Source organism: Falco peregrinus, chromosome 14 (assembly GCF_023634155.1).
Source record: "Falco peregrinus isolate bFalPer1 chromosome 14, bFalPer1.pri, whole genome shotgun sequence".
NCBI lineage: Eukaryota > Metazoa > Chordata > Aves > Falconiformes > Falconidae > Falco > Falco peregrinus.
The window spans coordinates 18,662,035-18,806,213 of record NC_073734.1 but is presented as its reverse complement, the minus strand read 5'-3'; the positions used below and the strand labels follow the sequence as shown (position 1 = coordinate 18,806,213).

At 40.7% G+C, this 144,179-nt stretch overlaps 1 protein-coding gene across 3 annotated transcripts; it reads right to left on the bottom strand.

The window, feature by feature from the left end:
- Positions 1-27,271: 27,271 nt before the first annotated feature.
- NKD1 (NKD inhibitor of WNT signaling pathway 1) lies at positions 27,272-140,100 on the bottom strand. Of its 3 annotated transcripts, XM_055818833.1 has the most exons (11): positions 139,755-140,096; positions 139,582-139,614; positions 139,209-139,366; positions 137,972-138,049; positions 69,960-70,017; positions 50,976-51,082; positions 48,247-48,342; positions 39,600-39,747; positions 38,492-38,576; positions 33,451-33,581; positions 27,272-32,690 (listed from the first exon to the last, which is right to left on the bottom strand). In XM_055818833.1, exons 1-11 carry the CDS (start codon positions 139,777-139,779, stop codon positions 32,116-32,118), a joined length of 1,494 nt encoding a protein of 497 aa, XP_055674808.1. In that variant the 5' UTR covers positions 139,780-140,096; the 3' UTR covers positions 27,272-32,115. The 3 variants fall into 3 exon arrangements, with proteins under 3 accessions (XP_055674808.1, XP_055674810.1, XP_055674809.1); XM_055818835.1 differs by lacking the exon at positions 48,247-48,342 and having other exon boundaries at positions 139,755-140,100; XM_055818834.1 differs by lacking the exon at positions 137,972-138,049 and having other exon boundaries at positions 139,755-140,091.
- Between the last annotated feature and the right edge of the window lie 4,079 nt (positions 140,101-144,179).

Sequence of the window (144,179 nt, the reverse complement as noted above, 5' to 3'; positions counted from 1 at the left end):
TGTACAAAGAAATAATTTTAAATTTCTACACTTTCAGTATGCAAAACCAAGAATTAAAAACATGCAGGTCAAGTCTAAAAACTCAGGAGTGTTCTAAAAATATAACACATTTCAATTTCTTCTGAGACTGATATTTCCTGATCCTATAAAAGTATATATAACCAAGTTTTTTCTTTATATCCATCTTCATAAAATGAGGTGCTTACTTTTTTATGAAAACTAAGATTTTCACCTAATCACTGAGTCAAAGCACTGAAACTTTAAAAAAATGTTGAGAGGTTTGCATTTAACTCGCAAGAGTTGGCAATGCTGCGTTTCAGGAACTGTTGGAATGGTGCTTTCTGAGGCCATGTACATCAGCTGTTCAGTGGGACACAGCAATCCTCTATTAAACTTTTGGGCAGCTAGAGAAGCAATGGCTAGGTCAGCAAAGAAAATTTAACAATGGCATTACCCCTGTTGAAATTTATGCAAGAATTCCCTACTTTTAGAAAAACACTAACAGATTTTTAATAAGAAGTCAATGGGAATTTGTTATTTCATATTCAAAAGCATAGTGCACTGTCACCAGCTGAGTTCCTCCTTGGGTCATGCCAGGATGCTGGCTGTGAGCAAGCACTAGTTCAGAACTAGGTTCTTTCTAAAAGACTGTTTGAGCACTGACTAAATAATGACAGCAGCTGCAGTCATGGCAAAAAATATTCTGGCTAAAATGGGGGTCATCCCTCTGGAAGATTTCACTTTTGAAACCTCTTCCATGTCCTAAGAGAAGTGAACAGACAGGACAACACTGAGGATCACAGCATCCTGGTAGAGAACAGCAGCACTACTGGATTTCTAGTAAATGTGGAATTTCTGGCCAGAGTTCATACAGCATTTTCATTTCTCTGATCCCAATGTTATTTGCCATCAGACCAGATACTTGAACTAATCTATCCTAATCTAGTTCTTGCATTCTTCTGTTCTTAAAGAAAAAAGAAAACAGCACATTGATTTTTTTGTCTTCAGACTGACAATGACACTGTGCAGACTAATAGTGATACAGTTATGAACTCCAGCTGTCTTTGGTAAGGAAAAGCCATTAACGTTGGCTTTCCCTTTATCCTTTTCTTCTATATCTATTTGCTTGTTAGCTGAACTTTCTTTGTACCTCTTGAAACCCACTGTAATAATTCATACTGATTGCAAAAGACATGCTAGAAGAAAAGGCTGCAAAGCCACTTATTTGTAGTTATCTCAGTTGTTGATCTTAGCCAATAAACTGCTGACTGATCACTGCAAATGTTTCTGCTTATAGCAGATATGCAATGGGCCAATACTTCATTCATTTTAGCTTCTGTTGCTGCCAGTCTTTTAGCATGACAGCTAAAATGCTGTACAATGCCCCAGCTCAGGCCACAGCACAAGTGATGCACAACGTCTCAGAAGCAAAGTCGTGCCTGTGCTGTTCTGAAAGACGCCATACTTGACCGTCTAACACACGCCATTCACCTCCAAAGCACATGGTGATCTACTCATCCAGCTGTTTCAGTTACAGATGGTAGGGGGAAATACATACCTGCATTTCTAGGCTTGCCCATCATAGCTACCATATTTTAAAGGAGATGGGGAAAAGGACAGAAAGTCGCAAGTGTGTGTATGCACACAGCGTGGTTTCTGCTGACAGCTCTGTTCTGTCTATGGTAGCACCCTGGGCTTTCCCCTGTTCCAGTTTTACCTTCAGAGCGCTCACTGTGATGTCCCTTCTCTATCAGAACAAGGTGCACTGAGTCTTGTGCTCCAAAGGTTCAACTGTGAGCCACAGAACAGAGCTTTTCCTGGTGTTTCACAACCAACCTGTGGTGCATCACTGCTTCAGGATGGGCTGTGTATTTATCTGTAGGATTCCAACACACAACAATTAAGAAAGCTGAGTAGGTAGAATCTGGATGTTAAAACCACTTCATCTGCGCTTCTCCATCATCTCTAGACAGGCACTGCTAGTTACCCACAGGCACTTTTATCTTTTAAACCCAAGTGGGAGTTGTATTCTTCATATGCCCTCAGTTTCAAGCCAGCTATCCCAGTCCAAAACGAAACAAGTCTGCATAAAGATACGCCCTCTCCATAGACCTCACTCACTGCGAAGACAGCTAAACACAACGTGCAGCAGACTGCACAGTCATACAGATCAATGCTGTCACTGCTTCTCTTTATTCCCTGCCTGTCCATATCCATCTACTTTTTCTTTTCTTAGAAATGACAGCTTTTGGCAAATGAACTGACTTTTTGTTCTGTCTTTGAACTAGATCCGGGGTTAGAGCCCACAGTTAGAGCTCCTACATACTACAGTGCTCCAGGTGACAAGCAGCAACCGAGAGAAGCACCGACAGATACACACACCGAATGCCTGCCTCTTACTAGCACACAGCACGTGGCATCTGCCGCTGTGCAGCGGGCCCGTGCAAGGCCTGTGTAGCTCTGCAGCTTCATTGTACAAGATAAGGGTGCAAATGATGCAGGTCCAGAGCAAAGGGATAGATTTCAGACACGTGGAGAATGTCTAATATAAATAAAATAAACTGTATGAATCAAATATTTAGCTTTTGAAATGCTAGCTGTTCCAGATGTAAAAATCTAAACAATTATCCCTGAGATAAGCACCACAAAGTATATTTATATTTCCCCCTAGGTTTTATTTTGTGTTCATTAATATATACAACATTTTCCTTTATAAAAATACTTTATGAGCCACATGCTCTCTCTGTGTACTTTTATGGAATTGCTATTGGAGTTGGATGAAACTGCATTTGCATTCAAGGCAGAACTCAATTCACTATAATCATGCCTAATTTGCTGGAGCACTGAGTATTTAAATCAGACTATTACAATGTTTACAGCTCCCACAACCCCCAAATTGCATGATAATTGTCATGTCATGCAATTTATAGCTATGCAGACTCTACATTAAGACTGACAGGACCATTGTGTATATTATTAGTGAAACATTTGTGAATCTTAAGAAATTACGAGGAATCCAAAAGAAATCTGAGGAGCAGATTCTTACTACCATGTGCACAATGCAGTTTAAGGTAAGCCCACTCTAGTTCACTACTGAAAATATGCAGTCTTTCTGCCATTTGAATTCCTAGAGGAAGGCTTCAGCTGCCATGTTCAGGTGGTAAGCAGCCTTAGAGTAAATAAGGACTGGTGAGAGCTGGGACACTCTGCAAACACATATTCTTCTGCTATTAGGCACATTTACTGACTCGGGTTTATTCCTGATATCAGACAAAAATATAAGGACTGGATTGTGAAGTATTCAGAATGAAAGGAACTACCAAGTACCTGGACGACAACTTGCATACTGCTTGAGTTTCAGCTCTACTTCCTCTGTAGAAGCAGCTCTGTATGGAATTCAGCTGCTGAACTGCAGACTTGTAAGCAAATATATGACACTGAAACACACCTTCCTCATTTTAAAGCACCTAGCACAGTGTGGTAATGCTTTGTGAGTAAGTTTGTAGGTGTCACTATAAAATTATTAAGGATAGTAGAGACGTTTTCTGTCCCCAAACTGTAATTCTCAGCAGTAGAAAATCCACGCAGCTGCTAGAAACCCAGTAGTGATACCACTGCTAAAATTCTTTTATGGAAACTGGGAGAAATGTGGCCCCCATTCTCCATTTCTCAGGCGCAGATCCCACTCCACAGTGCAAGAGCTGCTGCTCACTTCCTGAGATGCACAGCCAGTGGTAACTTCGTGTTCTCCTCTTTTAACTGAGTAATGGCAAATTAGTGGGGAAGAAAAATGAAGGCACAGTAATGATCAAAGATGAATTTTTGCAAAAAGGCATGTGTGGTTGGTTGCTAACTGAAACACAATGTCAGTGGTTCTTTTTAAACAGGAAGCAGATTCTCCTGTTACTCATGGAAAGGATGACGGAAACTTGCACGGCCTTTGAGAACGGTTGTTTTGGAACATCCCCTTTGAGGGACCTCAGGCACACTGCTGGCAGTGAGATGGAGCAGTGGCAGAAGGGACTTCCTTGTGGCTTGTAAGGAAGTCGATTATGAGTAAACCCCTGGATGGAGGCAGGCTCTGTACTATCTGTGTGACGTTGTGGCAACCATGTGGGCCCATGAGCTGAAAAACAGGTGGTCGGCAACAACTGCCAGATCGCCATCTTGACCTCATCAATAGCCAATAAAGAAATGGAACAGAAACAAGTTACAGATGGCAAATAACTAAATAAAGACATTACGCTGCCAAGAGGAGCTCTTCTGGGGAGTAAATTGGCCCTAATACCACCAATTCTGACTAAGAAAAAGAGATGAAATTGTGTACATAATTTACCCTATGTATTCAGTGCATGAGTATGATTCATATGCCCTAACATTTAAAAGAGAAATAGTTTGAAGTATTGAGATGGTCAATGGTTATCAATAAGGCAAATGTTATTTATTAAGATGTAAAGATACTTTCATGCAAGAACACATAGTCAGGGAGACAGAAAAATAAATAGATCTTACAGATCAGCTTCTACTACAAGCTGAGCCTAAAATGGAATGGAGTATGGGAAAATTGTAAATTAAAAAACACAGTCTTAGATTACTTTAAATATCAAGAATGCAAGTAAGGAAAACAACTGTACCTTTTTTTAAAAAATCAAATTCAAACACACCTGCCAAAGATTCAAAATTTAAATTAACCTGTGGGGCAGAAGCAGTAGACAAGCATGGCCATTGGGAGAAGGTACAGGTAAAATGTGCAAGATAAATGAAGCACGACAGCTGAAGCATCCAAGTCTCTTGTGAACCATGTTAGACAATCGGCAAAACTGTGGCAGGTGGTGATATCCAGTGAGCCCAGAAGCTCCAAAAGACAAGGACAAACAGTTTAATAACAGGCATTTACAAAAGGACAGAGACTAATTGTCCACTTGGCATATAGGAGGTTGTTGGATGAACACATGACTGTAGCAAGAAAAGATGGGAGCTAGTGGAAGAGAAGGTGGCAGCAATACAGCTATGATAGTATTGCTTCACTAAAATTTATTTGTAATTTCACTAAATTTTTTTGTAAGACAGAATTAAGCATTGCATGCTACACTTTTTTAATAACAGCAATCCAGACAGAAAAAGGAGTGCAGGGTTGTAGGATTTCATGCATCCAGAATGCCTTAAGGTAGCTACATCAAACAACAGACGGAAGCAGTGTCCAACACGATTCCCAGGTGCCAAGACAGAAAAACCGGATCTGGGAAAGTATCCATATATGTAAACTCTATTATCACTACAACATGCAAGATAACAAGTCTTCAGAACTGCTTCATACATAGAAAAGGTGGTGCTGAAGACCTGCCTGGCCTGTCAGCCTTACCAGGATATTCCTCCCTTTGAAAATCTCTGAAATAGTAAGGTTTATTAAACATTTCTGTTAACATCAGTTTTCTTGCTGTTCTGTGGTTTTGTGTTTGGTTTACCATTCAGCACAAACAAAACAAGTTTGGTAGCTTAAGTTGGGGGGCATTGTTAAATCTCAATGCTCTTGCAAGCAAATCTCAAGAGAACAAAACCCCCAACAACCAGATGTAGGAAACGGGGTACAGCATTCTGCACCCTGTGGTTTGCCCCAGGGCTCCACTTCTGCCTTACAGCCCAGCTGGGAAAGGCAGAGTCCCTGTGGGAAATGCCAGACTCAAGCAGCCCCCTGCCCTCCCCATCTCTATACATTTCTGTGGTGGAGAACAGCATGATCTCCACTGAATCACACAGCCCAGGCTGCCTGCGCTCCTTCCAGCCTGGTGCTGTAGGAGCAGGGTGCTTCCAACAAGCCACCGCACCCTGGGTGTTAATGTGAGCAGCTGCACGGCCACCACTGCACTGCCGGCAGCTCTCCCTTTGCATTGTAGTAGTGATGATGTGACAGATCTACAACACACCTAAACTGAGCTGAGCCATTGGAGGAGGCCATTTCTGTATGAAGCCATGCCACAGCTCTCAGGTCAGCTGGTGAGCATCACTGCTGGCCTGGACTGAGGCTAGAGCAGGGGCCTCACAGACAGACTTCATGATTTATAGACATTCAAAAGCACACAGACACTTCCCTCCAGCCATGTAATCTCTGGTTCCGTGATGCCTCTATGTATCAAATGTTACCATACACAGAAGTTCTCTGGTTTTCTTTTAAAAAACGGTAACTATGTATTAAAGGTAATTATTAAACTTTACATTTCAGCAAATGTTTAAAATACAGTATGTTGTAGAAGCTCACATAAACTGCACCTGTAAGTGACATCTTTGCAATACTCTTGTACATAGGAGGCTCAAAGCTATTTCTTGCCAGCAGCAGTGATCCACAGACTTTAGATGTTGTTAAAAAGCTTACAATATCAGCAGGGCAACTGCTGCTTCCATTAGAAACATGATACTAAGATGCTGATTAATACCAGGAGGGGGCTTTAATCAGCCAAAGCCATATGCTATTTAACTTAAGATGAAAGTGCAAATGATAATCATTATTTCAGAAAGGATGTATTTAAAAGAAGAGCAGAACAGCAAGTGGCATCTTTTTATCATTAGAGCTTCTTCATGCAGCCACTTTTTTTCTAAAGCTTTATAAGCTTTTATGAACATCTGGATCATTTCTTCATTATATAGGCTTCCAATATCATTATGTTTGATGTAGTGTTTTTAGTGGAGCTATCCTAAACTTCTAAATATACAATTAATTCCTATTAATTATAGTTTTCAAACTGATGAAATTATCCATCATTAACTTAATCACTTGTATTTTATCTTAAAATTGTGTTCACTCTTTTATAATCCCTACATCTAAAACCATTTCTTCCCTAGGCTTTGTGTGATGTTTTGCATGCTGTTTGTATAAAGGTTTGCCAGCCATTTTCAACTGCTTGTAGAACTGAAGCTGTCAGCGGCAGACCATTTTAAAATAGAACCTAATTCAGCTTAGTTGTTTTACCAAGAAGTGCTTCAGAGAGAAAGGGGAAAAAAAAAAGGTGAATTTGGATCTGTAAAGGGCAAGACTTCATTAGACCTGATGAAACTTTAGTGCTGTATTCCTTACACCAAGGCAGGGGGTGAAGGGGGCTTAACAAGAGGAGAATAAGGGAAGAGAGTTATTCACTGGCTTCCACTCCATGTGGCAGTAATTCAGCATGAATAGAGCCAAATGATTTGGAAGTGTGCATCCACTGTACTTGAAGAATTAGGAGCATCTTTAATATCAAGTTACAACACATCTAAAGAAACAAACATCTCCAAAGCTCTTTCTGAACACTCTGGCCTCGTTTTAGGCTTATTCCATGGCTTAAACTGGAACTTAAATTAGGACACCTTCATTGAATGTCTCCCCCAGTTCCCAAGCCTGCAGCTGTATGGATGTTTCCCTTTCTTTGATATGGCATTTATGGAATGAAAAGAGAAAGAATCAGAGGGTTAAAAGCACCAGAATAGACCGGCTTAGCTCTTGTCAGCCTGCTTTCAAGACACTGGAAGCCAGAAAGTGCAGAGAGCCAGGAAGTGCTGTTAGCACTGATGAGACACAAGTATCAACTTTGTGGGGTGTGGTATGTCCAGTATGCAATAACCCAGTTATTATCATTGTCAGATATTTAGTTCTCAGCACTCCTGCTTCTTATAGAAATACCTGGACTGGGTGGTCAGGCTGCAAACAGATTACTGCTTTCACTCCAGTCAAGAGGTCCTTAAGCCCAGATTGCTCTAGGGCTCTCTCCATCCAGAGCCACTGACCCTCCACAGAACAACAGAGCATGGTAAACTGGAGTTGTGCAAACTCCAGTACAGCACAGTCTGTGCAGCACTGCTGTCCATCCTGCTATCGCAGACTTCATGGACAGCACCCTTTTGACCTTATTGCTGAAGCCCATAGAAAGCTGTCTACCTGCTGGACTCTTACCCCCCATTATAGCCCAGAACATACCACAGGTACCTCGTTTGTATACACCTCAAGGAATGAAGCCATTGGAAAAGACAATTCTCTTAAAGGTTCATCATCCTGAGCAGGTATTTTCTAATTCCATCAATCTTCTCCACTATTGCAGCTTTTTCTCCGCTGGACCTGAAGGAGCTTAAATGACATTCACACACATCTTTTACAAGGAATTAGTATTATCCTGTTTATGTACTAGGGGCTCACAGAATGCCTCCACTACTTGAATTTCTCTAAGAACTGTTAAATACATCGAGAGCACGAAGACCTCTAATTCTCACAAATAAAGCTGTCTTTTCCTTGTCTTGGTTTTCACTGGCATTCTGTGATGGTAAATGCTTTCTGTAACTTCAATTATTTAATTCAATTCTTTCCTATAATTTCAGAGACCTCTAGTCACAGCTCAGGATGTCCCATTCTTCTATTCAGGTTATTTAGGGTTTTCTTCCCTTTATTCATGATACAATGTGATATCAAATGACCATTTTGTGCTCAAGGTTCCTTAAAGTAATACTTACAGTTCCAGCTTCCTCAGTATCACAGAACCATGTGCTACTGTTTGTCTCCCAAGCTCCCATTTCGGGAAACTAACATACTTAAAAATACAGATCCCAGTGCCTCAGATTACAAGGAAGCTGATTCTACATTAATCCTCCTCTCTTCCATCAAGTTGGAAAAATCTTGCTTCTGTCAAAAAAACCCCAGCTCAACTGGCACTGAAAAATCTTGTTCCAAGAGAGAGATTAAGCGGGAGCTAAAGTTTGTTTTATTCCTTCTGTAGTGAGACAAGGTTGTTGGTTTTGAAAACTTGTGGCAGCATGTGAGACCCAGCAGCAAAGCTACACTGGCTGGGGATAGACTCCTTCGGTCTGTTTTAATCACTATATTTCCTTTCGGCTCCTGCCCCTCCTTTGGCTCTGCTCTCATTTTTACTCCCCTCCTCTAAATGGAAATTTTCAAAAATAGGACTCAGGCATCCGACCCATGGCTCACCTCCAGGTGTGCCACAATATGCCTGCTCATCATAGGGGCTGCTTTTGCTCCAGAGGGCAAAGCTTTTACCTTTGATCACTCCAGATGTATTTTCTCCTCATAATAAACTGAAAATTACAATCATCCCTTTTGGGTCTCCAACAGCTCATTTGCCCATTATTTCTTCAGTAAGGCATATAATAAATACAGTGGTAAAAAGCTACACATTCTAATGCAGTTTTAAACAAAAATTTAGAAACAGTAAAAATGAACTCTCTCCCCACAAGTAAATTAGCTGCTCCGAGATCAAGACAGCAATATTCAGATCCAACAGGGCTGGAACTTAACGCTTTACTTCAGAAGTTTCTAAATTAAGCTAACAAGGATGGCCCAAAGTTGACTCTTTCTAGTTCTGCATAATGTACATACCTCTCCTTTGCAAATCACTCCTGACTAAACACAGAGAACAGAATACTCCCAGTTGCTTCTAGGTAATGCAGAAGACATTCACATGGCCACTTTACAAACTTATCCTGGGAAAGAGAGTGTGGCTGATTCGAGAACATTAGAAATACTGGATTAGGCCACTAATGCATCTAGACTAGCATTCTCCCTCCAGCAAGGGAGAAGTGACCTTTAAGACCAACCCTTTATTTCATGTCTTTTAACCAGTTTTCAGTGAAGCAACCTACCCACCAACCTCTTGGCAATTTAGTTTATTCAAAAACCTTTTGTGTGGAACCTTGATAATTTTTTTTGAAAATCAAAGTACTGATGTGCACATGCTTATTGACACCTCATTGAACTGCAGCAGGTTAGGGGCAGGATTTCCCTTTCCAGAAGCTCTTGCCCAATGCACCACACTTCTCTGTGTGTTCACTGAAGTTTCTCTGTATGACAGACTCTGCTCTCGCTGTCCCATTTTTCCCAGGATCCCCTCTAGAGCTCACTTACACACCAAGTGAGTAAGCTCAGACAGAGGCACTCAGATGGAGTATGAAATTTCTCATGTACTTTAGAGGCTTAGTATACTCACTGAATGCCACAGCTAGTGTTTGAATGGTCTCTGAGCATTAGTACAATTCACAGCATCCAGTGGCCTCAGACCATTCAGCGGTGCACAGGGTGTCAGAAAGCTTGCAGCTCCACCTGGCTGTATGATATAAAACCAAAGTCTTGTACCTTCACTGCTGGCCCAGATCAGTCCCTTTTGAAGACCATTTATTTTTCATGACAAGGTTCTTCAGAACTAATATACAGAGCCTTTAAAAGATTAATGTGCTTGGCTCCTAATGGTCCCTTTGCTTACAGAAGGGGATGTGGTTTGAAGGCTTGGGGTTCCAGGCCAAATAAACAAACCAGCCAATTTAGTCAACAGCAAGGACTAATATCTAAGAGGCTTAGTCTGTACTAAGATGCCCTGAGTGGGGGTCCCAGCTTTGCCTCTGACAGGCTGCAGGGCCCTTCAAAGACTTTCTATATCCACTGCAGTCTATAATTATCTTGTCTGTTTAGACTGTGATCTCTTCGTGTCAGTGACTGACATGATACATTTGTACAGTGCCAGTAAAATGGGAGTCATAGCACAGGGCAGGTTAGGACCCTGAGGTGAGGTGCTGCTTTAGTAACAACACGCACTCTCCTCGTCTGGCATTGCAGTAAGCCATAACTACATCATCATATCCACCTGCTTTGGGCCATCTGGTATACATAAATGTCCCTGTGTCTTTTTACATGTAAATATAACTCTTTGAAGACTCTTCTTATTGTTACCAGTCATTGCTTGTTAAGTGCTGTCAGAGTTTTCTGCACCATACGAGAGAGAGGTAGATCCAAGGAGCCAAAGTCCAAGCAGAGCAGCAAACCATTTGGAGACAACATGCAGTGGATGACCCAGGAGCACTATGGTTCCTGTTCAAAGTGTTCCCCAGGCACTGGCTGCATTGCAGTTGCAGCAGGTTTTCAGGGAACTGGCAAGGAGGACAGTGTTTGTACACTCAGGTAATAGGCATGCTTTTGAGCAAGGAGGGAGGTTGTGGGTTCAGGAAGCACAACACAGAAGACCGTGCTGAACAAGGAAGGAGATATAAAGACAGAAAGGTGTGAAGCGGGCAAAAGGAACAAGAGGAGGGACAGAACAAAACCATAGCTGTTCTCTCCGGAGGGAAAAAACCCCAACACCAGACCAAAGGTCTTGAGGCTAAAATAAAATTTACATTAAAGGGATTGAATGGATTGAAAGTTCAAAAATTGGGGGGTGGTGGGGGGTGGGGGTGGTAGCTTTGGTTGTCACATACCTTCTAATGTTCAGCATCTCATTATGTCAGAAAACATAAGAAAGAACCATTTGAGACCCGACCTTTCTCTCTATTGCACAGAGACATCTGCCTTCCTGTGACAACAGCCCTGAATTTCAGAGCTAGAGTACAAGAGAAAAGTGATTCTGTAACAGATCTCTTGTACTAAGCAGGGATTATCTTTGCATAAGGTTTGTATGAAATGCCTCACACAAGTGAAGCTGAATAGGGCTTTTAGGCCCAACTACAGCACACACGATGAAAAAAAAATCATCACCACCACTGTTGTAAGCTGAAGCAGTGTAGCACCACATCGAAGAATGCTACAGTCCAACAGCCTGAGAGAGAGAATATACTTTGAACAAATTAATCCACTGGTTCTTCTGTCTTTTCAAGATTCAAATGCCAAGAGTCGTGTTTCAGTTCCCTGTGACTGGAGAAACTGAACTGAGGATCATAACAAAATGAGGTGATTAAGCCTCCTAGAACAAATACAGTTCCTCCTGCACAAGTGCTGAGGGGTAAAACTTTCTTGCTTCCAAAGTCTTTTGAGGTCCAGAAATTCTTTTCTTCTTGTTGCATTTTGAAGTTGCTCCCCATGAATATTCTTGTCAGACAATACTAACTCTCCACCTACTGACTGTCAGTAGTTTTCACAGAGATGACATTTAAAAGACTCAGAGCTTGAAAGCTAATCTCTACTCTCAAAAGTTATATTTCCCAGCAAATATTTGGATATCTACCAGACAAATAAAGTGAATGTGGATGTCTCCTTGTAACAGTTCAACCACAAAGGTAAAAACTATAAGATTGGGACTTTATTTGACTAAAAAGACACTTGAGACAAAATAATGTCCATTTTACCCCAGTTATAGGTAACTGCAACTATTTAAAGAAAAAAACCCAAAAACACCTGAATTAAAAATTCACTTCTGTAAATGCAATATTAAGGCTGATGCTGTTGTGTGCTGAGACCAGAGTTTCTATGAATAGTGGATCAAATCCGTTAGCAGTTTAGCATGGCTCGCAGTGAAGAAAATATCTACAACGCCATGAGAGGTGTGACAGCTGTGTTCAGACTACCAAATTGTCCTTAACCCAGCCTGGCTGTGGCTGGCTGTTTTCATGACAGTGTAGACCTGAGTATGCCCAGCAGCCCAGATGGATTTAACAGGCTGGGTTAAATTCCACTTTGTGATGGCTTCCCTGCTACCTGCACCAGAAGTAGCTGAAGAAAACTTGAGGGTATGTGGGATCCCGTCACCGCACTAGAAATATTTCTGAAGTCCTTGAAAATGTCTTGGGAGTATTTTTGTCATCTCTTTTCTAATATGTTGTTATTAATTTTTAGAACTGTACAATCCAATTTCACTTCAAATTAAGCCAAAATTTCAAATGGCAACAAGAGACCTCAGCCATTTCTTTTAGATCTTAAGGAGAAAGACCTCAGATGTTGCACACCAGCTTAACTGAAAACACATTATTTCAGCTGCCCCTGTTGCTGTCTCTTTTGCCTAATGAGTCAGATTATTACAAAAGCATTTCTTCCGCTTTGCAGCTGCAAGTAAACCTGAAAGCATGAGATTCGATTATCAAACTTCGGGAGAGTTAGATGCAACAATAAAGAAGCCAGCCTGCATCTCTCTGTTCCTATACAACTGCCAGTTTTAGTTCTGCTCCTGTACCCACTGTTGCACAATGATCTTCTTTCTTTTTCCCATGATCTGTTCAAACGCCAAAAGAATGTCCTGGAACTTTTGAAGGGGAGAGCTCAGTGAAGCTCTACCTGTGCACAATGGTGTTTAGTAGGAATTTTTCCAAGAGTTCACCAAAGGGTAGTGCAGTTGTACATCATCCCCAGGGAAGCTTCCCCATTCTTGAACATTTCTTTAATGGGCATGAAAACCACAGATTGATGATAAAACTAAAAAAAATCCAAGTCTAGAGAAGTTATTGAACAGCTGAGTCTTAGCATGATGCCAGGTCTCACTTTCATATCTGTGGATCTGTAAACTAGCATGTATTATAGCCAGCTGACCGTACTCACACTCAGATAATCTCTCTTCACTTTTGTCCTACCTTGACTGAGAAAAGGTATTTATGGCTGTTGACTCTGGACTTTCCCTGAGCTTCTTCCACACCTAAACCTCCTCAGCCAAAAAACTCTGAATCTGGCAAGGAGATCTGGATGAAAGAAAAGGTCCTCTTTTATCCAGATCGTATTTTTTGTCTCTGCACATTATTTTGTTGAAGTAGAATAGAGAGGGAGAAAAAGTCAAGAAATGCAAGAGATGATTCTTAGGAGTCATAGATTGCTTTCCAGACAAAATGTAGGCATCCTCACTACTAATATTGTTACCTTCTCACAAGATGTCCCACACATAAGAATGAAAACAGGCAAGGTGCCAATGTTCCTGTGCATTACAGTACATAATGGTTTTTTTATGAGTTAGCACCCCAAGGCTGCAAAGTTTCCAGGGAGTTTTGGTCAGCTCTGAATGATACGTTTTCTTAAACAGAAAAAGTCACTCCATGTTTATGCTTGTTTCTTTCCCGTCTTCAAAGTGCCAAGAAATACTATTTTCTTATAATTATTCCCAACTAACAGAAGAAAAGACTGATTAGCATTTAAGTGCCTTGACCAAAGCTATGGAGTTTTAGCTCCTGCTTCCCTGGATTCCTGTGAATATCCATTCCTCAACTATCACACATCAAACATCCAGTTATCTCTATTTTCTGACAAATATTTCTGATCCTAATGGGCAAGGCTCATTTTAGTGTCATACAGGTTAATACACACAAAGGGAGCCTGGCTACATCTGCAAACTCACCGTTACGTGTTATTACTGAGGTACATCCCACCGCAACAGGCACCCATTGCAGGTTTTTCATGCCCTGTTAATTAACCAAAATTATTTTGCAGTCTCAGTCCAGTTTCTAGCAGACAGATGGTAACATTAAGACACCGATATATTTCAGACTCACCCTGCTGGGCTGTCTCAGCAAAGAAAAAGGCTGTCTGGCACAGAGCCCGAGCTCCCATCGCAGCCCCCGTGGGTGCTCCCTTTTCCAGTGCAGCATGCCTGGTGCACTTGCTCTGTGAGTAAATCAGGCAAAGCACACATGGTTCATCAAACCAACCTTTTCACCAGCTTCAGAGGTAATGAACGGGAAACAAATCGAGTGCAAGCAGCAGGACAATGCAGTAGTGACACCTTCTTATACAGCTAAATTTCTAGTGACATTATTAGATATTCTGTCACTGAAAAATGTGGGGTTTGGGTCCAGAAACTACCTTCCCCTTCATCCCAAAATTGCTTAGCCTCCCCACGTGACTATCACTCCATCACAGTCTCTAGATCATAGGTAGAAACTGAGTTAAATAATTGACCCTTTTCTTTGTTTAATTCAGCATAGAATTTTGCCAGTCTTGAGACATCAGATGACACAAAGCAATGGCTATAAATTTCCAGCATATACTGTGCTGGTTTATACTTTCCTCTCTGATACTTTTCCCAGTATTAACTGTATCTTCTCAAAATGACACATTGTCAAATTAAGCACAGTGGGTGGCGCATTTATGATTGTTAAGTAAAACAAATGAAAGAACACTCATTTCTTATAAAACAACAAAGATTTTTATAGAATTCCCGTCTTGGTTCCACACTTTTAAAAAAATCCACTTTTTGTTAATCTCTTAAACTTGGGCTAAGCAGAGTTTTAAGGTTTGCAGAGCTGTTCTCCAGCTGAGTGTTTCCTTTTAGATATGCACACCTCCTTGTTGGACATTCATTATCAAACCTTGTGTTTGCCTTTTATCTACAAGTCCTCTTCAGTGTTCAGCATAAACTACATGGACACCTTGCAGATTGACATTTCTTCATTCATGCTTTACCTTAAACAGCATGCGAAGACATCAAAGAAGAGGAGCCGACTTTGATGTTACAAAATGAAAAACGCCTCATGATTTGCCAAGACCAGGGGAACTTGTAGTTTGCTCTTTTTTCCCTTAAAGAAATACTGCTGCTTTCCCCCATGAATATGTGAAAATCTTTGCCATTTTCACCAAACTTGTATAAACATTTTGTTCCCGGTAAAAAAAACAAGCCACATCTTGCAGTCTGTTAAATATGGGCCCCAGTGCCTAAACTACAGTGGCTTGAAGGAACACACACACTATTTGAAGAGCTTATTTGTTTTGCACCTGTGACTTTTACACACTCCAGGTGTCATGAACCCCAGTGTCACCTCACTAATACTGATAATGACAATGCACGTGCTGTGTTTTTCATTCATAGGTCACCAAGAGGGATTTAGAAAAGCATGGTCATTCCTATGCTGTAGGTGAAGAAATCTGCAATAAGAAATGTTACTTGGTTTGGCCATGATAGCAAATAGCCACCCATAAAACAGAGCAGTCCTGATTGCTATGCGGGTGCTCAACTGGGCAGCCCTCTCTGGTCATGAAATCAAAGGTGATGGTGCTCAGCACCGTTAACAGACACAAAGAGTGCCAATAACCCTGCCAGGAGGCCAGTCGTACCTTATCAGAAGGTGCTGCACACTACAATAGGAAAGACTTGATTTGGTTCATAATTTATGTTCCTATTGTTTGGAATACTATTGAGGAGGGTTTTCTTTGCGTGTTTTCTTTCATTGTTTGAAGTTAAGAGCTACTCTGTCCTTATAAGGACAGTAGGAAAGTGCATAATTAGTCCAAGGCTAGAGAATAGAGACAGTCAAAATGAACATTTGTTATTGATTTCCCAGACTGCAGTGGAACTGAGAAGAATATCATGAGAGGAAAAGATATGTAATTAAATGTGATTTGTTAGAATGCTGCCTAGCTAGGTCATTGCATATGTATTATTCGACTGCATTGCTTCAATGTAAAGCACACAGTTCCTCTCCCTGGTACAAAATCCTTTGATTAACCAGCCTCTCTTCACTGGTGGAAGGGGCCAGCCCTTTTGTTGTTTTGCTGCCGGCAGTGTTGCTTGTGCTATTTCTTTAAGACTCTTCATCAGATGTGGTTTGTCAGGAACATGCCTAGACTGTAAGTCAGAATAGAGCTCATTTTCTTTGATGTGCATTTGTAATGTGCCTGCTCCAAAAGGAAGGGAATGAAAACTTTGGTCACACCATTAATCTGCAGGAACTATGTTTTAAGCAACTGTATGTGAATAGACTCTACACATACTCTAGTGTTGGCTACTCTTTTGAAATAGAATTTTATCAATAATTGGTGCCAACACAAGAACATATGTCAAACATTTACCACAACTGATTCAGCAGGAATGTGTTTAACCCAGACTTTCTGCTATAGAGGGGCCTTTTATTTTCATTTTAGGGCCTGAAATTTTCCAAAACAACATGTATAGCTACTTCACCTCATTTCTTGCTGTATTGTGCTTAAAGACCAGCACAGATATGATCAGTTTGACTATTTGGCTCCAGTGGTATAGGTTTTGTACTCAAGGCTTTTACCCTTGAGCAAGTGTTTTGCATAAGAGAAAGTCTGAAAGTGAAAGGGTTATACTTCCTTGAAGGTCCACTTGAATGACTGTGAGAAGAGAGCCAAAACAGTAATCAGATCCCTATGAGATCATATTGAAAGCAGCCATGCCTATTTCACAGAGTCTTCTGATGTTGCAGGGGTCTGTAAAACATTTAATCACCAGAGTTTCAATAAGTTGAGATTTGTTGTGAGTGCTGTAGAGAGCACTCGTCTTAGATAAAATGCTGCCTGGTAATGCTCTTACTGCTACATGAGCCAGAATGCAATCGAATATCCATGGTGATTTAGCCTTGCACTGCCATCCCAGTGAAGGGGATGCAGGATTTTCACAGCTACATAGCAGTGGATTAATATAACTATTCATTACAATTCATGGGAGGCCTGATCCAGCTTCTGTCAGAGTCAAATGAAAGATGCCATTTGATTTTACTGGAAGTTTGGACAGGGTTTTGCATGTCTAATCCTGTCACCACACTCCACTACCACAGAAGCTTCCCCAGGGCCCTCTACCACTCTGCTGCCAAGGTGGCACCTATATGGCTGTTGGCCTGCTTTCATTACCCAGTGGAGCCCAGGTGATCCTAATTCTGTCAGACAACTAAGCATTGGTACAGAGAACTTTAATAGCTAAACCTTGTCTACCTTGCGTTTACTTTATTCAAACCTGTGAAGTTCTGACTGACCTAGAAAATTAAGTTTGGCATAAACTGTGTCGATGCTCATCTCTGAAAGAAGTGAATGAGTGGGGTTTTGAAGATGGCTCTGCAAAAACTCACAGATGTGATAGCATGTGGATGAAACCCAAGTAGCTTAGCTCACAATGCACCATCTCAGCTGGCTCAAAGTTTGCAGGGAGCTAAGAGAAAATCCTTGTTAGCCTATCTTCATTAAAAAGCAAACAACCATTATCCAGTTAAGCTTGCACCAAATAAACCTTTTATTAAGCCTAGGTTTTGAGAAAGCCCTTCTCCATTATTGGATATGGTTTGCAGCCTACTTTGAAAGATGCAGAAACCAGGCTAAAAATGGACCAAGATTAAAAAGCAAATTACTCACAGTGGTCAATCCAAATAACCCCTTCTGGTTTCTTGAAAAAATCCAAACCTGTAGCCTGTCAATGGACCTTATAATGCCGAAGAAATCTGAAAAGTAGTTTATGTCGCTCAAAGGGTTAAAACAAAACAAATGCCTGAGCCTGTTTTGTGCTACAGTTTCTGTCTTTGTTACCACTACTGAGCAGCAGAACAAGCAAGTTTGTAGGTACCAAGGCTAAAAGATGGTTCAGCATATGGTTATATTGTGTTTTTTCTGCCTGCACAAACTATCAGTTTGTGGGGAGGGATGGAGGGACAGGGATAATGTGCTTAAAAATGCTTCTTTTTGTAGTGTAGTCTAGATCTCATAGCAACCAAACAGGAAAAATTATCTGGACAATTACCTGGGCTGCTAGAGCCTGCCAAATCCAATGGATGCCTCTGATCAAAAAGCACAGAGTTTTCAGAGGTGACTCTTGAAATACGCCAGGTTTGAAAATGGAAGTCTCAGAGCATCAGTCCTTTCCCCTTGGCTGACAGGCACTTGCTGGAGAACGAAAGAGGTTTTCCAGCAGATATTTAGAGTGTCAGCGGAAAAAAAAAAAAAAAGCAATTCGTGAATTAATGCAGATTTTGAGGAGAATGATAATACCTTAAAATACCATTGTTAGTACAGGGTTTTTTTTGACAGATTTGGCAGATTTCTGCAGCACCTTTTGACTGTATGAAGTTGTGTGTGTGACTTAACCTTTTTATTTCTGCCTTTTGGAGTTCGGTCTCTGTCACTGTTGCTCTCTGCATTCAATACCTCTACAGACCCAGTGCTCCTGACACTCATTGTTATTCTGCTCTCTGCTTTCAACATTATGGCAGTGAGATCCCCTCCTTGTCAAAGCACTGAGTCAGTCTACCCAAGAGGACTGTCTGTTGATCTCTAAGACACATGTGAATCTTTCTGGTTTCGCAATTGTTATTAGCCGATCAAGAGTTCCAGGTTTATAAGGTTTAACAGAAAAACTGTTCATAACGATTTTTCTATCACTTACAGTATGAGAAATATCACAACAATTTAGGGCTGTGCTGTGCCTGAAGGTTGTACATTATTGAGAACTCTTTAGCAGCTTCACATTCACTTCCTCCCCCCCCCCCCCCTTGCTGTTAGCACCCAAGTACTGTACTATGGCACCTTTTTCAGGCTACTTATCAGATGATGTTGAAAAAAATGGTTTGGAGGCGTAAGGATTAGCCAGGTGAAATCCTGCATGCTCCCTTTGTTCCCCAGGTCAAACACTGAAAAGCACGCCACCTAAAAGTCATATTTATCCTATTTTTTTCTTGAGCCCAAAATAAAGCTTGGTCAAATCACCATAAAAATTCTCACTCAGCATTAGCCTATTCTTAAAGAAACAGTTGTCAATACCAACTCAGCTGCAAGAAGCCCTTTTTAGTTTTGTAAAAGCTGTGTAGCAGCAGACTAGGGATAGAAAGGTAAAGGAAGCAGATTAAATTCTCAAGCAGCCATTATGCCAGTTTAAGATGCCTACATGCCCACACAAACTACCCCTTTGTCTGTAGAAGCAACCGTACACTTTTCTACCAGTATCAATGCATTCAGGCTAGGGAACTTTCCCAGTCTGAATAGGCTTTATTTCCAGGGATGGTTCCAGCCAGCCCCAGGAGTTTCTGAACTGCAGCCACCAAGGTCTGCAACCCCCTGAGGCTATGCTGCAGTTTCTGCTGCTCCTGCAGTCCTCGCAGCCCTGCCAGGACCCTCTGACACCCCAACATCTTGCTTGAGACCACTCAGTAGCTTCCCAAGAGAAAGAGCAATCCTCCCTCTCCCTCCCTGAAATCACACCCCTTACTAGAAGACTAAAATACAACTATGAACAAAAGTAGAAGACTATATACTGTGCAGTCAATAAGGGCAAAAAGAATAATCAGAATTATAATAGCAAGACCCAGCACAAGGGACTGGGAGTTTTCGAAAGAACAGGATCACTTGTTTGCTGCAGGCCTCAAGACAAGCTCTGGCTGCTGAGACGCCTTGAGGAGTAACTTCTCAATGCTCATTTTTTTAATCCCATCCTGTAAACACAAGTAGCACTGGCTGCTGTCAAAACTGTAATGCTAAGCTAAAGTACCTGCTAGCATTGCCTATTTTGGTAATATTTATTTAGTGTAGATTTGGGACCTTTATGAGGCATTGCAATTTCTGGAAATTTCATAAAGAAACCAGTTCATTACTACCCTAATTAGCTGATTTCATGTAGCTGTAAACCCTGGTTAAGGAAACTGGTCCATTTCCTCCACTGTAGCAGATAGCAAGCATTATGCAGCAGTGACCTGAACTTCTGTCAGATCTTTCCAACATATCTGAAACCTTCCAGAAAACAAGCGGTATGTTGTATTTTTGCTTGGCGCTACAGCTGAAGTTCATCGTGCCACTGTAATGTCAGACTCTCATGTATCTTTCCCCAATTGCACTTATTGTTGCAATTAAGGGAGAAAACCTGTTCATGTATCTTTAAAGACCTAAGAAGTGCTATCACAATTTGAACTATTACACCCCTCAACATCAAACATTATCCACACACTAGCCTCCTTACCTGAGGAGCTCAGAAGTAGGAACTAGATGTGCAAACTCATTCAGCAGTAAGTGAAAAAGGAAAAGAAAAGAAAAAATAAATCAATCTACTGCAAGTGGCCAATACAGCAAATTAAAGCTGACATTCCTATTGCTAATTGAAGTACCACTATATCAAACAAAATAATTAAGGACTTAACTGTGTCCAGCTCTCTATCAGTAGAGATATGAAACTCAATCATGATAAAATACATGAGCAATTTAGGCTCTTACTGTAAAGAATAGCTGTCATTTTATTTGATTCATGAACAACACAGCAGCCTTAACAATATGTTCTGTATGTTACAGTGAGGCCTGACAGCTCACAGGACGTCAGGTCTCCTGTGCATGAAGATGTAGCTTTGTTAATTCATAATTCCCTCAAGGAGTCCGTTATTGTGGATTGCAGTTAAACAAGTGTGGGCTTAGCACTTAGATCTCAAAGAATGAAAAATGGAAATGGGACTGTTAAAAAGATTAAACTGGGGGGGGGGGGGGGGGGGCTGGGGGGAGACTTTTGCTGGTGATCAGGAATGAAATAGCCATCAATAATACTACCTTCTGAAAACTCAAGGTTTCAGCTGAGAGATTAAGTCTGGAATTTAAAAAGAGTTAAATTTAAATTCTGGAGTTCACTGCAAGCTGTACTGGAATAAAAGAAAATTTTAAGTCAGCCCTATGCTTCTAATTGAAGCAGCTTAGCAATGCAAACTTAGAGCTGACTATTACGCTTAGAAGAAAGAAAGAAAGAGTATCACTTCACACTGAGCATTTTCATCTTTCAGTCTATCTGAGCATCATTACAAGCAAAGAATTCAAACCTGTCACAGCCCTTCAGCTTTACAACTTATAACCTGCTGCAGAACTACAGTTGAGCCAGGCCTTTTGCTCTCAAACTTGCTAGAGCAGTTCATGGGATTACTGCCCCAGAGGCTCCCTTCTGCCTCCCATTGGAGCATGAGAGACTTTGAAACATCAAAAATTCATTTTCCATGTGAGAGATGATTTTCAAATCGCTTTTTTTCTTCATCTTTATCCTTAAGGTAATTTTCTACTCAGAACTCTGGGAAAAAAAAAAGAGGGTTCTAGCTCATATGCAGTTTATATCAACGGGTAAGTTACCAGAGCTACAAACCAGTTGGAAGCAAGCTGACTGACTTAACCAAGAATCAGCTGGGGCCCCTGAAGGAAAAAAGAAATGACTGAAAGACATCAGAGGAGGAAAAGTAAAAAACTAATGTCCATACTGTTGCGCTAAGCCGGTCAGAGCATGCCCACTTTCACCCTAGTTAGGGGTGAAAGTGCCTGATAACTATAGCTGGCTGGAAATAAATGCAGGAAAGTAAATTCAGAAGTTCTGAACAATTTTTGCACTTTTTTTTTGACACTCAGTGCTGCTGACTGGCCCCACTTGCAAACACCAGGAGCTGCAGTGACTCCCTAGTCACAAAACGGCTCTGTGTCCGGGCTGCATTGCTCGCCATGAGGGCAGCGTCGATGGAGCGAGACCGTCTGAGAGCACAGGGTGTGAGGGATCAATCCCCTGGCAGCCACACTGAGCAACAAATCAAGCGGTTGTTTTCATCAAAGTGATAGAAAGAGAGTTGATCAAAACAAGTGGAAGGCACTGTTCTGTTTGGTCTGTACACTTTGTACGCTGCCACTTGGGAACTTAATTAGTCCGCGTGCTTCATGTTTCTATCTTTAGACTGATGGCATACAGCTGTTCTTTTCAACATCGCTGCCTCCTGCCCTTTCCCTGCTGTTGGGGTATGATTTTAAAGAGAGAAGGTGAAATGGCCTCAAGTTTAACCCTCTGCCGGCGCGGCCTTGGCTTACCAACGCGCTGCATGCCTGGAGGGACGGGGCAGCCCTGGGGCCATCACTGCCACAGGACAGCCTCTTGCCTGATTAATTCACCCAAATACTACCCGGTAACCGTGTCTAAAGGCAGGGCCCTTGCTGATTGCCTAAACCAGTCAGTTTTGGCCCAAATCATGAGGTAAATTTTTTCATTACCTCAAGGGAGTTGAGTTTAGTTGCGGGTAGGGGAACAGCGCGGCAGGGGGAGGGATTGTGCAGCACCACAATGCTCATCCCGTCACAGGACCGCCCCTTCCAAAGTCAAAATGCCAAACCCCCCCACAAACTTCACCCTTTTGAGGGCAATCATACCTGTCGGGGTGAGAGGGAGGCGCTTTGAGTCACCGCCAGCGTGAGGTGAGGGGGAAGAGGTGGCAACAACTTCCGCTTCCTGCCTCAGCGGAGGGGGCCTCTGGAACCTTCCAGAAGGCCTTCTGGAAGGTACCACAGAGGCCCCCTCCACTGAGGCAGGCTTGTGGCAGAAGAACAAGCCCTGGACATGAAAATGTATCCCAAAACCACAAAAAGAGATAACTTACTTCAGGGCATGGAGGCCTGGTGCTTTCCCCAGAAGATCCCTGCCATGACACATGGGTGACCAAGATTGTGCAAGGATTTAGGAATAAATAAAAAAAAACACAAAACCTGGGACTGGGGTCGTGACCGCCTGTTGAGTGAAGTGTAGGAAAGAAACAGCCACCTGTGAGGCTGCCAAGAGAGGAAGGGAATGCACTTCTGCAGGGCGTGCAATAAATGAGACTCTTCCACATCCCCTCGCCCATGTCATTTCTCACACAGGGTGTCATCGCCTTGCACTTTCAGCTGGGACATTCGTATCTCCCAGCTGGAATGTATCCAGCATCCTAAAGCCTGGCCATAACCTCCCAGTTCAGAGAGCAACTAATTTTTCTGAGCAGTTAAGAAGTTAAACATTCATTTACTCCCAAGATTTACCATATCAGTATCCTCCACCTCATGCCTTACCCTCATTAGTTTTTGTCACTTGTAATCATTTTTTCTCATATCCTAGACATTCCTTTGCTACCTTGACAGTGATGCTAACGTCAGGTGCTGCATATCATGCCACACTCATGAGTTTTACATTCCTAGGACATGGCAGACTTTGATACAATTACAGCTTGGCTACATATCTTAATTTATGTTACAATACTGCTGTAGTAATATTGGAGACAAATGTTTAATTCACAGAACCTCAAACTACAGCCTCTGAATGCAAACAGCAGACTTCAACATTTTTTTCATCAATTTCTTAGTTCATAAAAATCAATTTTTGTAGAGTTTTTACACTGTACATAAAAGACTGTGGCATCAATTAGCCTTAATTCTTTTTTTTTTTCTTTTTTGGAAACCTCTTTGTAGGAAAATCTCATATTTCAGCAATTTGCATTATCCACACAATCTGCTTTGAAGTTCTAAGTTATGGTAAGAAAAGGATCCACTTATCTGCACATAAAAAATGTTCAAAGCTTATAAATTCCCTGAAACAGATGTACATTATCATTGGATTTGCCTTTCTCTCTTTGCTGTTGCATGGCTAATAGAGTTTCATGTGCCCCCTCACATCCTCCCCATTTAGCATCTTTTCTCTACAGAAGCATGCACCCTACTGTGCCAATCCACACTTCAAAGATTTCTGTCTATCTATTAGAAACAAAGCACAAAGTGAGAACATATGGCCCCTTTTAAATTTCCCACATTTAAGTCAATATCGTTTCTTTTCTCCTTTGGCAAAGAAACATAATAAGGTTTATCTTCTCCCTTCCTAAATCTGCTGGCTCTCTCAAACTGCTTGTGCCAATTCAGCAGTTACTTTGCAGTATCAGACTTGGCAGCACATATAAAAACAAAATCTCTAATTTTTTAAATTGCTTTTATTTCTTCAGATCAAGAAGATGCATTTAAATGATGAAAAAGGACAAAATGTAGCTGTACACTTTCAGATAAGTGGATTTTAAACCCATGAAAGGGCACAGCAGAGAGTCAACAGCAAAAAATTGTCTTGTTCAAGTTCTTTTCACGGTGACATCTTTCCAAACTTTTCCTATCACTGACTAAAGGGATGGAAGAGCATTTTGGAATCTAAGGCCTCACTGAGTACAAGCATCTGCTTGTCCTGTGTCCCAGAGCATCTGCAGAAACCCAGCACGCTGGCACTGAGGGGAGCAATTAGGCAGTATGGGATGCTGATGATCCTCTTGAGGAAAAGCTAAGACATTCAGTTACTTGCCTCAGAATCACCTTGGCTCCTAAATTTTCTCTGTCAGGATTAGTGACATATTGAACATACCTCTCGTGTGCCTGGAAGCAGAAATTTTGGACCATTTCTTTGGAGTCACTCCGTCCTGCACATCCTTGAGGAGGTGGGTAGCAGGGCATGCAGGATGCTCACGGTGAGGCCTGCTGTTCACAGAATTTCCTTTACATTTGTGGGCAACAAAAGCAGTATCTATATGAACAAAGGCTCCAAGTAAAAAAACCAACTTCATTAACTATTGTTAGAAAGGTCAGCAGACACATAGTATCCTGTGAACACCGAATTTATGATTCAGTTATAAGGAAAGGGGGTGCAGTGATTAAGTTTTTAGAAGAGTAAGGTATGAAAGTCTTGCCCTGCTCCCAAAACCACTATGACTTACACTTATAAGTCATGGTCACTAGCTAAAATGACTGCTTATTTTAGACTCCTAAGTTGTCAAGATTGTAATCTTTAAATTAATTGATTTTAGCATCCATTTATTAGACCAGGAAAATTGTTACAAAAACCTGTCCGTGAGCAGTCCAAGCTATGAGTGTCCCAGGGCCCTGATTCCAAGCGAGTGTAAATTGAATTACCTCTGTTTACATCTGCCGATCCAGTACAGCTACACAAAGTCTCCATTGAAACCCATTGAAGTCACGTGTGCAGAGCCGTTGAGGGCTATGGCCTTAACAGATGGCATACTCAAATGGCAAGAAGTTGCGATTATAGACATCAAAAGTAAAAAATACTCCCTGAGAAGGCTATAAAGAGACAGGAGGAATGTGAGGCCCACAGTGCTGCTTTTTGCTTCCCTTCATACTTTCGCACTTACTGGAAACTCCAAGTCTCCTTAATTGAGCTTTTCCTCCCCTCCACCCCTTGCAGGGCGAGAGGGTTAATTGCTTCAGACTGAAACACTATAATTTTCATGCTCCTGCTTCCTAATGGCACGTTGAGTATGTAAGGATGCCCTGGGCACGCACTGCACGGGAGTCTATACAGCGCTCGGAGCAAGGACGCAATAAATAGCTCCAGACCTCACGGCCATGGGTATCTATATGGCACCACATCTACGACTTTAAAAATCAGCACTGGCCAAGTGAGACCTTAATACTAATTGCCATAGCCTTTCACTGTTTATCTTAGTTGAGCTAGCGTTACCAGTCCTGGTTGTTAACAACCTCAAGTGGCACTTTATTCATCTATCAACAGCCTTATCCTGTGAACAAGCAAGCGAAGAACTATAAACACCCACTCCAGAGTCACTTTGTAGGTTTAAGCTAAAGCCCACAGAAAAAGACCATTCACAGGACTCCAGTGAGAACATACAAAATACAATCTCCAAACCAGTGTTTTAATCTACAAAGTTTTATTTGTCTTTTTAAACTTGTAAACCATAAAAAGAGCTTATCAAATTACTGAAATTAATACAAGAAAAAATGATGACTCATATAGCAAACTGAAGGTCCAAATTCCAAGACATGCATGGGGCTCTTCTGGCTTCCATTTGTGAAGCTGAAGACAAATTTGGCCCAGGTTGTTAGGTGCTTTATTAGAAAATTCACAAAGCCTCAACGTGCTATACTTTGTGAACAGAACAGTATGGGGAGGATTAACTGCAAGAATAAGCACTCAGCACTAGAAGGATCTGAACCCCATATCTTCACCCACAAAGTACAGGCTCACCAAGAGAGTACATCTCTTACCTGGCAGCAATTACAGGCTGCTTTGTCTATATGGACTAGGCACTCAAAGGAAGACACAAACCCCACTTCATAGGCTTGTCATAAAAAACAGAAAGCGCAGTGCACAAAATTACCAGTATGCCTGATACTGTTCATCTTTGCTCATTGCCAACTTTATGAAGCCCCTTAATATCATGTCTCCAACATTCTTACAAAACTTCTGGAACTTCCTTCTCTCAGACCTCGAAACACTAGGCTGGCAAGGCAATCGATAGGTCCAGTCTGCCATTTCTTGTGATATAAAGATCGTATTTTGTGTCAGTAGATTTCACAAGCATAGTTAGTGCTTAATGTTTAGAAAAATCAGGACAGATATCAAAGCCTTGGGCAACATTTGACCAACTTATGTGCGTTCGTAATCAAACAGAAAAAGAACGGATGCTGCTATTCAAAACATATTCTAAAGAATATTGAAAACATCTGTAGAAACACCTCCGCTTCTGAAAAAAAAATTTCCCTCAGCTTGGACAGGGACTCAGGAAACTGGGGCATAATTCCTTGTTCTGCCACAGCCCTAGCGCTGATTATCTAGAACTCCCCTTCCTTGCGCCTCCTGCTGCACACTGGAGAATGACCTCTTCTAGACAGTTTTTCAAGCTCTCCCAGTGAAAAGCGTTGTGTAAACTACTGTTGCTGTTTTATGAGCAACAAATGTACTATAAAATATTCAAAAAAATATGAATATAGCTTCTCCTTACAGTATTTCCTGCCTCTTGCCTGTCTTCCCCCACCCCTCTGCTGGACAGTTCTGTGCTATCCCTACACTTCTCAAATCTTTCCATCCTTTCCTTGCCAGTCTTTCTTTACAGCTCCAACCCTCAGAGCAATCCATCTGAATAGTCCTTTAGTCCTGCTGTTTTAAAACAAAGACATTAGAAGATCTCATCCATGTGATTTCTATCATTTTAGCTCAGTAGGATCCAATTACCTAGAATCATGAGAAGCCAAAAAAATCCCAAAACAGCCCCTTCCAAGTCAAATCAACTGAACATCTGTCAAATATGCAAATAAAATAATTTATTATGTGATAAATCGAGGCTGGTTTTGCTGCTAAGTGCACTAGAAAAGAAGAGAAATCTTCTTCCAGAAGCTATTTAGAAAGCACATTAAGTTCAATTTTTCTTTCATGGGTTTTCAAACATGTTTCTGCTTGGTACATTTTTTAAAAAAAGAAGGCTGACAACTAACAGGATGCTGAATATAACTTGGTTCTCAGCAAAACCATGAATAAGTCATGTTTGAAAACATACTTTCAGATCTTGATGAATTGCATCAAGGTAATTAAAGGTGAGACTTGATTAGCTGACACGTTTCCAAACATGAACGTTCTTGCCTGTACTCCAGGCAAAAATTATGGTGAACATTTTTTGCAAATTTTCTAGCATGATGAGTTTTTCTCAAGCAAAATCTAGGCCCCAAGGGGCCCAACCTTCCTGTTAATTGAAATACAAATGAAATCTGTCATTCAATAATTGAGGTACACAATGACATATGGAGAACAGTAAGCATTCATCGTATCTGTATACTTATGTGGCAACTTGCAGACTGTTGAGCATACACAGTACTTAATCCCTTTACAAAAGATCACCTCTGTCAGAATCCATCTTGTGCCACTCACTAACTTCTGCCAGAGGACACACACTCACACACACACACATATGTATGTATATATACACACATACATATATACACACACACACCTTTAAGGTACTTCTCCAGCTATATTTTGCTGTTCTGTGCTCATGATCGCTAAAGTAGGAAGGCAGTTATAAAGATGAGATTTTGGGCCTTTTAATTTGGTATGGCCTTAAGGGGCTGATCTGCCGATGTGCTAGCAGAACCTGTACTTCCTCATCCAAGGGCAGAACTGGGTCTTAATTTCTAATACTGACTAAATGACGTGTGGATGTTTCAAAGACGTTTGGAGGTGCCTTGAGGACCTCCAATGACATGACTGTAAAGCACAGTATTTGCTGCTGATCTTAATTAATTTACTAGCTTGATCTCTTACAGTATACACTTCCATTTCATATTAGCTACTACAAAACCATCAGCAGTAAGATGCGTAAAAATAAATACTGAAATCACTGTCTGCATATTATGTAGACTTCAAACCCACATTCCTGGAATGAAATTATAGGCACCCTGAAGCCAGTGGGAATCTGGCAGTCTTGCCAGAGATTTTACTTCACAATCCTTAGCTTAATTTACTTTGTATTAGGTGGCCATGAAGTTGTGAGAAGAGCTAAGCAATCCTTCTTTTCAAAAACCTGGCTTCCCAAAAATTGCAGCTGGTAGAGGTGAGCAAAATTTTTCTGTTAAAATTTTTTCAGCAAGTAGTGCAAATTTTGGAATTGGCTTAGTTTTGCTGTATTGCTTTCTGTAAAAACAGAAGTAGTAAGTGAAAAGGCTGGAGTTTTCATTTGAAATGACTTCATGGCACTCCATTTTACTTTTAAACAGTAATAATATACTCAAGTCTGAATATTTTTTTCCTTGGAACTGAAATGTTTTGTTTAACCAGAAACTAATCTATTTTAAATTGTGATTCAGCCAGTTTTGAGCAACTTAAAATTACATATATATATATACATATATATACACGCACACAAAGGTTGCCAATTAATAACAAGCTGAAAAATCAGTTACTCAACACAGACCTAACGGTAGGGAACAAGAAATATAACTTTGAATTTTGATAGTTTAAATATATGGAACCAAAGCATATCCATTCCATACCTTATGGCCTGATCCTGTTAATGCAAGTTCTTTGATCAGTGGGATCTGCAAGCACTGACAGCAATTGCAATAAGCCCCTGAAATCCACAACAAGAAGAAGGAAATATACTTTCTGAACTAGTAAAACTTTAATTAACAGGGGGTTCTCTTGGCACAGTTTTTGCTGTTAAATAAATAAAGCATTTAGTCAAAACCATCTCTATTTACTATACAAAATACTGAAAAGCGAACATTTTTAAAAGATACGGAAATTTAAGGTTCTGTGAAAAGAAACTGTGCTACATGTTATTCACACTTAATGCACGTAACAACTGCAACACAGTACTTAGATACTGTATGTTCATACATGGCTGGTGTAAAGTTTTTCTATGGGGATGCCACGTTATTAAAATGTATTTGTATTTCACAGAATCTGAGCAAGGTAGAATTTGCCTTTCGAATCTCCAAATACAACAAACCAAAATAAATCAATGCAAGGTTGTAACCAATAGTCAGTTGTGTTACATTTCAGCGTTCACTTGGCACAGCTACTACTGCATACTTTTTAATCGTTTCTTATTGGTGCTGTTATCTTTTCCAGGAAAATATCTTTGGGTAAAAGAGCATTTATGCCCCTTTGCTGCCCTCTCTGAGAAAAACCCACGGTTCTGAAAGCATTCTAGCTTTCCAGAACATCTTCTGGTTTTCAGCAGCAATCTGCATTAAAAAGATTGACTAAGAAACAATTCCCACCTCCCAGTCTTTCTGGCATATGCTCTACTGAAAAGAGAACAGCTTTAACTACATCTTCAAAACAAATAGCATGGCATCCCTTCTTAGATGGAATGTACACTTGTGTGTTTGCATGCGGTATAACATAAGTCACTTGAATACATCAGACTTTGTTAACACTATAATATAAATAAGCTTATTCCTTCTACTAGACATATAAATGCCTTTTTTTTTTTTTTTTGCAGTCCATAATTATATATACATTGAAAAAGAATGATACACAAGCAGCAAAAAAGGCTTAGACTAGAACAACTCAGTGGTAACTAACCAAATTTGCGGCCTTTCCATATTTTCATTACAGAAAATTCTGCATATAAATATTTTTGGACTTTAGGAATTTTAAAAATAAACAGAACAGTATAGTTGTCACACAGATCAAACACATTTTAAAAAACATTTTGTTAGATTTAACAGAACACATGGTTGACAGCTAAAAAAAAAACAAACCAGATTTTTTAAAGAGGACAATAAGTCTAAACAACTGCTGATCCAGGGAGACAAGAGGTGGACCTAATTACCATGAAACAGTGATTCTATTCCAATTCCACAAGAAGGCAAGGGTTTCTATTTTTCTTTAAAAGTTGATTCCCTGTTCTTAGAAAGGACAACATCCCTCTACAACTGGTCAGCAGTATGGTAATACTCCATTTTGGACTGATCAAAACTCTAGTCGGAAAGAAACCCACCCCAATCATAAAGGGCTTATAACAATGTGGGATAATTACACTTTACAATATATACTATAGACAAAATACCACAACATTTAAAATAATTAAAACCAAAAGTAAGTATGTTTATAGAACAATTATGTTTTCCTGTGAGAATTCCTTGGCTTTAATGTTCCAAAAGCAATGTAGGTGTTTGTCTACCTGCAAAATGGTGATCTGTACAAAATCCAACTGAATGTATTATAAATCTGGGCCCCACAGAAAGTAAAACTTCAACGTTCTGACCCTTTTTTTCACTTTTCCAATTAGCTTTTGACTTTCAAATTTCTCAGCAGCCAGTAAGTTCTTGTGAGTATGGTCTCATTCTCCTTCACGGAATGGAAGCCCTTTGATACAGAAAAAGCAGAAGAGGCCCGAATGATTGTGAATGATATTTTTCTACATGTTGAATTGTCTCTAAAATGGGAAACGCACAAATTGGTAGGTGCTGGGGAAATTTAAAATGGAGGCACCTAAGAAAATGCCATGGCATATGTTTCTAAAAAGTCACTGTTGAGGAAAAAAAAAAAAAGTTAATATACAAACCACAGATTTCTAAAACACAACAAAATGTACCTGAGAGTGTGCATATTTTTATATATATATTTATATTTATATTTTATATATATTTGCCAACATTTAAAGTGAGAAAGTATATTTTCCTCAATTCCTCAAAACAAAGAACTGTGGATTTAAACAAAACAAAAACCAAAACGAAACAAAACAAAAAACGCAAACAACCCCTCTCCTTCTCAAACCCCCATGAATGATACTTATGGCCCAAGCACTAAAGTCTAGTGATGCATTTGAAAACCCCATTTCACATCCTCCTCTTTTCAAATGGTTACCCCAAACAGAATGGAGAGTAAGCAAGATTAAAACCAAAAATAAAAGAACTATATTTAAATATTACCCAGTATATAACAGACTGTACTTGTGTCAGCGAAGAATCTCCAAAAAAATAAAGCGTGAGTTGAACAAATGTAGCTCTGTTGACAAGTATAGCTAATATTTCCTTGTAATTATTAAGATAATTTGAAAGGATGTGAACACAAACAGGCTACATGAATGCAGTATATTAAAATCCCCCCTGTAGCACATTACAATCAATAAAAAGAAAATAAAATCTGAATAATACTAGAGGTAGCAGCTGTTTGTATTTTCCATTATTCTGAGTATCTCTGGAGTCCAACCCTTCGAACATTGCTCCCCTGATAAAAGGCTTGTGTGCGATCAGCCGACATACAGCAGAGTGGTAAGCTAGATGTCTGCAATAATGTTTGAAGTATCTTTCCTACTACAATGGAAGTAGTACTTGTAAAGAAGTGCGTTGACGACCTGTATTAAATCACAGCTCAAAAAGCTATGGCTGTTTGCTGTTTTACAAGCCACTTTAAAAAATAATAAAATTTAAAAAAAAATCCACAAGGTGTTTAAGTAAGCTATGCCGTTCCACAACATATAAATAGGGTAAGTTTCAAGAGTTCCATATAACCTCTAAAATATATGCTAGCTGAATATTAATGGAGTAACAATAATATTAATCATAGTAATGCCTTAGTTCTGGTATCACAAGAACATGTTTCCTTCATATGGGATGATTCTTGGAGGATGTTGGTGGGATTTCTTCTATGTCTGGTAGAAGTGATGGTAGTGGTGGTGGTGCTCATGGTGGTGGTGGTGCTCATGTCTTTGTATCATTTGTCCAACTTGGCCTTCATATAAAATGACTGTGGGCAGGTCTCTCACATGTTCCTTTTCCACAACTGTCCCTGGAGACTGGAAGGTTTTGCACATTTGGTGATTATCCTTTGCCCTCTGCTTATGTTTCTTGTGAACCTGTTGAGATTGCAAGGGGAGGTAAGGAACATTCTGGCCCACCCGTGCACTTGGGGAAGCCATTGGCATGGGTGCCCCTTGAAAAGGCTTATTTCTAACTGCCCTTCCAGGATGCACAGGGGCAATGTTTTTGCCCTGGGCCTTGGGAGACCTCACAAATTGCTTGTTTGAGTCCTGGTTCCGAAGCCTCTGTTGGATTTCTGCAATCTTGGCATATGAACTTTCAGCCAGATTGATGTGGCTTGGATCAACCACTTGAGATTTCCTATGGTGAGCATGGAAGGTTTCAGGTTCATGAGAACGGGATCTAGTCTGATTCACAACTCTGCTTGGTGGGTCATGTTTTTGAGCTGCTGGAGGAGATCCTAGGAAATAACAAGCTGAGTTAGTCATCTAGTATTTCAAAGTTTTAATTAATAGCATGCAGTTGGCAGGGGTAGCATTATCGGCAGAGTGATTTTTTCCTAAGGAAGAGAATGCAATTATAGCTGTCTAGTTTAATTACCTTTAATAATTCTGACTAGTAACTAACGCACACACAGATATATGTACATATCTATGTAAGAGTGAATGTGTGTGTGTACAGAAGGCTCTCCATTACCTTCTCTTGGTCATCATCTCTCTGAAATTCACCAAAATAATTGTGAGTGGAATACCAAAATCTTGGCAGAGGACAGGGAAAGGGAGGAAATCCAGATCCCTTTAATTTGGGAACAGAAGCCAAAATTCCAGGTATGAACCCACATTCTCCTATTTTTGGGTCAGCAGTGAGTACAAAATACGTGCTGGTAGCATCTTGGGAACGAGCCCAGCATTCAAAAATCACAGTCTTCACCTCACCCATAGACTAAACTTAATAATTCAGATGTAAAGATTGTTCTTCTAGGCTCACCTCCAAGTTTAGCTACACAAACAAGTACTTCAAAGCAGGCTTGCAGCACATTAGCCACTCCATTGTGATACCACCTTCACCAATAATTATCCTGCAGTATTCACACAGTCCTATTCCTTCCAGTAAGTCACTACAGACAAATCACACAGGTTCACAATTCACTGCCCCTGATGTGGAACATGCAACTGAAGAAAGAAAGGACAAAAAGATTGCAACATAAATTACCAAATTACCTGGCCCAAACTTTGATGTGTAGTTTTCTATTCCTGCAAGATCCAAATAGTGGTTTCTCCTTTCAATGTTCTCATCAACACAATGACGATAGCACCCACTTTGCTCTGGATTGTTCTCACTCTGGTGGTATCTGTCAGCAGGAAGCAAAATTACAATTCAGCAGAACTTCTTTAAAGTTGTGATCACCATCTGCAAACCAACAACTAATGGCCCCTTTGAAGTGACAGGAGTTGTTCACAAAGAAACAACAAACGCTTGAAATTCTGGATGACTGGATTTGCTAAGTCGATAGGCCTGAACTGACTGTTCTTTCCCCCCAGTGTTGAAAGGCAAAGGAGGCTTTCAAATTGCATCATGCATGCAAAAACAAATAAAAATGCTCCTAGGGTTTATTACATTCTGTCTTAGGGCCAAACCATTCAACTGGTTCTCCAATTTGGACACACCAAAGAAAAACTGCTCTTTGATTCACAACTGTTGCTACCGCTGTCAGGAAGCGCTGGGGTACGCCTTGTGTCAGATAAACGCTCACGTGTGTATCTGCTTCAGAAAGACAGGCAGCAGGACAGGTGTAGGAACTAGAGAGAGCCTGAGAAAGGAAGGTGTTGGTAGGACACCCAGAGATAACCGCCGCTTTCCAAAATACAATTAATAAGGTCAGATCAGCCGCTGGCTTCAGAATCTCAACTCCTTTTCCTGCTCAGCTTTGCAATTTTATTTATAGCAGAACTATTTCCTGAGAATGAATATCTGAAATACCATTCATTTATGAGGCAGAAAAGAAGTCAGACAGAGGTTTACAGTATTGTAGCCCATAATGCCGAACAATTTAATTCAGCAATTTAAATGGATGTCTGCCGATATGAACAATATTTTCAATATAACCCACAGGACAAGCAGAAAACTCTTGATTAAGTCTCTGCTTGTCATTCAGATAGTTCAGCCTCCAAGAACAAAAGATAGGCTTTGCTCTTTCTCTTTGCAATTGCACTGATGTCAACCTAAGACCAGAATTTGGCCTTGCATCCTACATCAGTTGCTAAATATGGGTGGTGCCCATTACTCTACTTTTAGTTTATTAACACATTTCCAGGTTTCCAGAAGCTGCTGATCCCACTGAGCTTTGGCACAAACTGCTTTCCTGGTCTAGCGTAGTACTGTTCAGGGACATTACAGAACTGAGTCCCCCATGCCTCTGTCAGATACAGGTCTACAGTTTCTTTGATAAAAGTCGTAAGACTTGACCTACCTGGAAGATCATTTTTGCTCTGCTTTGATAGAGGTAGAGTCTCCTGAATGGAGGAGAGTCTGCCTGGAAAGCAGGTAAGCTTTAAAGACTCTGAGTCTGCTTTGAACTCCAGAAGTGACATGGGGGTACTGTCAAAAAAAGAAGGAATGTCCAGATATTCTTTATTTTTTTGGATACATAGCCAACTCCATAACACCTTTACAGGCTGTTACACTTTAGCAGGTCAACATAAAAGACCTCTGGGGCTAGAACCTGGCTAAGTGAAGTTGTTAGGCATGAACTGCCTACAGAAACCCTGGGACTTGCACACATGTGCGGAAGACAATGCACAGCTAACCCAGAAAAAACATCATTGCATTTCATCCAACACAATTAAGCAACACTGTATACAGCACTGTCTGTTGAAAACAAAGTTAACAGAGAACCTTGGGGTTTTTGTTACTGTAATAAATTCCATCTCTCATCAAGACAGTGGAGAAAACTACGCCAGTACTGCCACAGCCCTGCATTCTAATAGCTTTCTTACATACAAGATGACGTTCAACAATATTCATGCACATATACATGGTGAAGCAATTATATACTGATGAGAGATGGGCTCCACTGTCAAAGAGAACTTTCAATACTTCTGAGAACTGAAGCGTCTGGCATCCAGCCGCACAATTCTCTCCTGCATACACATGGGAAGACACAGGCATGTATCAGCCATGTATCAAGCACAGTGTGTAAAAACGTAGTACTGTTACTGGTTTTTGCTTTGCTTTGGTTTGGTTTTTAATAAAAAAAGGCATCTGCTTAAGTGTTTGTGGCGTGTATGAAAGCGCCTCTTAAAATTCCCACACTGGAGTGTCATGCTGATGGTAATAAGCACACAGCAGTGTAGTAGGTGAGGGGAACAGAGCAGTGACAGAGCACTGGGTAGAAAAAAGCAAGGACGCTTCCTGACAGCTACGCACACTGGTAACAGAGTTTAAGTCAGTCAGGGAGAAATCACTTAAGCAGAAAAAAAATATGAGAGTGAGAACGTATCTGTGCAGGTAAAAGGAGGATGTTTTAGAGGCCAGTGTGCATCATATTTTCCCTGTTGCACTACACAAAATATAAACTAGAATGGCATGAAGATACTCAGTCCACAAGGCTGCCTGCCAGTGCTCTCCCACCATCCATTTCGTACCACATGTGCCAGACACGCTAGCTATGAATCTAGCTACTTGATCTTGATGCTTGCATTAGCCCTACAGGTGAAAGCTCCTGCCTGCAGCTTCCAGCAGATGAAAAATCTAACCCAACTATCTCCCGCCTTCAGGATAAAAACATTTTAATCCATTTTATCTTGAATATTAATCACATCTTGCCTAGAATTCCTAAGTGACTGAATTTGTGAAATCTGTGCACTTCTCACAAGTCCTCATTGCTGCTTTCAAAGGGGAAGCTTCTGCATTAATATCGTGAGATTCTGATATGAGCCTCAGGGAGCTTTCCTGAGGGTTAGCAATTCGGCTAGAGTGCACAAACATCCTTGCAACATACACAGTGTGAACAGGACATTCTTTATCCTGTGCACATTTAATGAGATGCAAGAAAAACTGTCAGATGCTGACAGTTGTCTGATGCGGACATACTCTGCTCAAGATACAGATTTATACTGTCTAGGGGGTGAGAAGGACAAATGCAGCAGAGGCAAGATTCTACCCCAACATTTGATGCCTCTATGACTGGATTTAAGTGGAAATGGCTGCTGTTCATAAGACCACTACATTTGCAAAACCAGGAATTTAAGGTGGATGGGAGGGGAACTTCAAACAGAAAGGGGATTTTTGCTTTTGTTAGGTTAGTTTGATAGGTTATCAAACAAAAGCAGTCCATTCAATTCACACAGGGCAAACCTTTGCTAATGGGCAGAGGGATCTGAACAACACATCTAGGCCAGCAAGCAAAGCCATGGAGCATTCTTTAGTTCACAGAGGATTTTGTACAGAGTTGCTAACAGAAGATTAGAAGTCATTTTAGTCTTCTTTTAATCTGAAATGTGATTGTACTGGGATTTACTCACTGGGATAACTCACTAGCATTTTTATTCTTTCAAAAAAAGGGAGGCACTGTTTTGTTGTCATTTTTAATAAGACTGAATGCTCCTTCTCCTGATAAATGTATTTGGACAAATATCCCTAAATCCAAGGAATGCCAAAAGTGGATTTTTTATTTTTTTTTTTAATTTGCAGCTGAAGAAACAAACACAACTAATGATTCAATGTCATTACTGTAGCATTTCAGCAAACACTTCCCTCTGCCTCAGCATGAACCACAAAATCCTAAAACAAACCTATACATCAAGACAACCTGTTTGGATGAACTGATCTACATTAAAATGCACCAAAAATATCTGCTTTTGATTTGTTTTTCTATCTATTAAAACAGCAAATTCAGAAAAGGAATAGCACACCTACATGTGACTGAGAGATTAACATTTTCCTTAGCTGTTAAAAAGTTTTATTACTTGAAAAATACATTGCAAATTATTATCACGTACTCTGAAGTTCAGTGCAGGTAATATCAGGTAGGTAGAACTCATGATAACAGGATAGATACACAAGATTACACATTTTCAGAGGAGAAAGGCCTGTTCTGGACTGGCATCCAAAATAAGATTGTACATTCAACAAAACATTTTTTTTACCTAACAGATGACTGCAAGTGTTCCTGCAGCCCTTCATAAAAGAAGCCACTGTGCTTGTGCTTTATTGGAAATGGATGCATTCTGAGTCACACAGGCTGGATTCCATTGAAAGATAACAGACAGGTGTTTTTTCAAATGGTGAAATGAATTCTGAAACTTTTTTTTTTTTAAAAGAGAGAAATTAAATTAACCCAGTTGTCCCGCAAGATTACATTAAATATACTGGCTCTAAGCAAAGCAGGCTAATTCCTACAGGGGTACTACCTACTGACTAACTCTGTGAGGGAGAAGTTGACCTAAAGCAGATGTGGCATCGGGGAAGCACAGTTTCTGGCAGATGGGAGCCAGCGGAGATGACCGCTCTGCTAAGTCACTGTGAGGCGGCAAGAAGGAGATGAATTTTCCTCTACCGAATGTGCAAACACACTTTGCAAGTGGAGCTGAGCAATCCCCCAGTTGCTCTAAACCAGAACCACCTCAGCAGAATGGAGCATGGAGCAGGCAGCCTGCTGGAAGCTCTTGCTTGTCACTTACTCTGTGGGACGTAGCCTACGTAGCCCACTTGCTGTAAAGCTGACTGCTGCTCTGCTGTGAGCTCCCTTCTTTCCTCCTTCTGCTAGGTACTGTACACCCAGTGCCAGCTCAAAGCTTCCTCCTTTAGATGGAAAGGTGGTAAGGAGAAGCAGGTCTGTTCTGACCTAATAAACAAGATTGACTTAATAAAGCTTGGAGCTAACTGAGCTGACCAGTGAAAAAGAAGGGCTGGAAGGAGGACAAGAGAAAGGCCCCTAGGAAGATGGAAAGGTTTTAGGAAACTTTTAGACAAAAGGCTGTGCTTATAAACACCACTAGTAGGTCCAATATTTGCAGATGGCATCTAAAAAGACACTGCATGTCCTCCAAAAAGCCAACAGAAGAAAATTTGAGTAATGGGTGCTACTGATTGCTTTTCTGTTTTAATATACAAACTATCCATCCATGGAATCTGCTGGCAGTTCCACAGTGAAAAATCCTGTAATTCCTCTATTTTTTAAAAAGCAAGCAAGCAAGCAGTGGTTGAGGTTTCCTCAGAGGCACCCAGTGCCTGTCAGGAGGCAGGGTTCTTTCCCCTTACCTGAGAGAAGCCCGCTGCTTCTTCTCAGAGCTTCTTACTTCTTCATTAGCTTTGCTTTCAGCTCTGTGTCTGGCATTCTGCAAATCTGCCAAGAGAAAGTACATTATTCTCACCTTACTGTCCCTGCTGATCAGCATAACCAACATGCTACACTGCAAATACATTTTTTTCTTGTCAGCAGATCAAGATGTAATGTATCATTTTGTGTAAACTTCTCAAAAGTAATTTTGTCCACATGATAGATTTTAGGCAGCCATAACCCTGACTGTAGGACACTACTCATGGTTAGGCTGCAAGCTATGTGGCAGGTTAAATGGAGCCACATTCACACGGATAGACTTGCCCCTCAGGAGGGCTCGTAGTCAGGAGCCTGACACTGTACTAGTGCAACACCTAGCTCCCCAGCAGTGTGAATTTGCTTATGTCTGCACTTGACTGAGTGGATGTATATATTAAAACTGAGGTAAAAAGGCTCTCCTTTTGGATAAGGTACCCACATTTTCTACGGAAGTATTACTTTTTAAAGTATTTCAGTTTCGTACTACTTTACTTACTGAGGTAATTACGCTGATAAAACTATTATTACAGTGCATATAAGGTGAATAAGCCATCAGAGTACAAGCCATTTTATAATGGCAGGCTCTGTCAGTATAGAAGAATGTGCAAATTTTATGCATGGATGCATAAAAGTTATTTATGCTGAATTGTTTATTCTTATTCAGCAGCAGTGATAACTATGCACTTGCAAAAAACGTTTTATATCACTACACTTGTTTCCACACAAACTGAGCACTGTAATATCAGCAGAGTTCAAGTGGTACAAGTCAAAAAGGCCTTGCAGTACACAAAGACAATTAGACAACACTTGCTGATTCCAAAAAGAAACAGTCAGTCAGAAGAGGTAACCCTAATCTCCTTAAGAGATACTGAAAGAAGGGTAGGCAACTTTGCACCCAAGGTCTTAAAACAGGTTCATGGGGTTTAAAATACATAATCATTTTCCTTTAAGTATATATTTATTTGTATTAACAACATACGAAGATGGATTTTTAAGGGAGTCTTGAAGTTTTTCCTGTTTTTTTTCCAATGGCTGATTGCGCATCCTTACCAGTATGATTTAACAAGATACTCTTTTTCTTCTGGCTGCCATCTGGTGCCACAGTAAGTTTCACTCGCAGAGTTTTGCTGGAACTAGGAGAATGGTTTACTGACGCATCAACTACCTCATAGATGGTATGAAGCAAGCTGGTAATATCCTATAGTTGGATTGAAACACAAAAAGACAAACTATTGTGAAAATGGTGTGAAGCGTAGTGCTTTGATACTTATAACTATTTTGGGCTTGGGGACTATTAAATGCTGAAACATCCTCAGAATTCACTGAATTTAAAAGAGCCGAACTTGCACAGAACCTTAAAACCTTCATCAAGTGGGATAAGATCTATGAAATGGGGCAAACCAGATCAAAACACTGAAAAGCAGCACAAGGTATGCAGGTTTCCCAAAACTGAATCAGCAAAATTGTGTTCTGCCCCTTCTTTTTGATTTCAACAGAACCCAGGAATTCATACTGCACTTTAAAATTGAGTTCACAGGACCAAAACAAATACAGCAATTGAAGAAAATCTTGGACATCACAGTCTTACTTCTTTGTGGGATTTTTTTCTTGGGATAGTTAAATGATTGATTATATAGAGGAAAACCAGTAAGGGAAGTGGCGGAACTGTAAACCTTAGGCTTGGAAATAAATGATGTCTGAATGTCACCACTATATGTGTTTTGGGGTCTAGTTTATTTTGCAAAATTCAAACCAGTTCTAAGCATACATTGTTGAACAGCAAAGATTATCCAGTTAGGCCTATTACAGAACAGTCTTCACACTTCTCTTTGAAGGCAATGGGATGTGAACAAATGCTTTCATGTCTGGCTATATCAGAAAGAACACTAGCTAATTTTAATAAGCCAACTGTTTCAAAGCAGAGGAACACTGTTTGGTAGCTGGCGATGCTCAGAGGTCTCTCAGGTTGATCTAATCCAGCCAGTCTCAAATAAGGTACTGCCTTAAATTGCCAGGATGAAAAGCAGATCTCTTGGCTCACTGCTTTTCCTCAAAGGGATTTCACCTAAATTGATCTTGGGCACCAACCTAAGGCCAAAGCATACTACTGATCATTGTAGGCTGTAAAGATCCCATTCAATGAATATCTGAGAATTTCTCCATGCTGGTCTTCCCTATTCCTTGATTTATCCCAGTACATAACCTCTTTCCAGGTGCCTGTGAGCATGATGGAAATATCTACATTATCATTTTGTAAGTACACGTGGTTCTGAGGATCAAGAGTCAGGTCTATAAAAATTCAAAACCTCCACTATATTTCCTTTTCCCAGGGGTCTTGCCCATAATAACAGCAGCTCGTAGTATGCCCTACTGGGTCCCAGCGCTTTAGTAGTCAATATAGCACACAGTCCTCATTAGCTAACCAGCTTTAAAGGTTACACAGAAATACTAATTTCTAGTCACACAGAATCTACGGAAATACTGACCTTATGGTCAGGACAAATGATTTTACAGTAGGTGATTTTCCAACTCAAAAGACAGAATGAATAACTAAATCCTAGAGGGTCCAGACTTTGCCTTAACATGCACCCTAACTTTTCTGAACTTTTTGGAATTTCTCCAGACTTGTGAGTTTAAGACAATATATTCATAAAAAGAGAGCAGAATTTGCAGTGTCTCCTTTATTTCCCCACTGACATATTTTTTCTACCATTGCTGCAAGAGTCTCTACGTATGGGCTGTTACTACCATGTCGGTAGCTGCTTTCTATCCTCTTGACAAGAACTATTGTCTAAAGCTTGAATGAGGGAAAGACTGCTCAGTGACAATCTGGTGGACACCTCACAGCTCTTTAACACATCTCACTTCTCTCACTGCCACCCTAATTTGAAACCCAGCCAGCCTCTAAATAGACACAGTTGTATCTGACAGCCAGCTTGAAGGGCTGCATCTTTTTTATCTATGAGAAAAAACACCCAACTAAGCAAGAACACAGACAGACAAACAAAACATATCTGTTGTTTTACATGCCCTCCATAAATTATGTTCTAGGAGCATTGTGCTATAATCCTGCACCTTGATAAGCCAGACCTTCCCCTTCAGCACAATACTTAAGCACCATATTTATTCTTAAGAGGGCTTCATATACTCAGCGCTTTGGTGAATGGAGCCTTTCCCATACATTCCTTCACAAGTGCTGGTTAGCCAACATGGCATTTTTCCACACAAAGCTCCTATCAGGAGGTTACTAGCCACATTTTCATTCACCATAATCTGTCCTCCTTCCTTTTTTCTGCTACACCAGACTTTTGACAAGCTGATCATCTAGTCTACTTTAAATCCAATAGGCAAGGACAAGAGAAGTCTCTACTCCCACTGTCCTTCCACATGATTTTTGTCCAGTGATGAAGTCTAACTTGCTAACTGGCATACAATCTGCCCCTTGTGTTCTGTGAGGGTCTTTCTCAAGAAGACACTCGACTCGGCAGTTTAACGAGTACTCCCAAACTCTGCCAAGGAAGCCCAGATGCAGCATTTGTGTGACACATACTTGGCAAGTCAGAAATATGTGCACGCATGTACCGCATCAGGACAACTTACATCTCTTGGCCAAACAGGCCCAAATTAACCCAAACTGATGTCCAGGCTCCAAGCAGTTTAAGAGGCTGCACAGAGGTATCAGGACGCTCTGCTGCCTGTGCATTTTATTACACGTTTAATGACCAGTTTCCTCCACAATGATCTGAACTGATCTGCATTCTAGCACTGAACAAACGTGGTCATCAGACTGGATATATACCAAGATTGAGGTCAGGGATGCTTATGCTGATCTTTTAAACACCAAAATTTTTATTATAGGATTCATTTACTTGTGGTCCTAATTTGAGGTTAGGAGTTCTAGCAAACTGACAGTTCTCATTTGGTCAAACAGCTCTGCTTGGGTCATTCGCTACTCTGGCATCTGCCAGGGTCTCGGCCAAGCAGGTACCAGCTACAAGGCAGCCTGAGCCTCCTGTTGCTTTCCAGTTATTGCTTCACAATCATAACATATGAATTGCTGAGGCACTGATCTGTTAGGAATGGTCTTCGTCACCAAGTTTTGAACTGTGACTAAAACTACTATCTCACAGCCCTTTTTTTGGCAGCTAAGATGGTAATGGCTTCTTGTCAAACTAGTAGCACTAGACTATTAAAATATATGGTACAAAATTTGTATTTTATAGTTATGTCTGTATTTACCCCCAAAAGAATTTTCATCTTCCAGTAGCCTGCCAGAAGACTGAGGCAATTTATGTCCCCCTTGAAAGCTATCCCACTGAACATTATCTGTATTTAAATTCCTTAAAGAACTCCCTAAAACCATTGAGACAGCTTTACCTTCTACACACCAGCTTGCACATTTCACTGTCCTCAAGAAATGCAGCATCAAAGATTAAGAATAAAAGGTAGTTAAATTCTCCTCTTCTCTGGTTCACCAGCTAGTATGTCTCAGAGAACTGCTACCAAAGAATCTAACTTTTCTGCATAATGGTTAAGATTTTTAGTAGTCACATAATTTTGCAACTGCTTTGCTTTGCTTAAGACTGCTTGGCACTTCCCACGCAAGAAGTTTCATCCCACATTTCTCAAACTTTCTCCCTTTTTACATGAAAAATAAACAAGAACAGATTTTTCAGTGTTTCCCATTTTTCCAAAAATATCATTTGCTTGTTTTTGTAACCGAAATGTACTTTTAAACCATTTCTAATTACAAATCACTGTGGATTTTTAAACTAATATATTAAATGGGTAAGAGAAATAATTTTTTTTTAAATTATTTTCTCTCCTTTACAGAAAACAGACTATATTTAGCTGGGAAGTAGGTTGCATGAATCTAACGTAACTTCTGAAGGGCTGATAGCGTGTGGAATTTCTGCTGGGATAGCTAGTTTAATCAATTAAGAAAACTGAAACTATGATATTTTTCCTCAAAGAGCAAAACACAGGTTTGCTGGGTAGTATCCAAGCAGCCACCATGTGTCATACCCAGATTTATTTGTGTCTTGCTTATTGAACACTACAGTTGGTTTTTCCAGGGCTGAAGGATTTAACAGTGTTAATCTGTGTGTTCTTCACATGCTATTTTATCAAGCAGCTAATTCAACAAAGTATATTAAAAAGAGCAACCTTAATAGATTGCCAGAAATCCTTTCATTTGAAATATTTAAGAGTGAACAGTTAAGGCCACACATGTATGCTGAACTGACATGTTTATCCACAGAATACCTTACAGATCTCCAGTAGGAGATTACCAGGAATTTAGAATACTCAGAGAAACTAATGGGTCTGTAAAAAAGAACAAGAGTAAATTACATGGAAATATTATTCATTCCTCACAGAACTCATGTGACGGAGAAGGTTCCTATGCCTTTTACTTCTAAGGAACATTAGTGGCACAGGGACAACCCTGTTTTTCCAGTATTAGCATAGCTTCTCATTTTAGGACTAATTAGCAAACTAGAGATTCTGTAAAGGAAACTACGAGGCTTTTCCAGCAGAATTAATTTAACAGAATGAGATATTGGCACAAGCCCCACCCCTCTCCAAAAACGAAAACAAAACCCCACCAAAACAAACCAAACAAACAAACAAACAAAAAACCCCAATGAGTTTAATAACACTGAAAGAAAACCTTCAATTTGATTCTTTGTAACTTGGCTGGCAGAGATGTCTTTGGCTCCCCTCAAAACCAAAAGGAAGAGCGGTATTTTCTCTTAATATCTCTCTCTGATGCAAATCCACCAAATCTAATGGTTGAAATGATAGCCCCTGTGACACAGACAGGCAGTACTCCTCTACCCGTTGGTTCCACTGCTCTTTCTAAATCATGAATTAATACGGTGCTGACAAACTGAAAACTAGCAAATTTCATGTAAGGGTCAGACTGCTAAACAGTAGCCCCCAAAAAGCCAGTATTCTTCCCAAAGTCAGAGATTCAGTGCTGAGTTCTGAATGCAGAAATAACCTCAAGCCCTTTCACTCATTACAGAGGATATGAACAAAAATAACTAAAAAGGGAAAGAAAAAAGAAGAAAGGAAACATAAGAGGAAAAATTGGGTATTTAACGTAAGATACAAAGAACATTTTTACCATTAAAAATGCATGAAGAGAAACATCAATATCAGTTCATTACCTTTCCCGCAGAAAAAGAAAAGTACAAATGTCTTATTTGTACTTTGTTTGTAGTTTGATTTTTACATACAGCAGGATGGTTTTATTGCAACATCAGCTTTGTTTGATCACATACGTTGTTGAATAATTCTTATTTGGAACCTGAAAGGAGCCTCACTTGCTATCTACTCAACAACTACACTAGAAGAAATTCCCTCTTTTTAACTCCTGACAAGCAACTTTCTTGTGTGCTTATTCCTGTGCAGCCACTCACCAAAGAAACTCAATTTCCTAAGAAAGACCTGATTGCAAAAAGAAAGAAAAAAGGCTAGTGTTTATGAAGTATAATTACATTCAGAGAGCTCAATATAAAACCTCACGGATCAAAACACATTAGTTCAATTATCCAAGTTTCAAGTCCGATTACAAATATCCATGTGAAGATAATTACAGTGCAGCTGTCAGTTCTGAAAAGGCCTGCAGTACATAATGAATTGTCCTCTTCTGGCTTATGGAATGAAGGGGAACACTAATAGCCAAATTTTCTAATATACATATCACAGCAAGAAAAGTTATCACCCACTACACCAAAAGGACTGAAAAATAACGGTCGTCTATGACAGAAAAAGCAGTAGTTTAATAACATACAGTAATGCTAATTTTATAATTTGCCATCCCAATATTATGCTTTCATAACGGGTGTCTCTCTTCAAGAAGCATGACTAGATCTGAATTTCTAATTATAAGGACTACGGAATAAGTCATACAGACTCTAGGAGGAAATCAAAGCAGTATTAAGTTCTGAAGATGTTGTTAAGGTCCAGAAGAAATTTCACTATGATGGAATTTGAATGCTCTTGTGGTGATCTGTCATTATGTAAAACCCAAGGGAAATTTTATCCAGTAACTAAACCCATCTCTTATTTACAATTTTCAAACATTTTAATGAAAAAAACATTTAGACTGCTTGTAAAATTGCACCCCACCTACACATCTCTTACAAACTTAACACTCTGTATTACTTTGGAAAGTCTCTGGACATGAAGTCCAATGTTTTAAACACCATGACTTTGAATCAAATTAAATGAATGTGGGTGGGCAAGTCACTTCCTTTTCCAGCGTCTCAGTTTTCCAACATGAAAAATAAGAATGACAAGGCTGGCTTCTTTTTGTGAAGAAGCTTAAGGTCTACAGATAGAAATATGACTTAAGAAATTTCATCTCTCTGTTAGATCCAGCTATAAATCCAGGAGACATTACAGTGAAATTTTCAAAGAAGGAGAAAAGGTCCACACTAGCTTTTCTCACCAGAACACTGGACCTTCATTTAGAAAAGCTGACCAGTTCTGAAAGCATTTTCATCAGCTCACTAAATGGCACTAGTACAGATCAGTCCTCTTCCTCAGACTGGCTGTTCCAACCGTTGATCCAGCAATGTGCTTCCGATACTTTTAATTCAAAGCATGTGTCCCATTCATTTTATTTGAAACTATTCACATGTTTAATGTTCGCCATCATTAAGGCCTTTGGTAGATCAGGAACAGAGCTGCTTAACAAACAACAGTATCAGGCCCACTATGCTGACTGCCAGTCTCTCAGGGACTAATAGAACGAGAAAGTCTATGTCATATGAAGAGACTGAAATTCTTCTTTTGTGGCCAAGATTATCTATAAGCTGCTATCATTAGTCATTCTTGCACAAACAACTCTTAAATAGCATCTGGATTCAACAGAAGACAACCATCAAGATGGATTATACAAATGGCACTGGAACAGCTTGAAAAAGAAGTGTGAAACTTAACTGGGTAAGTGCAATGGTGCATACTATTTGTTTCTATCTTTGGTCACATGTAAAGAGCTGAAAATTATCAACCTATTTGGTCCCTTGGTTAAAAGAATTTTTTTTGGCACAGGTTCAAGCCTGAACATAGCAACCTCTAGACCTCAGAGTAGTATAATTTCCAATCCCTGCACAGATTTGGTTTCAGTTAAGCTGCAGTCTGCTCTTGTAGCAGGGAGAGGTAGAATTTGGCTGTAACATATTCTCTAAGTACAGTCAAATTAAGCTCTTCGGTGTACCACATAATCACAAATAATTATTGTATACATACTTAAAAGCATATTCTTGTTATGTTCAGCACATGGAACTCCCACTGACATTAATGGGAATTCCATGCCTGAATGTAAAGGACACCCATGTGTGTGGGTTTGGGTTTTGTGTGTTTTTCCCCTATTCTTTGAGAGTCACGATAATCTTGTAACGAAGACTTAGCCTTGGGTCTTGAAAGATCTGGGTTCAATCTGCCACTACGCTCTTGTGAGACTTCAGGCAAGTTATTTACATTTTTCTGGTCTCTGTTCCCCATACATTAACAAATACAATACTACTTCCTCACCCCATCCCACCCTTCTCCTTGCCCCCTCTCTCTGTCTCATCTTCCCATTTGAATTCTGGACTTCGCCTGTAACTTTTCGTCTGCTTATTCTCTTGCATGAGGGGCACAGATTTCATTTGGATATTCAAAGAACTATCAGAGTAGAGACATTAAAAAAAGCCTAGTAATGATATTCATATATATATATTAAAACCCCTGAACAACTACCACATTTGGCAATTTGTTCATAAATGCCAAAAGAGATTTGCTTCAGTCTTCTAGGAAAAAATTCTGCCCTCATTTGGTGCCTAAGGCCACTACACTTTCAGTATTTACCCTATTCCTTTCAACCAGTTCTTAGTAATTTTCACAGTAACCAGCATTAAGAGCCAAGAGAGACAAAATCTGTCAATTTTCGGCTAATTATCTGAAAGCATGGGAGCCTGTAAACACACCTCACAAAAAAAAAAAAAAAAAAATCAATGACAGCACATTGCAGTAAACGTCAGTAAAAGACGTTATTCTAGAAGAAGTATCATTCAATTGAGATAGAAAAAGTTCTGAAAATGTAATCTGTACATCCTCTTATTTGGCTTCTTATTTGCACAGGAAATGCGTCTTGAAGACATCCTGATAATAAAAAATACACATGGGTATGCTTTGACAGGCATTCACTATGGTCCTCCAGCAAATATCATCAATGCTGTTTATACTTGGAGGGAGAAGGCAGAGATCAGACTAATATTCATGAAAACAACAGAACATTATAGTTAGTCCTACTGGAAAGAATGTCAGAAAGCAACCTTGATATTTGGTTAGCTTAACTCTGAAAAGCAGGATAGAAGCCAGAACAATATACATTTGCAGGGGTTTATTTTGACAATGTCTTTAGTTGTTCAGTTGTTTCAGATACTTTTTGTCCTCAAATGCCAGTACTATTTTTTAAAGGCTAATCCCAGATATTAAACAACGACCAGCTTAAAAAGTGGTACAGTACATTTGAAAACAGTAAACTACTGGTGGGATTGTTTCTAGGAGTGAAGGGTCCATGGAAACTGCTGTTTAAGTTGGCAGGACACCTCTATTTCATATAAGAAAAAATGTTCCTGTTATAAAACACTTCTCTTGTTAGCAAACGCTGCACACAAAGGGGCAGCTGTACTTTGCTTACCTCGCGTGTGACTCTTCCGTTGTTATCAAAGTCATACAGTGTGAAGGTCCATTCTTGCCTGTTATCTTCCTCTACAGACACATCACATTGCAATTCCTAAGAAACATGCAAAGAGCAGCTGATTACCTAAAGCGAACGGCCTGTTTGCAGAGGAGAGCCTGTGGAAGGAGGCTGCTTGCTTGCTTGCTTGCTTCCTTCCTCCCTCTCTCGTGGGAGGAAGCTTTCAGGATATGTCCCGGGGAGGCCTCTGTCCACCACAAGGAAGGAGTCTCATCACAGTCACACGATAATCCTAACTCCCTTGGGCTAGACTTCAGGGAATCTGCAAGATGCTTTCCACCTCATTGCAGAAAGCACAAAAAGGTACAAGAAAACGACTCCCTGAAGCTCTGGAAATATAATAAGGTTTCCCACTAAAGAGTGAGAAGGAAAACTCTGCTTAACTCAGACAGAGAAAGATAAGAGAAAGAGACTCACAGAATGAGGCGGTACACCACAGTGCCCGCAGTCATCAACACAAAGTGGACACGCGGCACAAATCCCCACCAGTGGCACCTGTCCTTGACACAGATATTTGATACCCAAAGATACCCAAAGAGTTCGTGCAGTACAGCATCACACCGCTGAGGCTCCCAAAATGGAGCCTGCCTAGGAACTGGCAGGTAAGAACAACCTGGGAGCAATGCCTAGTCCTTATTTTAACTGTGCTCCTGTCAGTGAAAGCGTGATCTGTGGAAAGCCTGAAAGAATCAATTTGTTACAGGGAAAAAAAATCCCCAAACCAAAACCAAGACTTCAGTCAAGAACAAAGGATGCACTTTGACTGACTCCAGTCACCTGGGTGCAAATCGTTTGCTTTCTCTCAAAACCTGTGCAATCAGAATTATCCAGAGCCACAACAAGGCAAAACAGAAAAGTTACAGTGCTATTAAAATGAAAGCCACTGTACGCAAGTAAAATAAACAGCTCCAAATAGCTTCAGCATGATAGAGCTCAAAATACCTGGTTGATCTTCTGACTTGAAACCAATTCCCTACAGCAGTTACGGGTACCCCCTGTCCCCTGCTGAGTTCAAAGGCAGTCTGCTCTCAGTTATAACAAGCCTGGCTGAAAGCTGCCAAGTGCCCCACACTCTACTGTGGAAACACAGTTTCGTATTACATAAACATTCCCAGCACCTTTAAAAGCCAAATCACATCCACCTCGGATTTAGACCTCTTGTCTCAACACTTGTGTTTCGGATTCTTTTATACTTTTGAAACATTCACCGATCTCTTAGCTCCTAGCTTATATAGCTGGAAAACTTTCATTTGTAGAACAAGGGAAAAAATATCAATACTTGGTTTCTTGCCACATATTAATACTTCCCTGTCCCACATTGCCTAACATAACATCTTTATGTGAGGATGTGCCCTGCTTAGTTAAGAGCCATGGCAACCTTCCCTGCATTAGTCATGGTGCCTAGCACCAAGTGCTAACCTTTATGGCATGCCAAGAACTACTTGGGAACAAACACCGACTCTGCTGGTATGGTGGAGTTCCAGCTACTCTGGCACCAGCCATGTTGACAGGTGTCCTCCAACGGTCAAATATCAAGGCACTGTTAATTGCAATTTATCATGCCTTCCCTGTCTGCAACTGTCTGCTGCTTAAGGTAAGCTGTAACATGTGCCTAGAAAAAGTTATTGCTGTGGAGGGAAAAAAAAAAAAAAGAAAGGAGGGTTGAAAAAAAAAGGCAGGAAAAGTCACCTCCCCCCAGAAGGCACACAAGCACCTAGCAACACCTGAACTGCCTATGGGAAAGCTACGTCCTTTTAATCAGCCTTAAAACAGTAAAAAATAAATCATACCAGACGACTGAATCTGCTCTAGAGAAGGAAATGAACACTCAAGCCATGCTGCAAGGTGGCTGCATGGTCTTTTAAATAACAATTGAGGAACGCAAAGCTCATTACTGTGACAGGCTGACAGCACTGAAAGGTAGAAGTTTGCCATGTCTGCTGGAGTGCAGAGAGATGAAAAATCACGCTGTTTCTTGCCGGTACCACAGTATCTTCCTCCTCACCAAGACAGACAACCCTCTAGCTGGATGACAGCATGTTTCAATACTTATATTTATTAAATCACTCCCTTTATAAACAGAACCTGCCAACTGCACACACTGTTTGGCAGTTTTATGATTTTTGTAAGTCTTAAACGAAACAGACCATCAGACTCATTGCCCTCCAGAATCCTTTTCCTTCTGCCATGTGATCAGATGGATTTCCTGTGAAGCATGCCAGAGTTATTTCGCTTTGAAGGCCCAGGCGCAGAAGACCGATGGTTAAAGAAGCTTACACCTTTTGCACCAGGCAGATTTAATCAAGTGCAACAGTCCATGGAAGTCAATCTAAAGATCTGATAACATGGTAGCTGGCATAATAAATTACTAATGAAAGGATCATCCATAAAGGGTTAAACTGAATGCTGCCTCTTACTAAACATTTCAGATCCTACAGATCCTATGATCATCATTTGACTCTCTCCGTACCTGGAAATAAATGTCACTAATCACTCTCTAAGAAGCACCAATAGTAAGACACTGATTTGTGCCAATTCTACTTCCTCTTGTACCCATTACAACTGTTGGTAGCTATATATATGCATCAGAGGACACTATTTGGTCCACAGGTTATTTTTCTACCATAATTATGTCAGTACAGCGAAACTTTAAAATATAGAGGACTTACTTCGAATTTCAGTTGCTTCTTGGAACCTGTGCGTGTGTCACTTTCTTTTTCTGCTTTCTTTTCATCTCCACTGCAAACTCCATCTGTCTTCTCTGGAGGCAAAGCCACTGCAAAAAATATATTTAAGAAAAAACACTTACAAGGAAATGTCAAAGCAGCCTTATATTTGCAAATCTGTCTTTATATTTAGGGTGAAATTGATTTCAGCAAACTTGTATGAGAGGATCATTATACTTGATTTGCTTTTGTGTTCACTATACATCTGGGATAATTTCAGCAGACAATCTATCAACAGCTTTTGGTACACAGCCTCTCCTACAAACATCACTAGAGTCACAGGAAGTTCACACACAGTATTATGAGAATATAAATCAGCAGAACTGTTACTGTAAATAAGTTTAATAACTTGCAAAATATTGAAAGTTTGTGACATACTGCAAAAACACATTGCATTCACCAGCAGTGAATGAAGTACTGAAGCTGAAATGAAGTCTTCACCCTGTTCCAATTCCCCTCTTCAAATACACAAAACGTTACTACCTTCCAAGAAGGTAACACTACCTGCCAAAAAGGCTAAGCTGCATTTTTTTCATGTACGTATGAAAAGGTATATTTCACCTAAGTTTCAAGTTAAAACATTATGTACTTGCACAATTCAATAGCACTCATAAAAAGCATCAATATTAACATCTTTCAGACATATATCACAACATATCATATCAGATATAATACAGAAAGATATACATATACTTCTCACATGGATTAAAAGACAAATACCCAGGAACTTAATAGCTGTGCCTTCGTCTCCTGCAGAGGCACTCAGCCTTGCACATGATGAAACCCTGTATCTGAAGAAAATTAATTCTGTATTCATTAGCGTTATGAAAATATACACAGATTTTTTTAACCCTACCCTTGAACTTTTTAGATGATTTTTTTATACATCCATACCTGTGCCAACAATGTTATGCCCATATTTCATTAGGCACAGCAGCAATCCTGCCTGCTCCCCAAAACATAGAATATACTGTGAAAATGCCGGTCTTAAAAGTGAGCGTTTTTTCTCTTGCACTGCCACGTTTGCATTTACCCAAATCCTTTATCCTAATGCTAAGCAGGAACTGTTTCTTGGGGATGCCTTTGTAAGTAAGATCTTATATAAGTGCCAGTTCAGTAAAGTCAGACTCCTGAAAAATCGGAGACATAATGCCCTCCAGTTCAGGATGACCCATTTCAAACTGGGTTTACTCTGTGGCCTTCCTGGTGTTCAGCACTACTGAGGTGCCTCCCAATCATTCTCCCAGGAAAACAAGTCACTAACACACTAGAAATTAAGATATTATATTAGCCACTTTCCAGCATTTTCTTTCAAATTTGAAACAGAGCCATTATCTTAGGAAAACAAACCAAACCAACTAACCAACCAACCAAATGAACAAACAAAAAACCACAACAAAAAACTACCCGTACCATAGCTTTGTACTCAGAAATTCCAAAAGCTAAGATTTCTGCCACAACATTCTCATTGCCACCCTGCGATATATATCACGCCATCAAGTCTTATTTCTTTGTTTAAATTTAACATTATTGTATTACTTTTTTTTGTTTGTTTTGTTTTCAAAACAGTGGTCTATAGAAGATTCTGCACGTGCAGTAAAGAAAGGGGGAATGAGATAGAAACCCTAACCTTTGGAATTTCCTGTCTTTGATATTTATTTGCAGTTTTGATATTATACTGACACAAGCTTCCCAACACACACCTGTAATTTGCACTGTGCAAATGCAAGCAGACATGGCATTTACTATACACATACTGACACACTGATACACTTTGATTTCTACTCCAAGCCACGCCAGGATTCCCTAACACCAAACATAAGCTAAGCAGGAAGGTCAGCTGAAGGAAGAAAAAGTTTGCTTCCAGCAGTTTCTTCCCTTGTGCTTTTAACCTGATGTTGTCGGATGAGGAGGGACTGTTCCTCAGGAGGTTTTTGTAAAGTGTTTATCATAATGAAGGCACATACTAAAATAAATATTACCTACAATGCAGAACTTTGAAGTATATCTGAAGAAGGGCCATTTGCTTTGTACTCACCCGGTCCATAAATACTACTCCATATTCTTGGGAGTTCAAACTAAGGCCACAGAAAGACCCCCGTAAAACAAAAGACAACATTTGTTTGTCTACCTTAGCCCAGCCCTGTTGTTTCCTTCTAAAATCAACAAGAAATGAAAAGGTAGCACAGACCTTCACAACAAGGACAGTTACACTGACGGTGGTTCTTCATAACTATTATACATGCCCCTAGATTTTCAGTGGCTCATTGGTACCAGCAATGAGCTTCTCACATGAACATTTCTAACTAAGCTGATAGACTTGTATGAGGGGCTCTTGCAATCCTTCACCAACTTGTTCTAGAGAATGTGAAATAAATGAAAGCTGGGCAGGTATGACCCCTAGCTTTGTTGAAACAGTGGACAACCAATTGAAAAGAAAAAAAAAATCCACTCCTGTTATCACACAGTTTTAAATGTATATAATGGCCAAAAGACTTCTACAGTGGTCTTGTATATGTTAAGGAACAGCATCCCAAATGGCACTGGCATGGCAAACCACATTAGGCTGAGAGAACTGATCCTGCACAAGGTGACTGTTCCTTGCCCCAATGCTCTTTGTGGGTTTTTTCTGTCAAAATGAAATGTCTTACAGACCATTCTCTCCCTTCCACCACTGCGCTCTTGCGCTGTGCTGAAAGCTGTTGGTGTGTGCAAAGTGCACCAGAGTTCCCCAGCCCACAGGGTGCTTCAGAGAGGAACGGCGCAGTTACCTTCTGGGTTCAGGAACAGCCCTTCCACTGGCACATTTCATAACCTTTCTGGATATACAGTTTGTGTGTTCCGATCGGAAGCTTTCACTTTAATGTATAATGCATATACCAGAGGAAAAATGTGCTCTGACAAATTAGTCTTCTCAAAAAACAAGAGTTCAACTGTTGGGGAAGGAGGGGATACATCTTGCAGTACACTCCTTGAGAGAGTTTAAATACTGTATGCCAGAAATTATCCTCTTTGAGCTTCGCTGACCTTTGATCTGAAGAACTCATTGGCCTTGCTGCTCTGGGGAATTATCCTTTGAAATCAGTTACTCATTCTGGAGCTCAGATGAAATGGGGAAATCTGGTGATCTCATCCTGATGTCAAGTTTCATTCAGCAAAGAAAAATTAAATCTAAATGAGGAAACTTTAAAGGGGAATATGGAGGTATTAAACTAATATTTACGAGTGATCAAATAATGTGTCTGTGCATATATCCTTGTGTGCCTTACCCAAACCCAATGAACATTTAAAAATACATACTGGAGTATGAGTGTTTTGTCTGAGAAAAGAAGGGTAAGTGTTTGGTATCTTGTTTCTATACTTAGTTTTGACTATTGACATGCGCTCGCTCAGCTTCATGAAGGATACAAACACATGCTGAACCTACTTATAAATAAAATGAGAATGTCTGCTTGGGACAGTTAAAACTGGCAGCCTGTAAACAGAGATCCACCAGTGAGCCGCATGCCAAGGTTCAGATATATTCACAATGTGAACTTCCTTTCAGCTCTGCCAATGATATTAAACTAGACCAGACAAGATAGCTATCTCAAAGGAGTGTGGAGAATTTATAAACTTGTGTTCCCAAAGTCTAGCCCATCAGAAATAGGTCCACGTACAATATATCATCTGTGCAAAAATACTTGCTTACCTCCCCGCTCAGATAACAAGTCCTGACAAAGAGAACACGCTATATAGATGAATACACAGAGAAACGTAGCCTTGTTGTGGGAATCCACAATCGGAGGAAAAAAAAAAAAAAAAAGTATATATATGTTGCTTCTCATGGGAATAACCATATGTTCTCAAAAACAATGCTCCCTAACAGAATGTTTCATGAGTTGAAATACTGCATATGTTTTCTTTACGACGTTCTCTTTTCTTGTTCTTGTTCATTATTAATGGTCTTGTATTCACTTCTATAACCTTAAGAAACTATAAAAATGTGTCTGGACAATATTTGAAATTGGAAAGACAATAAAGAAAAAATATTAACTTGGAAAAATTGTGAAATACCATTCTTTCATGAAAAACAAACTGACTGGCTTAAGTGTACTAGCAGATGTTTGTCTCTAAGATTGTTAATTACTACCACCCAATTGCTTGTAATTGAGGTGGGGGAGGAAGAGAGAGGGAGAATGAACACCACTTTAAAGGTATTAAGACTCAAATTAAGTCTTTTTTGCAGGGGTTTATTCATTCCTAAGAAAAGATGGGGGTTATATTTCCAACTGCTTCTTAGGAATCACCAAAAAAATCCCAGAAACAAGGTAAAACTGATTGCTGTGCTGCAAGTATTGAATGAGCACGGAGTACTAGGCTTCAGACAGCCAAGCTGTCCTGCACTCACCTCCACCCTGCTCTGAGAGGGGCTGGGGGGGAGAGCTGGACTAGAGCTGCAGTCAGGTGGAAAAGTGACTGCTTAAACTTTCACCCTCGCTCAGGTGGCTTGTCATTTTGGATTTCTCAAAGCCTCATCTCAAGCAAAGCACCGTGGCACCTTGCTCTTTAGCAAATAATCTTCCTTCTCGAAGCAAGGACAGTTTCACTCTGTTGTTCAACTGTGTTTAGCGTTTCAGTCAGATGGATTAAGAGGATCTTGTGCCCAGAAACAAAAAAAGGATGCAACTCTGCTGAATGTTCAGGTCTCAGTTACAGCTACCATGTCCCAATTTGCACAGTAGTTAGGAGAACTCGGGCTAAAGATGAACTGCTTCGGAGCCTCTTTGGGATGACAGCCATTCCAAAAGGTATGTGATGGATCACAGGGCCTTAACTCAGAATGCAGAACTATGGGAGAAGCTATGTAATTCCACACTGATAAATTACGACTGGACATTACCAGTGACTATTATCTTAACTTCAGGGTCATTACTGAATAATTTTTGAGAGAAAGCAGAGTAAAGGTAAAATTGGAGAACTGACAAAAATGCCACCTATGCAAGTCAGCATCTGGCATACATGAAGCCAAACCCTTTGAAATGAAATATTAGCCTTCACCTCAAGTCGGGTAGACTGGATTGCATGGCAATTCTTTAAAACGACTACCAGAAACAAAGGGACTGAATTATCTCTATGTGGGGAAAACCAAACCACACACTAGAACCTGAGACTTGTGGGGGAGTAGGATAAAAGGAAAACTGAAAAACAGACATATCAAGCAAGAAGATGAAGTCAGAAGTACTTCTGTAACAGCTCAAATTTAACTTCATAGCAATACTTGACTGATGGGATTGAGCGTCAAAGAGCTGGTCCAACCAAGCTCAGTAGTAAAATTCTTATTGACGTCAACAGGGTAAGGGTTTCACTTCCAATTTACAGATCCAGCAGATGCAGCAGAACTTACAAGTCAGAGACTTTGAGGACCAAAGGGGTAGAAAAAGAATTAATTGTGTTGTTTTTCCTGAAGTCTCTGATGTCTAAATTATCTGGTTCTGTCAACATTTTTTTCATTGCAAATCAGGTTTGACAAACATAACTGACATTCTTCGCTGACTGCACGACAACAACCAGAGCAGTAACAACTATGTTTGAAAGCCTAAATTGAGAAGTCATCCTTTAATTAACAATTACATTCACATTCAGATTTCACTTTTAAGTTCTCCTGGAGGCCATGGATTAAGAAATACCACCCCCATTAAGCACACGCTTTGGTTTTATTCCACAGAGTTGACTGAAATACATCCCCGATGGAGATAGCTTTGCTTGAGCAAAGGTCATCTTCTCCAGTGGCAAATGAATGTAGGCAGAACAGGACCAGGAAGGGAGTAACATTCCTGTTCCACAGCCACCAGAACAAGCGCATAGGAAAACAGGCTCACCCTGGGTCAGTGCCAAAAGCATGTATTCAGCTTTCTCTGGCTGAAAGCTGAAGCTGATGAATTAGACACACCCTTCAAAACAACAAAGATCAAGCTGCCTTCTCTGAAACTTACTGTAGGGAAATTAATTGTCCATTTTAAGTCCAGTGGGACAAGTCAAAACCAATTTAGCAAGTGCTGTACTAGTCTGGGATGGGTATTTCAACCTGAAAATACAGACAGAAGTCATCTTCTTCTATTTCACTGTTTCCTGTTGCTGGTCACAACACAAATGAAAGGTTCAATTGCCCACCACAGAGTAAAAAAAATAAAATAAAATTTGTGATGTCACAAGACCTAATGCCAGCACCCGACCAGGGGGAGACAGTTAAGCGCAAAACAGACGGATAGTGACTCAGACCATGTGATGGCTTGCAAAAACCCCAACAAAAATAAACAACCAAAATATGTTTTAATCATTCAGGCATCAGATAATGATTCTAACCAACAAGTCACCACTAGGACACTGGGGAATTGCTAAACTGAAATTCACTCAAATGTTCAGGCAACATTTTCTCTCCTGAATAAAAAATAGTCAAACTCCCAGGTCTGTGCAACACCACCTCCCATAAAGCTTCAATTCCTTTTGTCAACACCAATAATTTCACATATTTAAGCAGAAGTATTTCCAAGCCTTGATACAGAATCACAGGTTTCTGTCTAGGTCTGGCATCTTTTTTTCAGCTGTTGGGTTGGGGGGGGGGGGGGGGGGGGGGGGGGGGGGGGAGGAATTTTTTACTATCTCCTTATGAAAAAAAAAATTGTGCTAAAGATGCAGACACAAAGGACAATACAGTCTCTCTGCTAGCTAGGGTGTAACTCATACATGCTTAAACACTAAACCTAGATTTCTCACACTCTCTCTGGAGTGAGTTTGCTGAAGGGAGGGAGTTTGCTGAATTTTGCCAGATTATGATTCCCTTTTCCAATTAGTTCCCCAACTGGCTGTATTTCATCAACAGCAACTGCCAGATTAAATGCCTTACTTGACCATCTTCACCCAACACACTTTGATGTTCAGTTCTCAAGCTTCAAAATACCTTTTGGATGAAGATCAGACAGCACTAAACAGAATCACTAATTAATTAAGCAAAGTTAAATTTTAAACACTGTTTGTTGTGTTAGCCAAAAGCCTGAACAGAACAGTCTTTTTTTTTCCCTTCCTCATCGGAGATCAAAGAAGATCATTTCTCCCTCCCCTCCCCTATCTTAAAAAAAAAGGGGGGGGGACAGGGAAGGGGGGACAGGGAATGACACGGGGGAAGAATCTCCATAAGCTTTGGTCAGAATAGTTCAGGATGATACCTGTAGCAGCAAGACTTGTTTGATCAGTGAGCATATCAAAAGCCACATTAACAGAATGCAATCTGCTATAACTATCTGTGTCATTTAACATGGCTAAGTACTTCTTAAGTGAAAACCGTTACTGTCATATGGACCACTTACTACTTTCCAACAGTATTATGTATCCCTGGAGCTCTGAATGGGCTTGCAAAGTGTTGAATTCTGTTGCTGAACAGTGACAGATGGGGACACCAGCTGATCATTTGTGACTTAAAGCAAAAGAAGAAAGACCTCTCTTCTCTAAAGATGGCCATACACTGATTTTGGTTAGTAACTGGTAACAACTTTACTTTTTAAAAATTCCTTCTCACTGTAAGTTGCTGATATTGCTCTTCACATAGGATTTTCTATCTTAAATTTTGTCTCTGGATTTTTTTCCCCCTGGGATGCACAAGGGAAGAAAAAGAAGAAAAAAACCCAGTGACTACATAAACCTTTATTCAAATGAAGGCTGAGTAGGTAATGTTATTAATAATGTAGGTTTTGATATCAACTTGCTCCCATCTAACTTAGATGTTCAGTAGGAAAAACTGTATTTCCACCACCTCTGCAGTGATAACGGGGCTGCTAAAGGTATCTGAACTGTAATACTCGTTTCATCAGAATTGCTGCCCACAAGGAAGAATGTCACTCTGACCCTCACAAAGCTAGCCTTTTGTAGAGAGCAATGTTGTGGACCTGTACTGTAACACATTATTTTGGCTGTGATGAATCAGTTGCACATCTGACAACGCTCTTGTAGTTAATATTCAGTAGCAGGTTCACGGTTCCCATCCTCAGAGCTCTACACCTTACTCTGAGAGGTGGGGAAGGAAGGAAGTCTCTTCCTTTTCATATCTACACATGGGTGAGAAATGGTACTGGGGTGATAGTTCACATACTGCAAAACATGCAGAGAAATAAAATTCATCAAGGCCTGACCCAACCACCTTATTTAAAGTCTAGAGAGCACATAAGATCTCATCAGAAGAAAAGATTCTCACTGAACAAATGCAGGTAACTGCTCACCGTTATAAGTATTGTACCGCCTAAAGACCACAACCAGAGATGGAAGTCCACTGTGCTATGTAGTGCTCAAAATGCAGAAAAGGAGACAGGCTGGAGCATGCTGCTGGGAGAAGCCAGCCTTTCCTTTGCTCTAGAGAGCCCATGTGTTTTGCAACTCAAGATTCAGCTTCCCACTTTGAGCAACCCCTCTGGTGGAAACCCCTGCAATATCCTCCTAGACAGTATCACCGTGAACTTCGTTCATATGTAGCATCTTAACATCTGGGGGGCAATCACTACTTGCTCGTGGGGCCTGGGCAGCCGCCCCTGCAGAGGCACAGGTGGCCTGGGACAGGGCAGGTGGGTGGGTGCTCAGTGCAGCTCCCAGAGGGTCCTGTAGCGGGCACAGAGAGCAGTCCTCCCCTGAAGGCCAGTTTGCCAAGAATATCCTTCCACACCCAGATGGCTCCATGCTCTGCAAAGGCTCCATTAAAGTAACGAAACAAGGGTCTGCAGCACCACATGCTTTAGCTTTATGTCTCCAAATCCTTAAGAGGGACTATAACTCCCTCCTAAACAAATCTGCGCACAGAGTCCAGGGCTGCCTTGGCTCCCCTCGACCACTCCTCCACGGCACCGAGCCCTGTGCGCAGCCCCAGCTGCAAGGCACAGCAAAGCTCTCCGCTCCTCCAGAGCCCTGTGAAAATTCCTCGGGTAGCAGCTCTGTTACTTCTGGATATTTTGTTTTACAACTACTATTCCTTTCCACTCTTTTTGTTACCCTTACAGTTTTAAATCCTTTCTGGTACAAAGTTGGGCACTTTGTATAACATATTTTACTGGTGAAAGGACCTGGGTTGCTGGATTAGGTTTGTAAAGCAAGAAAAGCGTGATTACTGGTATTTTTATTTTTTTTGGTAGGCTGGGGGGTTGGGACTTTCCATCTAACAAGAGCAGCTGGACTCCGAGCTCTTTCAAGAGCAGAAATGTTGCTTCAGGTTCATTTCCACAACCCCATAGTGCTGCATTTATTATTTGCTTTTACTCACAAACTAGTTGTGGTTACAGAAAAAAACCCTCTTCCAAACAAATGACATTTTATCTTTTTCTCCACAGGAGAATAAGGTTGACTGCTACTTGTGCTTTGAGGTTTGGATATGATTGAGATGAAACATCTGTTAAGAAAAAAAGGGGGGGGGGGACATGGACCTTTTTCTGCTAAAAATATCATGCCTTTTTTTTTTTTTTCCACCAAACTTGAAACATGTGATGAAATTCAACTTTTAAAATATAACCCTGGAGCTACTTGAAACTATAAAAGTCTCCTCAGTATCTGAGGCAAGTCAGAATTTCCACTGTTCAAGCTGGGCTTTTATGAAGAGCAGACTTTAGAAAAAGCTGTAATCTGTCTAGGTAACAAAGGGCACTTGTTCTGCCTGGTGAGGTAAAACTTTGGGTTTCTGTAGCTACTGCAGCAGAAGTGGAGTTGAAGCACACAAAAGCACCCTGACTGATACACACTTTGAATTTGGAACAGCAACTGGCAAAAGCAATATGCTTTTCACTGAAATTGCCTCTCTAAGTCTGCATGTACATGCTTGTGTATTTGTAAGGTTCAGCAGGATGACAGGTTGTTGTGTCTAAAATATCCAGCCCGAAGGTTCAGGTATCTACCTGGCTTTACGTCGATCTAGCTGTCTATATGAAATGATGGCTTCTAAATTCAATCCCAGAAATGCAAGAACTATTTAACTCTGTCATAAACTACATCCTCACATGAGACACTCTGGGTCTTCTCCCTGTGGGTAGGAGAGAAGGGCCCTACAGGAGGATGCACACGGGTTCTAAACAAAAGCTTATTGCAGAAAGCTACCAAAAACCCAGCAGAGAGCACTCTGAAACTCAGTTGCCTGGCTGTGTCAATGTCAAGCCAAACACAAGAGAACTGGCAACTTTAGGAATATTTCAGAGTTGCAGCAGGACATACTGCCTATTAAATGCAGTATTCAAGGTTTCTAAAAATGAATGTATTGTTTCCTGAAAAGGCGAGGGATTTGAAACAAATACATTGTCCTCTGAAATAGCAAGGGCCAAAACTTCTTTCAATTACAGGACTGCAAAACTGAAATAATTCCATGAACACCAGCATGAGAGTATTATCTGGCCCCAAATCTTTGCCTGGAAATATGCTCTAGTTTCATATGAGTTTAAAAAAAATAAAAAATAAAAAAAAAATGGAAGAAAGAAAGCAAAACGAAAAAGGGGAAAAAAGAGAGTCACAAGAGAGTCAGAGAAGAATGGCATTTTGACTTACTTTACAAAAACATGTTTAATAAAACCTCCATGAACTGTGGTCAAAGCTACAAGAAAAATAACTGGTAATAATCGTTGCTGGGAAATTAAAAGTAGAAAAGGACCTTTGTTCTTCAAGCAGAATAAATGAAACCACTGGTATTCATCATGTTTCCAGAGAGATTGTTTTCAAACTCCTGACTTGTTCCCATATTTTATTCTTTGTTCTTGGTGGTGGATGTCCTGGGGCAAAGTTCAAGTACATTTATCCTGCTGCACATGTACAGTAATGCAGCTTTATCTCTGTACCATACACACTACATCAGCTGTCCTTCACAGATATGTCCAAGTCCATCAGTTTGCCAAGGTGTATCTGATGGAAGTCCCTGCTTCCCAGATTAGCCACCACTGCAGAGGCAGGAGAGCAGGACGTGCAGATAGACACGGCTAGCTATAACCCAGCCAGCCCTGGGTGGAGGTAAGGGTTTGACAGGCGTAGCCTCACAGGAGGCAGCTACTGCAGAGCTGTGCACCAGCCTGCATTCCTGTGCGATTGTTACCCAGCCTGAGCTAGATGAACAGCTCACCCAGATATGCCTACACACGCCACCAGTTCCTTCCTCTTCTGAATCACAATGTCGACAGCCCAAGGGAAACACCAATGACCAAGACCAGTTTGCTGAGTCCAGGTTACTGAGGCCCAGCCCTTTCAAACCTCATGCACAGAGCATGAGCCTTGTATCACTGGAACCCATTTCTCACATCTACCTCAGTCGCGCTACGTGGCAGCTCCTCTTGAGCTTCACTCACCAATGCAAGCAACCAGCTGTGTGCCCACAGTCTGCTGCCTGAGCTCTGCCGTGATGCTCTGCTCACCTTCAGGATATGGAAGGCAAATACAAGAGCTCTCACGCCTTTGATGAGATGTCCCTAAGCTACACCCTTTTTGCACTTTGATTCTGCTGCTTCCCACGTGCACCCTGATGGTGGGCTCTCACATGCTACGAGAAGCAACCTGAGAGATGTGCAGACAGAGGTTTTTCAACAGCTATACCCACAGGTGAATTTTGCCTGCTAGCAAACTAGTATACGACTACCCTAGAACTGAGAGTAAATGAATATTCTTATTGTTAATGGATTCTTTTTTAAATGAACATTCAGAAAGATCATTAGCTTCTCTGTGAAAGAAAGAAAAGTTGACAGTTTTAAGTAGAAAGGAAGAGTATTGAAAACCAATATTATTATAAATACCAAGCAGGCATATATTATTTTGAAGCTTTCCATGTTTAAGGTGTTCACTGGGGATCAACTGCTTTTTTGAGATGCTAGTACACTTCCCTTTTCATTATTTTGGTTTTTTACTAAAATATTTTCTATATGTTACACACAATTATATTAATATTAACATTTGGCTTTCTTCAGCCACCATGAAGAAGAGAGACCACTTGCAAGTTTGGACGGTTTCCTTGTGTGCTACAGTTAAAAACCTATTCTCTGTCATATTGTAAGGGACAGACACGGATGCAGGAAATCCCAGGCTCTGTTCTCAGCTTTGCTATCTTATCCCTGAACCAAACACACAACCTGCTTGTGTTCAGGAATAACAACTTTCCAGCAGTGCAGAATGATCTGAATACAGAGCTCAACGTGAAACTATTACTTACAGCAGGTATGATCTTCCCAGTCTAATGCAGAGGATTAATAACTCAGAACAAAACTCTCAAACCGTAGACAAAACACATCATCTATCAAAAACCGTTAGGCAGCACCAGCAGGAGCTGGTGGGTTGTCAGCTGAAGAGAGCGATACCCAACATGCAGGGAACAAGCACAGCACTGGTAGCAGAGCACACAGCTTCCGCACAGCAGCGGCTCAGTGTGAGGAGGAAAGCTCGCCCTCCAAGGTGACATAGCAGCCCACTTTTCACTGCCTTTCTGTGCTCTGCTTGCCAACATGGGTGGGAGCTGTTAGACACTGTAAAGGTCCATTTGGAGACACCTGGAGACCACTAACTCATTACACACAGGCCATGGACAACCATTGGATGGCAACAGTCTTTCATCACTACTGACCTGGCTGCACTTGAAACAGCAGCTCTAGAAGTAAAAGCTTCTGATCCAAATACCAACCCCCCTCAACTGGAACAGCTAATGTTAAGGAACACTTGTACAATTTTTATTTTTTTTAATATTTTTTTTAAAGTGCCTTATGCCATAAGATTTTCCTCCCACTCATGGCAAACAGCCTACCTGCTTCTTATAATTTCCTGGATCTGTGCACGACCACAGGAAAACTTCTGCTAATCCTACCAGTCTCATGTTCTTTGGTGACTTTTATTCTGACTGCCAAACTAAGCAGTTTTCTCTTGGCACTCTCCACTGCTCCTTTTCTTCCCCCTCCACCCCATGTTCTCTGGTACTCCTTCCAATTCACAGTAACCAGCTTATCAGCTTCCAGCCTCAGCAGGGACTAGCTGTTTGTCAGATAATGGGTGGCTGGTGCCAGTGGGTCACCCTGAAGCTGAAGGTATTTTTCAGAGTTGTTTCATGTCATATTGAGTAGTAGGAAAGGGTAGAGCAGAAACCTCTTGGCAGCTGAAAAAATACAGCCAGTGAGCAAAATGATCATCAGGCTGAGGTGATCACGTGGCATATATTCGTGCACACCAAATCTATGGTAAGTGCATAGGATTAGCAACAAGTCATTAAAATGCAGAGTTCCCATATAATGTCCCAGAAAGCTGACCACAACAGCACTTTTAAGGTAGAATTACTGGCACTCTGCAGTGTCAGCGATGAATAGGTATCTGGTTTAAGAACATGACAGAGAAGGCACCTTAATTTTCTGCAAAGCACCAAGCCTCCATCAGTAGCACTAGGTAGGTAATAACAATGGTGCTGAGATAAAGCACCTTTGCCCGTGAGCAAGATCCAATCTATGTCTTTTCTATAAATACACTGGAATTTCATATACATAATAGAAAATTATTTCAGCTTTAGAAAATAAATGAAATAACCATCATAACTGAAGGCATTAACTAGAAAGGAGCATGCAGTTTGAAATAACTGCCTTTTATTAGCCATTCATAGCTCAGTCTAGCACAATACATGAATTTATTACAGCTAAGAGATGATCAAAGTATGGTAAAAAGTGTCTCACAGGCAAATAGGTTAGCTAAAACTAGTTAAAATGCTTGATCAATTTTTCCTTTGCTGACAATTTTCTAAACAATTCAGGCCCAAGCACCATACCTTGCCACTCCTCCTCTGAGTGGACAACCCAACAGATACTCTTTCAATTACTACTTGTAGAAACAACTCCAGGAACTAAAGCCTTCACTGAATTTTTCCCAAATGGAGAGACAGAGGAGAGGGAATTTTCTGGCAATGCATGAGCGCAGCCCTGCTGCAGGGCACTGTGGAGAAGGCACACTCCACCCCATGCCCTCCCTTGCAACTGTGCAGCCCTAAGCTAGGTGGAAGCATGGGTATGTCAGCAGCACCCATGTGGAAGCCAGTGTGATCTCTTTACTGGGAAGTCTGGGATGTGTACAGCAGGGGAAGCAGGATGACCAGCACTGGGCATAAGATCAGCACCCTTAAACCACTAGTTCATTCCTTACTATTGGCTCCCTGTTTGCTTATCAGTTCTTAATAAAGTCAAAAATGACAACACAGCTCTGCATGGTGGAACTCAGTTAACCACACCTCAGCTCCCACTTGACCACAGATTCCGTGGATGCTGGGGAAGAAGAGATGAAGGACTGTCTGGACATACTAGTAACATCTTGAAAAACATATAATAATATTAAGAACATAATTAATTACTTTTCTGCTTTGCTGAATACAGCATGCCTTACTTGCAGGTTTAGAAATTCTGTGTCTTGTAAGTGCGTGGAAAGTGCTACAAGTAGCTCTTTTACAGATCTCAGAATTTTTTTTCAGCAACAACATGTGCTTTGAACTCTGCTGGAGGGCTCTCTAGTATTTATGGGCAAGAAGATGACCTGAATAATTTTGTCCTTTCTGGTACCAGACAAGGCAACATCTTACATCTAGGGATTTGGATACATCTGGTTTGGGAAACATATCAAAAAAAGGGTTTGTTGATTCAGGTCAAGCTCTGTCACTACTTTCAGCAGGACTGTGGATATCGTGTTCAGATAAGGCACCAGGAAGGCTTGGATCTTCTCCAGTCTTCTGTTGAGAGAATAATAATCAAGACATCACCCTCGCTTGACAAATGCAACAGGGAACAGATTCCTATCAGCATAAGAGGCAGTTCCTCTGACAGGTACAGGACTAGATTGATCTCACAGAGATGCAAGATTTCTGGTTAGTAGAAAAACTAGTCATACTTTTCAGAACAGTGACATGAGAAATCACATTATCACATAACTAACTAATAGGGGTGATAGGTTCGGTGCCTCCTGAGCTTAAAGACTTCACCTTGAACTCCAAAAGGCAGCTGAAGTAGACTGATAGCTATATCCCACTGGGCTCTAAAAAGCTTGTATTGAGACAAGAAGGAAATTGCCTTTTTTTCCACGATCAGTCTGTGTCAGAGGGAGACTTTCCTGCTTCTGGTTCAGATGTCACAAGCAGGGAGAAAACAGGCTGCTCTGAAAAAAACCCAAATGTTCAAGTGATACGATGGAGGAAACACAGTTCACTTCATAAAGACATGGAGTGGTTAAGGTATGAAAGCTCTCCTGGTCTGCAGGCTTCAGTTGTGAAAATTTCCCAAAAGGTCTGGGGAAAGGAGGTGAAAAAAGTTATGGAAAACAGGAGCAGGGCTCCTGAATGATTCCTTAAAAAGCTTACTTACGCCTTGAAGAGCAGAGAGAACTTGGATGTCATCACTGAATACACTAATAGATATCTTTCTGAGTTACCTGCATGTCTCCACAATGGATGGACTTGCTGTTTGGTGCTACATTCAATTCCTGCCAGCCATTTTAGCTTCTCCATCAAAATGAAATGAAAAGTATCTCCCAATGTCTGTGCTAGTTTTTGTGAATTTTTCCAGAGCCCCTCCAGTCATTCAGACCTACTATTCTATCTAGGGACAAGGAAGAGCAAACACAAGCAAGCTCTTTTATATTACACGTGAAGAGGGATGAAGCACATGCTTCCTGCGCAGATGCTAGACAAGAAAGTTGAAGCACAAGAAGTTTGTACACAGCCACAGCAGACTGCACAAGTACTCTTAAGTTTGATGAGTAGAAGTCTCTGAAATGCAGTGGGAAAGCACTACTAAACTTGGAATGGAAGTTGCAAATGAATCCACTACAGAACCCATATCCAACATGCCCAATTGTGGAGTTATTACTGAAAGAGGAAGAAGGGAAACAGAGTAATATAAGAAGAGACTGAGGTTTTCATTGGTGTCTCTTATCTAAGGAAATCACGGAACATGTAAAATAATATCCAAAAAATTTCAGTTTAGTGTCTTGTCCCGAAGCAAAATCAAAGGCAGGTGCTGGACATAATAGACAATACTGGTCAAACTGTTTCTTTCTGCACAGCACTCGGTAAACAGAGTCGCCACTATTGAGTTCTAACCTCTTGTCATGCAGCAACATTGAGTCAACAATCCGCTCTCATGGCTTAATGCTTTTGATGTTTACTTTGTTCTTCCCATAGTTCAAAAGAAAGCACTAATGCACCAGTCCTCTTACCAAATACAATCTTAATCCCAGAATCCCGAGCCTTTTGCTGTTGGCCAGTTAAGTCTGTTAAGACGAAAGGATTTGATCAAGCTTTACATAACAACACAGAAGTTAAATCCAGCAAAGAGAGTTCTTTTTATCTGTACTGCTCAGACGGCTAAGAGGGGGGAAAAAGAAAGAGAGGGAGGAAAAAAAAAAGGCAATGAACTTGGCTATGTAAAACAAAATAAGGAATTCAATTATTTCTCTTATTGCCACTTTGTCTTTTCAGTGAGAGTCTTCTAAAGAACTCTGATTTATTCTCCAATAAAGTCTCTGAGTGTGAAGGCTGTAACTCTCCCCTAACCCAGAAGAACTGTGGCACCTGCTGTGCTTTTTTGCAAATCTGAGAAATGTTTCTTTTTCTTTTTTTCCCATCCCCACCATGCATTTATGAAGACAGAATATAGTTTATTGACTAGACACTTGCCTGGTACTTGGTAGAGTGAGGTTCAAGTCTTTGTTTTGCCATTCCTGTCCTTTGTGAGCTCAGCCCAACCAACCACATTTCAGCGCATTACAGCTCCCTGCCTCTGAAACTAGTTACCAGTAATGTTAACGTTACCACACATGCAGCATCTATGTTACACCAGTACATAGGTAAAATTGTGAAGTAGCCAAATAAAGGCAGAACAACTACTTTAGATGGAAAGAGTAGTATCTTTCCTGAATATTAACTGCATTTTCATACAAAATATTTCTATGCAGAAAAGAGCTATGACAGTGGCCATCTTGTACCACACAGAATTCAAGCTGTGCCCTAACAAAGGTCTCAAATCATGTTTCAGCTTCGCTTTATTTGCTATATATTCACAATTCTATGCTAGTACTATCACAAACACGCAAAAATATTATGCCACTAAAACAAAAAGTGTGAAAGCAACCTACTTTAATACAAATGCTTCCAGGATCATCTGTTAATTATAAGACTTTTAATATCCCACTCCAGAATGAAGTGGCTAACGCTGTCCCCAGCATGGAAAACATAGCCTGGAGACCTGAGAGCAGAAGGGATGAGGACCAAGCCTTGGCAATCTGCACGCATTTGCCTAAGCACTGGGTGGGAACAGTTACCTGCCTCCCAGCTGGAAAGATGCCACAGAACAGCTTTTCCCCAGTGACAGCACACAGAGAAAGGACCTGCTCCTGGTGTCTAAATCTTTTCTCAATACTCAGCTTCTTCATAAGAAAGAGACGCATCAGAAGTAATAATGTAAAATTGCTGAAAGACTGAAATTAAAGTAGCTTAAAAGGTTTTATACTGTAATAAAAACAATCTTGCTTCCGACTAGTTTGGAAATATTATATATTGGATATTATGTTTGCTATGCAAGACAATTCTACACAACAAAGTAAGAAATAATTAGTAGCAAGGAAATGTAGAATGCGACACAGAAAAATGAAATTATTCACCTTGCTGACATCTCATATCCTGTGTTAAGTGGATTCTCCTATACTTCTGAAAATAAAAAACCCACCCTTTATTAGAGTTATGTCCTACTGTGAGCAGAAAGGAAAACTGTGGTGAAGTCAAATGCTGAAACACTTTTAACAAACACTGACAAGTAAAAGTACCCTACAAGCACCAGCTGAAATTTAGCTCCTATGTTACAGGTACATACAAGGGAACATCCTTTGTACACTACCGGCATGATAGAAATATGGGATCCAAGAAACACAGTATATTAACACATTTCACACGTAGGGAACTGCAAGACAGACATTCTTAACACAGAGAATCTTTCAAGTTCTGTGTAGACAGAAATTCCTACCACCAAAAACAAATGACTGGATGATAAAAGGACAGAAAATTTCCAAGTTAAACTTGACATGATTAATCATTCTAAATAAGTTGGGCACATTGTTTCCACTATCCTATAATATAAACCTAGCACACAGCACATGCAACCACTTTTTTTTTTATATACATATACATATATACATATATATATATATATATCTCCCAGACAGTTTCTATGTCTTATTTCCTTGTTTTTTTAAAAGAATGAGCAACAATGTCCTCAGATTAATCTCTTCCATTCATCAACCCCCACTTGTCCAACTGAAATTCAAGGTACCTCAGATGTATTCTCTGGCACGCAGGATACAGTGTCCATACTTAAGACCCCCAAAGGCCCTTCCCACTACAGTGATTCCATCTCCACTGCAAGGAGAAGCCTGATCATAGAGGAAGAGATGAGCCTTGGAAATACACTGTCTGAGGCAATAATTATTCCATTCATATTCAGGAGAAATGTATTGAGTAAGAGTCTCTGGTCTTTATCAGAAATTAATGCAGGAGTTTCTGTGTCTGGTTTGTGTAACAGAAAGGTGTGCAGCATACCATAAACCCCAATGCTAACATCTTCAGTGAATGCATTTACCACCTCTGCTGGGGCCAGTGATACTCACTACCACTACCAATGCCAAAATAGGTACCTAGGAAAAAATTGTGAGACCCTGAATTAAAACACTTGGTGCCTATGACACAACTGGGTGACTTCTTTTGATACAAGAACAGTGGTGGGAGATACAGAAATAATACCCTATTCCCATCTTAACAGTTTTGCCAGGCAAACTGTACATGAGCGTATCAAGAACTGCACTCTCATATATGCATTCTCACACTGAGCTGTTCACTGACATACTCCAAAATCCCTTAATATTAACCAAGAAATTTTGTTCTTTAAATACCTTCTAGATGAAAGTGTTCATCACCAATAGTGTCTCTGTAGCCTTCCCCAGATAAATCCTGTTTAAAAAAAAAATTAGAAATTAATGACAAATATACTATATACAAAGTGCTGAGGTGTTAAGAATATCTATTTATTATCACCAGGATTAATTTAAAATACTAACAAGAGCACAGAAGTTGTTTTCCAGGAAAGAAGTCATTAACTTTATTAGTGGTAGTCACTGCATTTGGTGCTATTTTACAATGTTCTGGACATACTTTCAGACAAAAATTTAATGGAGATGAATAGATTGTACAGGGGGAAGAAAAAAAGAAGTTCATATTCAAAGCCTTTGACAAAGTAGATTAATATTCAGCATTTCAACATTCTGTCAATCAAGCAAGATAAAAATACTCCAAATGGAAACGATAAAGCAGAAATAAGCCCTTCAGTACCTACAGAGGAATGTTAACACTTGGTTCCACCAACAAACAGAAAACTTTCATATGCCAGAGGTCACCCAAGAAAAGCAGATACGACAATCTGAAGAGCTGCCTGATCCTTCAGTCCCAAAATTAATGAAATTTTGTCAGTCCCACTATGTCTAGAGCAACACAGAAGCAGATGCTATAGATATGCAGATGATTTTATCTCAGACCCAAAAAACCATTTCTTTAATGGTGCTGAAGTAGTAATAAAGGGCATCAGTGTGGGATTTGAAGCTAATCCCACTTACAAAGACCCTGAAGAGCATTCTTACTCTCTTATTAGCAGACTCTTCCAGCTCCGGCCCCCCACCCCGGCTAAACCATAAGCAATGACAGCTATCCTCATGTTTTGCCATCTCCCATTTATTCTGAAGGCTCTAGCATCACCATAATGTCGCTGACTTTACATTATATTCTCTGGCTCCCCAGCTTCTCCACAAACACTCTCTGCAACTGAAAAATAATTACGATAATAAGGAAGGATATGGTCCTAAAAAGGTGGCATGCTGCACTCATGGCCACTTCAACTTCACCTGCAAAAACACAGCAGGAACACAGAGCCTGCACTCTCAGCTTCAGTCTGGGAACTGGAAATTGTCAGCACAGAGCTTTTTGTACAAGATAAGAATAAGGGAATAACCTGTGAAAATTAATGTCTGGTTGTATTCATTAGCTTTATTGTTAAGCAATTTTATCATGATAAAAGCGGTTCACCTCTTCTTGAAAAAGCTGACAGAGGTTCTTTCTGCCTTCCACATGCCCAGATGTTATTCTTTGAGATTAGTTATCAAAAAGTAACTAAGCCACAAAAGCATACCTTAGGAACTCTTCAGTATCAATTTCTGCAATAGCATTTTAAAAATTAGATTTTACAAACACTACTGGATAGCTACCCCAGAGACCCCGAAAATATTGTTCTGTCCATGAACATATACCCTGAAATAAAGTCAGAATTCATGGACCAAATGGCTCTGAGAAATGCTGGCAACCTGGCCAGAATGCTAGGATTCTGCACAGCACAATGTTGCTATAAAAGCTGTCATTCCAGATTTAGCTTTCCAAGAAGCAAATCACAAAACCTGCATTGTTTCCTTGAGGTTTTGTTCCAGTAAAAAAAAGTTCTCTTTTTTTGAGTATGTGCTGATTAATATCAATCATTACCTTAAAAATTATGGAAGAAATGGCCAGTGAAGGAAAAGAAGCCATTAAATATTGGCATAACTTATCATATTTCTGCAAGAAAATGGTCTTTCCAGGGCCTTGTAAAAGTTAGTATACTTTTGTTTGATCACATTCCTCCATATCATCATTTTCCATGAAGCTCTGTGAGTACACCTCTGACTGCTCTTGTGGATAATGAGATACATAGAAGTGACTGTGCTCTCTCCCACAATGGTAAATATTTAATAACTGGTTTGGAGGGTGTGTGTGTGTTTGTTTTTAAACTAATCTCAGAATTCCTGTTTCCTACTGCTTTCTTGGAAAAAAAGTATATTTTCCGTTAACCTGACCAGCAAATATGCAATGAGTAGGTACGATCTTACTTGTGATGTAACTCTGAGAAGAGTACTATCTAGCTGGTAGCCTTCATCTCTTAAAATTTTAGCAAAGCAAGCAGTGCATCTGGGTATCAAATGTTGCCTGTTAAAATGATGTCATTAATCTCATCCTCTACAAAACCCACAAGTCATTAATTTTTATGATTTTTCAAAAGACGTCACTTAAAAATGAACATAACATTTCTTGACGTAAAATGCATTATCAAGTAACTCAACAGAAAAGTGGAAGACAAGTGTAAAACAGCAGAGTGAAGCATTAATATTCATTAAGCTAGCGTCCTTATTTTCTCACTTTTAATCATTACATGGGTCTTAAGTAAATATGTTTTATATTCTAGTCTAGTTTCACTCCTTCTCTAGCTCCTAGTTATTTAAGTTAAAGTAGTAACTTAATGCAAGCAAATTTCCAGTAAGTGTTTCTGCCTTAAACCAAATTATTATTAATTACCAAATTCTTCAAAAGTGTTTTTATGATGTTGAACCCTAATGTAACTGTTGAATAGCACAGAAACTGACAATCCATCCTGGAACTGATGAGAGTATCATTTGAACATTTTAGTGGCACATATAAGCAGAATTTCACAGCTCTCATTCCAATGTGTTCCTCTGTGTGTCTAAGATTATGACATGTATTATCTTTGATAGACAGATATGTATCTGTGAACAGCATGGGCAACTCTAAGATTTATTATTTTTTTTTGGGGGGGGGGGGGAGCGGGGAAGGAAAAAACGAACTCCATCATTCATCTTATTATCATTAACTCTGTCAAAAATCCTGCAGAGAGTTACCTGAATATTTTTAGTACCACTGAGACAGACATCACAACCTGGCTAAATACCAAAATGCACCTGTTTGAGAAAAGCGTTCTGGACAGTGTATGCAAACTCACACTCAAAGAAAAGTACAAGAGCGGAGCAAGCATCAGAGAAAACAATTCTTACTGCAGCTCATACCATATAATGGAGTATTCTCACAGTAACCTGTACAAATTGCCTTAACGTGAATAAAATAGTGCATCTACCCCCAGCGACCCAAGTTCAGCCAATGGATGAGAGCGCAAGAAAAGGGCCAATGTGTAAGACACAGCTTACAGCTCAAGAAATTCTAGTGAGAAGCAAACACCATAGAGCCAGGTAGGAATATCTGACACTGGGGAGAAGCGTGTTCGAGCACAAAGGAAGTGCCGGCCCCAGGGGATGAAATAACCAGCAGCGGCAATGCCGTTCAGCCGGGCTCTGCGGCGTGGGCCTCCCCGCGCAGCTGCGGGAGCCCGGCCTGTGGCAGGAGCCGTGTCCGAGAGCAAAAGCAACAACATTTAGGTCATAGGTAGTTGTATATCACTGTCCTGACACGATGTTTTAAATCACAACACTGCAGTTTCAGACTGGAACACTGAGTCATGAAACAACCAAAACCAGATGTACCCTGTGAAATACTATATAAACGAGGTCAGCGAGCACTTGAAAGAATAAAGCAAAGAAACATTTACGGAGAAGGATTATTCCAGCATGCTATTTCTATAGGTGGCTAAACAGGAACCCATCTACTGTAAGCGTCTCTACCTCACTGGGAGTCTCCCAGAGAAATAAATTGGCCTCCATTAGTTACCAACACAAATCACACAAATGACTAAGATTCAGGCTCAAACATCTACTTCAAAACTCTGAACAGCTGGTGGCCTGGCCTGGGTAGAAAGGACCCTGTGTCCCATATATCCCGTTCTGATAGGTGCTGCCGTACCCAGCTCAGATTTAAGAGGGTGGGGGTGGAGAGAAGAGTTAATTACTGCAACTCCCTCAGCAATGCTGCTGAGTATACACATACACAAGGAAGAAAAACAATCTCTAAAATCTCCCACACCCCAGGGCTTCTATTCAGCTGGTTACAAGTCAGGCAATCGTCACTCGCTTCCCACCTTTGCTGTGCAATCAGACTCCAATGAATTCCAACTCACTGGGAATTTTATTTTTTTAACCCCGTCAGCCCTAACCACCCTGTGCAGTTTTCTTACTAATACAAGTCTCTAGAGACTAAAGGCCAGGCACTCACTCTGGGGCTTCCAGCTACTGACTTAGTTTTCACCAGCTATCTGAAAACACTGACATCCAAATCCTCACCCATCGTTCTGCCTACGTTGCTTTATTCCTCTCATGTCTCTGCTGGCTTCCTTTCTGCTCCTACATTGAGGTTAAGCTCCTTGTCTTCACCTTCCAGGATCTACACAGTTGTTTTTGCATTCACGCTCCTGAGCCCTACCTCCTAGCCCCTATGCCCACCGAATCCTTTAATCTTGGTCATCAGTATAACTCTCCCTGACCTGGTTCTGCCTTTCTGTGCCACTTCCAAGACACCCAGCATGTAAGAGCCAAAGCTACAGAATGCAAACAGAGTGTGTATTCTGGCAACTCACATTTGGACTAGCATGGTGTTAAATAGTTCTGCTTTTGGTGTAAGTAGAGATGGCTACATCCATAAATGTATTAGTTCTGTAAAAGGAGAAGGTTTGATTTAGGTAGCTTATCATGATAACAAGTACATTTTTAAAGTTTGGACCCTCCTACTCGCTGTATTACACCACAGTCAATGCTGTGTTAATTAACATTTTTCTAAAAGGTGTTCTCCACAAGTAGAAACAAGTTGCTTTACCCCTCCTTCAAGCACCTCATTAAAATCCTTTGATTTAGCCTTAAGATACCCAATTTTCCACATTTTTTGGCAGAAAATATGCACACATTTCCTGTTTTAGTGAAGTTCTTATCAAGGTATCATATCCACCACTTTTTCCAAGTATGACAAATGCAAAATGACAAATTCAACCAAGAACACTTTCCTCCCTATTTTTAACCATTGGACTGAGACTTGCATTTTTTTCTCTCTTTGTTCTCAGATTGATGCAATAAAGTTCCAGTATTTTTGGAAAGAGCAAAGTTGAAGAAACGCATTTCACAACAGGACTGCAAGGGGCAAGATATGTGGTAACTCTAACGTCTTGTAGAGTACATTTTATAATGGTTTTAAAGTAGCTGCCAACAAGAACACTGTGTCACCTATGCACAAGCTTCCATTCTTGACATAGACAAAAAGCAATCCCAAGAAACAGAGGTTCAAGAGGATGAGGATGCCCTTTGACCTTTCACCCAAACAACTGAAGGCTCTGTCGACTGCTAAGTGGCTATTCTGAATGCTTCAGTCTCACTTGCAGGAAACAAGTTGCCAAAATGAGTCTGATTTTCATATAGCAAGCACTTGGCAGATTTTGAAAACTAGTCTCTAGAAGATGCTTCAGGAAACCCATCCAAACCCCAAAGCAGTCATTATTATTGTTTTACTTTATTTTTAATCTTGTCCAGACCTGAAGATAAAGAGGTAAAAGACTTTTTCGAAAAACAATTGATGGGAGGAACCTAGTACCCCTTGGGGTACCTGAAATTTCCCATGGACTACAAACATAGCCTTGTGTAACTATGATCAACTCAAGCCTAGTCTTCACTGCTAGGAAACCTATTCACACCTCAAAAACCAGTATCGTTCATTTTAGGATAACGCAGGTGAAAGCAGATATTCAGTCATCTAAGGTGATCATCATTCTTTACAAATACAGCTTTACAGCCAGGCTTAAAACTCCAATTAAATAAATAAATAAATGAATTTAAAAAAGAAAATTACACACCTGGGAGATGAAATTTTGCTAGGTAAGCAGCTTCCACGCATACAAATCCACACAGTCAAATATCACAGGAATGGACATTTGTGCACACAATTTTGTGTGATCATGACTAACAGGCAAAAGATAGGAATGCGTTTTGGGCATGCATTTGGCTCTCTCCGCATTTGGAAGTGAAGCCTTCATATTAATATTCTCATTCAAAAATGCTTGAAGATCCCACTCGTAAAGCCTTTTCAAATAAAATATATGCTTCTGTATTACAGTGTCCTATTTAGGACGAGAGCTTCCTTTCCTTCCCTGTTCATAAGTAATCTATATACCTACAGCCTTACACAGATAAAATATATATTCCAAGCCTCACTATAACAAAAATTGAAAACAGGCAAATACAATTAAGAATTAAAGCATATACCATATAGAAAAACACTATAGAGCAATACACACCTATGCCTTGGTTTAAGCCTAATATTATTTCTCCTGCAGCATATTTTACCTTTCCTTTGGCAACCATAAGGTTTTACTTTTTTCATTCTTTTTGTGTTTGCCATTCCAGATAATTTAATAATAAACATAACTCACCACAATTCAACTTTCTGTAAAGGAAGTGTAAAGCAGCTCATACTGGGAGAAGAAGTCAAGGTGACTTTAACTTTTATACCAACATTAAAATATACATTGCAACTGCAATAATGCAGTTTGTTAAGCAGAAGCAGCAAGCTCAACTTCTATAATGTTTTCTTTCTCTGAAACAAGAACCTGGTGCTCTGTGATCCATTACAGATGGGTTTTTCTTCCTCCACCACGCACAGAAGCTTCTCTCAGATAAAATTTCTTCATAATATAATCACAGCAGGTAGAGTTGTTAAGGAAACATATTTCTCCTCTAAGATGTCTGATAGATGATCTTGGATAGGTTTAGCTGCTGTGGTTTAGGATATTAGTGCTTTTATCTGCCATGATGGCTTCTATGTCCAAAGTTACAGCACTCCTAACAGAGATAGCAGAACACAGTGCGTGTAGCACAACAGATACTGAAATTCATCCTTTGGTACTGTAACACAAAGTTCGCACAAATATACCAGCTCAAAAACTATGATGGTGAAGCTCACAAATGCATTCGGCTTGGCTGTCTCTGCTCTAGGATCAGTAATTCCCAGCCATAATAACATGGTAATGGTGTTTGAGATCACCGCATCTCTTTCCACCAGTCTGACAGAACTGGAGCCCCTGCAGTCTCATCTTACAGAAGGAGACTGTAGAGCAATTCCAGCTGCTGGTAAAATACTGTGAAGATAAAGACAGGATAACCCCCCTCAAAAAAACCCACCTCTTAATCTCCAGTCACAGAAGACTGTGGACTATTAGAGGCTTATGAGGCAACAAATATCCCCAGTATCTTTACATCCCTCTTACAGACCCTCAGATGGATACAAGGGACAGTTAGTTGCACGATATGGTTGTAAGGATATCCCATCCACAGGGACACGAACATGAGGCTGTTGAGGAAGTGAAGCGCAAAGCAGATGAACACTTACACAAAAGCCTTCATGACGGACGTCTGAGTAAGTGTGAAAGGAAATGTACTTTTTGCTCCAGGTTGCTTGCAACATGCAGGTGAATTTGTTTTGTCCCAATCCAACACACGGATCTGGCTTTCCAGCAGGATAAAACACAAATCCTTTCTTTATTCTTCTGATATATTTCTTTTCCCCAGCCCATGAAAATCAGGTAGTGGCAACACTGAAACATGCTCTTTGCAGGTAGCTTTTTCATCACTACTGTAGTGGGTAAACAAGCATCCTCTTTCAGTGGTCAATCACTGCAATGAGCATATTGATAGCTTTTGTGGAATGCACATTTAACTTGAATCATAAGATGTTGTGTGCTGTGGAAGATAAGCATGCTCATAAATATATATTTATATCCTGCATACAAAAAAAAAAATATCTAGAGAGGAAAAAAGAAAACCCCAGCAATAATAGCTTAAAAATACTGCGGACTTCCTTAATATTACTTGTAGCTACCAAAAAAGCATTAACAGATAAAATTATCAAATGACCTGTAGACAGTCAGAAGACCCATTTAGGGGACAGTTTTATTTAGGCCATTTCAGTTTCAAGGCAGAACGTTACTGTTTCTGTGATGTTTTCACCCTGGATTCCATCAATCTGTAGAAACTCTTGCTAGGTGTTGCAAAGTGACATCTTCCATTAACACTATTATTGGAATTTTGGAACTATTATGGCTTCTACTTTTTAGTGTGATAGGGTGAGACAGTTTTTCAAGGACTTCTCCCAGATAAGAGATGATATAATTGAAAGCAACTCTATCAATAGACGTATGGATTCAGCAGTTACTTTCCAGCTGAAGGGTCCAACCACTTCCAGCTAAGAAAGATCATCAGTCTTTGAGATTAAATAGGAGTGAAAAAAGAAATGACTGGGGTTTGCTATATTTAAATTTACTTTGAAGCTACTTCAGAAGGATAAATGAACTTACTCTACAGATACAGCTATTTACCTTATTTTGTTCTTCTACCTTTCCTCTAATCTCTTCGCTGATTGGAAAATCAATTGTCCCATGTCCCCCAAGATCTTATCCTCAACATAGCTTATACTGACAAACAAGTCTATGGACACAAATAAAAAAAGGACAAATCTTCGTCTACCTTCCAGCCTGGAGAAGCTCAATAACTCCTCCAAACTCTTTATTTTGGGCTTCTTCACCACAGCAGATAGACGGGTGTAGCTATATAGTAAATCTGATTTTCTGTTCAACTTCTTTTCACGATAGATTGGGTTACCAAGAAACTCTTTAACAAACAGACTTAAGAGCACTGAGGTGATTTTACCCAGGCGTGCGCTGGGGAACGAGTGTCTAGAAAACGGCTACAGAGTTTGATTACAGAATAACTTGCTCATTTAAGATGTGATCACTCAAATCATGGGTGCTCTTTCCACTGACTTCAGTGATCAGTAAAGCTTTAACATACTGCATTCTGAACCTTTCTTGTGGTAACAGCCTGTGTCCTCCTACATGGCTTATGTCTTCATAGAGCACAAGGGCTTAAAGCTCCCCTAGAATGATAATCAATGCTCCTCTATTATGTTTATAGCTCTAAGTCTTTTCCTGCTAATGGATGACGTATATTTATGCAGCTGGAGGAAACCTGGATTCAATAACTGCTCCACCACAGACTCACTGTGTGGTGTAGGGTAAGTCACTTAAATCTCTCTGTGCCTTCATTTTTCAACTGTAAAACGGAATGCTTGATGCCCACCTTTGCAAAGAGCTCTGAATCCTCAGGATGAAAACATACCCTGCTAAATAATATTACCTTGTTAGGAAGCACAGGTGTGTGACCCTGGACACATATGCTAATGTTGATCCATAAATCTGTCAACAGGAGGTGCTGGCAAAACAGATGGTTCACATTCCTTTTTAAACCACCTCTTTGTCCCCAAAGCCCAGGTATGTCAACTAATCATTTTATAACTGGTCAGGGTTTTAATGGGCCAGGAAGTCACACTGAAGCACAATGCCACCAGCATTACGACTAAAAATGGAGCCCATAAGAGGAAAAGACAGACATAGAGGTTTCTTTTACTCTTCCCCTCTGCTCCCTGGCACGTAGGACAAACACTGAGGCTCTACAGGAAAAGATAAAAGAAAAAGCAGAAACCGACCCCACACATTCCTGTAAGTAGTACAGCATCAGTGACCATGCCTGAATGCAGATTGATGCTGCGTTCATAGAAACAGACACATGTTTTTTAATTACAGGCAATAAAAAACCACAGACACACACCATTTAAAAACCTGATTTAGATGAACAGTCGCATGTTGATCCACAGGGTCAGGAGGATTACAACCAAATAAAAACTTCACTTCTAAACATTTATGTTATTTTATTTTTTACTTAAGAGTTACGTCTGTTACTAGGAATTTCGATTCTCCATCTCAATAGCTGAGAACTGAGCACACCGCATTCTCCTTGAAAATGTTACTGTAGCAACAAGGGCTGTAGCAGGATTTAGGCTGCAGGCTGGGCAGGCTGCTGGGAGGGAGTGCTGGGGCAGGCAGGGCAGGCAGGGAGGCAGAGAGGGCAGGGGCAGGGAGGGCAGGTGGGCAGGGCAGGCAGGCTGGGAGGGCAGGGCAGGCGGGCAGGGAGGGCAGGCGGGCAGGGCGGGCGGGTGGGCAGGGTAAGCAGGCAGGGAGGGCAGGCAGGTGGGCAGGGCAGGGCAGGGCAGGGCAGGCAGGGCAGGGCAGGGCAGGCAGGGCAGGGCAGGCAGGGCAGGGCAGGCAGGGCAGGGCAGGGCAGGGCAGGGCAGGGCAGGCAGGCTGGGAGGGCAGGGCAGGCAGGCAGGCAGGGCAGGCAGGCTGGGAGGGCAGGGCAGGCGGGTGGGCAGGCAGGCGGGCAGGGAGGGCAGGCAGGCAGGCAGGGAGGGCGGGCAGGGAGGGCGGGCAGGTAGGGCAGGGCAGGCAGGGCAGGGCAGGCAGGGAGGGCAGGGCAGGGCAGGGCGGGCGGGCAGGGAGGGCAGGCAGGGCAGGGCAGGCAGGGCAGGGCAGGGCAGGCAGGCGGGCAGGGAGGGCGGGCAGGGGAGGGCAGGCAGGGCAGGGCAGGGCAGGGCAGGCAGGGCAGGGCAGGCAGGCAGGGGAGGGCAGGCAAGGCAGGGCAGGCAGGTGGGCAGGGAGGGCAGGCAGGGAGGGCAGGCAGGGAGGGCAGGCAGGGAGGGCAGGCAGGGAGGGCAGGCAGGGCAGGGCAGGCAGGGCAGGGCAGGCAGGGCAGGGCAGGCAGGGCGGGCAGGGCAGGCAGGGAGCCGTGCGGGACTGTCTGCCACGCACATTCCCATAAAAGGAATCAGAGGGCCAGAGGACCACATCAAAGCTGCGGAGTTTAGCAGATTTCCCCTTCCCCTCCCCCTGAGTCTTTGAGACGGAGACTTCATACTCCAGAATTTAATATCTTTTTCCTCCTTCCCCCCCTCAGCCCCTTTGTCTGCGTCTCTGTTCTCTAAGAGCTAACAGATGTTGATGCCATATAGTTTCAAAGAAAACTTTTGATGCCCACATAACTCATTACAACTAATATATTCCAAGAATGCTTGTAGCTCAGGAAACACTGGGGTGAAAAAACAGAGGAGAGGGGGCAAATGGCTACACTGAATAAGCCTTGAGAGAAAATAAATAGTTCACTTCAAAGTCATCAGGGAATTCTTTAACAAGCTCTTTCTTCCGCAAAACACAGAACAAATTCAGCTGAGCCTAGAATTCCCAAAGGAAAAAAAGAAAACCAAACCCCATACAAATGGCAAAGCAGAGGGAAGCATCAGAGAGGTCGCCTGGCTCGCCCAGCAACAAAGTGCAGCATTCTCGACGTTCGATATTCCCAAGCAACCTGCACCGTGCCAGGGCACAAAAGCACCGCTGAAAAGCGGAGATTGTCAACAATAACAATACAGGCAGCCCTAAAAAAAGCGAACCCTGTCCCTCTGCACAGAATGAATGCGGGCAGCGATGACATTGCTCAATCCACAGGGCACTTGAATTCAGCCTTACAACATATGCAGGGGGACATGCGTGAATGTCACAATTCTAGAGAAGAAACATTTGCTCATGTAGCAAAAGCAGGTGACTGCATTTTTCAGGGCAGGCAGGTCTGTGTTCTTAGCTGTTTTCTAGGGTTACATCTAGGATGCAACCCTTCACAGATTTTTCTAGCAGGTCTCCTCACCTCCCCTGCTGCTTCAGCACACAGCTGCATCCTCCTTTCCGTTTGGTGAGAAGCCCCCCAGGAGTCACCCGGGGTTGGTAGGAAGAAGGGTTGAGAAAAGGGGGGAGGGCGAGAATGCGATTACATCAATTTCCACAGCAGGAGGATCAGATTGCATCATTGTACACAACTTGGGGCCTGCTCTTTTATCCCTGATGCAGGCAAATTTCCCATTGAAATCAGTGGGAGACTTGTCTGTGCAAGGACTGCAGAATCGGGTATTCTGTGATCACAGAATTAGAAAGCAGTAGGAAGCCACACCTGGCAGCACCTCTCTCGGTGGTGCTCTGCCCTCCATCAGGATGGATATCAAATCAAAACAAATGAAAATGTAACAATGATGTTAAATTTCTCCCCCCCGCCCCCATACACAAACCCCTTAAAAATCCACTATTGCAGTTATTGTATAAAAGTCTGTATAAAGTTCCTTACCAGTGAACTGCAGATTTCACGCAAAACAAGTAACAATAAGAAATAAAATATCAGGGGACGGGGCAGGGAGAATCTAATCCACTACACAATCACAGGCATCTCTCAAATAACAATTAAAATGTAAAGAGTTTTAAGGGTTTTAGACAAACAGGTGTGTTCTCCTGCTTGTTTTTTTCCAGGGGCTTAGGTGGAAGAGGAGAAACAGTCAGCCCTGCTTCTGCAGCAGCAAAAACACATGGTCTCTTTTTCTGAATGGTTCACATCTAAACAATAGTACCATAACACAATATGCAGAATTACTAGTTTTTCACTGCCGCTCATTTCAAAGCACCACACTTCTCATCCACTCCGATCTACATAAATTTTTTCCTCGTAGCAGCTCAATAGTCTCCCCACTTCATGCTACTCCCATGCACACCTTCTTTCCAGAATAATTACCCCCAACCACACAGGTAAACAGCTTAGGAAAAACAGAACTAAAATCTTCTATCAGAATTTTTCAGGATAAAATGTGGTTTGTCATAAAATGAGTCCTTATTATCTCTCCTGCCTCATTGTTTGGGGATGGATCCTTTCCTCTAGGGAATAACAAGGCAGGCATCCTCAAGCCTTGTGGCTTTGTAAGCAAAACACTGAATGTAGTGAGGTCATACACCACATTTCAAGGTGGCAGGAAACTTCAGCAGGAGAGCAGTCAGCAGTATATATAGTATTAATATAGTATGACTACAGTCTGAGGTTCCTCCTAAAGCTGGTGATGCTTTGCCTAAAAAAAAGACTTAAAAATTTGCACCTATAGCAATACTCTTGACTTTATACCATGTTTCTGCTTTCTATACTTGAAACAATAATTACAGAGGAACTGATACGTCCAGCTTTTTAGTAAGCTGGCTAGATTCTCTCAGCTGTTTCTATACATTGAAAATTTGCATTCAATAGGCTAAGTTACTTTTGCTGGAATTTGTCAAAGAAAAAAAACAACTTACAGACAAGCCAAAGCACAAAATCTTTCAAGTGCATCTCCTACAAATGGTCTCAGCAGTAGGGGCCCAGCACTATTGATTGCTCTTGGAATCTCGTAATTCCTTTCCAATCTCAAGCAGACAAATTAAAAGGAATTAAAATTCTTTACATTTTTGCCAAATTCTTTCTCTTTTTTTGACTGTCAAAGATAACATCAATGTATTTTTAGCCATGTCCTCCTGAACACTAAGGCCTAAACAGAAATCTTTTAGATGTGCGTATCTTCCTCAAACAGAACTTCTGCCGATATACGTGAGAGCTGTGCTACAGACAGGAATTAAAAAAACCTCCAACAAGCTACTTCAGTCTGCCATGACGGAGCAGATCCTCATTTTGATACAACTGACATTCTGGACATGCCAAATTCTGAACATTGGGCCACTGGTATGGTTTTGTCTCCTGAACTGGGTAGAATTATACCCAGAAACATCCAACAACCTTGGAAGGGCTTTTTATGGCTGTTTTTCACCATTTCAGGGAAAAAGTTTGGTTTTCTGATAGGGGGTGTTTGTGTTTTGCAAAGAGAACATAAAGTTTAAGAAAAAAAAAAGATAATTTTGCCAAACATTAGGTTTCCTCTCAAGAAACACTGATAGAAAAACGTAATGCAGACTTACAGAATATATATGCAGTTCCTTAGCCTGAAACAAAAGAATTCATCTTGCAATGACAAAGCCAAGCCCGGGTTTCTGAAGCACTACGGGAGCTAGTATTTGTAGGACCTCCTTCAATGCCTTGTTTTACCTTGTTCCACTATTTCCGTGAACAAGTATGACTGTCATTATTCTTCTTCTGCAGTATACTCTAGCAGAGACCACTGCCTGTGCCTCCCAGTGCTATGAAGACCCACAAACCCTCCCCTGGCCCAGGAGGATGCCCTCCACAAAGTATGTGGAGATTTATTTCTTGCCACCTGCAGGTGCTTGCAGTACAGAAGACCCCACCAAGCATCTGGAGCAGCTCTCTTGTTTGCTTCTTATGGTGGCCAAGGCCAGAGGAAGATGAGTGCACAGGTCTCAGGCAACTAAACTGGATCTTTTGGTCCAGGTTCCACAAGTGCACGGGTACTCCAAGATCAACCCCAAATGCCAGGGATCCATCTCCAGGCACGATGTTATATGTAATTTCAGATACAGTGCATGTATCAGGCAAAAGCTGGCCTTGGCGTCAGACACAAAACGGGAGAGGTCAAAATCAGCAGTGGGAGAAGCCAACAAACCAAGGATACTGGATGTTGTCAAAAGCTGTTAAGAGCACCATTTCCGTGTTCTGAGCACATCACCAGGGCCAGCAAGTCCTTGATGTGCTCCCCTTGGAAGGGGGCGGCCCTGAAACAGGTAGCATCAGAAACACAACTCCTTTACTAGCACAAAACGCTGACAAGTGGCATTACTTGGGATCAACGGCCACTTCCTCCTTTCAGAGAGGCTGAGAAAAAGCTGGAAGAGAAACTGAGGGTTCTTCGGTTTCATCACAGGTCCACAAAGTCTTCCTCATGTGGTTATGACTAGCAAGTGACACAAATGGGAACATTAAGAGTTTTACCAGGTTACCATCCTGCCTTACTTTCTTTTTAAAGCCAACTTAACTCCATCTTTGTGGCAAGGTTTTCTACTCATTTGCTATGATTTATAACATCTTATTTAAACAGCAAGGCCAGTGGAAATCCTTTACAATGTTTATACAATCTTTAATATTTTCCACGAGGACCAGATGCATTTGGGAGGGGAGGGAGGAGAGATGACAGCGGAATGAAGACTATATGCAGAGCTGCACGGTTGACCGACCCCATGCAGCTATTAAAGGGACAGCAGCATCTTAACATTCACGTTTGCCCAGAAAAATTTTACCTAGTCTTATGCAAACACCTGTAAGGCATTAGAGGCAGGAAACCTCAGCATTTCCAGTCAGTTCACTCTGCTCAGTTGACTTTATGAAGATTGTTTCCTTAATTTTTCGATTCAAGCCTGTTGGTCAATTTAACGTGTTCCAGTATGAAAGGTGCACAAAGAGGAATGGTGCAAATAATTATTAAAATAAAGGAAAACGACAGGAGACTTTACTACCCCCAAGCTACCTTCATTTAATTTTTTAAATATAAACTAGGAGAAATATTTCTTTACAGTCATTACTGGCATCTCAGGTTACATTATAATTATTATTTTAATGCTGCTAATTTTTAAGTCCTTGTATTTAAAGCATGAAAGAAAATTAACATAAACAGAACAGATCTCACTCACTAGGCACAACTCTTAACTTCTGGTAGAAGTTAGAATGCAGCCCGGAGCGCATCAACAGCTTCATAAGCTCACGACACAGCAGCAACACAGCACAAATCGTTGCCCAAGCTGGCATGGCATGGCATCCAAGCCTTGATTTTGATCCATCCCAGTTTCACCCTAGTTTCACAGTTCTGTAACTACAGTAGAACAAAATCACGAGTGGCTGGAAACAAAATTGTGCCTTTACCTCTTGCTGGAGCATTCAGGACCAACTCATTTTATAGTCAGCTACAGCATCAATATTGGTATCAAAGTAGATATTTTAACTTAAGTTGAAAACTCTTTATATTTCTTCCACAAGCAAAACATTAAGAACCCTGCTCTAGAGAAAGATGAAAGGAGCCAATCTCCCCTTTAAATTACCAAGCAAGCCCGGGCCTTGACTCCTTTTTCAATGGGAAGTCAAAACGTCTGACTTCAATCAGTTTGTATAAACCAGCTTTTGTTTTTCCTTTTACCCAAATGACTCCACTCTTAAGGATTTATTGTAACTGGATTGCTTTTCTACCCAGCAGGGAGCTGTAGCACTAGCAAAGCTGTTCCACACAGTAGGTTTTCCGCTGATTGAATTTCTAGACTTTCAGCTCTTCGGAAATGTTTGCTCTTGTACAAGCTGTCAGAGAGAAATCGTGTGCAGTCGATTTTGTCTCGGCTAAAGCCAGGCAGGGTTCCATACGCAGCCAGCCAATGCGGAATTGAAAGAAGGAGGATCAATCAAATTGCAAAGGAAAAAAAGATCTTGGCACAAACAAACAAACAACGCAAAGAAACAAACCACACAACAAAAAAGGGCAGGGAGAAGCAGATGAGAATGAAAACCATTTCTGCAAATAGGTGCATTCAAAAGAGACAGCAACATCCTTTCTTAAATGGAAAACTTTTATTTAAAAATTACTAAAATAAGGGCTAGGAGCCATTTGAAGAAGCTGTTTCCATTAAACATGCACAAAGCCAACACCCTTATGTTGCTTCAAATCCAAGCTGCTGTATAAACCCTCATCCCTTGCAGCAGCCCACCCTACTGGTACCACCACAACCGTCCGCCCCATGGTCACAGCACAGCACACGTGCCACAGCGAGCACCGGCATAGCCAGGCCTTTCACACTGTCTGCTGGGCTTCTGCCTGCTGCTGCGCAATCAGGAACACGTGCTGGGAAGATGTAGGAAGCCACTGCAAAGCACCTCAGCTGCCACACTTGTCACAGACAGGGAGGGTGGTTTAACAAGCAGGATTTTTCAGCCACCGTGTTCTCATTATCTTACAAAGACTAAAGAGTCATCTCCACTTCAAGTGTGTCATAGCCATTATCTTGCCACGCACATGGCCTAATGGCTCAGATTGCCGTCTGCGCTTGGGGGGTTGTTATTTAGTAACTGACAAGGCCAGAGGTGCACACAGGCCAACACAACCAAAGAAGTCAGAAGCAGCAAGCAGAGAGATTAAGATACCTGTATTAAAGATCCCATAAAATGATCTCAGTGTAAGCAGCACTCGACTGTGCTCTGGTCTGCAACACTTCATATTTCTAACTCAACTACAAGGCCAAATTTTGGTTCTAACTGCATAACAGGGGACAGAAATACTTTTAGAGATAAGTCCGTACCTCCAAATGACACAGTAACCCATGAATGTGACAGCACAGGTGAGTATTAGACTCTGTCCTGCCAGCCACATGTAGCAGCCTTACAATCTGAGCATACTGTAACACGACAGGAGCAATGGCACAGACACCAGGCACACCACCTTGCCCCAGTACCAAGGTTTGCATTTTGATGACTCTGTGTTAGAAAAATTGTGCCACCCGGTTTTTTTTAAAATTTACAAAGTAATTACAGCTAGTAGATCATTCTTTTTTGACACACAGTGAAAATCACAAAGCCATACAACAGGGTTTTTGTTTTTAAACTATGGGACTTGACCTTAAAAGACTCTGAAGTCCTACTACCTTGTATTGTTCAGGACTCATCCTCATATGTAAGTTTAGTGAGTAGCCAGGCAGTGCAGCAGTGTCTGTAATTCTCACAGTCTGCAAGGACAGCCGCTCTACATGCTAAATGTATAATGGAGAAAGGCACCTTGCAAAAAGGCTTTCTTAGAGCATCCCAAGCATCTGCACAAGTGACTGGTGCAGTCTTAGAGAAGGTGCAAAAAGTGAACTTTGTTTACTGTGCAGTGTCTTTCCTCAGAAGACACTTACTATGCAATGAGAAAAGATGACATTATCATGATAATAATAATGATAATAATAATAATGATGATAATAATAATAATGATGATAATAATAATGGGGGGTTTTACCACTATTCTTCTCTAGTCAGCTGCCTTGTGTGGCAGCCGTTTTCTCTCTCCGTTCCCACCTTATTTCACCTATTAAGTGTAGTTCAGTGATTTTCCTGCTGGAAGTCTGTTCAGACACGCTTTCCCAACTCAGCACCCTGACAGCCTGACATTCGTGTCCCTAATCAACAGTGCACCTTGACAAAGCTCCAATGATGAAAGGAAATATCCTGGCTCTAAAGTCTTCTAAAGGGCCACTTGACTGACGAAGGCATTTGCACCACTATTTGCACCATATTTAATGAACCTCATTATCTAAACAGTCGTCTGCTCATGCTAGTCACTAAAGAGCTTCCTCGTTTGTTGTTTTTTTTTTTACCTCTTGTGACGCTACAGTTCCTCTCTGACCATAAAGTACAGCAAACAAAAAGAAAGAAGGCAGAGAGTAAGAAATTCCTGATACACAAGAAGGAAGCACAAGGCTGCAAAAAACCTAAAACTTTGATCAGTCTTTCCTACTGATGCTATTAAGATTTACATCAGCTGTCCCAGCACTAGTGTTAACAATGCCCCAGCCCAGGGCTGTAACCATGTACAATAGCTAAACAAAGTATTGCCTTAAGATAAAATTAATTCATAAATCCCAGCAAGGATTATTGAAAGGTTATTGCTCTCCAACTGAAGATACACCGGCATTTTCAACTAATTGCAGATTTGATTTAGAGGGACACAGAATTTAAGATTCAATATTGCAAATGCATAAGCTTCAGTGTTCTATGGGAAAAGCAGAACAAGGACAGGTCAATTCTCCCCACACGGACTGAAGACTGTTAGATTGCCTGAAAGATTTCTTATCTCGTTATTGACTTCAATCAAGCCTTCTACAATCTGGTTTGTGAGCACAGGGTTATAGAAAGTACAAAGAATTATTCTGGAGCTGATAGACATAACTGAAGAAAGGTAGACATAGCTCCAACACAGCTTCTCACCAACACTTATCCCTAACCAAATGTTTGATTTCTTACATAAATTCCACTTTCAGGTCTTAAAAAACAGAGGACAACAATACCTGAGCCGTCAAAGCTAGCGTTCTTCACCACAATCAGCATCAGAGTTTTGCAGACCTTGTTCTACTTAATCTGCTTTGTATAAAAGCCTGCCTTCCTCTTCCTCTTACAAAAGAGAGTTATGAGAGGGAGAAGGAGGAAAAGAGGAATGGCTGAGTGGAGCAAGCAGACATTTGAGGACTGTGGAAAAGGAGGAGCACAACTTGGAACCTTGCTGCTTGCCTCCACACTCTCCTAGCTGAGCCACCAATAATCTTATCATACTAATTTACCTGTGCACTGCACTGGAAAATACATACCTTCCTCAAAAGGTATTTCCTTCAGAAGTCTGAATGTCTGAATCACGCCGATGTGTGTAATTATAGAAAAAACACATTGTAGATTTGCTATTTCTCCCATTTAAGTAAATGGAAGTTTTGCTGTTTATTTTAATGGAAGGAGACCTTATTTCCATTGCATAGCATAGGCCATCTGCAGATCAACATCCCAGAACATATGTCATGCCTTTCAGGTCTCAGTTTAGACTATGGTTGTCTTTCACCCCAAAGTACTGTAAATCTGCCATTATATGCTTTAACAATTATCTTACAGTTATTACTTGAAACTACCAACTGACCTGAAGGAGCAAGGCAGTTTCTCGCGGACCAGGACGGTGATAACATAAGAAGATAAAGTAAGAAATCTAGAGGAAGTTACACACGTATATAACAATAATTATTGTCATTATTATTTTTAAAAACACCAAAGACATTGAGTTTAGAAGAAGTTAGAGGCAAGGCTTAATGACAAAAGAAGACTGGAAAGCATGCACAGAAGAAATTAAAAGTACTCCGTCATGGAAACCTTAACACAGACACTAAAGCTTACTGAAATGAATAGTTTTTTTGAAACCAACTTGACTCCATAATTGGGTAGATTTTATAGTTTGCAGGATCAATCATACAAAAAGAATGTTTAAAACCAATGAAAAATAGATACAAAATCACTGTAAGATAATAGCAGCATATGAAATATCATATTAAACTAATACTAATGCTAATTATCCCTCATTAAAAATAAACTTCAAAAGGGTACAAGAAATCCAAATGGTAATATAGGCAAGATTTAAAAGCATTAATATAAACTAGGCTAAGGTATATAATGGAATATGCAGTGAAAACACAGTGAAAAGGGAGCAATCAGAAAGACTGAAGCAAAAAATGAGGCAAAGAAGACAGGACTACAGCAAGAAAGAATAATGGGATGGGTGAAGAGAAAGGGCATGCCCAGATGTCTTTATCCCCTAATGCAGGGCCACACCTGCAAACATTTAACACCTGATGAAAAGACTAAAGCTATGGCCATTGCTGTGAATTTCAATGATAACCTGGGTCTAACTCTTAAAACACTTTCCTAGGTTTGGAGTTGTAGGGGCTTCTCTTCTGAATGAGCACACCCGTGTGCATCTGCAAGATTTAGTCATCAGCTCACAGCCCTTTCAGGGTTTCATTTTTCTTACAATGTGGCTCCAACAGCCACAGCCTTTATCCAAGTGAGAATGAATTGCTGGGAACGTGACAAAATGGGGTGTAATGCATAAATGCATAGACAGACATCCAGTGAAGACTGGGTTTTCTGAGAAATTATGGAGATGTTCTACTGCTTATCTGACAGAAATAAGATGTGCTGCTGCCTTGTTGCTTCAGAAAGCACTGAGAACACCGCCCCAGCGAGACAGGTTTCTTTAACATATAAATGAACTTTTCCCTGATCGTGTATATGTTAAATAAAGTTAGGTATCAACACACATACACATGGAGCTGCATTGCAAGAAGTAAAATCAAGAATTTAAAAGAAAACTGGGTATGAAGAAGATAAATCTGTGGATGATGTCTTTCAGTGAAGCTTTTTCAGTCTGTACTATTGAAAAAAAGGCAGGTTAATTCTCCATCCATTTAAACTTCTGCAAAGTGTCACTCTGCTGCAGGAGTGTGGCCAGCTGACTGCAGTATCTCACCCCCCCAAGCTCCACCGTGCTGCCATGCACTGCCTGTACGTCCTGAGCAACATTTTAAAGCAATCCTCAGTTTCTACATGAGCTGCTCTTACACCAGTGTTTATAGTATAGACATTCCCTTCAGATGCGTTGTACAAGGCAGAAAGGAGAAACTGTCTCTAGTGACATTGCTCAAAGGCGATAATCCATAACAGGGGTGCTAGAAAACAACAAAGCAAAAACCTGAGGAGCAGGAACAGTGCATACAGGTAGGCTGGGAAGACACATTCGTAATGGAAGTGAAGGCCCTGAAAGTTAGACCAACTTTATGGAAAAACGCAGTTCTCAGATGTTCATTGTAAACCTTATTTGTACAGTTTCTCCAGGGTCTCCAGGGCCACAGCAGCAGCCCCAGCAGCCTGAGCTAGAGGACAGTGTCCCTAAAAAGCCACCTGCTGCAGACTTAGAGGCTCTGCAAACAAGGCACAGAGGGGTGTGCGGTGCACAGAACGGAGCTTTACACAGCCTCCTGGTCCGTTTGAATTGATGACTACTGTAGACTCAAATATTGCAGGGAAGCCTAGGAGGAGAGCGTCTGTTAACATGGAACAAGCTTTTGACTTCAGGAAACATGCCTGCAGCCTGGCTTCGATCATAAAGCACAGTGGCTGGGATAGTTTCAGCACACCAGTTTAAAAAGTCTCTGCCCTAGGATGGGCTGAGGTGTTTCGCACAGGCTGGCAGCATATGGATTTTGCCCTGGAGTCCGAGGTATTCTCCATTTGCTCACATTGTACTATTAACAGACCATTTCATTTCACGTTTCTCTGCCCTTATGGCAAATAAGTATGCATACCCAATATTTACCAATTGTAATGTGGCAGCAGAATCTCTGTTAACAGCTTAATTTTGTGAATCTCTGACACAGTGCCTACAAAGCAAACTTTGCAGCTGCTGTGCTTGTTATGGGTTGGGTACTCCTTTGCATCCTGACTGAATCCTTAATGTGCCCAATAAACCTCTGTTTATTTTAGCTAGGGATATTTCCATAGGCCTGTTTTGATGGGCAGAGCTCCTTCTCCTCTGCTTTGGTGTCTTTTCCATTTAAGAGTAACAAACTTAAAAGATTTAAAAATAAATAAATAAATGGAACAAGAAACTATCATAGCTTGAAGATCTCACTTTCTGGATAGAATTTAGGACAAGAGACAATACTAACAAATACAATTTGTACCAGACTTTAAAACCTACATACTCAAGCCAATGATCACGCCAATGATCACACACATACACAAATTCACGCTGTGAATTCTCTTATAAGCTTGCTGGAGATAACACACAAAAGCTTGTTTAGAGACCTCTGCCTTTTTTTTCTGAATGTATTATCACTGTATTTATTTTTGTTATGCCCTTGCACATAGAGCCTTTAGCTCTGCACTTACAGCGTGCATTCTGCTCTTCTCACCAAAGCAGGAGGGGAACTGGGGAGAATAGAAGTTTCCTAATTATACACAGAGTAAGTCACCACACTGTGACATTTAGAAGAAGTTGTGCAGCCCTCGATGAGCAGGGCTGCATTTAAGCCTTCTGATAACAGACTGGGCCAGGCAGGTACGTCACTCTGTACATATTAAACTGTACTGACAGAAGACACTGGCTCCTTTGAAGAGAGTTTTTGTGCTCGGACGTAACAAGGCTAGCTGTGTAGTTCGGTACAGGCAGCTTGTCACAAGCCCTCCTTGCCTGCTCAACCTAGGGAAGAGCATAATGCAGCCAAGGAAAGAACACAGTTGAAAGGCCCAAGCCTGAAAGGAAATACTAAAAGAAGAAGAAAAGCAAAAATAAGAACAAAGAAATCTTAAGCTGGTTTCTCTGTTTTTCAATTTACACAACTGTAAACAAATTCAGAGGTTTATTACTTTGTAATGCTTTTTGTGGTCATGTAACTCAAATGCAAGCTTTGATTTAAGAAACAGAATTTGGCAAGAAAGGAGTTTCAAGGCAGCCTACTCACTTTCCCATTAAGAAGATTAAAAAAGAATTCAAAACATTTAACTTTGAGTAATAAGGTCTGTACTTGTGTAGCAACTAATCTTGTGCTCATGCACACCCGATTCAGTACTGCACTTGCTTAACTTTAAGCATCCAAGTAATCTCACTGACTTCCCACATACTTCAGCACATGCTAAGTGCTTTGTTGAAATGGGGCCATGATCACATTTAAACAAAATGTCCCTTAATGAGGATTTACTCATTAGAATAAAAGGTCTCCAAAAAAGCCACTCAGCCTATAGAAAGCTAGCCATTCACCTTAACCAGCAACTTTTTATCTAACTTGGCCTTTAAATAAAGCTATCTGACATATAAAGAAGGCATCCACAAAGAGGTATTTTAAATAGAACATAAGTTCAACTAAATGTGGGAAAAATCAGGGCCTGGACTCTTAACCGTATCGGGCCTCGCTGTGCCTGTACGTAGAAGGCAGCAGCATGTAACCCCTTGGTACACCACAGCCACTGGTGCATTCAGCCTTAACTCTGAATGTGCCGTCTTGCTCTGGTAATCCAACAGGCAACTTCCATATTTTCTGGCCAAATTCTTTTCAGCTGTGATCTTTTCCAGATTTCAGTCACCACGTGCATTCAGTTGCAATTCAGAGTTGAATTCAGAACTTTATACTACAATAGGCTTTAATTGCCTACACCACATCCTTTTGAACGCTAATCGTTCTCATGAGCAGTAACTGAGAAATAACCTTACTTTGCCTTGAAAATACAGGATAGTTAGGACTAACGGAAAAGGTTACTGAGGAAACACCTGCTAGCTCCCCATCTCCAGCTCAAAGAGAAGGCCAGTATTTTACACTGAGAACATTCATGATTTCCTTTAAAGCAGGTTTAGGCCTTCATCACAATTACGAGTATTCTGCTGCTGCTTTAGCAATGTGTCTCCCTCTTGCAGGTGCTACTGCAGAATAAGTCTTTATTTCACAACTACCTTAATGAAGAAATTAACATCACCCCACATCCACATATAGTAATGATCATCCATTTTTCTGTTTAGAAAAATATAAGCAAAGCCACAGAAGCTACAGCTTTTGTGGCCAGTACAGATTTAAATTTCCCAGCGGCAAGATGGGAGAGTTTTGCCTGAGCTGGTACATCTGCACTGCTCAGGGGGGCTGCTCCAGCGTTACTCCCACAGCACCACAGGTGGCACGGGCTTGTCTGCAAAAGCAAGCTGTGCTGGATTTAAACTGGAGGCTTAGCTTTAAAGTGCAAAAAGCTACGTGGACATTTATTTCGTATGGTTTATTTTTATTTGGCTTAATTGCTTCAGAATCATTTCAAGCCAAACAAAAAAGCCAGAATCCTTAATGCCCGCAACAGAGTCTTCACCATTGAATCCAAATTAAAGTAGCACTTTATTTAAACGGAAGTTGTGCCACTCTTGTGTGTGGACAAGGCCAAAGCTAATCAGGTGTTGTCTCGCCACAACCCCAGCGAACGGTCCGAGCAGAGATAATGGAAGGCTCTGCTTCCTGCCACAGCAATTAGCAACGACTGAGGGAGGCTCTGCCAGGCCACAGCTCTACCGGCAGCAATTTGGGGTGTACAGGGGAGAGGGAGAGGGGCTCCCTGCTAGTCGGCGCTCGCAAATCTATTTCTGCACCAAAGAAACAATCCCCTCAACGTCCCTCCAGCGTGTTGTCGAACCTGACCTGTGTGAAATTTGAGAATGGATATAAATCAAAGGGAGAAAAAGTAATAAAAAGCTCCCGGCAGACTTGATGACATGTTGATAATGTTCTCGTCCTGGAGTCAGGGTGACACCAGCCCAAAGATGATATATAGAACTAAGCCCACATACCGACGATTTACTGGCCTAATGACAGTTTTCATTGATCAGAGGCCAACAATTACTGGATTCCTTCCCACTGCCTATTTCAGTATCAGGCTCTGGCATACAATCAAAACACTAGCCCTGCTTCTCCACAGTTCATGTGCCAACTTTGCAGTGGATGCTCAAGCCAAGCAAGAATGATATGCAAATCTGGCAGGTGTTTGGGGCATACCAATGCTGCTCAAAAGCCCAACCATAAAAAAGGAAACAGCAGAAAGGCTAGGGGAGTCCCGATCTGCTGCAGAAAGGCTGCAGGCTCTCTGTACAGTACACAGTAAACAGGTCCCAGAAACAGGAGACATGGCTTTCAGGCAGCAACAGAAAAGCCCAATTATTTTTGCTCAGTATAAACAAAGCACATTCTTTATATCCCCTCCAGATTGTCTAAAGGCCTCTCTTGCCACTAAAGCTTATTTCAAAAAGAACAAGAACTTACAAACAAATAGAGCAACTGGTGCTGGTACCAATCACATAACGTTCCTTTGTTTTTTGTTTTGCTTTGTGTCTTAAAGTAGGGAACCGGTAGAAAGAGATTTCCTTCCCAAGTGTATGGAAAATGGATGTGTCAAACTGAATTAATATCTGCAATGGCACATTCAAATGGCTATGATTAAGCTTCTGGAACGAGATGAATCAATGTGGGAAAGGTGCTGGCAAAGAAATATATTTCCAATATATTACTGTCTCTTACAGACAGGCAAGTGCATGTAATTTGTCTTGGTCTGTCAGGATTTACCTATCTGTTCCACAGTCAGCATAGGGGAACGCTGCAGATTTCCAAAAGCTTCTATCCACCTTCTTCAGGACCCAAAATAAAGCTGGGGAAGACTCCAAAGAAACAACTCCTGTTAAACTAAGTAATTAGTTTCCTTACTGTAAACTCATGCGATATACACATTTAGAAACTACACAGGAGCACAGACTACCCAAAGACTGATACAACAGTATCACTGTACAACGCTCTTAAAACTGGTGATACCACTAAATACTTTCCTTCCCCCTTGACCTTCTAGCCTCTTGTTTGTGTTAATCTTCCCCTTAAATCTGATTTGGCCAAGTTTTTCAGCAGAAAGAAAAGCAGCTGAAGAGTTCAGAAAGGGAAATATTGTTTTTAATGGAGCACAGACAATAGAAAATGTCTTCTTAAGACCAGATGTTGTTTGAAACAATTACTTTCTGCAGTTTCAGACTTGAGAGTTGGGTGACAACTTTTAAGGGAAATACAGGCAGAAGGACAATATGGTTTTGAAGAAACTAGAAAGTTTGGGGTTTTTTTTATGTTTTAAATAATATCTGTGTAAAAATGAAGCCGACATTAGAAACACAGTCAACATCTTAGGAGAATAACAACCACCCAGGCCCACCTGAAATTTGCTTACTTCCAACCACATATTCTTTTCTTTAAAAAAATTAATACAACACACTTAAAATATCTCTCTTCCACAAAAGGGGAAAGGACATAACTACAGGGGAAGAATGAGGCGACCGAGTATCCAGAAGACACTACTGGCATATACTCTGAAAAGGAAGGGAGTTTTCCCCTCTTCAAGTTTCCCAACAGTAAAGCTTTTAACAAAAAGAGTCCAGAAGGTTCAAACACAAGTAGATTTTTATAGATAATTTTCTATACAAACATACTGCACAAAGGAAGACCCCTGAAAGCAGATGAGATAGACAAGATTTTATGTGGTCCCTGTGCAACACCAGCTGTACAGCTCTTCCTTGCTGGTTCTATTTCAGACTTCACTTAATATGGCATTTAGCTTCTATTTACTCTTGAAATGTGTTGTGGCTTAACCCCAGCCAGCAACTGAGTACCACACAGCCACTCACACACTCCCCCTCCCCCCCACCCCAGGGGGATGAGGAAGAAAAATCAGAAGAAAGTAAAACCCGTGGGATAAGAACAGTTTAATCATTAAATAATAATAGTCGAATACAATGATAACGATAATGATGATAATATTAATAATAATTTGTAATTAGAAGGAAAGAGAGAATAAACCCCAAGAAAAACAAGTGATGCACAATGCAGTTGCTCACCACCTGCTGACCGATGCCCAGCCAGTCCCCGAGCAGTGATCACTGGCCCCAGCCAACTCCCCCCAGTTTCTATACTGAGCACGATGTTCTATGGTATGGAATATCCTTTTGGTTAGCTTGGGTCAGCTGTCCTGGCTCTGCTCCCTCCCGGCTTCTTGTGCCCCTGCTCCCTGGCAGAGCACGGGGAACTGAAAAGTCCTTGACTTGGGGTAAGCACGACTTAGCAACAACTAAACCATCAGTGTGTTATCAACGTTATTCTCATACTAAATCCAAAACACAGCACTGTGCCAGCTACTAGGAAGAAAATTAACTCTAGCCCAGCCAGAACCACGACAAACGTGACAGGCCAGTAACAATAATTATCTGCATCGCAGCTATGCCTCCATGCCCCGACGATGAGCTGGAACCCACTTGCACTAAGCACTGAACTACCATTTAAATGAGCCTGTGGGCCTCTAGCTGTCCTGTGTGCAAAGGACTCCTTGTCATCCCCCACAAAAAGCAAGCCCCAGGAATCAGCACCTCCCTGCCTTAATTTCACCAGATCATCTCCGAGGGGAGCATCTCTACATGAGGCTTTCCAGAGACAAGCCCCTCCCAGGGCAGTGCAAGTGTTAAAAAGAAATTTATTTTTTGCCTAATGCAAAAGGTTGTTGGAACGAGCTTCTCTATCTTTTCCATACTAAAGGAATATATAGAGAATGGAGAGAATGGCAGCAGAATCTGGGGAATATGCTTTTGTTTTCCTTCTTAGAGAGAGGGGTGAGAATTATTTGATGGGTTTCTACGGAATACATACTTCTTTCAGCCTCTTCTCCATTCAGTTGCAGTACTCATCTGGATCCTGTGCCTCTCCTGCAACTGCTGAAACGACCCATCTTTAGCAACAATATTGACAAAACAAAATTAGCTCCCTATCTCTTTTTTTATTATTATTTTAATTACTAAAAGGCATTATTTCAACAGCATTATTTCAGTGTGGAGAGAGACAGTGACATTGGTAAACACTTTCCATCAGCAACTGATACTGAGGCTCATTAATGTGAGCTCAGAAATTAAAGCAAAGATATTTTGGCTCTCAGCCCCACCTGAAACGTTGAATCTGCCTGCCTGCATCACACACCTACTGGGACGAAATACGGGACAGAGCTCACTGAGAGGAGTGCCACCTTTGTGTTACGTGTGTTTGAGTAATTCTCAGCATATTTTGACCATGGATACAGAGGCCATAGAAGGTTTTTTAGAGTATGTTTTCTCCCACTCTTGCAAGTCACTGTTCTTTCCTTCTTTTGCTAGTATTTAGACAGTCTGGTGTTCATCAGTATGCCCTCCTGGTCAGGCAGGCATCTGTTTCAGCTTCAAGTGGCCTGTGGGGAAAAAAAAGCTCTTATGTTCAAAGAGGCCAAATTATTACCTGAAGAGGGTCCCCAGATCAGAACATCTGTATGCAGTAAGTGGGTGTGTTTCTAAGTATCAGATTTTTGGAGACAAGATGAAATAATCTACAAAGGTGAAAGATCTATTAATACCACATACTTGAAATACTAACCCTACCAATCAAGGTTAAAAAGTTGCTTTTCAGATACAACTTTTTCCTAAGGAACCTGCTTTATAATTACAAGGCATACATGGTAACCCTATGCTGCTCACTACACACCAAATGCAGCGATAAGGTCTAATGACAGGGTATCAACAAGTTTTTATACCTGTACAGACACAATGTCATGGTACAGAATCAACCTTCTCTTTCTCAGTTGCTGGAGGTGCCACACTCCCAGAGGCACACTATCTCCAGCAGCTTTTCAGGGCCTCCTGTGTTGGAGATATTTGCTGTGTTTGACTGATCTTTGACGAACTTGAATTTTAACAGTGGACTATTACATTGTGTGTGTCAAAATCTGGTCAACACTGAATTTACTTTACATCTTTAGTGACATGCGAAGGAATTACAAATTTCTCCTAAGCAGCAGAAGTCTGTTTGATGCTGTTCCAAACTGTCCTGGACAATTCCTGTTCACACTTCTGAAATGTAAGAGTACAATGGCAGCAACAAGCAGCTCTGGTGCTGCCTGCAGACCAAGGCAGATATTAAGACATTACACTCAGCAGAGCCCTGTCCAAAACTGGAAGGTACCTTTGCAGTCAAGCAAAGGAAGTTTATATTGATCATACAGATCAACGATTCCACAACAGTACTTCTCCTCTCCTTCAGTTAAAGCTTTTTTTTTTTTTTTTTTTTTTTTGACTGATGCAAGCAAAACTTTTCAGGCTTCATTTCAGAGGATGGATTACTTAGTGTAAGTACGTGGAGCAAAAGCACTCCAAAAGCTATCTGCAGCCTTCAGAATTTGTTCCTGCATCTTTAACTTGGCTAATCTCTCCGCTTTCTCCTCTTACCCACTGTTTCTATTTCACATTTCAGATCTTAGCCTTTTCACTGGATTAGCTTCTCCTTTTTTGGACAGCTGGTGGCTTGTGTTTATGTACAGAAATCAACATACATCAAAACCTTCCAACCTTCCAAATCTCACAGACTTAAAACATATGCCTAAACCAAGGAACACAAGAAATAAATTTGTGGAATTAAACTTTAGTTTAAGTAATTCGCCAGTCCAGCTCCTTTAACTAGACTTACACCATCCCTTTTAGCTGATGCCAATCATTTACAATAACACAAATGAAGCAAAAAATAGTGCGTGTGGAATAGTAAATACAAAACTAAAATGCAGGACAGCTGAAACATGGAGTCATGGTGCACTGTGCAATTGGGATCATTTAGCTTTCTCATTATTTCACTAAGTGAAGGTTGCACACAGGGCTAAGCTGTGCAAGCAGCTGTGAAGCAAAAAAGCCATTTTCAAGTACTTCTGCTGTCCAAGTAATAACTGAGTAAAAGGTACATAAAATCCTTCTCGTTCACAACTTGACTATCTGACTGAGCAAGTTTCTCTATACCGCTATATTGAAACAATAAAATCAAAGCAATTCTCCTCTAAGAGCCCATGCCACCAGACAGTACAGCTAGGAGATCTTCTAGATCTACTGCACCCTACCTGCTCAAATGGAATTTCTTTATTAATCTCTCTGGCAAGTGGTGGGGCTGCCGCTATATTTAGCCAGCTCATGCAGGACTGGCTCCCGCTGTCTTCAAAAGGCATATCAGGTGCTGATGCCTATTTTTAAATGGGACATCTAAACTTCCCAAGTGTGGTGACCCGTGAGTTTGGACATTTTGCTTTTAATCAAGTGAGTTAATTAACTACAGGGCTCTAAAGGAAAAAAAAGGCATCAAAGAGGAAGACCAGGCTACAATAAAGCAGCTCAAGATCTGAGTGATAGCAGTTCCTTCTACTTTAAGCACAAGTATTCAGGGAAGGGATATTTTTTTTTTCCCCTCTTATCTGTGCCACTAAAATACAGGCAAGGCTTCTTCCTTCCTGCAAGAGGCTGACATCATCTTTTGTTCAAGAAAGTCTCATGTACTAGCATTACTCACTCTCAAATGAAAAGTTATTTAACAGACAAAGCCTTGTCCCTAAATACCATGCCATCAGGAAGATACTAAGAAAACACTGAAATCCATGACTGAAAGTAAGTACAAACTGCTTTATAGATATTAACAGAACCTCGTAAAATAAGTATGACAACTAGCTGTGGTGGTGAGCAGTGGCAGCAGGTGACAGGATGGTACGAGACACAAGGCGGATTGAAAAACTTTAAAGGTATTTTCAAGACAGATAAAGCATGGCACACAGAAGTTAAAGAGCTCAAGAGGACTGATCAAAGAACCCAGGACTTCTTATAACCTCACCTACTTTGTAACCATTGGCCAATAATCCTTCCAAAGGAGAGTGAAAGGGTTACTACCTGCTCCTTATGCTGGTTGTACATATGGTGAAAAAGATGTTCAATATTTTGAACCAGTCTGGAAAAAACTTAAAAAGTTGCTCAAGTTATTTACACATACACACACTTCTTCCTACTGGCACACATCTCACCTCTAACATAACGGAGCTGTTACTTTGAGTTGTGCCACTAGGGAAAAAACCAAGGATTTTCTGTCTGATCAATATGAAAAGCAGATACCAAGATACACGGGATAATTCATAGTTTTAGCACAAGGCTGGGAAGTACTGTGAGTGCTTATCCAGTGCTGTGACACACAGGCAAACACTGAAAACACAGAGAACAAGATGATCAAGGGACAAACCCCCTCTTATCTGTAGAGGAGATGCACCCACTGTTGATAGTGGGTGTCATGTTCTGGTTCTGCCAAGATAAGCCCCTTGGCCTCTGTTTTCTCTCTCTCTGACACATGCACACACAAACACGCTGTCCCTTAAACACCCACACTTAATGAAGTGCAACAGAGGCCAAGCTTCACAGCCAATGGTTCCTAAATCTACTCCCTTTCAGATACGCAAGATTAATGCTTGCATGTTGCTGCTGACATTCCAATTTGCTCTCTAGCTTAATGGCCTTCCTTAAAGCAGCAATGAATAAAGACAGTCGGCAGCCTTCCTTTCTCCTTTTTCTGTCATCTGCTCTTCTCCTTTTATACATACACATACCCTCTCCCAGATTTTTATTGCAGTGTTTCTTTTGGTAAGTTTCTTCCTTCTCAGCCACTGAACATGGTTGGGGTTTTTGTTTTTCCTGAGAGAAGGTGACAATTTTGGACACAGCAGTGACTTCCAGCGCACACAGTGGACATAAGTCTATCCCTAGAAACCTGATATATCTCCTCTGGTTAAAATAGCACAACTAACTGTAAAATTTCAAAGCAGCTAGACACTGAGCAGCTAATCCTACCTTACTTACCTCCTGCTATATATTCAAAAATAACAACGTCCTCAATGCTATAAGAAAATTCTCACCCATGGTCTATATATAACAGTACTGCCCAGAGGAGCCAGTCAGAGACGAGGTCTCATTCTGCTCTGCGTAACACAAACAGCAAAATAGACATCCCTGCTCACGTGGCTTACCAGAAAGAGTCACAAGTGTTAAAACTGACCTCACTTAAGGTTCTTTTTCTTTCCACTGATGAAAGGAGCCAGCATGACTAGCTCAGATGTCAACATTTACCTTGTAGATATCTAAAGTTAGCCAAGATGAACTGAGCTCAGGACATGACAAGAAGTACAGAGTACTTGCACGGTGCCTCAGCAGTTGTGACAAGGGGTGTTAGCAAGACAAAGGCTAACCATAAATAAAATGCAGATTTTGCATGCAAGTTGTATAAAATCTGCAAGTTTTCCTATGCCTGTTTTATTTAAATAAGATATCCAAACTGTTACCAAATTAGTAATGAACTTCCTATTTGTGAAAGCTGGAAGTCTTAGAATACCTTAGAAAGATAACTATGGAAATTTAGCCAAGTCGGTACTGCAGGTTTTGACCCCAACTTTACTAAGTTGAGCATCTGAAACTTTTCCAGCTTAGTTATAATTTACAACATTCTTGATAGCTCAAGTCATTAAAAAATTCAGAATAATTTCCTGTATTGTGTCATATGCAGCACATTTGTCTTCATTGTTCATTGTTTTAGACAACATTCATGCCTCCAGTACCCTCTTTTTTGGCACTTTGCTGTTTTACCCACTGAGTTTCACTCCTGACCTCCAATTGCAGTTTTGCAGACAAACTGCGGCATCACTTTCATTATTCCTTGACTCAGCGTGCTTATTTGTTTTAAAAAAATACTCCTAACGTCCCCATTACAATGAGGTCTGATTCTCCCAGACTTTTGCTGATACCATTGTATGTTTAGTTTTGTTTAATAGCCTAGTCTTGAGGTACAAGTCATCAACTCATTTTGGTCAGCCTCATTTCTGAGTAATCAAGTCAGCTATTTAAACAATATGTTTCCACTTCTCATCTTCAAGGTAAATTACTTTACTGGGAAGAAGAGTACAGTTCAGAGCATCTGCTGTGGTTAAATAGAAGGCAGAAGTCAAACTCCCTCTCATTTTCTACAAACATTGAGCAACTTTTTTGAACTAACAAGATGCCTGAAAAAAGTTAGGAAGGAAAATCTTTAATTAGTTCACAAAAGGGAAAACAACTCTTATCCCTATATGGTTAGAGGTACACTCAGGCACTACACGTTTTCTGGCACACCCTGGACTTGTAGTAAGATAACGGGCTTCAGAGGCTAACCCGCCACTCACCGTAACGAAAAACAGCGAGCCAGCCTGATTTTAACATGCATCCCTCAAAATTATTTGAGCAGTCATTTATACCTGCCACAGAGGAGGGTTTATCAAACCTCAGACCTAAAAATGAGGGTGAACTCACACACATCTGGTAACCTGTAGAACTCTTACTTTTACAACCCAATTTTCTTCTGGCCAACGGCTCTTCTCAACAGGCATGGATCTGATTTAAAAGAGAACAGTTGCCTCTAAGCAAAGTTAGTCATAGGAGAAGGCTGTAACAGACAAACCTACTCCCCCATTCAATAAAATATCTTCCTAAATTCCTAAAATATCTTTCCTAAATGAAAATACATAAATAAAAGCAATTCTTAATTCATTTTAGAATCTACTTATTTTTAATCAACTTCTGTGTGCTTTTGCATTTCCATTTTGAGTTTTCCTTTCATTGTGTCAATCATGCAAGCAATCAGATGTCCTCATTAAAAATGAATAAGCAGAGCAACATATATGATAAAGGCAAATTCTGGAAACCACACCAAAAAAAAGGATTTTTTAAATGTATTTATAAAACTTTGGGCATGTTCATATACAAATACCAAATTTAAGAGAAACTGAAGTTACAAATTAATGTCTCCAAGTGGGTATAATCCTGAGCTCTCAGCTCAGGTGTCATGTAAGATACGGACTCTTGGAAGACGTTGCTCTTAGGAGAAATCTGTGGCCTTTTCCACTGGTAGTTACGATTCTCCCATGTGATATAAAACGTTATGTGAGCAGATTTGGACAGACAGCCCTAGTTAAACCTTAGGAAAGTGAGAACGGGTTTTTGAGGAAGGGCCAGATTGTATTTGGTTAGCAGGTTTTTAAAAGCAGGTATGTAAAAGGATACTGCTGCAATGGAAGTAGCCCAGCTTCAACTCCCATTAACCCTTGACAGGTATGACTTAAGCTGAAACCTCACACCTTTCCTGGTTTAGCTCTAAGTGCTCAGATATGTACATAGATAATTCTCAAATTCCCAGGGTTTAGTTCCCAGCACCATCTAATGAAGAAACTTCCTCGCAGTGTTTATTTTTCGAACACACTAGTAAGGCTTCCCATCTCTTAAACCTCTGAAAGCCCATTTCAGCAGGCTACCAGTTCATGTCACACTGTAATGAGCATGAAATCTAACTATAAACCACATTTGGCCAAATTCATATTAACAAAGACAGGGGAAGTAAGACAGGCATAAGGGAAACCCAGTTCACAGCTGTGAACATCATAACTAAAGTGCTACATACAAGAACAAGATTACATTTCCTATCAAATTCCATAGGGATTAAATCATCAAAATAATTCTGGTAAGGAAGACAGCTAATTCCATTAAACAAATCTGATATATACAAAAGGGAGTCTATTTCCTCCAAAATGAACAGAACATATGAGAGATTCAATGATATCTTTCATGGCTAAGACAACAGAGAAATTTATGATCATAGAAATGCAGTTGATTACACAATTAAGCAAACTTTGAAAATACCAGTTACATTTTGAAAGTGTCTAAAAATCCAAATAATATTCAGACTCTAAATACAAGTGGAAGATATATCCTGCCCTGCACATTTTTAATAGGTGAGAAATGTAAGTAAACATAGTAATGGAAAAATGATCCAAAAGAAGTGAAACTACTTATTCCCAGTCCCATAAGGGTTCAACAGAACACGGAAAATAGTGTAGAAGTCCCCTCATCCCATCTCCTGAATGATGGCCTTAAGGCTGTATATAATTGCAGAAGTATGATAAAATGTTCCATATAATACTTGCTTTGTCACCCTTCTTGAATGGACACAGACACAATGCCAGGCAATGCCAAGCAGTTTTAGCATTATTCAAAGAAAAGCTGAACTTTTCTTCTTTTGCACATCTCTATATTGGATATGTTGTGTCTATGAGGAAGAGAGAAAAGGCAAACCTACGTCTAGCTTTGGTGGTGTTGGAGCAGAAATCTCTTACGGTACAACTTTGCTCTAGGACACAGAAGAAATTCTGCTGGTTTTCAGAGAACAAAGATGTGGACGCAGATGAACATGGAGAGAAAAGAGCAAACAGAACACAAAGTGAAAAAGAAATGTCCAAGGCAGTCTGAGGTTTGAGGCTGAGCTGGAAAAAAACAATTACAAAAAGTGGGGACAGATAGGAAAGGGAAATACCAGTTCAAAGACCTAATATAGCTAAACAAAGTATTGGCCCACAGCTTTAGGATAACTTCTCTTGTTAATACTAGGCTCCCAAGACAACTTCAGCAAGGCATTACCTTTTCTGTGGCCCATTTTTCAATGACAAGCCAGTAACACCGGGTTGCTGTAAGAAACAGCTCTGCACCGAGCATGGTGAGGGATGAGCAGCCTCACAGTAATCAAGTCGTTGGAGAGACCTGCTGCTGTACTGCTATATCCAGTGTTTTACTGTAGTGGGGGGAAGGAATAAGAGAATGAAAAGCCTGGGGAAACAGGCCTGGCTCAAACTCATTCTTTCTCCGTGGCAAGTCGCAGTTTACATTAGAAAAGTCCGGACAGCATACAAGTATATGCTGGCCCATTCTGACCACAATCGTAGCCATTCAAATTACTTTCTTTGCCAGACACAGTAGCATTCTTATCATCCACACCACTCACCGTTTCAGGCTATCATGCCAAATACTATTTAGATACAACTATTAGTAATAATCTCACCACCAAATTAACCTAAGCTTCTGCCTCAACATAGACATGACACTCCTTAGAAGCAACCATTAGAGCAAGTTAAGAATACAGTAACTGGATTTTACATAAAACACATATCTGCTGATGCATTCACTTTTCCCACGGGGCTAGTCTTTGACAGGAAATAAGAGCTGAATTGTTTATTACCTCCAAGAGGTATACCCTCATACCAACGCAACATCTAATAAACACACTAACATATCCATCATGCAAAGAATCTCCTTTGTAGAAGTATAAGCACTGTCCTTGCGTTTGGTCTCACATTCACCAAGTTCTGCTGGTTATGAAAACTTGCTCCCCTCAAAAGAAGTAATCAAAGCTTATTAATAGCAAAGACATAAGTAAAGACTTATTACAGCTTAAACTATGCCCACAATCCATTATCTTCCTTTTGATGTTTAGCTTGGGGTACGTGAAAAGAAAAATTAATACAAGGTGACATAGATAAACCTTATCTGACAAACTTTCTCAATGGTGTTGATTTAGAGGAAGCAAAGACATGCAAAGCCAGCCCATCAGCCTAGCAGGATGAGCCCTGAGCTACCTTGCTACAGTCTCAAAAGCAGCAACTATTCCCTGACACATAGTAAAAGGGTTAAAAATTTGAGCTGCAACAGGAGCCTTACAGAGCTTCCTACTGCTAACTCACTGTGGTAGCCTGCCAAGCCAACTGAGGGAATGGTGGTTTCTCCTTGGTAAAAAAGAAAACCAGGATTTGAGTAAAACATGCCACAGTCTCAACAAGTGCTGCTCAACAAGTTTCTCAACAGAGAAACAACAGGAAGAGCGGCTGGAATCTGAAATGATGCTGGTGCTCAGGCGGAGTTCTTGCCCCAGGAAGAACTGGGAGGACTATAACTGGCATGGAAGAGAAGTTAAAAGGACAGGTCCACGAGTCAGGGGTAAGGGCAAATACTGTCCTTGAACATGACTGAAAGGTTCTCTGAGAGCTTACTACTCCAAGTTCCCACTGTTTAGATAAACCATGACCATGGCTATGGTTTCCTCAGGGAGAAGCTTCTGAGGTTCATTTGGAGTTTCAGACTCGCCCAATCCAGGAACTCCAAGCCAAACCCAACACTTAAGAAAAATCTCACTTTCATCATACACACAGAAACACAGCTAAACACCCTAGTGAAGTTATACCCAGGAACAGGTAAAGATCTATCAGCATCTCTACAGGGTAGGATCTCCATGCACAGGTGCTGGGCACTGTTTGCTGCAAAGTATTTGTGTGTGGCAAACCAAATACGCATTCTTGGCTTCCCTCTCCACTTCCCAGCTGGTAGTTTGCCTCCAGCTCCCTCCAAGTGGTGAACCGCTGCAGTGACCAGCAGCTGCAGCCCTAGCCCAGCAGTCCAAACTCCGTCCTGTCACTCCTGCAGCTTCTTGTTCCATAAGCAACAAGAAATGATGACAGAAAGGAAAAATGAGAAGTAGAGGGGGGGGGGAAAGAAAGACTGGGGGAAAGGCAGATAGAGAGGGAAAAAAATAAATCAGGAGACAGAAAAACAGTAACAACAGGTTATCTTTTGCTACATAGGGTGCTCTGTTGAGATGCAAAGAGAAAAATTTTGCCTCTATTTCCCTTCACCTCCACAGAATGCCACCTCCCAAGTATCCATTTTAGTTTTATCTTTCCACTTACCTTTCCATATCTGCATGCTATGCAGCAACACTAGCGTGAAAGTGCAGCCAGCTTACGAGTTCAGCAGGCTGCAGCCTCCCCCACTGCACGCGAGCGGGCTATGGCCACCAGCTAGAAAATGATGCATTATAGGCCAATGGGAACGGGTGGGGTTTGGCCCTTTTCAAAGAGATTTTTCACCTGGTATCACAGCAGGAGATGTCACAGTCTATTACACAGATCTCGGATACAACAAAACAGTGTATTCATTTCTATTCTAAACAAATTGCCATGTTCATTTGGACATGCCTGTTAAGTCTTAAGAAAAAATAAATTTGAGCAACTGCCAATTTTAAAGCCTCGAGTTTGGTAATATTTTTTCCCCCCCCCCAAGTAACATAATGGGCCTAATCCATATTGTGGGCAAGTATCCTGTAAAATTTAATTAAAAGCCCAAAGCTGGTAAACAAAGTGATATTATAACACCAGAAATGTAACAGAGATTTGCGAAGTTTCAGTGTAACTCAAGTCACAGGTGGTTCATGGTATGTGATCCCATACCCATTTGCAGGAACTACCTACCTACTATTCTTTTATGTACATGTTACTCAGTGGGGCTTAGGCCCTTAATGATTCCTGGAGGAGGAGATGAAATCATTATCTTGGTGTACTCTAGCCTTCACTAAACAAAAAAATATTTCCATTTCCATCCTTTGAGATTTCATACGCCCTGGAGTTTGATGGTTAAGGGTACCGTACTAAGTACTAAGCCAGATCATAAAAAAGGTTCAGGCTTTTCTCCAGGGAAATGTTATGCTGTGATCTCACTGTTTTCCCAGATAAATTTCATTGCATTGTTTCTTTTGCAGCAGTTTTAGACCCATGTGAATGCCATAGCCAGTACCAGATGTGCCTCCATGCACTTGCAAGAGAGCTCTGAACAAAGAAAATCCAGGAGAGCTGGAGTGCTGCTTAATGAGAACAGCCCTGGGACAAAGCTTTAATAGTTTAACTAAAATTACATTCAAAACTTAATTAGCAGAAGCTCTGAACTCACAAGCCGTGGCCCATGAGCTCTAATACACTAATTAGCTAAGACACCCTTTAAAGCCAAGTATTGCTAAACCTTCTTGAAGAGCTGTCACGTGAGTCCTTGGATTTGAGGCAACATTTGTGTTGCACATGGGAAGTTCAGCATTATTTCACTACAATGCTGTTGCATATACAATTATTGCAGGTCCCAATTATTTTGGGTAACAAACTGTAAAATGTTCATAGCATATAGTTCTATACACAAGGAAGGATCAAAGCAGACTTTAAACATGGACTTCCATAAATGTAATGTGAGCTAAAAACCTTGGAGAGCTGGACAATAATTTTCAAAACTTCAGAAAAATTACCTCTCAAGGAAGGATTAAAAAAAAAAAAAGCCACAAGTGACATATTCATCTTTTTCTAAAAAGTCTTCCTGGGTCATTCAAAGCATCTAGATATTTATTTAGATAATTTTCAAACACGTAAGTTTCAATTTCAACCTTCTCTGCTTGTTTACTTGCTATAAATGAAATATCTGAACAAAAAATTGCTCAAACATTAGAAATATTCTTTTCATACACATAAAAATCAAACATTTCAGCAGTTTTGAATAAAATGTGACTATTTTTGAAATTAAGTTTTATCACAGTGTGTCTTTGTCTAGGAAATAAAATTCACAGTAGGATTCCAAACCAGCTTTGGGCTGTCCCCCTGTCTTTACTGATATTACTCAACCACGATTATTGGTTTCAGTAGGAAATTTGGTTCAAGTCCAGATTTCCAGATATGAAGAAGTACTGCACGTATTGCAGAACCTCACAAGAAATACCTACAGATTTTTTTACTGCAGATTTTTCCCTTCCACAAAAACCCTAGGAAAGGTTCAAAATACCTTTTTGTTATGTCGACACAAATACAAGTATTTCAGCTGTTACAACAAAGATTTTTTTAAAATTATTATTTTGCACTTGAATTTCCACAGTGTACCAGCTGGTATGGGAGTTTTTATGGAAGTTTTAAACATACCTTAATCTGACATATAGCATTTAGTGAGCTGATGAAATCAGTTTAGTACATTATACAGTGGAGAAGTAGGGGGGGGGGGGGGGGGGGGAATTTACATCAGGCACATCGAGACACTTTGTATTTAAAGAAGATGAACAAAAGGAAATTCTACCCTTCCATGACAGATTTCCAGCCACTGAAGTCCATGGTGCTTAATTTATTTACCTTTGAAGGATAAGCACAGGCATTACCAGGATTTGGATCTGTTGTGTCAGGGCATTTCAGTGGTTGAAACCTGATGCTTCTATGAACGAGCCATTAGTTTTCCTTTTCTGAGGCTTTGTTTTTGCTGCTAAAAAGGTGTGTTTCTGTATTTCAGGGTAATTAATTTAGGCTGCAATTAGACGTCATTGCTACCCATATTTCAGCAACAGAACACCTTTTCAATGGGAAAAACGGGGCAATCTTCTCTTCCCTTCACCCCCAAAATGAACAATCAAAAACCCTGGAGCATTGTTGGGTTATTTTATTGTAATGGATCTTGGTCAGTTTATAAATGTGCTTATATGGCATGGCTGTCTGGAACCACAGGGGATAACCTTGACAGCCCAGAGGATTACACCAGCTCTTTGCCTCATTTTTCCCAATGCACATGAGACATCCTAGATAGAGAAACAAGATTTTTAAACATACGGCAAACTAGATAGAGTCGCTCCCTGGCTGCTGCTGACCTTGCTTAGCCAACCCTCTGGTAAAGCTGAAGCACTGTGCTCCTGCCTTGAGAAAGCTCACAGAACTTAGTACCCAGAATTTTAAAAAGAGACTCTCACAGGAGTGAAGCCCACCGTATCTCACCTGTCAACACCCAGATTTACACTCAGATAATATAATGACTAGCACCAGAGTTCAGTGTGCTGTGGTAACTGCCCACCATATACAGTCTGAAAACTGGAGTCCTGGTACTGTATCCGATCAGAGACCCACTGGGTCTAACTCAGCATATGGAACAGCTCAGCCCACCTCTGCGAAATGGACACCGGGCATCCATTCTGCTTTCACCAAACGCAGCAAAAAAAGTACCAGGCAAAGACCAAATACTACACATTGCAATAATCTCGTCACATGATGACTACAGTTTTACACATGGAACTGTATCAAACTCACACTGACACAAATCTGTATCTTCTAGCTATTAGGATGGTTACCATCTACAAGAAGTGTCCTTCTTTCCAGTTTTATATAATGTTTATGAAATCCACAAAACATCAAGGTAAATCTTCACCATGAGTGCAGAAAAACTTATTCCCAACAGGTTGAAACTAATAAAAAAAAAAAAAAAAAAAAAAAAAGAAGGAGTACATCAAAGTACAGTATTTAGTTCTGCTTGTATGTGTAAAGCACTAAGTCTTCCCTTGAGGATACAGAGTTGTGATGTTTGCTCTTGCACTGTGCTGCTTCCATTAAACCCATAGAAAGAGTTCAGGCCTCATGATAACTTTGCAACTGCTGATCCAGTAAGCTGCTTAAAAGACTCTTGATCTCTCAAAGCAAATTTTTTGCTTCCAGTTTCAAGTTACATTCCCTATTTCAAATGACTGAAAAAAGGAAGAATCAAGGGAAAAAGAAAAATAAAAAAATGAAGCAAAATTAAAATAAGTCATGCAGGCTCTCCACAAAAATCAACCAGCAAGAATTCAACAGCACACTATTCAGATTTCAGTCCATCCTGTTCAAGGTAATATGCAGGCAGCAAAATGAGGTTAATCTTCTCCCTTTTCCCTGTAAGTAAATGTAGGAAGGAGACTAGCTGGATCTGCAACACAAAAATGAGTTTCAATTGCATCCACAGGACTGACTGCTGCTCTGCAGTCATAAGGAAATGCTTCATATCACACTGTCAGGAAGAGATCAAAGAAAACCCATGATGGTTCATCACCCTGGCTCCCTTCCAAATCTTCTTTAGCCCCAAAGAAAAGATAACGCAATCTAACATTGGTTTAGATTTTCCATCAGCTCTCTAGGAGGACTATCCCAACATTCTACAGAGGAGCTGGTGAGCTATCAGGAACCAAAGACGGAGCAGCATCCTAGCACCTCTATGGCTACAAGGAAAATGCCTAAGATATCTAAGCTACCAGAAAGATATCTAAGATTTTTGCCTCTTTCCATGTTAAGTTTCCAATGAATTTCCCACAGATGGAGAAAATCTGATCATGCGTCCTGATCTCCAATTTGTCTGTAAACTATGTCATGAACAACACACTCTCCAATCTAAATGCAAAGTAAATGTGTTAGTAGTGGGTTTTATTTCTAGTTAGCATCTGGTTTAAAAAAAAAATAATTAAAAAACTTTCAGAGGATCATTAAGACACTAGAAATAAATAAACAAGTAGATCAGCCCTCAGCTGGCTATGCCTTCTTTCTACCTGTGAAGCAGGACAGCTTGAATTATGAGTATATGTGTCCTCTCAAATCCATTTCTTTCCATCCCAGGTGAACAACGAATGAACTGCTCTGTAACAATGATGCCCTCAAAGGCCCTCTAGTAATTTTATTTATGTAATTTACATTTCACTTTAGTAATTTTCAGTGAGACAAGAGTTGAAACAATACCAGTTATTATTGCCAACTGTCTGATTCCAGCATATTATGTGACTAACAGCACTGCTTCCTAATAATGAAATTTGCTCTGTCATTAATGTAGTTAGACTTCGCAAAAATTGCACAAGTTGTATGAACAGGTATGAGACATAAAAGTCCCAGGCATGTTGAAACAAATCTCTCTTTTTCACACATTCACTCCCAAAGTGAAGCACTGTGTTTGTGTAAACGTGAAAAGAATTTGGCTCATTTTCACTTTATTTAGTCCATAGGAGACCAGGAGAAGCTGCAACATTTGAATACTGTCATGTTGAAATGATGAGCATCTGAAGGGGGAAGAAGACTGTAAAAAAATATATAGATGACTGAACTGCACACATGCATCCAAGGACTTTACTGGGCCCATAAAATGGAAAACCAGCATCAGCTATAACCACAACAGAAAAGGATATCATTTGTCAGGTCCAAATAGAAGAATGCAAATGGAAATGACAGAGCCAGAACACTAAAACCTCAAAGACTATCTGCAATAGACATCAAAACATTTACAGAAATTACAGAAAAAATCCTTGCATATAAATAATTGAGTATATGCCTGTTAATATAATTAACTCCTCCAGTGCAGGAAATTTAAAATAGAGTACAGAGGATGGGATGTGAAAAAAGTGATTTATCACAAGTGGTGTGCTTTTACTAAAAAAAAAAAAATAATTACAAAATAAATAAAAAAATCAAACCATCTTCTAATTAATGGTAACCTTCTACTGCCACCTCTTTCCTCCCCAGTCAGCACATGCCCACACCAGGAAAAATTTCATACTTTTCCAGGCAGCAAAGCCAATCATATTTATGCTGTGCACAAATCCAGCAGGTTACCATGCCAGCTAGATTAACTAGTGAGGTCTTCATGATTGTACCAGCCATGTGCTTTTATGTAAAATACATCTTAAAAAGTATGCAGTGTTTGGAATGAATCAATAATTGTGCAAATCTGCTCTCTCATGAACAGTTTTCAAATTTCTATGTGAGACAAAGCATAAGCAAAGCCCTTTGGCAATCAGCAATAGAGCACTAAACTTTATGCAGCCAGTGCACAAGTACTGAACTGTAGTGCAGGCAGAGCTTCATCTTTCTCCTACAAATTGGGGTTTTAAAGCAAGCATTGTTCCTGGATTCGATTTTTGAAAGCAGTGGTTGATCGAAGCAAACTTATAGCTGTCTTGTCAGAGCTTGATGAGCTCCTGTTGGAGACAAGGATGCTCCTGCAAAAAACAGGCAGAAGTAGTCTCTTCTGGAAAATGGAGGTGTAGGGAGTGACCACTTCGAGAGACTGTGTTGACGAGTGCCTTTCCAACACTGAAGTCTCAAGACAAATACTATTTCACTTTAGTAACGTCTAGTAGTTACCCTCCTACTGCCAGATCTCAAAATATCTCTGGGTACAGGATGACTATCTCTGTCCACCAAGAGCCCTGTCAGTCTATCAAACAGCTAACACTTCCTATTATATAATTCTCAGCTCTGATGAACACAGTATTTTGGCTTCAATCCGTCTTTCAAGAAGGCATTCTTACAGGTATCTGGGCTCTCCTTTTTCTTGTGTAAGGGACTCAGATCTGGAAAGAGAGAAATTTGCTGGGATTTACATTCCCTTCCTGCTTTTCTGAAGCTTTCGGTATTTTGTCTTTATCCTTCATGTCTGATGATTTGAATATCACTGTTCTGACAGACACATAATTTCCCTTTTTACAAGGGTTTCTATTAGTCTTTCTACTTCAAACTGATCATCATTCTTATTCAAATGCACCATTTCCACTAATAAGGTATCTAAAAAGGCAATCAAGACTCCTTCTCCTAGTCACTTGGTAGCCTGTAATACTGAAGGGCTTCTCTTCCAACATCTCTTTTGAGTTACAGCTCCTCATTCACTTCTGGAAGGCTCAAAGTTGGATTAAACTTCTTATATTGCTTTCTGTTACAATTTTAAAAGGACCCTTTTGTTGTCTTGCATTACTTGTTTTCCATTCTTCATATTCTTATTTGTCATTTGCATTTCAGTAGCACTTGGAGGTTCCAATGAAACTGTAGACAATGGTTTGCACATTACAGTACTGGAATACAGGGACTCTGCCCCAGGAGTTAGACATTGAAAGAAACAAATAAAGGACAATTATCTTTGTGAGAAGAATAAATAGCATGGAAAATACAGACACACGACTTGTCCAAGCTTAAAAGGAAGTCTCTGACAGATATGAAAAGTGAGGTCAGATCTCCTGAAACTGAAAGGCTACCTATCTCCTCTTTCCAATGTGATATTTTCCAGAGCATTTGTGCCCATCTGGTCTATTCAATTATGTGACACCAACATATAAATGGCTGTCACTTGCCTTTGCAGTCTCCAAAACTTGTTTTTCCAACTGCCAAAGATGGAGTTGCAGTAGACCAAAAGCATTTGATTTCGAAAAACGACTGAAGGAAGTTAGTTGGAATGTGTGCTCCCCACTTCCATACAGCAGCACCTCAAGGTACTGAGTGGACTAAAATGACAGTCCAAGAAATTTGATATTAAACATTAAACCAAGAAAACACATGCTCTAAAGCAAAGAACATCACTTCTAAGCAAAGATGAGATATTATTTTTCACAAAAATACATTTATTGCTGCATGTCTTATATTAAAAAAAAACTCTCCAGGAACTCCAGCCTGGAGCATATAATGGTTTATGCAACAAATACTTGTGAAATGCCTACTTAAAAAGTTAAACCCCCTGGAGGGCTTGTGAATCTTTTAGTTGTAATATACCCCTGGAGGATTTTATTTTGTATCCGCCTAGCCTGAAGTTAAAGAGTACTTTTTGAACATGTTTGCTTTACTTGAAGCTAAAATCTGGGTTACTTGAGGGAGGGCAATGGAGAGTCTAATAAATCTTACAATATACTTCTTGGCAAGAGAACTACTTACTGGTGTCATGAAGAAACAACTTTACTGCTCTCTAAAGAAATATTGGTTTCAGAATTTACTATTGTATTCAAGACACATGGAAGCTGCATTAAATCAAGTTGTGAAATGTACTGTGGTTATACACGTTTTTTTAAAAAAAGTCAAATCCTGAAAGAGATCCTGATGTATTAAAAAAAAAAAAAAAAAAAAAAAAAAGGAAAAAAAAAAGTAAAGTTTCTGAGGCTTCCATAAATTTTGAAGGAGGAAGTTTAAAACTTGGGTGTTCCTCCCCAGAAGTCGCATTCCACAAGGAAACAGCTTGATTTTATGTATATACTTTTATCATTCAAATTTCAGTTGGTGTTTTTTTAACATCTATTTTCACCATTTAAAATTTGCATATGTATGCACAAGGAAGCATGAAGAGGGACCACATTTGCTCTGAGAGTATCAGCTAGTGTATGTTTTCTTATTCATAATTGGGCAAGAGCCCTAACTGTTGGCTCACAACACTCCCAGTTACTTTCTTCCCCAAACATTGCATCCACAAATGGATCAGCTAATTAATCTAGACATGATTAATTAAGGCCACCAGCAGCAGAACAAAACTGCTTTGCCAATTGCCTATGCATCTGGATCTCCTCCCACAAGCTGCCCAATAAAAATATAATAATAATAAAAAATAATAAAAAAAGATCTGCATATGAGTTAGAATTCTATGCTTGCAGTGTATGTTACTTAATTCCAAAATACACCTCTTTTCCCAAGCCTGGATATTGAAGATACAGCCTGAGCCACACTGTCACAAATTTTGTCTTGTTAATCCTCTGCTGAATGCAGAATATATTGCCAAATTATTGTTAGTTAAACCAAGTTTGTTTGTGGGTTGTTTTTTTTTAAATTTTGATTGTAATGATACAGCAAATTACTTCTCCAGCTGTTAAAATGCCTCCACTTCCAGACCAGAACTGCAACCAATAGCTCCTTAAAAGGTGCTGAACAATATTGCAAATGAGGATCCTTTTCCTCAGTGTGCTGGATTCAAAATTATACAAAGAATATTTTCAACATATACATTTAACACAGAAAATTCCTTAAGCAGGAAGAATGTTTCCCAATTTAGCCTGCTGTTTTGCTGTGCTTCCTTCCTCACCACCCCCATGGCAGTGTCCAGCAAAAAGAAGAGGGAAAGAGGACAAGAAAAAGAAAAAAATAAGAGAAAAATATAAAACTCTCAGAACTCCAATGCCTGCCTTTCATTCTGTCACATTGTTCCATGTGCCATGAAGGGCGCTGAAGATTTTCCACAAGCTTTTCAGAACATCTCACTTCTCATGCATCTGAGCAGTAATCTCTCTTACTGGCTACTGATGAATGAAATCAAGCAAGTAGCATATTTTTAAATCTTCAAAACCCAAAGTAAAGTTTATCAGGAACTTCAATATAATTGTCTCAACTCTGCAAATTAGGATGAATATTTATGTTACAATGCTACCACCACAAAAGGCCTACTTCTTTTGATAAAGACACTGATTTATCTCAGAGTGTCCTGGGAGGGTGAGACTGAAAAATTGCAAGAGAAGCTGGCTTGGATCTAGGTTTCAAAAATGACAAAAAAAATTATCAACCCTCAGTTCTTAACTGCTTTACATTAGTCTTCAAAGTTAAAAGGGGGATTAAAAACATCACCAAGTAAAGCAAGAAAACAACAGATATGCTGGATTTCAAGCACAGTCCAATTTTATCTCCTAATTATTTAAAATGCAAGCTGCCAAGTGCACCAACCATTATGACAATAAAAGTCTGATCCAACTTTGCAACAGCAACAAAAAAATGTTTATCAGAGAGGTCTAAACCACAGACTTGTTTTGTAAACTTGGAAGCAATTCCAGAGCTAGTTCCATACATCTCAAAGGAAAAGATAAACACTCACTCACATTTTTATATAACAACAACAAAAAATATAAATGGATTGGCAGTCTTCATGCAAAAAAATGAAAAGCCTTCACAGTTGAAGCGATGAGACTTCAACGACGACTACTTCTTATCAGGGACATTTCCGCTAACATAAGTGCAAGTAAAACTCTTGGCAGACGTGTCCTGACTCGTGTGTGTCAAGAGCGAGGAACCGAGCTGGCTCTCACAGGCTCAGAGTACTCGCTTGCTCCTTACAAGAAAGGAAACCATCCGCCTGCTTCAGGAAGAGTCTGGTAGGACAAGGGTTTCATCCCCTTCCAAATCATCTCTGATTTCCAAGAATTTTGTATCAAAACTGGTGTCAACCAGCACCTGAGAACTAAAGATCAAACAATGAACTGAAGGCTTACACAGTGCGTGTGAGAACGAGACCCAGGCAAACACACTTGAGGAGGCAGGGAAATTTCATGTTCTCACCCTCCGCTCACATGTTTTCAAATGCTTCTGGAGGACGAGCTGGCTCGGCAGATCAGAAAGGGAAATGGTGTCTTTCAGTAACAGGCTGCTGTTTCAAATCCAGCCCAGTCTTATGGTGGCTGAAAGTAATTATCCAATAGGTGGCCAAAGTTCAATTAAAACGTGATTTCACTTCCAGTTTCTGTTAAGTAGGTGTCCGCAACACAACTGGCAGTTTCACCAGACAGGCCAAGCTCTGGCTCTCCAAGCAATGACAGAGGCGTGTTGGCAGGGCAGGACGGTGGCTTGCACCTGTTTTGTGGCAGAGGACTTCATTTACCAGTGCTGTTAAATACAAACCAGGAGCAAGCATGTGGTTTTAAAAGAAAGATGAAGAGGGGAATTCTACATACATGACTTTTTCCTGATTAAATCCAGCAACAGAATATATATCTAGTGTGTTTACACTATATATATTATTATTACATCAAATTAAACTTGATACATAACTCTTAAATTTTGTTCCAAGCCATAAGCAAGGAGCCATAGGACTTTGCCAACTGATACAGCTCTGCTATCACAGTTTATGGAGCAAATGACTAAGAGCTAGGAAATTTCGCTGGATGAACCTCAACCAAGTGCTTTGGGCTAGTTTCTCAACATTAGGACATCTGAGAGTATGGCTACATGGCAGGCATTCCACAGTAATAGCTCATGTCAACACTTCCACTGGGATAAATAAGGCATAAGCTGCCTCAAATTACCTTGTATTTACCACGAGTATGAGGGAATGCAGACAGGACTCCCATGGAACAGCCAGTTACTGGTGTGTCCACAGCTTCACTTATCCAGAGACCATCTGTCCAAAACTGCAACCAAACCCTCGTATCAGTCTTCAAGGTACTTGATCCTAAGGTATCTCCACCACAGCCAGGCACAGTCTGCTACACAGATAAGGTGGGATGAGGTGGGGTTTCATTCTTCAAGCACTTTGCCATTCCATGCTTTGCCTGGTTGCCAATTCATCCTCTGCTCAGACAACCTATTTTAAGATTCCTCTCACATTTTCTGTCCCTATATGCTTGAAGGGAAAGGCAAACCACCACCCAAAAGAACAGGCCCACAAGAAACCAACTAGTTAGCGACGTGTTTTTGTGCAGAAAGGTGCAGAGAAATGGCTTCTCCATTCAGTGCACATGAAAGAAAAATCTTGGAAAAGCACTAGACACTGTTTTTTCAGCAATATTTAGTCTAACTCAGCCCCCACATAAGTTAACATTTGCACTGAAAGTAGTACACTGTGTAAACCTTTTAAGAGCTTTTTTCCCCTTTATATCCTACCCAGTGTCTTCTCCCAGGAGTATTCAAAAATGCTGAAAAAGGGCAGTATGTCCTCAGGTCACTCTACAGTAGCAAGCGTCTGCTGAGCCACAAGAGTTAGAATCACTGTTTCCAAAGGTGTGCTCCCACCTATGTGTTATTGGTGACAACATTATTGGTGACAACATTATTGATGATCCAATAACAAAGAGAATGAACCCTACACTGTCACGACTGTGACACAATATATACACGCACACATATATTCAGGAAAAAGAAGGTAAATTTAAAAGAAGTATTTCAATAAGTGAGTGTTACAAAATAATATTTTTCCTCCTAAATGCATGGATAAAGAACCTTTTGCTAGTCTCTGAATTTGGCTTTCACAGCTACATCATCAAGCAATGTCTTACCCAATAAAAATATTTCTGCAGAATTTAATAACTACATCTATAGCACCTTGTCTGAGATTCAAAAGCTTTGGAAATTAAAATATGGCAAGAGCAGAATTTATGACAACTCTGTGAAGTAATGTCTATACATACATTCTTTCTTAATGTCATGATTAATTTACTGCTAAGTCTATACTGTAACAAACTTAAAAATAAGTTAATGGTTCTCCACCAAAACAATGCCCACCCACAGAAGGCAAGCTTTTGGTCCCTGTGCCTGCTGACCTGTTTTCTGCCTACGGAATGATGGCAACCAGAATAAAACTCAACAATACTCAGACGTGTTAAAAGCTTCAAGCTCTTTGCAGCACTCCCCGTAAGCCATAAGCAAAGGTGATATTGCAAAATGGCTTGTCATCACCCTCTTCCTGCCCTTCCCAACACATATATTCCTCATGAAAGGATCTTTTCTCTCCCATAGCACCTTTGAGATACTGAAACCTTACTGCTCTAGTATTTTACTTCTGCTCTCTTATAGGAAATAGCAGGGGAAGATGTCTACTGTTACACAAACAATTCTATTTATTAACTGAAAACAACTTCCAGGGTTGGCATTTCCGATATATTTATTATTTCAAGGATCATTAATCTTTATAAAGGACAGAGCTCTGTGTTACAACTAACTGCTGTCTGCATAATCTGCTAAAGACGTGACTAATGTAACAACACTTCTATGTTGAATGGTATCATGCACAAGATATTCACTGAAAGGGAGAAAAATTCCATAAATCTCAATTTTACTGATGTAGATGCACACGATTAGTCTATGTTTTCAGTAGAACAAACGGAAATGGACTGAGTTCAATTGACTCAACTTTGAAGACCTTTATATGTTACATAGTTCAGAAAGTTAGAGATGTAAACTTTGCAGTTTTAACAATTCTGAGAGAAAAAAAAAACCTATACCATTTTCCAATAATTATTCAGCATTCAAACAGACCTCAATTACCATGTCTTTACACACAATCTTTCTGAAGTTCCCCGTTGCTATTCATAGTGACACTTCTTCACAGTTCTAAATAATCTTTGTTAAGCTTCAAAAAATATAGACTTAATTCTCATTCGGTCATTGCTTCAGTAGTATTTACTGGCATGTTTACATATGGAAACTGATTGCAATAGATATTCCAGAACAGCGGCTGCACAAACACTCTGTATGACAATAAAAGTCTGTACAAGTGTGTACAAGTAAGCACAAAAATTGCTGACAAATAAAAGTACTTTTGATTCTTTCACTCCATGTCTGCAACAATAAGCCTTCTTATCAGTTTCCCTAAGTATAGAAGCAGTGAATAATTTACTCTTTCAGCCACCTTAGATCAACCACCCTTAGCATTTCTATTAATTTCTTCAAGCTCACCCAATATCTTTTTCGGGGTTTCTCTGGAAACAAAAGGATATTGTAATGGTGGCAGAGAACCATATACCCATACTGGTTCCATGATAAGATCTCTACATGCATGCAAAATACCAGCCTTGGATTGGCCTCAGCATCTATGCTGAAATTTTACCCACCAGATCTAACAATGCTAACAGAGGAGTACTTGCAAATTTGACAAGGAATGAGAAACAGTGAAGAGTAACAATGCTGTAGGTCTATGCTAGTTTCTGAAGAAGCAATGTCCCCTGCAATGCTCCAAAAGGAACAAAAGACAGCTTGGGGTTGTAGCCTGAACTCGTTGAAACATCCTACGGATTTTCAGTAACTCCCTAATGAGGAGTTCAAAAAGTCAGCAAAAGGAAAGAGGATTTCTCTAAAGGTCACATTCAAATGCTTCTAAACAAGTGATTATTTTCGATCCTGACCTCTTTGGTATCAACTGGAACTTTGCCTGAGAAAATGGTTTCAGAACTCTGCCCACTGGTTTGTTTTTACAGAGGTACGGGAAATATGCAAATAGATTAACTTTATGACAAAGTGCCAAGCATTTGAGAGCGCCTGTATACCCTTTTCTGTAATATCCTCTGCTACGCAATTATGCCTGCCGGAGCCTACCTCTACAGAAGTCAGCACCAAAATCCCCTCTGAAAACGGACACCATGCAGCATCTGATGGGCTTGCTTGCCATCATCTCAGGACCATCACACATGTTCACACATTATCAGCCTTTGCTCAGAATGAAGCCAGTCTGAAATTACACTAAGTGCCACACACCAGGCTACGGATACAATGGGTAGCAGCCTAGAAGAAAGCATGTTCAATGCCTAGCTTATTTGTTCTATTCACATGTGGGTAAACATTTCTCACTGCCCCATTCATAAATTATGTCATCTGACAAGAATTTAAATTTAAAGCCCTACCCTCCCACTCTGTAAACATACTGCCCAGTCAAATCTAGCCTAACAGATCTGAGCAGACAGCTCTTTCACCCAAAGCGAGAGTTGTTCTTGCTATTGCATTTAGGCTCAAAGTAAAATATAAAAAAAGTTCCATTCACTATGGGACCCAATTCTTACGTGTTCATCATTCTCACTTAAAGTTCTCCAAAACCAAGGATATTCATTCTTCAGTTTAAACCTTTTCACATCTATCAATTAATTTCAATTGCTTGAGTAATGAAATATAACAAGCTATCAAAGCTGAAACAAAGAAATAAAGAAATAAAAGCTTTCCTAAAAAGATAACATGATAAAACATTTACTGTCTTCTCTGTAAGGGCATACAAAACTGAGTTTGCACCTCAAGCAAATTTATGAGAGAGAAATTTTCAAAGACAATAACACTTTACGTTTGCAGCTCTACTAGGTCTAGTCAAGTTGTCCTTATTTGCCAGAATATTCAGAGTTTGCCCAGTAAAAGAAAGGATATGACTCCAGCAGAAAGAAAAGTTTTCTAAAATAAGGACGCACTGAAAACGCAAGACTTACACTACTAACACAGCACAGCTCTCAAACCACATGGGTAAATTTTAACATTTATATCCCTGCTAACTAGAGACAGGCTCAAACCAAAACCACAAATACGGAGAAAGTCTGAACTCGGATCAGAATTTTATAGCTCACACCCCAACTCTTCTCTTAACAATATCTGGAAAATGCTTTTCAAAACTCCTGCAATATTTGTTCCATACATAGGAAATGAGTTTAATAGTACATCTTTGGGGATTAGCTTTGTTTAGCTGTCCAAGCCTTTGATTCAAAGTCTGTAGATAGTATTGCTTTAGTTGCTACACAGAAAGAGACATTATTTCCTGATGGGATGCCTCCCTTGCTCACATGGTCATTCACCTTAATCCCTGTTAACTTTATAGGATGCTATACTGTACATATCATTGGCTGTAAAGGAAGTCCTTTATACATGTTTCTTGGCCTTCCTCTATTCACAGCATGAAAACGGTGAAGATAAATATACTGCTGAAGCATGGGAATTGGGAAGTTGGATAAAAAGCATTACATTCTTACAGAGGAATTCTTCATTTCTAGACAACATAAAGCAGCTCCCCAGGGTGAATTTACTGCTTTTCTGCTTCGGCACAGTGGGCTGTATTATGACCCTATAATCCACTGTGAGCAAGGCAGCAGCTGAGAGCTGCACTGCCCCTGGAGCTGTCCGAGAGATGACTGATTCACTGAATCACAGTTTCCTTTCCAATTTCCCTGCTGCCTCAAGGAAGACAGCAAGCACTGCGTCTGCACTGTCTTCTTCCCAACATGACTCTGCTCCTGAGCTGGGCTCCGCTCCACTGTCTTTCCACTTACAAACAGGCAAGTAAGGAAGTAGGAGATGTGAGAAGTTCTTTAAGCTCCAAAAATACATATATGCTACACATGGTTTTTGTTAGCTATCTGTAGAGTGGGTACGGTATGATTAGGCAGTATGTATGGTGCACACTTGCCTCAAACGTTACAGCACAGCCAATGCAAGGTGGCAAAAGGATTCTCGATATTCCACACCCAGACATGCACCCTGCTAGTCAGACCATGACATGGCTTTGTTTCTCCGCCAAGATTTGGTTTCTGAACAATGTCACGTTTAAACCAAGGTAAGGCAAAGGCAATAGCTGTTAAAATAGAGGTATCTAACACATATCATCTAGAGGAACTCGGAGGGAAAGAAAGAAGCACTGGGCAGCTGCTGAGAAAGTATCATCCATGGGCAACAGGTGACAAAGAAAACTTTAAGTCTCCAAAGGGAGAGGAAAAAAAACCAACAAGTGCCTATATCCAACACAGCCTGAAGTACAATTCCAGCCAGACTGACCAAACTGTCCAAAACCACAGAGCCACTAGATTAAAGCCATCCTTACATTTCAATATTCAGAGAAATCATCCTTAAATACATAATAACGGGTTCCAAGATGCCATTAACTCCTCTTTAGACGGGCAGAATTTGCCTGAATTCTCTTCACATTTGTAAGGAGGGGGGAGCAGGGGAGCTACAGGCTGTGATGTCCCTGGCTGCAAACACACAGCTGTACGGGTGTGCTCATTGCTGCCAGGCTAATCAGACAATATGTGCCTCTTCAGCACCATACATTTAACCGTGCTCTCTATTGTTTAAGAGAACACATGATGTTCCCAACAGAGAATTCAGTGGCAACAACTAAAAAGCTTGGAGGTATCCATCACTAACCATCAGTCACCATTTCTAAACATGACTGTGGGTGATACATCACTGCCAGCATCACAAGGAGGAGGGAAGAGGTGTTCATTAACCTGCAAACCTGCTCCACTTTGTGCTCCAGATAGTACAAAGGCCCACCAGAACAGGAGGCATAGATCACCCTCATTATAAGGCTCTCCATTACAAAGCCAGTGCAAACAAAAGCCTGCTGCTTTGACTCAGTGCTCCACTTCAGTTCATTGTAAACATTTTGACATGCATTTCACTCATATGCAAACTCTGCTGCTCCAAAGAATAACCTTCAAGAGAGGATAATTTCATTATTCAAGTAAACACCAGGAAAAAGCTCATCCCCCAGCAAAGCCTCAAGTCTAGATGGTCCATCAGAGCTCATCTTCAGTCGAATTTTTAACAAATGTTTCCCTTCACCCTTTAGTTATGTCTGTGTAGTCCACTTCATCTAGTAACAGTGGTAAAAGTCTGGCATTCTCTTCATCCTATATTATTTACCTAATATGATTTATACATATGCTAGCCATATGCTCTATCCCTACATTCCTGCTCATCTTGCACTGAATTTATATGCATTACCAAAAGCAAGGTACAGCAATAAGCAGGAAGTCTACATCACTTGGATGCACGTATCCTTGGACAGGCCTCCACAAGGAGTGGAGATTCAGCTCATACATTAAAGACATGTCCCTTCCACCACTTTCTAACCTTGTCCAAACTCATTTGGATGAGCGGGAAGTAAAATGTCTTTTTCTCCGTATATTAAAATCCCTTTTTATAGAGTTAGGCTTTTTGGGCCACTGGATTGTGATGAGAGCTGGGCAGTTCAGAAAGGCCCTTTTCCAAAAGGACTTTAGGAAGATTACTGTAGAGCAAAAGAAGAAACAATGTAAGAGGGTTTTCTGCAAACGGGGATTATATACACTTTGTGGGGAATTCAAACATTCTTTTTCATTCTTATTTTCTTACTTTGCTCAGGAAAGTAGGTAATAAATACCTGGCTTATTCATAGAAACATAGCAATGAACTAACTTTACAGCTAGCATTGAAGTTCTTCATTAACTTCAAATACTTCTCTGTCTACCTCAACAGCATGGGTAGGTAACAGGATGAGACCTATCCCCACTTCCCTGATGAGGAAGTGGGAAGAAGTGGATAAAACTGGTAGGTTCAAAGAGAAGACTAATGAGACTAAATGAGTGGCAAGTGCTCTAGCTATCTTGGGTCTCTGTGAAGATTCACATTTGAGCAACCTGAGAAAGGATATACAGCTAAAGGTAGGGTCTAGACTAGAATACACGGCTCCTGCATCTCAGTCTTAAGCCATTAATTCAGAGTTTCAGAACCAGGCAGCACTACAGCAATGGCTATCCATCTCTGATCACCCACATCACAAACACCTCCCACCTTCACATCCAAGCCCACAGACCAGTCTGCTAATCTCAGATGACTTCAAAGCCTACCTACCTTGTGACTCAGAGTGCTTAAGAAAGCTGTATTTAACCTATTACCCTTAAGTACAACAGGGCTGACATCCTACCCAAGGAAATCCCAGCCGCTACGTAGAGACCCAAGGGCTACACCAGCCCCCAACGGCACACCCTGTTAGCAGAGATGCAAGGATTGATTGCACAGTAAGCCCGCGTTTTAACCACTGACAGCTTTAATTTATTGCGGATCTTTCTGCCATACCTGTACATAAAATATGGTCCAGCACCACTTGTTAATGGATAAATCTAAGTGCTGCACTAGAACATGTAGTTTCCAACAGACAAGAGAGCTACCAGCAATTACTATTACAAGATAAAAATATGAACAAAAATTGTTCTGTGATCCAAGTGAAGATGATTAAGGGCACAGCCCAGATATCTCATCTGTACTGCCTGTACCAATGTGCCCATTCTCACCTCTTCCCCTTAACAACCAATTGTTGTTAACAATTTTGTTATATCCTATGCATGCGTGAATCCTACATTCATTTCTTTGACCATGTCCCCAATACCAATTGAACTCTGATTTTGCCTTTTCCATCCTTTACCAAGCTTGTCTACATCAGCTAAAGAAACACTCCACTCTCTGCCTACTCGCTTTTCTCAGGCCTCCTTTTGGATGAAAGGTCTAGACTTGCCTCTAAACAGCCCTCCTGCATCTTCTTTCTTAAGAGCACATTTTCACCCAGTCTGAGGGGATTGCATTTTGCTCATTCCTGTTTCATATATTTACTGTGAGACAGGATCATATGAGATTGAAGGCCCAGAAAACCCCATGCTGTGTACCTTGCATAAAATGTACTTTCTCTTACACTGAAAAAGGCTTACATGACATATATTTTTTATAAATATAGATCTATGAAATTTTGAAAGTAGGCAAAAAACATTATAATATCATAAGATGGAAAAGAATACAAAAGAAAAAACCCACAGTGAACAGAATCCTTTTTTATAAAAAAAGAAAACTATGCTTAACACAAACTCCTTCTGAATTCTCTTTATAATTCCAGCGACACAAATTCACCATTCTGCTGACACTGTTGCTGACGCTACTGAAAAAGTCACCCAAGAAGGCTCATTTTAAAATAAAATTTTACAAGGAGAGGAAATGGGGATTTGTAACTAAACATTTCCTTCTACTTAATCACATCATCATTACTGTGATGGTACAAAGTCCACTTGGTCCTTTTAATCAATTTAATGATAAAGACATATCATTTTGGGGGTAATTGCCATAAGGACATCCAGTTAAAAGAGAAAAATCTTAAATTATAGTTACACCCCCACCCCCCACTAATTAATTAATACCAACAAACGAGATCCCTGCAGTAACTCTGTGTTTCTAGTATTGATATTAGTTTTTAACACTACTTTCAGATTCCATTCACTCAGGTTACTGAGGAATTCTAAAGTATTTACAATCATCAATCAAACAAGGAATCTTTTCAACTCTTTGCCCTTAGAATCGTAAGGTATAAACTTTCAATTTCCATACAGAAGATATTTTTAAAATTAAGAGTGCATTTCCCAGAATAATGATGCTCTAATACCAAACAGCAGCTCAGTTATTTTGTGTTAGGAAACCAAAGCCCTTCTTACACAATTTCAAAGCAGCAGCTGTGACTTTGAAACTAGGAATTCATCCTGGCCACCTGCTTTAAAACTAGCCAAAATAAATGTGGTGGGATGGTTCCTGTCAATAACCATGGGATGGCAGGGTAGCACAGGTTGTTTGCTGTTAGGGCTTAGGTCCTAGACATCACTAACTTCTCCAGGATCTTATCCGGATGAGGACCTTGGGATCAAGCTGCATCTGAAAGCTAGACTAATTATTACGTGCTAGATCGCAGTACTGTTACTCATGAGGAGCAAAAACTTCACTCACTGCACAGCTGAGATATATTGTTCACGGCATGCCATTCACACTACGATGTTTTATTCCCACAGCAGATGATCCTTTTCAATCCCTTGGCAAACAGCAAGCATTACGGCCTGACTTGTAAGGTATTGTTTCCTTTGAAAAAAGGGTTTGTTTTGCTGGTGGTTTGATTTTTTTAAATATACTCAAACCCATCCGTAATAGCAATAACAGTAAACTAAAAATGATGACTTCAAAATCTCAAACCAGCCTACTTTTTCTAGCCTTAACAAACACACAAGCATTGCAAAAACCAGTGCCCACCAATGCAACTTAGGAACACGACATCTTCCCAGATTCACAACCACAGCTCATGTAGCACAGCGTACCTCAGGAGATGTTTCAGGGCCGAATCCTGCTCTCAGCAGAGTTAATGGAGGGTTACTGGACTTCAACAGTAAAAGAATTTGGCCCATAAAGATTCAGTCATTTCTAACTCTCAGCATTAAAGTGTATTTTGCATTAACCTGAAAATAATCCCCTTCAGAAAACTACACTACAAAGTACTACAGAAGAAAAAGAAACCTAAGAAACCTTTAATATTTAAAAACATGTTCCTAAAAGTTTACTTTAATATAACATTGCTAAAGAGGGAAGGGGGGGAAATCAGGTCACTGCTAAGTGTCCTAGGTTCTTTCTACTTTCTACTCCTTTTTGCCTTGCTCTCCCCTCCTTTGCACACCCCTTGTGCAGAGGCACATTTCAGACAAAGAAGCCTACTGTAACACTACCAGTACTGAGGTGGAAATATGCTCTTCTCCTCGTGGCCAGCAAAGGACCCACACTTCGATCTTCAAGGAAAAGCCTCTGGATGGTGCAACTCAAAAGGCTGCTGCAAGTTTATTTCTTTTTTTCCTTCTTTTCCTATAAATTACCCCTCCTTTTGATGTCTATTCTTGCTCTTAAAAAAAATACACACATCAGGTTAAGATGAAAACTGCCCACACGACAAGTTTGTGTTTACAAGCTTAAGAGCAAGTTTCAGTTGAACACAGGTCAATGCCGCTTTAAGAAAACATTGCATACCAAAAAAATCACACATGGTTAGAACACATCACGAGCAGAGAGGAATTGTGGACTCAGTCTGTGAGGCACCGAGCCAGCCTGAGAAGCCCTTTGAAGTTAGAAAAACATCCTCTGGTCAGAGCACATTTGTGAAACCGTGGGACAGGCGCTTTAAACAACATTCACTCTGAGATCACCTGCGGTGTGCCAGTGGATTGGCGCCTGTGTAACTTCAACAACGTAACCCTTTATATTCCACAAAGTTCACTCACTCCAGTATCTGTCCTATCAATAGCATACAGTCATAAAACTGTGTGGCAAACCCTGTACCGTTTCACCCTCTGTACAAGACAGGCAGGCAGTTCCAACAGCATGTGAAAGTCTGGGAAAACCCTGCTGCTAAAGGAGAACCTGGTCAACAGAAGAAAGGATGCTCTACCTGGACGAAGCAGCACTGACACAGAAGGCGTGTGTCACTCCGCCAGAAGGGCCACTGCAAACCGGTGGTGCACAAAACTTCTAATATAGTTTGGCACGCAGCCAAGTGTGACAAAAAATACTCACCATTAGTCACCATCATCATGAGAAGAAAGATTCTTGGCTGTGAACGGCCAAGTCCAGGTAACACACACTACGTGGGGACACGTAGGGACAGATAAGACTGAACATCACCAGTCTGCTTTTTCAGCTGAGTTACTTCCCTCCACCCAGTCCTGCCGTCAGCTATTAGCTCCCCGCCTGCCGGCATCAGTAAGCTGTGCCAACGCAGCTGAAAGCCAAATCCTGCCCCTGATCTGGCATGTCGCTCAGGCTGGCACACCTCTCAGGAAAGTCTCTGCACGTGTTTCTGACTGAAAGCAAAACCGGTTATCCTCTCCTGCGAGTACTGGCTATTGGAATGGATACACAAGAACAGCAGATTTTGACTAGACCCCGTGTCTACGGAGAGCACGGAAGGAGGAAGCCTCACCCGGCCTTTGGACAGGGCTCCTGCTGATGCGAGGAGACACTCTGACTGTGCAGTAGGCCAGGACTCCTTCCTTGCTTAAAACATACCCCTAAAGGCATGACATTAACATTTTTCTTGTCTAACTGTTCTGCTCTGTATGTGACAAGCTTTCCTATTTTCCCCAATGGTGGTGAAATCCTCCTCATTTTTTGAGGAGACCAAGACTGTCAGCGTTGCCATCAGACACGCACCAGGAGGGTCAGATTCCTGTTGGGGAGCTAATAAGGGACCTCACAGTCTTTTTGCTGCTCCCACAGGGCATTACCCATTGTCTGTTATTCATTTACTGGCAAATCTAGGGAACTTCTCACTGCAGTGCCTTCGGTTTCAGTCTTTCCAAAATGGGGAAAATCAGAGGTGGCCACAGATTAAGAATAAATCGGTTTAGCAGAGGTTTGTTCTGTGTTTAAACAGCACATGTATGTTCACTGACAAAGCACAGGCAACACCTGCATGCTGCAGACTACTAGTCCCTCCTGGATAACAGCAAATGTCCAAGGACACAGAGCTACTTGAACATGCCTTACTTTTGACTTTCATCACACAGTTCTCACAGAAAATTATTTCATTCCTTTTTTTCTAAATTGAATTTAAAAAAAAAAAAACAACCCCAGAAATTAAACAGCACATCTGGAAAAAAGTGCCATGGTAAGGTTGATGACCACATTCCAGTGAAGTCTATGTAGCATCAATGAATACAAGACTTCCTTTCCAATGCTGGGTTTTTTTTCCTGTCTTCTCTGTAACACATCACCATGTTTTAATCCAAGAGCAACTGTCTTTCAAAGAAAAGCCCTGTACAATAGCTTAGACAGGCAGATATCTCATTTACTTCTTTACACTGTGCATTAGTCCAGTGTTAAAGATTTTGCATGCTTCCTATTGGTCATAAATAAACAATTAAAAACAGCCTTAAAGGGCGAGTGGAGGTCAGGGGTGGAGAGAATGAGACTGTGGTGCAGTACATTAATAAACCAACCTAATTAGATAAAAAAACACCTTCATATAATAAAAATGTGGTATTTTAATGGGTATTAAGCAGTGCTGTGGGAATAGCCTCTCTCAAAACATGCTTTTAAACCTCTCTGCAAAATTACATTGCTAATTACAAATGGGAATTTAAGTGGCAGTACAACCGGGAAAAACTTTTGTGAACCTGTCATAAAACGATCAGATAAACTGCATCTGCAGGGGAAAATATGTTGTCATTCCACCAGCAATGTAGCTGCTACATAAAAAGACTGTTAGTCTCACCACTTGAACCTTCCCTCATCTCCCACTGATGTGGCCAAGAACCTGATACAAAACCACTGAAAGCAACGAGAAGTTTTCCCTCTATTACAGCAGGACTTTTGCATCAAAACACAACAGAGAAATATTGCAGAATTTTTCAAGAGGATAAAACCAGACTTACCTAACTGCATTGAGTTAGTTAAAAGTACACCTTTAAAAGTAATTTATTTATGGTATTCTGAAAAACTCCTTTTACATACATATCCACATCAGGAACAAGACCATGCACATAAGCTTTGCATAAATAAAAATGGCTTTAACTGAGATAATCTATGAAGTTTATCCTCAAAATAAAATTAAATATTCGTGATGGCTAAATGAGGCACAGTTTTTCCATGGGAAAAATATCAAAGTATTATTTATTTTCCTGTAAGTACTTGTTTTGAAAAGCCTTTCCTCCCCACCTGGGCTTCGGCTAAAAGCCACAATCTACATTTAAACAGTGTGTACGCTTTAGAAAACTATCAACCACCTTTTTTTAAAGCAGGAGCATATGAAATTATTTGATCCACTTTTCATATAGAAAGTCTAGGGCTGACCATAAAGAAATAGGCAGGCTCCCAGTATAAACTTACCAGGATTACATCAAAGACCTTCCTCTAGGATCAGACGATTGATTTCTTCAATGCTTTTTAGAATTTCTTCCAGGATATTTTGGGTTATTGCCTTAGACCTTTGCTCAGCTGGAATGACAGATATTCTGTTTGCTAGACTATGATGTTCTCTCTTTATAGGGGAATGAGTGTCTGTAGTATATACACACGTACGCTATGTGAACATTGGGAAGTTCACAAGCAAAATTATTATTTATTGTTTCAAAAAGAGTAGTTTATTACAGAAACACTGATACAGGCTTAACCACAGCATCTTATGCAACACAGAGACTGCTTGTTATTCTGTAAGCCCAGGACTGGGGCACTCTATGCTCAGAGAAAATTCCTGCTCCCGCAAACAGGCATTTGTTCTTTAGGTGCATGTAATGCATAAGGCTTAACTTTACAGCTACTACCTTCTTTACCTGACTGTCTTGAAACTAACTGTTCTGGAATTATAAAAGATTTTTATGATAGGACAAGAAGCAGCTTAGTCCTTACCTACCACATCAAACCTTTGGGGAATCAGACAGCAAACTATCTCCGAGGGCAATGCGACACACTACCCACCATTCTCCTTCCTCCCCCAAGACAAATCTGTCACCTCCATACCACTCATCATTCGCATCAGAGTATGGATCAAAAGATCCAAGGCTGCTCCCAAATCCCATTTCTCCTGCAAGACAGTACTTTGTTCTGTCACTTCCCTACTGAGTCTATCCCCTTATTTTATGCCTCACAGCATGTGTGGCTGCACCCCAAGATCAAACACCCATGCATGATTTTCTTTCACAGATCTTGAATCACAATGTTATACTTTAATAGGAACTTCAATATACTTAATCCCTTGAAAGCTGCCACAGTAATGCCCCCAAATGCATTAAATTCCACCCTAATCGCAAAACACCAAGTATTTCTCTAGATGGACAGTCCGTAGACTGTTCTGACCACATGCCAATCCATCTCTGAGCTAAAGCAACATATACTGCCCGCATTTGTTAGTTTGAAGTCCAAGGATACGTGGCTGAAAATTCCAGGCACTTCAAAAGTTCTCTGCTACAAATTTTGTGCAAACCATAACTGATCTCCTCCCACATTTTAAGGAAGGATCTCATATTCTCAAGGGATTGTCATTACAAATGACATAATGGACCAGTCCACCCAGCCTGCATTTAAATCAAACCCGTTAAAACCAAAAGCAAGACTGGTAGATGGCACTTCTCAAGGTACAAAAAAAGACACCCTTTCACAGTCAACTTGAGTTTCAGAGTTCCACTGAATTTTCAGTTCAAGAAGGGTTATGGGAGAAAATTATCAAACTATTAGAACTTTGACAAAAAGCAGAGAAGCTGCTTGCCTAATAAGTCTTGTTCACAAGTATTAAATTTTATTAACAACAGCTTCACATTCAAGGAATAACTCCTTCTCATGCACATTTGGTAGGGACCTTGATTTGAACCAGGGAACCACTGGGTCCTTCGTTATTGCTGCCAAGGGGTTAGTGTTGGGATCTTTTAGGTATATTTTTACAGGGCTCCTTTTGGCCATTAAGGAGCTTCTCAGGCACTGATGGCATTTCAGTCTCCTATGGCCACAGTCTGGTCTTCTGAGGAGCAAAAGGATTTACTCCACCAGAAGTTTTATACACTAAAACAATAGGGTCATTTATTGCCCTATAATATACAATAGGCCACACCACACAAACAAAACCAGGGGTAGTCAATTTCACAGCTGTTATAGGACCTCCCAACAAAAGACTGCATCGTTCCCTTCCTCAAACAATTAGATTCTGTATGACTAAACCAGAAGTATTTCTCACATACGATAGGCACATATCAGGTCATGTGAGACACACATGTATAAGTATTAAGGGATCTGGCTGAACACTTACTTGCAGATGTAAGCCTGTTGGAATGCCAGCTCCCATGGCAAGCCAGTGGACTGGTCCTTAATGAACTGTGGACATGTGGTTACATGACAGTAGTCTATTTGGAGGACACTAACTATACAGGACTTTCCGAGTCGAGAAAGGATGTCTCACATGTTCAGAAGTGTCATCGCTATTCTGCAAATTACAAGACAAAATATATGCCATATTGCTCTGATGACAATAAATCCAGAAGTTCACAAAAAGCAAGTGCACTGTATGGCTGTACCCCTTGCAGAGACCAGGACAGCAATAGTTGAACCTACACAAGCCAACTTCCCCTCTCTCTTAGATTACGCAGTAGTAAAAATATCTGCGCCAGCACAGCCCTTTCACCACAGCTAACACCACTGGCATTCCACCACTGCAAGACAAATGTCATGAGATATTCCAACACAAATACGCTTTGTTGGCTAAGAAATCAGACACAATGAAGATTTTGCATTTGGAACTTGGTTAATAATTCTTGAATGGCATACAGGCCAACTCAAGTCTCCCATAGCTGTAGTTACTCCGTAGGAGTAAATACAAGCTTAGTTTTGCTGCCAATGTTGGCAGATATGACTAAATAAATTCACAGAGAAAGTCCATTGCACCATTTCTTCACAGTAATTTTTTTAACTAAAACTATACCTCATTTTCCATGAAAAGATATCTATAAATATCACATAGTCTGAAAACTCACAAATACTCAGAGTAACTAGTATATTAACTAGAGAAGTGGTTTAGTTACAAAAAAATGCTTCAAGTATTTTGTACATTTCAACAGCTACCATTTACTTTCCAACCAGGTTTTGATGCTGACATTCACGAAGCAAAATCCATCCACAAGGATTTCTATAAAGGCCAACATCTGCAGCACAGGGAGCAATGTTCCATTTTGATTTAAATATCATCACTGAACAATTATTTCCCCAACTTTGGAAAAACTAACTCTTACAAAGTTTCAATACTCATGAGACTTCTCTTTTCTCTGTTCATAACCCAATTCAAAAGAAACCATAAAAGTCAACTAAGATCTTCTTCTGAAGGGTGCCTACAAATAGCCACTTACTGAGCTCCTCCTGGGTCTTATTACAGATCTCACAAAAACCTACAGAAAACCCTTCTGTTAATGAATGCTGCTGTAAAGAACATTCCCATATGTCGACAATCATGTGCTACAAATTTCCCATTTTTGTTATAACCGAAGTTTTAGTGTAAAGTCTGGACTACATTATTTACATTTAAGTCATTAAAGAATATAATATACTGTTAGTACTTTTCATCCCAATATACAGAAGAAAATGTCCTCCATAACCAAGGCCTTCTCATTCAGAAGAATTAAGGTTTCACTAAACCAAGAGGGACTATCAGTAGCCCAAGAGACATAGCGTGTAATAATTAGATGAGGCCTTTACCCCGCTACTATACAGAATACACTTTCTTCTTACAAACATCAACCTAAGTAACTCCAGTTTAGAGGGGGTAGGAGAAAGAGGGTTGTTAGAGATTTAAAAAAAAAAGTTAATGAGATTGTTTGCAGAAACTTCACGGGCCATTCAGCTTTCCAATCAACATGCCAAATTAAAAGTGTGCCACATTAAATCTGAAACACCTATAAAACAAGCCCTGATGAAATACAGACTGTCTTCCATCCACCTCCTCCATATGGCTCAAGCAAAGTCAACTTTTAATTTCATAACACAAAATATTTAATTTATGCTTTTCTTCACATGTCAATTTAACCTCCGGCACATAGCTTTGAAACCATGTAAGGATGCCTAACACTTTCCATATGGCAACTGAATTGTGGCTTTTAATTGCACCAACTGGTATCATTCAAGGATAATTCCCTTGGAATCCAGCTTTCTGCTACAGTATTGGCCAATTCACTAATCTCATCACCATGGCACTAATACTTTCAGAGACTCTTTGATTGTTAATATTCATGTTATAATTTTCCCAAACCAGAGCTGTCAAGATATACTATGTACACCACTAATTAAATTATCTTGGTTTGTTGGCACCAAATTTCAACACTAAATAAGATTCTGCTTCTCTCTTTCAATACAAAGTTTGGCAATTTATTTTAAATGCCATACACAATATTTTGTTTATCAAAATATTTTTTTTAGTCATACCAGTATCTAGCACTGTTGAGTCTGTTGTTTCTTTTAATCCTCAGAGTCAATACAAATAATTGTCTATACAATACTGACATTAATGTACTTGAAAATAGTTCAGTTTGAAAGATTACTTCAAGCAGTAACACAAGATAGCACCCCAGGAAATTTTAATTGCTCTTGTCACCATATCTGTAAGAAGGCAGTCTTTCAAATGTCATTCTACCCATGAGATGACCCCAAAGTAGTGCTACAATTAAATCTTCCACTTCAACAGCCTTTAAGCCATAGCATATACATATCGCTAAAAAAAGTCTCTTTTCCTTTCATTATTTTTATTTTGGAGGAATGACCTACCCAGCTGTGTCTTCCATAAAGCTATATATTTTTACATGCACACACACAAATGCTATTTAACAGAAAGGCACTGGGAAAGGCCTATTTTTATTTTTTTTTAATTTAAGAAAGAGCATGCTAGAGATGCAGTGAAGTTGACACTGGTGTAGTCTCCTCTCAGCCATGCAAGGAATGCCCATTAATGTCACTGGCAGTTACAGGCACAGAACAAATGGAGAACAAGCCCCACCTCTGAAGTAGTGTGATGTGCTTCAGCATTTCATACTGTATTATTCCCAGACCAGATACTCAACTGTAATATCAGTTAGGGTTGAACATGAAGATCACTAGTACCAGAGCCCAGCAGAAGTGGTAAGTTAAAGACTGCTCTATTTTACCTAAAATGATTACTTACAACTTGGCTTACTGTGAGCTGGTTTGAGATTAAATTAAAAATAGGATTTTTTTTCCAATCCCAAGCACAGATCTCAATGAGACATGCAAGAAACTAGTAAAATTTCTCATGGCTTTGAAGATAAAAGTAAATTGAACTAAGCAAATGTCATATTTAATATTTTCCCCTCTAGCACAGCACTACTTTTCAGCTAAATAAATACATGAATATTTGCAAACAATGATGATCTCCAAAAATAGTTTGTAAAAGTAAACACACTGAATAAATTTAAACTTAAGAATTATATGGGATAATCCACAGTGTCAGAAAACCTTTCTGGGCACAAGTTAACTCATTCATAAAGCAGCAAAGTAAGTGTATTCGGTTGCCTCAACGGATTTACAGCCCCAGTGGTTTCAATTAGCTTTGAAACTAGAAGATGACTCTGGACCTCATACTTTTCATAGATGCAACAGAATTCCTTTTTTCTTTAATTCTACATGATGTGGAATGGAAGGCTGCAGCCCAGCCCTCAGCCTCCACAGTAATTAAAACATTTAGAGCAGAGCAGCCCCTGCTGGGTGGATGGCAATGGTTTAATGAGATCAGAGCTCTTAGCTAGAACAGAAAAGTTGTATATGCACCAGAAGCGCATATTTCAGATACACTCCCCTTCCCCTGGCTCCTGCCTTCACCCAACAATTGACTATGAGATCCTTCTCAGATGTCTGATGCATTTGGCAATAGCTGGACACTAGTTACTGTTCTTCCAGTGAATTGGAAGGGGGAGACATGGATGGATGGGATACAACATGGATGATACATCTGCTGAGGGAAATCTGCTCTAACCAAGAAACTCTCAAAACTTGAGTTCAGGAAAAGTGTTGTATTCTTGAATCCCCTCGTCTTGTGTCAAACACCCCTTCAGTGAACTAACATAATGACCTCCCCTCCAGAACTATTGTAAATTCAATCATTTTAGAGAGGAGCACAAATGAAATTTTATTGCTTTCCTGTATTAGTCATTCATTCCTCTTGTAAAATGCTACATGTATCCCCCTGAAGTTCAGTGTCATCTCCCCTGGATGACTAACTTTAGCAAAACAATTCAGTGTCTCTGTTCTTGAGGAAAACAGTCTTCCAACTACAACCAAGACAGAATTTTTGGCTTATATACAGCAATGTAAGTAAAATTTCACTATTACATTCAAGTTCTAATCAAAATTATTAAAATCTTTGAAGTTTCAGCTGTGGAAGCAATTGAGTGCTCTCCCCTCCCATCAACAGGTCTTTGGAAGCATGCTGGATTTCACCAAATAGGGCCCTGCATACTAATGAAACCACCATCAACAAAACTCAGGTTAAGGATTCCTAGGAGGAAAATTATTTCTAGGACCATTATTTTTTTTAAGCTCAACTGGTTATTTCTCTGAATGCAGATATTTTCATCAGCGTTTGATCTAACTCCTTCTGCCATAAGTCACAAACACAGCAATTAGGAACTATTTCAGGGGGAAAAAACGTGTTTTAATGAGAAGCCAAAGTTTCAACTGTGACACAATAAAACTGTACTGTTCCACAGAGCCTTGTAAGCTAACTGAACATTTTAGGAGGTATTCTGAAATAGTAAGGATAAAAGCCCTTGGTCGATTCAACGTAACAGTACTACATTATTGGGGAATATACAACTGTCCCACACAATCCCATGTAACTAACCATTAGCAGAGGTAACTAGTATTTTTACATCTTGAGGTGAATGAAGAGCCAAGAGGTTAGACTACAATTCACTTTGTATCTTGGTATAATTATACAAGAGATCAAAGATCTCAGACGAGGAAACAGTCATGCAATCCCAGCTATGGAGTCAAAAGCTGCGACTCCATAATCCTTGTCAAAAAGACTGTACATATGGCACATCTGGTTCCAATGGAGGATTAGAAATGCATCCCTCCATAGTACCAAAAGTTTGTATTTTAAAGGAACTTTAATGTAGCTGTCACAGTGTGCCTGTGACAGGATGACAATTAAAATAAAACTATTAGCAGGCTATATATGCATACAGATACTACCAAATATATTAGGCAATAAATTGTGAATATTTTCAAACATTCACAAACAACTCTATCAGGATGACAGTAAAAAGCCTCATGGGAACAGTGCTTTTAAACATACTTAAATGTATTTATAGTTTTATAATGTACTAAACCAGTAGATTAATTTTTAGCTAATGGCTTGCTAATTGCTCAGCTATCATGAGGAGGACACCTTGAGTAAGAAGAGACATACTGTTCCACTGCCATTCCAGCTGAGCAGAACTCATGGAACTGAAAACTGAAGAGTTCAGTGTATAGCAAAGTATCTTTGACAAAAGATATTTTTTTCTTGTTTTCAAAAAGCAAACTGTCTTTGTGGAAGAAAATACATTTCACAAAGCTGAAGTCAGAGTTTTTGACCTTTAACTCTTGAATTTAAACCTATGTTTAGTTTGGTAAGTTGAGCCTCTTTCCTAGAAAATATGTATGTGAGAGGCAGAATATATCTAAAAAAGCTTGACTCACAGAAATGGGCATAATGAAAAATAATTAAAAGCACACGGGTTTACTCTTCACATCTGTATCATACATGTATGTACCGTTATTAATGAGAACTTCTTTCTTTGGCACATTGTCTCCAAGTAAAGCACGTTAAGAATCACTTCAACCAGACATACCTGCAAGTTGAATGTGAAGTGATTATGCTCATCAGTTACAAACACATCATTATCTTACCCCCTTTGCCTTACTTCCAGTGACTCCCAATTTATCCTCCTCTAAATACAATACTGGTGAAATCTAAAAAGTCATCATTAGCTTTTCCCAAGCTATACATCTTCTATGCACTTCAACACCCCACCTTAAATGAAGTATTGTCCACTTGCGAGTTAATTTTTCCTGAGACACGAGAAGTCCAGGCTTCTGACAATAAAACTGGTGGCTAACAAAGCAAAGAGCCTGCAGGAGGTTTGGTGGCCCTGCTCTGCTTGTGCTTTCAGAGCCACATTCCTTGCTGGGAACCACAGATTCCAATCTCCCCATCTCTCAGGTTACTTTTCCACTGATGAAGCTTTCAGGGCTTGATCCAAAGCTCACGGAAGTCAATGAGAGTCTTTCAGTAAGCATCAATAAGCTCTGGATCATACCCTGAAACACTATGAGGACCATATCTAAGAATTGTTTACCTCCCATCATGCCTTTTTGTTTAAAGAGACAACATTAAGGGCGGGGGGCGAGGGTAATTTACACATTTCCTTCAGCCCAGCTTTACAGGGGAGGAGGACTAGAGGAAAGAGGAAGGGTGGAAAGCGACCAGTCTGGTAACAGCCAGGGCAAGGGACATGTGCAGCAACTCTTACAGATAAAGTCAGCCACGCATTACTAGCAAAGAGCAAGTAAATAAAAATACACTCTTCGGGGACGACTTCTTTCCTGAATTCCTCTGCCAAAATGTCACAGACAAACTTGTGCACCAATCAGGGTTCACAAGCTTACACACGCTGGCAGGGTTCTGGGCTTTTCCCAGAGATTCTCCGTTTGTTCCTGTTTATGAAGGGTTTTGTTCTAATCGCGCTGCCCAGACACTAGGGGACAGGTCCCTTTACTCCTCTGGCTTTTGTACCAGCACCAAGTTTGCTCTGCAGCTCCTAACTTCATCAAAGGACTGAAGGAAACCACCCACGGGGCAGCCCCCTGGAGCAGCATTAGGGCAAAGAAAACCCTTCCTTTGCACAACCGACCCTTGGGAGGGTGAGAGGGATGTAGAAAGAGCTTTTGGTATTCCCTATTTCCAAAAGACAGGGCGGGGGGGTGGGAGCAGCGAGGAAGCTGACATACCCTGGCGCTGGAGAGCCTGCAAACAGCCCGGTGCTGGCAGCCTTGCTGGAGTCCCGAGCTGCTGCCTCCGCTGCTGCTGCCCCCGGAGTATTTCTGCTTCACCATCCAGTCCTCCAGCCCTTTGCGAGCCAGAGAGGCGTTCACCGCAAAACTATCACCTAGAGAAGAGGAGACAATGCCGCCGCTGAGCCGCCCGCGGAGCCCGCCCGGACCCGCGGCCAGCGCGCCGCCGGAGCCGGGACCGGAGCCGGGACCCGGCACGCAGCTCGCAAACCGCGCCGGAAAGTTGAGGGGAGAGGGCAGGGGGCCGGGGGCAGCCACCCGCAGCGGGGGAACACGTTCAAAGTTACGAGCAGTAAAGAGCCATCCCTACCTTCTGGACTTTCTCTGGGTTTACAAACGGCAGCTAGGCAGATCCGGAGGAAAGTGTGCGGGGAAATAATAAAGGAAGATCATTAGACACCAGTACAGAAATCACAGCAACAAACCGAGAACAAGCCGAATAAGGGGAAGGGACTAAGGAAGTAGCAAGTGAAAGGAACTAACCATGTTTCGAGTGAAGTTTCCCCATCTCTCTGCATTGATCTGCAGTTACGATTCATTTGACTGTTTTCAGTAGGGTCAGGTTCGCTTGTTGTTATTTTTGTAGATATAAAAAAAAAAATCCCAGCGTGTTTAGAAATCCATGTGCTCCGCTTCTCCCTGCTAACGCACAAGCGAGATCAAATCTGAGTTCTCCTGCAGCACGGTCCGGCGTCCCCCTCTCCGCTCCAGCCTTCCTCCTCTCGCCTCTCTTTCCCAAAGACAGAGGCGGTTACAAAAGACCTTACTTCACCCACCGGGGAACATGATTGACACCTCATTGAGATTAGACCACTTGCAGGCAGCCTCCGCCTTCCCATTGGGCCGCGGCGGCAGATGAAAGGGGCGAGTGAGCCTTTTGGAGGCTCAAAAAAAAAAAAAAAAAAAAAAAAGAGAGAGAAAAAAAAAAAAGAAAGAAAGAAAAAGGAGCAGCCGGGGCGCGTTTCACTTCCAGCCAGGCACGGGTGGCGGGGCCGGCCCCGCTCCGCTCCCCGCGCAGCCCCGGGGGCGCCGGGCAGACAATGCGCCGCGCTGCCCCGGCCCCCGCCCGGCCCGCCCGCGGAGCCCCGCGCTGCCGCCGGCCCCCGGCCCAGCTGCTCCCGCCCGGCTGCCCCTGCCCGGCCCGGGGGGCTGCCGGGGCCGCGCCGCCCTGCGCAGGCTGCGCTGCGGGGTGCCGCTCGCCGCCCGCGGGTCTGCCCCCGGTACCGGCGGCGGAGCAGCCCTCCCACCCGGGCCGAAGGGTCGCCGGGCCAGCCGCGACTCTGTGGCTGCCGCTCGGCCGCCCCTTCAGGGCTGCGGAGGGGATGCGGGCACCGGGCAGCCCGCACGCCTTCCGCGCCGTTCGCAAACTGCCTTCCATCGCCCCTGGTACGCGGATGCGGTGCTGAAGCGCTCCGGAAGCCCCTCGTGTCCCTGCTTAGCAGCATCTTGACTGCGAAGGAAGCCTGCATGCCTGGAAAAGCGGCTGCTCTATTGACTTAGTCCTGCAAACTGTTTTTCACGGGCATCTCTGCACACACGGGTGATCCTTCCGAAGTCACCGTTAATGCCAATATGCAGTTTTCAGGGGCAGATTGGAAAACCTTTCTCAGTGATTCAAAATGTTGGCAGCAGTAGGACAAAGTCTCTATGAGCTTTTTAAAATCATTATTATTGAGTAGATGAGATTTGAAATCTCCCCTTCTTCTACAGTTGATGAATGATGTATTTTTTTACATATATAATAAACTAAAAGGAAACTTACTTTTTCATAAAGACAATTCTCCCAGTCATTAAAAATTTGTTTCCTTCCTCTGGCTGGTCATTATTTTTCTGTTTATGAAAATCACATCTCCCTTGAGATCCTTGTAGTTCAACTAGGAGAGATAAAAGGGAGTGCGTAGTAGATTCAGAACAAGAAAAAATGAAGGCTTCTGAGAATTTTACTCCAGAAACTACTAGTCAAACTACATAGGGATTGACCCAGATGGGCCTGGTCCAAAAACTTCAAGGCTACATCAGTGCTTTCAAATCCATACGTTTCAAGCACAGGGAGGAAGGAGTTAGACTTGGGAGCTCATCTGAAAAAAGATTCAAAGCATATGTGGTAACACTTCTGCAGGGAATTGGGACGGGGAGAGGAGGGTCAGGCTTGGAGCTCATTTTTAGAAGGAATTCCAAAGCACATGGATGTGGTGAAGGTCTGGTATGAAATGACTGCGCAGCACAGCCAGTGGAAAGCCATTAAATGAACTATTTAAAGCCAAATTGTTCTTTGGATGACTGCAAAGTCATTTCTCACATTATGTTGACTATTTATCTGTCTAGCAAAGAAAACACTTGTGTTGTGAAATGCAGCCATTTCAACAGCACCAATTGCTTGTCAAATAGCTAATAACATGCATCTTTTGCGAATCTCTTTTTTATGTATTTTAATAATTTATTTGGCCCATTTTTTATGTTGTGTATTTAAAGTGACATATTTGTTCCTTTGAAGATTGCCTCTTGTTTTGGGGAGGAAAAAGAGGGGAAGAAAGTGATTTAGATGAAGCAGACTCCTTGGGGTGTGAGCCTCACCTAGACTACGAAAACCTGTAAAAACTCTCTGATGCATATTAAGAACTTCAAAATTCTAATACCAATTTTATTTTCTCCTCAGCTTGGCATATACCTGAGTGCCCTTTTGTAATTTCATCAGCAAATGTTTTATTTGGCATATCGCTTATCTTCAGTGTTTTACATGACATAGAGAACACCTCAGTGGAAGCACCCCTGAAATTGTACAGCTTTATTCATTTATTTTGTGAAATGGTGCCCTCATCATTCAGCTCTTCGGAACAAAATAAGGCCTTGGAAATGTCATGAGTTCAGCAGGTCTGAACAAGTGACTAGGGGAAGAAGCCCTCACTTTCACAGCAGATTACAGAGGTCCACTTGTGTCCCAGCTACGGAGACAAAGGGACTTGCATTTGTAACACGTCCGCTGTTGTACAGTACTGCTTTCACGTACACAGCATTTGCTAGAGTTTAAAGCAAGCCCTTTGTAATTACACTCAATGACACACCCCACAAGACCAAGGTTTTCACAGGAGAGCAAATCTGACAGAAGAATTCCAAATGTCAGCAACTGGTGCCACATACAACGGGATTCATGATTGCAATGCCTGGGCACAGGAGTAACACAAATACAAGCTGGTTACATTACATTGAGTAGGAATCACAACTGCAGCTATTTCTTCCTCCATCTGGGAAAGAGAAATCTTTAGCTACTCTTAAATGGCCAAATCAGGAGATTCTTAGCATGGTTTTGCTCAGACAAATTCCATTTGATTCCAGAAGGATTTAGCATGGTATAACAACTAAACAGGGACCTCAGGATTTGACTCAGTAGAATTATAATGATCCTCAAAACTACAGGGACCTCGAGGCACACAAAGCCTTTTGTTTCTCCTTCCATGGAGCCAGAAGTGTGTTAAGTAGTGACGTCTTGTAAAATATCAGAGTAAAGTACACCATTCATAAAACTGTACTAATGATTAAAGGGTCTCTAATTCAACCCAGTGACCCCAGTGGAATTCTTAAAGTTTGAAAGCCATGACGTAGAGTATTATTCATTGCCCTTTCATTAGTGCTGACTACACTCGACATTTTCAGAGGATGGAAAACCCTTTTGAACGTTGATATACTATAAACTAGTTGATGATAGGAAATAAATGTATCTTAGCCAAGGAACAAGTGAATAAGACCACTCTGGAAATTAATTTTCAATATTCAATAGTGCAATGAAATTGATGACAACACTTGCAACAGAAAGAGTTATATCATCAGTTAGATTGAGAAGAGCCCTGTATGTGCCAGTGAAGGTTTCTCTGATATCCTGGCCGGGAGTACTTTATGCAATGGTACCAGCCAAAGCAACACGTCTAGTTTTATTCTATATTTGCATATTAGCTACAGCACAGCGGGCAAAGCTACATGCTAGCCTAGTGTATGGTAAAGTAGACCAGCACTGAAGAAGTTCGGATTCAATTCAACATGACCTAATGATAACTAGGTATGGTATAAGGCTGCATGAAAGCAAGTGTCCTAAAACCAGTTGTTTAGAGGCCAGGGCAGAAATAGTACACTACACACTAATGGTGTACCTGGCTTTAGACCGGTAAACTTAGTCAGAGATCACAAAGACATGGATCGTATCGTAGACGTATCGGAGACGCAGCGTATCGTAGCAAACATAAATAGCTGATGGGATCCGCCTCCCCAGTATGCAGGCTCTGCTGACACACCCAGAGTCCACAGGGCCAGAGGAGAAGGCCCAGCCCTGCACAGCACACAAGCCACATGCCAGAACCACTGACACGGCTCCTCTCAGTGCCCAAGGCAGGAGAGCAGTGATGCACCCCTCCACCAGGTGGCTGTTTCCTACTTGTAGGAGCAGAGGGAGGAGGACGAATACATATGATAGATGAAAGAATCACACTGATTTTCCTGTCTGGGTAATGAGGTAAGTGATAGGATACTGCTTTCCAGCCCTTCAGCTTTATCTCCTTCCTTTTTCTTCCCCTCTTCTGCCATGATCCTATCCAGCTGAAGATGAAAGAAGTCTGGCATTGGCCCCCCAAGGTCTCAGCTGGGTGCAGTTCTCTTCCACCTGGAAGTGGCACAATATCATGCTAGACCTGTGCTTTTTAAAGTGCAAAAAAACATGTAACTCAAACAAATTTTGCACACAGAGACAGTAAAGTGAAAACTGTGCTGCTCCTCCTCTGCATTAAATAATCTATAGTTTGTAATTTATATGTACATATAATATATAAAATCCATATATATAATATATAATTAAATTATCTCTAAAGCTTCTTTGGTGGGGTTAAAGTGTTGGTGGACAAGGGAAGAGCAACTGATGACATC

Excerpts from the sequence above, each read along its gene's own strand:
- NKD1 (XM_055818833.1), bottom strand. The coding sequence starts at position 139,779 with ATGGGGAAACTTCACTCGAAACATG. Across the intron at positions 70,018-137,971 it reads AGAAGTTCTCATTAATAACG|GATTTATCTGGGGAAGGCTA; the intron begins GTACATACATGT and ends TTTTTTAAACAG. Across the intron at positions 33,582-38,491 it reads AAGCAGCGGGCTTCTCTCAG|ATACCACCAGAGTGAGAACA; the intron begins GTAAGGGGAAAG and ends TCCTGCTGACAG.